This window comes from Anomaloglossus baeobatrachus, chromosome 2 (assembly GCF_048569485.1).
Source record: "Anomaloglossus baeobatrachus isolate aAnoBae1 chromosome 2, aAnoBae1.hap1, whole genome shotgun sequence".
Taxonomy (NCBI): Eukaryota; Metazoa; Chordata; class Amphibia; order Anura; family Aromobatidae; genus Anomaloglossus; species Anomaloglossus baeobatrachus.
In genome coordinates this window covers 450,945,949-451,090,127 of record NC_134354.1, presented here as the reverse complement: position 1 = coordinate 451,090,127, position 144,179 = coordinate 450,945,949, and positions in this window count along the sequence as shown.

Sequence of the window (144,179 nt, the reverse complement as noted above, 5' to 3'; positions counted from 1 at the left end):
GGTCCTGGGTTCAATTCCCACCAAGGACACCATCTGCAAGGAGTTTGTATGTTCTCCCTGTGTTTGCGTGGGTTTCCTCTGGGTACTCTGGTTTCCTCCCACGCTCCAAAGACATACAGATAGGGAATTTAGATTGTGAGCCCTAATGGGGACAGTTTTCCAATGTATGCAAAGCGCTATGGAATTAATAGCGCTATATAAATGAATAAATTATTATTATTACTGTAATGCCCTGCTCATGAGGTAAGGAACATAGTTGATCAGGAGAGCTATATACTACATTTCCAAATGGAGGTATTTGATTTTATAGTTGCCCTGCTGAACGACTACCAAACATGAGAGTTCGTTATATGCCACAAGAAAACACATCTAAATAGCGAGCTCTGTTGTTTAGTATTCATTCAGCTGGATAACTGGACTTAATGGGGTATTCCAGCTCCAAGATCCTATCCCCAATATATAGTAGGTGGAATAGCAATAATATCAGCAAATACCAATATTTGGAAATGTAGAATAGTTCTCCTGATTAGGCATGCCCTTACCTCATGAGCAGGGCATTGCAGCTTTGGTAGCAACCGTTACGACATGGACTCTGCTGCTGTGAACCCAGGGAGAGTGAGTGCAGATTAATTGCACCCACACTCCTCACATGGAGGGTCTGCACTCCTAGAAAATGGGGAATACATTCCCTGAGTGTCTCCCCTCATATTCTAGACGGTCCAGTCGTCGTGGGACCCCCATATTTTTTTTTCTTACAATAAATTGGTGAAAGAGGGAATGTTTTGGGGAGTTTTTTTTCAAATAAATTTTTTTTGTCGATTTTTTTTGTTAGTACTGACAGTTTATGATGTCGGGTATCTGATAGACTCCATGACATCACAAACTGCTGTGCTTGATGTCAGGTGACTTTACAGCTAGTATCAACCCGATTTATTACCCCGTTTGCCACTGCACCAGGGCACGGGATGAGCTGGGGTGAAGCGCCAGGATTGGCGCATCTAGTGGATGCGCCACGTCTGGGGTGCCGGCGGCCTGCTATTTTTAGGCTGTGAAGGCCCAATAACTATGGACCTTCCCACCCTGAGAATACCAGACCACAGCTGTTCGCTTTACCTTGGCTGGTGATCCAATTTGAGGGGGACCCTACTTTTTTTTTGTAATTTTTAATATTTATAAAATAATTATAAAAAAAAGCCTAGGGTGACCTCCACATTGGATCCCCAACCACGGTAAAGCTGCCAGCTGTGGTTTTCAGGCTACAGCCGTGTGCTTTACCCTAGCTGGCTATCAAAAATGGGGGGACCCAATGTCATTTTTTTTAACTATTTTTTAAATAGAAAAAATTAATGGGCTTCCCTGTATTTTGATTGCCAGCCAAGGTAACGCCAGGCAGATGGGGGTGGCAACCCATAGCTGTCTGCTTTATCTGCGCTGAGAATGAAAAATACCGCGGAGCGCTACGTCATTTTTTTATAAAGATTTATTTTTACAGCACTGTCATGTCAGGCAATCAAAATACAGGGAAGCCCTTTTTGTTTTTAGTTATTTAAATAAATAATTAAAAAAATATATATGGGCTCCCGCTGCATTTTTTGTATTGCTAGCTAAGGGTAATCCAAGCAGCTACTGGCTGCTAACCCCCACTGCTTGGTGTTACCTTCACTGGCAATGGAAAATCCACGGAAGCATTTTTTATTTTTTTTGCCAAATAACTCCAAAAAAAATGACGTGCGCTTCGCCATATTTTTGTATGCTAGCCAGGTACTGCAGGCAGGTACGGCTGTTCCCAACCCCCAGCTGCCTATTTGTACCCGGCTGGGAACTAAAAATATAGAGAAGCCCTTTTTTTACTTAATTCATGAATTTTATGACTTAAAAAAAAAAAAGACGTAGGCTTCGCCCCATTTTTGTGTCCAGCCGGATACAACTAGGCAGCGGGGATTTGAATCCACAGCACAGGTTAGCCCGAGGTTTCTGGGCCCCTCTGCTGCGAATTGCAGTCCTCAGCCGCCCCAGAAAATGGCGCTCTCATAGAAGCGCCATCATCTGGCGCTGTATCCAACTCTTTCAACAGCCCTGAAGCCGGGTGACTTGTTGGGTAATCACAAACTTGCACCGTGTAACAGAGAGATGCAATGACAGGTCCTAGCATGAGGCGTCATAGTCATGTGACAAGTCTGTAGCCAATGAGATAACAGACACGTGACTGATCACATGCTTTTTTGATGATGTCACGTAGGTCCTGCATGACTGTTGGTTAACAGGAGGATGCAGCGATTATCGGGAGGAATAGTGGCAGGAGACAGAGTGTAGGACGCATCCCGGGGATAGGTAAGTGTTATGGCAATGTTTATTAACTGTATGTGTACATTTATAATGCGTTTTTATGTGTTTGTGATTGCCTCCCATTATTTCTTATGGGTTCGAGTGGTTCACCGAACCGAACTAGAACCAGACCTCGGTTCGGTGAACCGAGCTCGAGTCGAACCGCGACCGATTCGCTCATCGCTAGTGTTGAGCTCTCTCAGACATCGAGAGCACCACTTTTGGATGAAGGCATCATTATGTCTCTGCCTGCACTTTCCTCACAGACCAGCAGTTTTCCAGGAACACCCTACTCAACGCTGTCTCAGCACAGCAACCAGCCCACGGTGGACAAGTAAAAGACCATTTCCTTCTAGCCATGACAAAGCTAAGAGGTTGACTTTCACCCTCTGCAAGCTGTTGGCTACAGAAATGCTGCCTTGGTGGATTTTTGAGACCTTATGTCCGTCGCAGTGCCCCAGTACCAGATGCCCAGTCGCCACTACTTCTCCAAGAAAGGTGTGCCTGCACTACACCAGCATGTCGCACACAACATCACCGCTTCCTTGAGAAACTCTGTGTGTAACAGGGTGCGTTTCACCACAGATACTTGGACCAGTAAGCATGGACAGGGGTGTTACATGTCACTGACTGGGCACTGGGTAACTATGGTGAGAGATGGAGAAGGGTCTGCTGTACAAGTCTGGAGACCGAGTTTTGTAAATGGTTGTCTCCACTCAACCTGCAGCCAGGGAAGGCTGTGTGCGACAATGCTGCAAACCTGGGTGCGGGCCTTCGCCTGGGCAAGTTGACACACGTGCCTTGTATAGCTCACGTGTTGAACCTGGTTGTCCAGCAATTTTTAATCCACTATCCCGGCCTAGATGGGCTTCTGCACAGGGCACAGTCACTATCTGCTCACTTCCGCCGTTCACGAGATGCAGAGGTGGGGAAGATCACGCTGATGGAATGGTCTCAAATCAAGGACCTATGCACCCTTCTGCACAGTTTCGACATGGCGACGAAGATGTTTAGCGCTGACAATGCCTTTATCAGCATGACAATTCCAGTTATTTACATGCTGGAGCGCACTCTAAACAGTATTCGGAGTCAGGTGGTGGGATAAGAGGAAGGGGAGGAAGTACAGGAGAATTTATATGCGGAAGGGATACCAAGATCTACAAGGTCCAGACGTTCAGAATCACCAAGGCGGTAGGCATGGGACGGTGGGGGAGAGGGATTAACAAGGGCGCATGGTAACAGCCACGGGGGAACACTATTCTCCTTAAGGAGACTTTGCAAGCCAGTCTGGCTGCCAGGTAAGGGGACTTATAGCTGCAATGCCCCTCTGGGAAATATTCAAATTGTCTCTCCAGTAAAGGAGACAAACTCTAGCGCAGCGCCACCTATTGGAAGTAGCGATCCTAAAAGTCACAAGTGGATTTTCAACAATCCTTTGCAATATGACTCAGGATATATAAGCCAGATCAGAATCCCAATTTGCAGACACGGTGTTTCGGGGTGCTTGCCCCTCGTCAGTGCAAAGTATGGGGGTGTCTGATCTGGCTCATGAGAAAGCTATGTGGGGACCACGGGGGAACACTATTCTCCTTAAGGAGACTTTGCAAGCCAGTCTGGCTGCCAGGTAAGGGGACTTATAGCTGCAATGCCCCTCTGGGAAATATTCAAATTGTCTCTCCAGTAAAGGAGACAAACTCTAGCGCAGCGCCACCTATTGGAAGTAGCGATCCTAAAAGTCACAAGTGGATTTTCAACAATCCTTTGCAATATGACTCAGGATATATAAGCCAGATCAGAATCCCAATTTGCAGACACGGTGTTTCGGGGTGCTTGCCCCTCGTCAGTGCAAAGTATGGGGGTGTCTGATCTGGCTCATGAGAAAGCTATGTGGGGACCACGGGGGAACACTATTCTCCTTAAGGAGACTTTGGTAACAGCCAAACAGTTGAGGAAGGTGCAGGAGCCCAGGAAGAAATGGAGGATGAACTGGCGATGGGCATGGAAGACTCAGCAGATGAGGGAGACCGTGATCACATTTCTATTGTTCGAGGTTGGGGGGAGAGGTCAAAGGAAGGAAGCATGGTTATCACCTTGCCGCCACAAACACAGCAAGGACTTGGTCCTCCTGGATGTGCAAGACACATGAGCGCCTTCTTGCTGCCCTACCTACAACATGACCCTCGGATTGTCCGAATTAGAAGTAATGCTGACTACTGGGTTGCCAAACTCTTAGATCCCTGGTACAAGTCAAAATTTGCCGAAATAATTCCAGCCATAGAAAGGGACGCATGTGTGCAGGAGTATCAGCAGAAGCTGTTATGCAATCTTAGCTCGGCTTTTCCAGTAAACATCACTGGTGCACAGATTGAATCTCACAGTTGTAACTTGTCAATCATGGGACTGTTGAGGCATCAGTCAAACCGTAGCAGCAACACCGTATCTGGTGGTAACAGCAATTTTATGGAATCGTTTCATGAATTTTTTAGACCATCCTTTGCAAGGCCACAAGAGACAAGAAGTCTGACACATAGTCAATGCGTGGAGAGGATGATACAGGAGTATCTCCAGGTGAATATCGATGCCATGACTCTGCAACTGGAGCCTTGCTCATTTTGGGCTTCCAATCTGGAAAAATGGCCTGTGCTCGCCACTTACGCCTTGGAGATCTTGTCGTGTCCCGCAGCCAGCATTCTCTCGGAACGTGTCTTCAGTGGTGCTGGGTGTGTGCTGACAGATAAGTTGTAATGACAGCTGACAGATATTGTTGTAATGAGTGATTCACTACTAACATTTAAGCAGAGCCTGGATGCCTTTCTTGAAAAATTTAATATTACCAGTTATGTATATTAGATTTTATGACAGGGTGTTGATCCAGGGAACTAGTCTGATTGCCGGATGTGGAGTCAGGAAGGAATTTTTTTCCCCATTGGAACTTGTTTGTCACATTGGGGTTTTTTTTTTTTTTTGCCTTCCTCTGGATCAACATGTTAGGCTACGGGTTGAACTAGATGGACTTAGAGTCTCCCTTCAACCTTAAAAACTATGATACTATGATACTATGATAAGCGCACGCGTCTGTCCAGTGACAATGTGGACAGACTAACGTTCATCAGGATGAACAAGTCATGGATCCGCAAGGACTTTTCTACCCCTTTGTCATCCTGGGGAGAATAAAGGCTTGTGGATTTTAATTGTGCTTCATGCAAATCAACCTGTCAAGTTTGCAACTGGGGGACAACTGATGCCACTTAAGTAGTGTTGAGCGAGTATGCTTGTCACTACTCGGTACTCGCACGAGTATCACTGTACTCGGGCTACTCGGCGGGGACCGAGTAATCTCGCGATACTCGTGCTGTACTCGTGGTCTTCATCCCTGCATGTTGGCGCTCTTTTGAGAGCCAGCCCTCATGCAGGGATTGGCTGGCAGACCACTGCAATGCCACAGCCCTGTTAGTTGTGGAATTGCAGTGATTGGCCGGCCCGCACAGCGTGACCGAGCCTTTATACCGGCGGGCGCGCTGTGCTCTGCTCACAGCCATCCAGACAGTCAGTGCAGGGAGAGTGTTGCTGCTTCAGGGAAAGGTTTGTGGCCCTTTATAGCTATTTTCGTAGCAGGGCTGCAAACAGTGTGACCAGAAGTCCTTCTCAGGACTATTCTAGTTGTATACAGGCAGGCAGGGTATAGCCAGGTCGGAGTACAGTAGCAAAGTCCTTCTCAGGACTATTGTTGCTATATACAGGCAGGGTATAGCCAGGTCGGAATACAGGCTAGTGAGCAGAAGAGTCCTTGTCAGGACTATTGTAGCAGTATACAGGCAGGCAGGGTATATAGCCATTCCTAGTGGTGACCGTATACCAGCCTTCATCATATCTGGGGCTGGTGTACACAGTCTAAAACAGTCCAGATAGTGTCAGACTTCTCAGTAATTTTTTCTCCTAAAAACCTGTTAGGTTCTTAGTGCGTCCGTGCTTGCATTTAAAAACCGCACGTGTGTGCCTGTCGGTGGCAGCGTACAGGTGCACTTGTGTGCGTTTTTCACAAACTATTATATAACGCACAAGTGTAGTGTATAATACACGTCAGTCAGCAGTGGCTGATAGTGTCAGACTTCTCAGTAATTTTTTCTCCTAAAAACCTGTTAGGTTCTTAGTGCGTCCGTGCTTGCATTTAAAAACCGCACGTGTGTGCCTGTCGGTGGCAGCGTACAGGTGCACTTGTGTGCGTTTTTCACAAACTATTATATAACGCACAATTCTAGTGAATACACGTCAGCACAGCAGTGGCTGATAGTGTCAGACTTCTCAGTAATTGTGGCTCCTAAAAACCTGTTAGGTTCTTATTGCGTCCATGCTTGCATTTAAAAACCGCACGTGTGTGGCTGTCGGTGGCAGCGTACAGGTGCATTTGTGTGCGTTTTTCACAAACTAGTATATAACGCACAAGTCTAGTGAATAATACACGTCAGCAGTGTCTGATAGTGTCAAACTTCTCAGTAATTGTCGCTCCTAAAAACCTGTTAGGTTCTTATTTCGTCCATACTTGCATTTAAAAACCGCACATGTGTGGCAGTCGGTGGCAGCGTACAGGTGCACTTGTGTGCGTTTTTCACAAACTAGTATATAACGCACAAGTCTAGTGAATAATACACGTCAGCAGTGTCTGATAGTGTCAAACTTCTCAGTAATTGTCGCTCCTAAAAAGCGTCAGGCTCCACATTGCCCTTTGGCAGGGCAGCCAAAAATTGGGAGGCTCCACATTGTCCCTGGATAGAGACGTGCATGATGGTCTGTAAACCCGAAGTGCCCATTGTAAGGAAGTGGGTCTATTGTAGTATAGCCCTTTGGCAGGGCAGCCAAAAATTGGGAGGCTCCACATTGTCCCTGGATAGAGATGTGCATGAGGGCCTCAAAACATTGTTCCCATTGCAAAGGAGCGGGTCTCCTGTCGTTGTAATGCCCATTCTGAAAGAATGGGTGAAAAAATTTACCACTGGGGGTATACCTGAAACAACGGCCTAACTATTGTAACGGTCATCATGGTGGTGCATGAGGAGAAGGAGGAGCAGTCCAGAGATTAGCCAAAGTCCAGAAGTGTGTACCCATGGGTGAGTGGAGGTACATGGCAAATTCCCCGTTACAAACTTTAAATTCCGCTGTCATTTGCTGGTGGTGTGGTGAAGTCTGGCCCAATCCAACCCTTGTTCATCTTGATCAGAGTCAGCCTGTCAGCATTTTCAGTTGACAGGCAGGTGCGTTTATCTGTAATGATTCCACCTGCGGCACTAAAAACACGCTCTGACAAAACGCTAGCGGCAGGGCAGGCCAGGACTTCCAAGGCGTAGAGAGCCAATTCATGCCACGTGTCCAGCTTGGATACCCAATAATTGTAAGGCACAGAGGAATGTAGGAGTACAGTTGTTCAATCTGCAAGGTACTCCTTGAGCATCTGGGCAAACTTAGGATTTCTTGTGGCACTACCCCACACCTCACGGGCTGTGGTATGTGAGGGGCTGAGAAAACTGTCCCACATCTTAAAGACTGTTCCCCTACCTCTGGCGGATTGGACTTGTGCCCCTCTCGGCTGTACGCCGTGGTTGTCCACTGATTCCTGACCTATGCCGCTAGCGTTTTGTGAGGGGAATGCTTTGCCTACTTCCGTGACTATTGCCTTCTGGAACTGCTGCATTTTGCCTGACCTCTCCGCCTCGGGAATAAGAGACATAAAGTTCTCCTTTTAGCGTGGGTCTAACAGTGTTACCAACCAGTAATGATTGTTGGCCAAGATGTTCTTAATGCGAGGGTCACGAGACAGGCAGCTTATCATAAAGTCAGCCATGTGCGCCAGACTCTTAACAGCCATCACTTCAGTATCCTGACCAACACGATGACTGAACATGCTGTCCTCCTCCTCCTCCTCATCATCTACCCTGTCCTCTGGCCAGCCACGCTGAACCGAGGATATGACTGCATGTCATATCCTCAATTTGGCCGGAGAGTTGCTCCATGTCTTCATCCTCCTCCTCGTCATAGTCCTCCACTGCACGTTGTGATTAGACGAGGCTGGGCTGTGTGTTATCACCCACACCCACTACTGTTTCTTGCTCCAACTCATCACGCTCCGCCTGCAATGCATCATGTTTGTTTTTGAGCAGAGACCATTTTAGAAGGCAGAGAAGCGGTATGGTGACGCTAATAATGTCGTCATCGCTGCTCACCATCTTGGTGGAGTCCTCAAAGTTTTGGCGGATGGTACATAGGTCGGACATCCATCTCCACTCCTCAGGTGTTATGTGTGGAGTTTGACCCATTTCCCAACGGCTTAGGTGATGCAGGTACTCAACAACTGCCCTCTTCTGCTCACATATCCTGACCAACATGTGCAGAGTTGAATTCCAACGCGTGGGGACATCACACACCAGTCTGTGAGCCGGAAGATGCAAATGGCGCTGAAAGCCGGCAAGGCCGGCTGAAGCAGTAGATGACTTTCGAAAATGTGCAGACAGGTGGCGAACTTTTACCAGCAGATCAGACAGCTCTGGGTATGACTTTATAAACCGCTGAACCACGAGGTTGAGCACATGGGCCACGCATGGAATATGTGTCAGCTGGCCTCGCCTCAAAGCCGCCACCAGGTTCCGGCCATTGTCACACACGACCTTTCCTGGCTTTAGGTTCAGAGGTGTGAGCCAGTGATCTGCCTGCTGTTTCAGAGCTGTCCACACCTCTTCTGCATTGTGGGGTTTGTCACCTATGCAGATAGCTTCAGCACAGCCTGTTGCCGCTTCGCCGAGGCAGTGCTGCAGTGCTTCCAGCTTGGGACTGGTGTGGAGGGTAAAGTGGATGAGGATGCGCAGAAGGAGGAGGAGGATGAGGAGCATGACATTCCGGAGCTGTAGAGTGTGGGTGAAACCCTGACTGAGGTAGGGCCTGAAAACTTTGGTGTGGGAAGGACGTGTTCCGTCCCTCGCTCAGACTGGGTCCCAGCTTCCACAATATTAACCCAGTGTGCCGTCAACGAGATGTAGCGGCCTTGCCCACAAGCACTTGTCTGTGGTTAGGTGAACTTTGGCTGAAACAGCATTGTTCAGGGCACGTGTGATGTTTTGTGACACGTGGTTATGCAATGCGGGGACGGCACACCGGGAGAAATAGTGGCGGCTGGGGACCGAGTAACGTGGGACAGCTGCCGCCATCAGGTCGCGGAATACTTCTGTTTCCACCAGCTTAAAAGGCAACGTTTCCAGTGCAAGCAGTCGCGAAATGTTAGCATTTAGAAGTGTGGCATGTGGGGCGTTGGCAGTGTATTTGCACCTGCGTTCAAAGGTTTGCTGAATGGATAAATGAACGCTGCTCTGGGACAAGGACGTGCTTGATGATGGTGTTCTTTCTGCGTAGGCAACTGCAGGTGCAGGGCTGGAGGAGGCTTGTTCGTGGGCAGCATGGACAGGGGATTGGCTCGCATGCACAACAAGCGAAGACGTAGCAGTGACATCAGCAAGCACTGCTCCTCGACTCTGTTGTACATCCCACAAAGTCGGGTGCTTGGCTGACATGTGCCTGATCATGCTGGTGGTGGTCAGGCTACTAGTATTGGTACCCCTGCTGATGCTGGCATGGCAGGTGTTGCAAATGGCCTTTTTAGAATCATCTGGAGCCAACTTAAAAAACTGCCAGGCTCAGGAAGACCTAACATTTGTACAGGCACCTTGTGTCGTGTTGTTGTTCCGGGGAACGGTTGCCTGACTTCTGCCTGGGGCCACCACCCTGCTTCTTACTGCCTGTTGGGATGCTACGCCTCCCTCCCCCTGTGCACTGCTGTCCTCGCTCTGCATATCCTCATGCCAGGTTGGGTCAGTTACTGGATCATCCACCACGTCGTCTTCCTCTTCCGCACCCTGCTCCTCCTCCTGACTTCTTGACAATTGTGTCTCATCATCGTCCACCCCTTGTTGAGACACGTTGCCAAGTTCGTGAGAACGTGGCTGCTCAAATATTTGGGCATCTGTACATACAATCTCGTCATGACCCACTTCAACAGGAGCTGGCGAGAGGCCAGAATGTGTGAATGGAAACGTGAACAGCTCTTCCGAGTGTCCAAGTGTGGGATCAGTAATGTCCGTGGACGTGTACTCGGCCTGGTGGTAGGAAGGAGGATCAGGTTCTGAAATGTGCGGTGCAGTATCACGGCTACTGACACTTGACCGTGTGGATGACAGAGTGTTTGTGGTGGTGCCAATCTGACTGGAAGCATTATCCGCTATCCAACTAACAACCTGTTGACACTGGTCTTGGTTCATGAGCGGTGTACTGCTGCGGTCCCCAAGAATTTGGGACAGGATGTGCGAGCGAGTAGATGTGGCCCTTTGTTGTGGCGAAATTAGAGCTTGCACACGACCTCAGTCTCTGCCTGCACCACCATCACGTCCACTTCCTTGTTCGTTGCCAATGCCCTTGCGCATTTTGCAATGCTGTGCTGATGTGTATTCACTAGACTTGTGCGTTATATCCAAGTTTGTGCAAAACGCACACAAGTGCACCTGAACGCTGCCACCAACAGGCACACACGTGCGGTTTTTAAATGCAAGCACGGACGCACTAAGAACCTAACAGGTCTCTATCCAGGGACAATGTGGAGCCTCCCAATTTTTGGCTGCCCTGCCTAAGGGCTATACTACAATAGACCCACTTCTTTACAATGGGCACTTCAGGTTTACAGGCCATCATGCACGTCTGTATGCAGGGGCATTGGTGAACCTCACAATTTTGGACTGCCCTGGCAAAGGAAAATACTACAAAGACTCACTTCCTCAAAATGGGCACATTAGACTCAAGAGGCCTTCATGTATGTCTCTTCTCAGGGACATCGGAGTGCCACACAATGTTTTCATGTAAAATCTTTCATGTAATCTCCAAAAGTAACATAAACCAGCTCTATCTCACTATAGGGTATGTGACCTTAACATTTCCGCCATGAACATTCATTTTGGTGTCATTTTTGTAGGTTTTCTGGTGAGTCCGTAAAAATGGCGTAAAACGCAGACAAAATTGTTCACAGCTGTGACTTTTGAGTTATAAATGCTTCAAGGGGTCTTCCCCATGCTGTTGCCATGTCATTTGAGCACTCTTCTGAGACTTTTGTGACATTTTTAGGGTTTCTACATGCTGCCGGGGGGTCATTTCATAAAAATACTCGGGTCTCCCATAGGATAACATTGGGCTCGGTGCTCGGGCCGAGTACACGAGTATCTTGGGATGCTCGGCCCGAGCCTCGAGCACCCGAGCTTTTTAGTACTCGCTCATCACTACACTTAAGTAGTGTCTGTGGCCCAATTTTTGAAAGAAAAGGAGACTCTGCTTGGAGTCCCCTTTTTGTTTTTTTTTTAAAATGTTCCAAGATGAACAAGTCATTGATCAGCAAGGACTTTTCTAGCTCTGTGTCATCCTGGGGAGAGTAAAGGCTTGTGGATTTTAATTGTGCTTCATGCAAATTAACAGGTCAAGTTTGCAACTGGGGGACAACTGATGTCACTTAAGTGGTGCCTGTGGCCCAATTTTTGGAAAAAAGGGAGACTCTGGTTGGAGTCTACTTGCTGTGTTTTAGATGATTTTAGAAGGGCGTGACATGCCTATATCTGTGTCTCCTCCTCCTTTTACTCGTTCAGCTCTTTTGTTTTCGCATGAGTATATGTACTTGTCACTTTCCATGCGTTTATGGTGTCTTGTGAGTTGTTTGTCACCTTTTGGACACCTTAGAAGGTGTTTTCTATTTGTTTGTATGTGTTTTTGTTTGCCTCCCATTGTTTTCAATGGGGTTCGAAGGTGTTCGTCGAACGTTTGTCGAACGTTCGCTGAACTGACCCGCTGTTCGACGAACCGAACACTAGGGGGGTGGCTCAACACTAGTCTTTAGGCGTATACGTCCTACCTGCTACTGGACCAAGACCTGGCTTGGTGATACCATCTACCTTATCTTTGGTTTGGACTCTGCTGATGCTCAGGTCGTACCTGCTGTGTTCAACTACTTGACTATACCTTCGGGTTACTGGATCTCTCTGGTGCTAGACTCTATTATAGGATCTCTGTTATTTGACGCCAGTCGCGTTCTGACCAATAAAACTCTCCCTTTCCTCAAGCTTTGTCTGTGCTCTGTCCTGGGGTCAGCTGCCACAGTTGTCTGTGGTTCTGTGGGTTCACTACAGCGCTCCCTGTGGGAATCGCAACACAGGACGCACCCAGTACATCCAAGGTTGGGAAAGGGATAATGCATTGTTGTTCATAAATGTCAATTTATGCACTTGATTAATGAGCTTAGCTATAGCAAAGCAAATTGTATACTACTGAAACAATTGAACATTTGTGTCAATCAGTCAAGATCTGGCAATAACTACAAAGTCATGTACTCCACCTTACAATTTAATATGACATGATATGGCAAATGGTAATTTGTGCCCATACATTATGGTCTTTTTTATCACCTGCACAGTGTTTTAAAAGGATTACAATAGTTCATCATCTGGATCACGAACCCTACGTCTACAATTACCATCGCTATTCATTTCACAAACTGTACAATTAATATACTAGGCATATATGCCCTTGACATCTCAGAAAACATTTGTGGAAACATTCCTTTGTGCTGTGTTTCACACTATTTCATTTTCCTAATAGACAAAGTCCACTCAACATCTCGATTAATGGTCAACTACTTCAAATCAATCAGACAGTAGAGAATTGCTGTCCAGAGACAAGCTGCTTTAGAAGAATGACAGTGTCAATACGGAGATTGTAGGGGATATGATGTCTGCAGAAAAATCTATTTTCAGAAAGTCTAAATTTAGTATGATGACATATGTTAAAATGAAAAAAGCCTGTTACACACTAAATACAGACACTAATATCCAGCAAACTAATCATTGTTTTATTTTGCCAATTTCATTAAAGAGAATCTTTCCCCAGTTGGAGCATGTAAAACTGGCCACATGAAGGAATAGTGTCTGCACAGCTGACCAAAATGTAACTTTTATTTTTTAATTTATCCTACTCATTGGAAAGCTTGTATAGTTTAGGTCAGATTTATTATAAGCCCAACTAGGCATTACCACAGATTCTTCTCTGGGTGTGTATACTTCTTCCCTTGCATGAAGATGACCAATATTAAGCAGGAAGCAACAAACTCTGAAAATGCCCTCACAATAGCTTAGTATATCTTAGTTTCGTAGTGTGAGACATGTAGTGACCGACAGCCCTGTTCGCAATGGTTTCAAATGCAGAGCTGTATGTGATTACAAAGTGTTGGGATTACAAAAACCTTTAGCTTTCCTCTCATAGCAGACAGTGTGGGAGGAGAAGAATCACATCAGAGTTGACAGCACTGTGAGAGGAGAGCTGCAGCAGACATATTTGTAATAAGAGAAAGCTCAGCTTTGTTGTACTGCCCTTCCACACACACTAAATGCCATTATATGAAAGGAGTCAGTGACCAATCTCATATCTGCTCTATTATCAACACTTAAGGCCCTGTCACACACAGAGATAAATCTGTGGCAGATCTGTGGTAGATCTGTGGTAGATCTGTGGTAGATCTGTGGTTGCAGTGAAATCATGGACATATTGTTCCATTTGTACACAGCCTCAAACCTGGCACTGGTTGCCCACAATTTCACTGCAATCACAGATCTGCCACAGATTTATCTCTGTGTGTGACAGGGCCTTTAGTAATTATACACTGCTATGCAGTCTGTCTTTATATGTCTCACACTGGAGAAAGTGTTTTCTAATCTATTGTGGGGGCATATTCTACTTTCCTGCATGTTGCTGCCTACTTATGATTGGTTAACGTCATGTAGGATAAGAAGTATATACCCTTAAGAAAGATTTTGTGGTTACATCCATTTGGGTTTTTCATGAATTATAACCTAAGCTTTACAATCAAATATCTCCACAGCACAGAGGAAATGTTAAATAATAAAAAGTTTGTTTTACTTAGCTCTGCAGCCACTTTTCCATGATGTGGCAGCCAGTTTAACATACTCAGACAGGTAAAAAGGTCCTCTAAGTAACTATTCTTAAGTAGAAATGCTCTTGATCCTGTTTTCAAGGTAATTACAAAGAGAAAGAGGGGTAGATAAATATATCTAGAGGGCATGCGAACTGTAAGCAATATAAATTGATCATAGGAGAAAGTGATTCATTTTGTTGCTTCCACTGACAATATTATTTTTTAGATAAATGTTGTGTGTTAATATTGCTTATGTTACTTTCTACTGTCTGGATGAAGAATTTTTCTAATAGATCCTTTGCTTGTACTATATATTGTATGCACTTCCTACTGACTCGTGTCACGGTGTATATTTCCTATAATGATGTAAATAAATTGAGCATGGTATCTCATTCATTTAATACTGAAAATGGAATTATTTTACATAGGTGTCATTTGAGGAGAACAAGATTTTGGCATCAATTGATGGAGATGCTTGGAAGATCCATACATACGTACAAACACATTTTTAAAATTAATTCTCTGAATATTTATGATTGAATTGTAATGATGCAAGTTCTGTACATGTTCTTATATGTTCATTCACTGAAATAGAAATCATTGGATCTTCATCCACGCTGCCCCCTCAAAAAAAAAGGACTTCTCTCCGTGATTTCTGCATGGCCACATTGTCCACAAAAAAACCCTCAGACATGTGAATAGCAGTAGAGATCCTGATCGGCAAAGATTGGAAAATGTTAAAATCGTATGATTTGGGCCGGATCAGATTGGAATCGGACATCAGGGCATTTACAGCAAAAGTCAGCTATCTTGCCAAGGATCAGTAAATGATTGGATGGCAAAACCATCCTCTCTTGGCAAAGCTGTGATTGGTCACAGTAAAAAAAAAAAGGAAGCAAAATTGTTAAAGCAGTACAAACTTTCCGCCTCCCCGCTGCTACAGCACCACTTCTGGGTCTGACAATTATCACTAATACATATTAATTGCTTTCCCTTTCCTCCGACGCCTCTGATTGGCTACTGTTGGACCACGCCTCCACCCTCTGAGACAGCATCTGTGATATTGGATGGAATCACAGATGCTGTCAGTGTCCTTAGACTGGTGATAAATAAAACAATCGGTGTAGGGTCCCCCCTGTATTGATACCAGCACAGATAAAGCCCATGGCTACAGGCTGCAGGTCCCAGCCATGCGCTTATCTTGGCTGTGTATCAAAACAAGAGGAACCGCATGTGGCTTTTTTAAAAATTATTTAAATAAATAAATTTAAAAAAAACGGCATGCAGTCCCCCTCAAATTTATTTATTTATTACCAGTCTAAGGACACAGACAGTAAATATAATTCTAATCAATCAGACACTGTCTCAGAGGGTGGAGGCATGATCCAGCGGTAACCAATCAGAGACGCTGGTGGAAGGGAAAAGCAGTGAATATGCATTAGTGATAATTGTCGGACCCGGAAGTAGCACTGCAGTCATGGGAAGTCTGTAAGTATGTACTGCTTTAACTCATTTTTTATTTTCTTTCTTTTATATGCCCCCTATACCATTTTACAACATGTCACTTCTGCCTCCCATTGAATTTAATGGGATCAGCTAGGATTGTCAATCCGATTGCAAGCTCAGGCAGGATCGGTGATCGGTGATCCTTAACCGATCCGATCCTTGGCAGGATCGCTCTTGTCTAAATAGCAGCACAGATTATAATGGGTATTTGTTCTATCCATGAAAAATATTGATATAACACATTATAAAACAGACTTTTCAGGTCCAAGGTCTATTTTCTTCCTCAAAGTCATATTTTCTTATTGCTATATAACCTTAGAGCTGGTAAGTAAAATGTATTAGGTTGTATTCACATATATCAGTTGTCTAGCTAGTTGTTTTATGCCTGATGATAAAGTTGAGAACTTTTTACATGTGTCTGGTGTCAACAGCTGAAAAGAATATGTTGCATACAATGTTTTTTGATTTGCCTCAGTTTGCAGGCCAATGCATAACTACAAGTAATGTGCCCGATATCAGGAACGAGCCTATGGAAAAACCCACGCAGCTGTAACACTGCTTTCCGGCAGCTCACACTACTTCCGGGGCCACTCATTTACCTTCATACATATTGACTGTTTCCCCCCGCTCACTTGCAGTCCTGGTGTTTTTGATTGGTTGCTATCAGACAGCGTCCCGACCCTGTGTGACAGCTTGTCTGACTGCTTTCAGTCACAGGCGCTGAGTATTTGTCTCTATTGGTGTAAAAATAAATAAATTAATTAAAAATTTGGCATAGGGTTCCCCCATATTATAATATCCAGAACAGATAAAGCATATGGCTACAGGCTGCAGCCCCCAACCGTGTGCTTATATTGGCTATGCACCAGGAGGTGCAAATTTGGTGCAGACATTTCAGCACCAAATTTGCACCTACTGGCGGAAAACGGCATCGGAATGGCATCAAAATAATTTTTGTGCATTTTTTTTCCAACTGATGCAGATTTGGTGTTGATTTGTTTACATCATATTCCTGCACCCAATCTACACCTCTTGGCAAAAAATCATATCAAAACTACATGCACTATGATGCGGTTTTGATGTTATTTTTTGCCAGGAGGTGTAGATTGGGTGCAAGAATATGGTGTAAAAATTTCAGCACCAAATCTGCATCTCTTGGCAAAAAAATAATTTCTGCTAAGAGACGCAGGTCTGTGCACCCAGTGAACTCACTGAGATTACTAACTTTAATTAGGTTACCTGAAGTCAGGTTACCTGCGGTCACAGAGGGCGGACTGTGGAAACTTTCAATTGTGACCGCAAATAAACTGAGTGATGTTACCGCTCATCGTTGCAGCTCAGTCTCTGCCTGAAACCCCCACCGGGCGGTCATGTTCTATGCGTGCACGCTGTGACTTCAGTAATGTAGCAAAGCTGGAATCATTTTGAGACCTCATGTGGATTACGTCGGACCTGGGTGTTTTGGGGGTTAAAAAAGGGGTGAAAGAGGATTTTTTTTGTATTTTATTTCAAATAGAAGATTTTTTCAGTGCTTGTGTTTCTTTATTTTACCTTACAGATTGGTAACGGGAGGTCTCACAGACACCTTTCATTACTGATCTAGGCTTAGTGGCACCTCTGAGCTGTCATTAACCCCTTATTACCACAATTGCCACCATACCAGGGCAATCGGGATTAGCAGGGTTTAATTCCGGGATTGTCACATCTAATGGATGTGACAATCCTGGGTAGCTGCAGGCTTCTAGTTTTAGGCTGGGGGGTCTAATAACCATGGGTCTCCCCAGCCTGAGAATAGCAGCCTCCAACTGTCAGCTTGATCATGGCTGGGTATCAAAATTGGGGGGACCGAAAGCCAGTTTTTTTAAAATTAGTTATTTAAATACTTTTTTAAAAACGCCTCATGCGGTCCCTCCTATTTTGATACACATCTAATAGAAGCACACAGCTGGAGGCTACAGTCTGTACCCATATGCTTTGTTCTGTGCTTGGTATCATAATATGAGGAAACCCTGCTCCATTTTTTTAGTTATTTTTACACCAATAGAGAGGCACACAATGCGCCTGGGATTGCAAGGAGTCAGGCACTCTGTCACTCAGGTTAGGGGTGCGTCTGACTGCAACCAATCAGAGATGCAGGGACTGCCAGTGGGCGGAGGAAGCAGTGCATATGTTTGAAGAACAATGAGCGGCCCTGAATGTAATGTTACAGCCGCACTGGAGACTGGTGAGTATAATGCACTTGCTCTAAACCCCCTATCCCTTCTACCACCATTTTGAAGTACAGGATTCTGGTCCCCATAGACTTATATGGCGGCTGGTGTCTGGACAGATATCATTAATCAATTCTTGGCAGGAACCGGGTTTTATTTTTAAATCCAGTTGGATCCACCCATCCTGGGTATCTGTAAGTCCGTCCATCACTAGTGGGGACATGCTTTTCTTCTCCAATGCTTTGCTACCAGCTTATGATTGGCCAGCATCAGAAAGAGAAAAAAGTTCAGGGCCCTAGTGATTTCTCTCTGGTTATGCCTTTTTGGACAAAAAAGAAAAATTACTGTTTAGGTGCCAAATGCTTTGATCACTAATATCTTTGCAATTGAGAGGCAGTATCTAAAAAAAAATGTTTTATTTTGCTCTGCAGTGCCTATTTTATTGTGTATTCAGTTCAACATGAAAATGTGGTGAAAATCCAATTTATCTGCAATTATAAATTAATGTACCAGATTTAAATTAATTAAAAGTTTTAATTTTCAATAATTTCTAATTTATTTGAAAGGTGTTCAAAGTTGAGATCAGGGCATTCTATAAGCTGTATCAACAAAGTTGAGAGTTACAATTGTCGAACATATCTTTGTATACTTTAGCATTACCATTAAGTAACATTGGATGTGATGAGTCAGTGAGTGAATGAGTGACTGACTGAGTGAGTCTGTGTGTGTGTGATCTGCTGTGTGTGAGTGTGTCGGCCAGAAGCAGGGGAGGATGGTGTGCAGCACAGCTGCTGGGAGCACCCACCGGAGATCACAGGGAGGACATGATAGCCATGCAGATGTTTGGGTCTGGTAAGTATGAGTCTCCTGGGAAGTGGGGGGGCTGCTTTTTTGGGGGGGGCAGACGTAACCACAACCATAAACAGACCACCTCCAAAAATAAGCCCTTATTTTGGAAAAACACGGTATATGCTCAATTTCTGGCCCCTTTCTTCAATGGATGTGCCTAAAACACCTGACATTATGGAAAAGGTAGCCACATAGTTTTCACGAAATAGTGCAAAAAAAAAAATAAACATGTATGTGTCATGTATGTGGGGAAACATTTTAATCACTGCCTTTCTCATTGCTGTGGCGCAGTTACTTTTTACACCAAAATGGCGGCGGTTTTTTAAGCAATAAAACACAGTCCATTAAACCCAGTTCTTTAAGGCACACGTCACCCAGTTTTACTGGGTCCAGTTCAATCCTCTTCGTGACGCCAGTAAAAAGCTGTGTCGCCCAGGGTTATTGGGTACTCGGTCACAGGCGGCGTATAACTGGGGAATGTCACTTTGGTGGCCGTTGCCCGATCCGATACCCTGGGTACTTTTTAAAAGGGGAATATTTACAGGGGATTTGAATAATGTTCACACGTGACTCCACTTGCGGTTTTGCGGCTGTGTGGATGGAGCCACCGCTGCACAGTTTTCACTACTGAGGCTGGTGTTAGTGGCAGCCTGGATGTTAGGCTCTACGCAAGCACAGCCAGGCCCCAGAGGATAGGGGATGTAGATGGGTGTTGAAAGAAGGTAGGCCACAAAGGGGTTTCAGTGTAACTGGTTCTTTTACTCACTGCAAGCTGGTACTGGTCACCTGGTCTCAACTGCAGGTTTTCCCTTAGTCCCAGTGCCGGTTCAGTGACCTGGTGGCTTCTTTCCTCTGCACCTGTCTTTGGTTGGTGGGGCCTCGTGGCTAGGAGCAGCTGGGGGTCCCCTCCTGGTTGTCTCCTATAGCAGTCTGTATGACGGTAGCGTGAACCCTGTGGGGTTGGAGTCTCTGGTCCTGTCCCCAGTTCTCCCATTGCTACTGTGTTCCGAACTTCAAGGTCAGTAAGGTCCTTGATGGTCCCCTCACAGTGCAGATGTTATCAGGTCTGCCTGGAGCATTTTCCTGAACTAGGATTCTGTACCCCATTGGTACGTAGTTACGGGAGTACTCCACCGTACTCCACCGGCAACTAACCGCCTGGGCCCTCAGGTCACCGTCACACTCTTGACAGTCTTTCCTCTCTCTCTCTCTCTCACTGTCACCGACTAACTAACTAAGTGTCTTTCTGTCCACTGTCTGCCCCTCCCACCTGGTCATCTAGTGGACTGGATTGGCTCCACCTCTAGGCGGCCATCCATTAGTCCAACCCTAGCCTTGTACCACTCTATGGGGGATTTTGGGGAAGACATGGATTATCTGGAGTGTTTTGTTGTTACTGGCACTGGTCTTCTGGGTCCCTGGGGGTAGACCATGCATCCTGGTAGGGATGCAGTACCTTGTAGCTCCCTGATGGCTTCAGGGGTACTACAGTGTTATCAACTAGAATTAGGTTAGGTTCACACTACCGTTATTTCCAGTCCAAGCGCAATCCGTGAAAAAAAACAGACAGCACGCGACCCAGTGTTATTCAATGGGGCAGTGCATATAATCAATTTTTTGCACTGACAAAATCTGTGTGAAAAAAAAACCCAATATGCGCGATTTTCTAATGAAAATCGGATAAGACTCACCTATTCAAGTGGATGGATGCAATAAAAAAAGCAGATTTCACAGTATAGCATCTGATTTTTAAAAATACATTGCAATTATATAACATAGGAAACTGTACATGGTCCTGTGAATTATTAAAAGCTGATACTATAAAAAAAGACGGAACATGTATGATACGTGGGGGAAAAAAGTCCCACTTTTCTAGATGAAAGTTGGACTGACTCTTTATACTGTAGTGTTAACCTAGCCTTGTACAAAACCTATTTAGCACCATTAACTAAAGCTGTTGACAAATACCTAGCATTAGGGCGCTTTTCCACTTGCGTACCGCTTACAATGCGAGAGCATCGGAAGAGATATGCTAATGACACGATTTTTTTATCGGATTGCACTCGCCCATGAAAATTGCAGATGGAAAAGAGCCCTTATGGCAATGGTCAATTGGGGTGACTCAAGTTGATTCTTTTGGCAGTTAAATGGTTCTGGATTTACGAACACAGCATACGTAGGTAATGCAATATGTTCTTGTGAATAGAACATTCAGTCTTCATACAATATAAAAAGGTACACAAAGCAAATGCACAAATTGATTCTTGTTAAGAAACACTAAAGGTTTTCTAAACTAGCTACGTGCAACTCAAGGACAAGAAATGACAATCATCAAAAACTATGGAAACTGCAGAGTATTTGACAGATAAGCTATAAATATTGTTTAGGTTTGCTTACTTTGTTATATCCACAAAGTCTATAGAGACTTAATGTACAAAGTAAAATACAAATACTTTAGATGTATAAAATAATAAAAGAAGCAAAACTAGACAAATTGCATACTGACCACAGAGACATAAGTGAATACATTATACTAAATATATATTTAAACTTTTATATTCATATATGGTATCCAAGGTCTAATTTTCTCCTTTTCATAAATTGTAATGTCTAGCATTATATTGTAAGTTTAAAGTTTGACTTTGCTCCTGATTAGTGATGGCTGAATAGTGAAATATTCAGGTTCAGATTATTAGTCTCAAATATTTCGTACCATTTGTATATTCAGCACTAATAATAAATCTAATGCAAGTCAATGGGAAACTCAAATTATTTTCTGCCAGACCCTCCCAGGATGTCTGGCGGGGATGGATAAAAACTGCTGAAATTGAATGGGAACAGCATGGGAAAGATGCCTGGATGTATTTCCGAAACACAGGTCGCTTCTGGGAACAATGTTGTCAAAGTATGCTTTGACGTGCGGTCCCCCGCCTATTTGTGATAAACAGCGCAGGTAAAGTAAACAGCTGTGGACTTCAGCCCCCAGCTGTGTGCTTTATCTTGGTTAGTTATCAAAAATAGATGGTAGCCCATTATTGGTATTCTCAGGCTGGTAAGGTCCATAGTTAATGGATCCTTCCCGTCCTTAAAATAGCATCCTGCAGCCACCCTACAATTGACACATTCATTAGATGTGCCAATTGTTGCGCTTTACCAGGCTCATCCCGATTGCCCAAGTGTGGTGGCAATCGTGGTAACATATGATGTTGATGTCAGCTGTGATTTGTTAAAAATCACAGCTGCCATCAAGCCTTGGGTTGGTAATGGAGAGTTTATGAGACCCCCCCTATTACCAACCCTGTAAGTAAAAAGAAAAAAACACAAACACACACAAATCCATTATTTTACATAATAATAAAAAAAACACTCATAAAACAATTTATTAACCCCCAAAACACCCCCACAGGTCCGACGTAATCCACACAACGTCCCACAATGATCCCGGCTCTTCTGTATCCGGAAACCATTGTGAGCGTTGACATTAGAACACGTGACCGCTCACTGCGTCCTTAAGGACACACTGAGAGCAGCGTGGGAGCTGTCAGAAGTGACATCAGGTGAACTCAGTGCCAGACTGTCGGACTGCATGTCACAGTGGCAGCACAGTCCAACACTCTGGTAACTGTGATGCACAGAAACCTTAAAGGAGCATTTAAAGTAGACTTTATTGTTCCTGGAATTCCCAGTTGTTGGGACACCTTGGAGGCCATGAATGTTTACCAAAGCTCACAACCTCCAGATGTCAAATCAGCTAGGAACTCCAGGAACCTTAAGGCCAAAAAAACATTCTCAAAGGTCCAAAAATGAGTGCATTGCTTGATTGGTGGGTGCAGCGGGGTGGGACTTTGTGAGTCGGGTCCTCCTATATATATAGTCCTCCTCCAGGCTTGTCCCCCTTTCCTTTATTTAAATTTCGCTCTGCCATTGCTGTTGTTGGCAGCGTGTGATGTTGTCTTCATTAAAATGGCGCTGGAGTCAGCGTATGCATGTGCCGCGATCTCCGGTGACTTTTTATTGAAGATACTGTGGAAATGACTATGAGCGGCAGGGGTGCATGTGCAGATGAAAAAAAAAATTAAATCTGTGCATGAGCCACTTATATTATGCCACTTATATTTGTCCCCACAGCGTCTTGAATAAAATGGTGCCAGAGATCTCTGTACATGCATATGCTGACTCCAGCAGCATTTTACAACATTACAATAGCAATGTGCACGTACCACCAACATCAGTAATGGTGGAATGGCACAAAATTTAAATTAAAAAAAAGGGAGCAAAGTAGGAGAACATTGGAAGAGGAATATATACAGAGGATCTGACCCACAAAGTCTCACCCTGCTGCACACACAAATCAAGCAATGCACTAATTTCTGGACCTTTGAGAACTTTTTTCGGCAATCAAACATACAATATGGAAACTGAAGGTAGGATTTGATTCACTATGCACTGCCTTTCCTTTATATAGGAAAATCTTACTGGCTGGTTCCCTTTAAAGGCTTTCTTAAAGGAGCCTTTTATAGAGACCTTAAGGATCCTGGAGTTCCCAGATGCTTGAACATCTGGAGACTGTGATCTCTAGTAAGGGGCCCTTTGCACACTACGACATCCCAGGTGCGATGTCAGTGGGGTCAAATCGAAAGTGACGCACTTCCGGCGTCGCTCTCGACATCATAGTGTGTAAATCGTTTTAACTACGATTACCGAGCACAAAAGCGTCGGTATCGTATGATCGGTGTAGTGTAGGTCATTTTCATTATTTTGGCTGCTGCGACGGTACGATGTTGTTCCTCGTTCCTGCGGCAGCACACATCGCTTTGTATGAAGTCGCAGGAGCGAGGAACATCTCCTACCTGCATCCCGTCTGCAATGCAGAAGGAAAGAGGTGGACGGGATGTTTACGTCCCGCTCAGCTCCGCCCCTCCGCTTCTATTGGCCGCCTGCCGTGTGACATCGCTGTGACGCCACACGACACGCCCACTTAGGAAGTAGGCGGGTCGGCGGCCAGAGCGACATCGCAGGGCAGGTGAGTGCATGTGAAGCTGCCGTAGCGATAATGTTCGCTACGGCAGCTATCACCATGATATCACAGCTGTGACGGGGGCGGGGACTATCGCGCTCGGCATCGCAGCATCGGCTTGCAATGTCGTACTGTGCAAAGGGCCTCTAAGAGTTCACAGCCTCCAGATGTCCCAACAGCTGGGAACTCCATGAACATTAAAGTCTATCTTAAAGGCTTCCCTAAAGGCTCTTACAGCTACCAGAAGACTTGGTGGCTGTCAGCTCCATTAATCTCTTAGGTTACCAGAGATCACAGCTACCGGGTCTTGTGGCAGCTGTCAATTTGATAATTTTAACGGAGCCTTCAAGGGAGCCTTTAAGGCTTCTGGAGTTCCCAGCTGATGGAACACCTGGAGGCTGTGTAGTATTACAAGAGTTCACAGCCTCCAGATGTCCCAGCAGCTGGGAACTCCAGGACCCTTAAAGTCTCCCTTAAAGGCTCCTTAAAGAAACCTTTAAGATTCCTGCAGTTCCCAGCTGCTGGAATATCTGGAGGCTGTGAACTCTTACCAGAGTTCCCAGCCTCTAGATGTCCCAGCAGGTAGAAACTCCAGGAGCCTTAAAGGTTCCTTAAAGACTCCTTTAAAGTTTCTGGGCCTCATAGCTACTATACTGTCGAACTGCTGTGCCGCCGTGTCCTGCATTCCAATAGTAGGCAATCCGGTAGTCAGGTCACTGGAGGTCACACTCAGGGCTCCCCTGCTGCTCTCAGTAAACTCAGTCAAATCGGCTGCCAAAATGTCAGATTGATAGACACATCCACACAGCAGTCTGGCAATCCAGCAGCGGGTTCGACTGAGTTCATTGAGGGCAGTAGGGAAGCCTTTGAGTATGAATTCCAGTGACCTACTTGCCTAACTGCTGTGCCACCATGTTCCGCAATCCAGCAGTGGGTTCACCGGTGATCACCTTTGGTACCGTGGGAACCTGGCTGTGAACTCCGTTAACACGAGTGGCATCACCACTTCTCACAGCCGGATCCCACATTACTCTCAGTGTGTCCTAGAAGCTGCAGTGATAAGTCCCTTTTTCCCTCACTGCAGCTTCTAGATGTAGCAGAGACTAAATCATCATTGGTTGTCGTGTAAATTATATGGGACCTGCAGAGTGTTTTGGAGGTTAAAAAAATGGATGAAAAAAAATTGTGTTTTTTATTATCTACAATAAAATATGTTTGTGTATTTGTGTATTTTTTTTCATTTTACTTACAGGGTTGGTAATATTTATTATTATATATTATTATAGCGCCATTTATTCCATGGCGCTTTACAAGTGAAAAAGGGTATACGTACAACAATAATTAACAGTACAAAACAGACTGGTATAGGAGGAAAGAGAACCCTGCCCGCGAGGGCTCACAGTCTACAGGGAATGGGTGATGGTACAATAGGTGAGGACAGAGCTGGTTGTGCAGTGGTGTACTGGACTGAAGGGTATTGTAGGTTGTAGGCTTGTTGGAAGAGATGGGTTTTGAGGTTCCTCTTGAAGCTTTCCACAGTAGGGGAGAGTCTGATATTCTGAGGTAGAGCATTCCAGAGTATGGGGGAGGCACGGGAGAAATCTTGTACACGATTGTGGGAAGAGGAGATAAGAGAGGAGTTGAGAAGGAGATCTTGTGATGATCTGAGGTTGCGTTCAGGTAGGTACCGGGAGACTAGGTCACAGATGTAAGGAGGAGACAGGTTGTGGATGGCTTTGTATGTCATGGTTAATGTTTTGAACTGGAGTTGTTGGGTGATGGGAAGCCAGTGAAGGGATTGGCAGAGTGGCGAGGCTGGGGAATAGCGAGGGGAGAGGTGGATTAAGCGGGCCGCAGAGTTTAGGATAGATTGAAGGGGTGCAAGAGTGTTGGAAAGGAGGCCAGAGAGCAGGAAGTTGCCGTAGTCAAGGCGGGAGATGATGAGGGCATGCACTAATGTTTTTGCTAATTCTTGGTTAAGGAAAGCACGGATCCGGGAGATATTTTTGAGTTGTAGTCTGCATGAAGTGAAGAGGGCTTGGATGTGTGGCTTGAAGGATAGAGCAGAGTTGAGGGTTACTCCAAGGCAACGAGCTTGTGAGACTGGGGAGAGTGAGCAACCATCAAGTTTGATGGAAAGGCTTGTTGGAGGAGATGAGTGAGGAGGAGGAAAGACAATGAACTCTGTTTTGTCCAGTTTAAGCTTTAGGGATCTCGCAGAGAAGACGGATGAAATAGCAGACAGACATTGTGGAATTTTGGTTAGTAGAGAGGTAATGTCAGATCCAGAGAGGTAGATCTGTGTGTGTCATCGGCATAGAGATGATACTGAAAGCCGTGGGACTCTATGAGCTGTCCCAGGCCGAAGGTGTAGATGGAGAACAGCAAGGGTCTAAGAATTGAGCCTTGGGGGACACCGACAGATAGAGGGCAAGATGAGAAAGTGGTGTGAGAATGGGAGACGCTGAAAGTTCGGTCGGTTAGGTATGAGGAGATCCAAGATATGTAAACGGGAAAAACCTCAAATTCCAATTAAAATGACTTGTTTTATTAATACATTATTAAAAGTAATCACAACACCCTAGTGATATTACACACATGGGGTCACATGAGGGAAGGAGCTGAAATATATGGGGTCCCTAACGTTTCCCTATGGGGACCTTGCTCCTACCTGCCAACGGAGGGTTTGACGCCGTAACTGTTTTGGGCGCCCCCGTTCCACGTCGGCTGACCCTCACTAAACCCTAACTCGCAAGTGAATTAAAATTAATTACACTCCTGATGGCCACACAACAGTACTCATACATACAAAAATGGGTAACCTTCAATCCCAGTATGTGGAATTAAATGCTGCTTACAGAGATGAAAGACAGCTACACAAGGCAGGATAGGGGACTCACACCCCAAATTAATATATATACTTATGGTTTTTAACCTCCTTGTTCTGGCATATTGTGGCCATCAAACATGGAAAACAACAACTCAATTATAATCTATCTCAAGAGACACTGCATTGCCCTAGTCTGGGCAGGTGCATGCAAACCAGTGCAGTGTCCGGAGATAATCAGATAAACACTCCTGAAGCATATAAAAGTGAACAAAATGCATCCAGAGGAAAGGAAATGTTTACTTCCCTTTAGATTATGCTTCACATCGCCTCGACGCGTTTCCCCTTCAGGATACAAGGATCATCAGGAGGCTGAAGTATCATAAGATGTGGATAGAGATGTAATCCATGGCTGTGCGCCCAGATCACCGGATGTTCAAGGTTTAAAAACCGGCGCCAATCATGGTCACATGGACCAGGCAGCCAATCATGTTCCCTGGCTACTCTGTCTCCAAAGATCTTACTACGCATGTCATTTCCAATCTGGTCACAAGAGGTCTTGATTACGTCACTGCGCATGCGTGCGCTCGTTCCGGCTCACATACTGATACAGCCTACACATGGAGAGGCCGTGGCCAGCCCAATCGGCCAAACCTACCAGAATCGCTGTCCAATAGGCAGCGTGTCCGGGCTGCCCGGGAGGCGGTGATTATGCTAGTCAGCCACACCTTCCATACAAACCACCCCGGGCGCGCCGTCCAATGAGTCACGCACCTGAGTCCCCCTACTGCGCATGCGTCCGCCCACTCCAATATAGATCATGACAGCCTGCACATCAAAGAAAGAAGCCAGGCCAATCAGTCACTCCCCCACAGAGACGCCGTCCAATCAGACGTCCCCAGGAGCAGGAATACAGTCTGGTCACAGATGGTCTTGATTTTGCCACTGCGCATGTGCGCGCTCGTTCCGGCCCACACACTGATACAGCCGTGGCCAGCCCAATCGGCCAGAACTACCAGAATCGCAGTCCAATAGGCAGCGTGTCCGGGCTGCCCGGGGGGCGGTGACTATGCTAATTAGCCCCACCTTCCATACGAACCACCCGGGCGCGCCGTCCAATGAATCACGCACCTGGGTCCCCCTACTGCGCATGCGTCCGCCCACTCCAAGCTAGATCGTGACAACCTGCACATCAAAGAAAGAAGCCAGGCCCATCAGTCACTCCACCGCAGAGACGCTGTCCACTCAAACGTCCCCAGGAGCAGGAATACAAACGCCCGAATTCAAGAGATGCACTAAGCATGCGTATGGGGATATCACAGACAAGTGTGTCAGATCACCAACACCCATGTCACACCACCATTATCATGGCGAAACCACCGCCTACAATGATGTTATACCCATCATCAGACAAACCCCCATTGATCAGACCCCACATTCTATATTGAGGGAGGAGGGGCACACACAGGTACTCCAACAAAGTTGTTTAACCCTCTATTGACCAGATCAGAAAACCCTCCTAATGGGAGTTTCAGACCTATGAGTAGATCTAGAAGACAGACTATAATAACCAAGGAAAGGAAAACCTAATGATAAAGGTCTTAATAACCGTAAATCCCCTTTCATAGGGCAATGACGGAAGGGTTCCCTAAGGATCATATCAATGATAAACTCTCTTAAAGGACTACGCGACATCAAAACTGACCAAAACCAATTAGAGTTGTAAAAAACAAGAGGAACCTGTTCAGAGAAATGAGGAATATGTTAATCTATCATTTAGCCCTAGCGGAGCTTGCGTTTTGAGATAATAAATCCAACGACATTCCCTTTGTAAAATCTTTTTGTCCAGATCACCCCCCCTGGGGCCAGGCTTGATCACTTCCACTATAACAAATGAGATTGATTTACTATCTCCCTGATGAACCTCCCAGACGTGTCGGGCCAGGGGTGTATCCCTCTTATGTTTTATGTCCCCCAAATGTTCCCCGACACGTCTGCGTAGTTCTCTTGTGGTCTTACCCACATAGTTTAATGGGCATTTACATGTGGCCATATAAACCACCCCACTGGTCTTACAATTGGAGAAGTCTTTTATAGGGTATTTTCTGCCTGTATTTGCACTAAGAAAACTTTTTGAAGGTACAATCCAGTTGCAATATTTGCAATCTCCACATCTAAAACAGCCCAGTGGTCTTCTATCCAACCAGGTCCCAGGAGGGATGGGTCTCTGGTAGTGGCTGTGTACCAGTTGGTCCCTAAGTGAAACACCCCGTCTGTATGTTATAGATGGATGGGGGGTAATATCTTCACAAATATCAGGGTCTGCCTGGAGAATGCCCCAGTGTTTCCGGAGTATCCCATGGATCTTTTCTGATTGACAGTCAAAAGTGCCGATAACCCTAATGATATCCTCATTCTTCTCTTTTTTTCCCCTTGGCTGGAGGAGAGATTCTCTATCACTACAACGGGCATAATTAAATGCCCCCCGCAAGACCTCATCAGGGTAACCTCTTTTCCGAAACCGATTTTGTAAGTCTCTTGATTGGTCAAAAAAATCATTTTTATTCGAGCAATTTCTCCTCATGCGGAGATACTGCCCTTTTGGAATACCCCGTTTCAGGGGAGTCGGATGGAAGCTATCCCACCTCAAAAGACTATTCGTCGAGGTGGGTTTCCTATGTGTCCTAGAGGAAAGAAGTCCGCCGCCACCCACGGAAAAAGAGATGTCTAGAAAGGCAAGTGAAAATTCATCAATTTCACTTGTGAATGCTAGGCCAAATTCATTACTGTTGATCTCATTAATGAACCGGTGGAAGTCCTTTTTACTTCCCGACCAAATAATAAAAATATCATCAATGAATCTCCCCCAAAAGTGGATCAATGGGATCCACCAGGGGGAGTCATCGGAAAAAATGACGCTTTCCTCCCACCAGCCCAGGAGCAAATTTGCATACGATGGGGCACAAGAACTCCCCATCGCGGTGCCCCTGGACTGGTGGAAGTACTTGCCGTCAAAAACAAAATAATTATGTGTCAAAATATAGGTCAGGAGTTCCAGCACAAAGGTATTATGGGCCTGCAAATACACTGCCCTCGACCGCAGGTAATGTTGTACTGCTGCTATTCCCTTTGTGTGTGGTATTGAACTATAAAGGGCCTCCACATCAATGGATGCCAAAAACATCCCAGGCTCCATAATAACACCGTCGATTTTTGAGAGGAGGTCCGAGGTGTCACGAATATACGATGGCAAAGTGAGGACGAAGGGTTTGAGGACTTTGTCAATATAAATCCCCACATTTTGGGTAATTGACCCCACCCCAGAGACTATGGGGCGCCCCCTCAATGGGGGATATCCCTTGTGGATTTTGGGGAGTGCGTAAAACGTTGCCACAGTGGGCTTACTCGGTAGCATGAATTCATGTTCATTTTTCGAAATCAGATGCGTCTCCAAAGCCTGATCCAAGATAGCCGTAAGTTCAATCAAAAAAACGCTAGTTGGATCAGTTTTGAGTATCCCATATGTGGTTTGATCATCCAAAAGGGATCGACACATACTGCGATAAGGCTCATGATCCATGACTATAAGATTCCCGCCTTTGTCCGAAGGCTTTACAATGATGGTCTGATTGTTTTTAAGTAGTCGCAAGGCCTCCCTCTCCCCCTCATTAAGGTTGTACATTTCAGCATTACCACTAATTCTAGAGATATCATCCTCTACCACCTTCAAGAAAATGTCAATGCTTGTTAACTCACTGGACGGCGGTAACCTCTGGCTCCTGTTTTTTAAATCAGTAAAAGGTCCCCATCCCCTATGTCGTTCACCCTCTTCCAAAAGGTCCATCAGAATATTCACCCCTTCCAGGTCTGAAACCTCAATCCCCAATTGCCTACACTTCTCTTGGTCATTGTTTTTAAAAAACTTTTTCCATTTTAATTTCCTACAGAAGAGGTTTATATCTTTCGTCCAAGTGAATCTATCAAAGGTTTGTGTGGGCACGAAAGATAACCCTCTTCTGAGTACTGAGACCATTTCACCCGTAAGTGTGCATGAGGAAAGGTTTATCACCTGGGTATCATTCAGGTTCTTTGATTGGACGGTTCCCGACTCCTGAGGTTGTAGGAATTGGGAACCCCTTTCTCTAAAAAAGAGGAGGAGGGAGCAACTGACGATGAGGGCACATGAGATGAGGTAGAGCCTGTAAAGGACTGTGGTGGACCCTGGAAAGTTCTTGAATCCATATTTGAGCCATAGGAGAGATAATTTCCTCTCTGATTCCGCCATCTCTGTCTCCGTGGCGGTCTATTCGAGAACCCCCTCCCTCTACCACGTTCTCCAATAAAAGAGGATCCTGTTCTCTCCGTATCAGAGTATTCTTGATCTGAGGAAGAGATGTCCGTATATGGTTTTGGCTCAGTGGTTACTGTAAAATTGTAAGCTCTTTTATCTTTAAAGTCGTTGAAGTCACGCAGAAATTGCTTATGCTTGCGTTTCTTCAAAGTGGCTTGATATTTTTCAATGCTAGTCTGTAAGACCGCCTCTTTCTTCCCAAAATCAGGATCCCCTTTTAATTCAAGGGCCTTTTTCCTCAAGATATCCAATTTGGTCAATGATTCGCTATAGTTAAGTTTTTCTTTATCAAGGAGCAGCTGCATAAATCTAAGCGAGGACGCTATTGATTCCTTCTCCCAATTGGACAGGAACTCGGGGTCATGTAATCTAGGGGCGGGATTGATGTTTATTCTTAACCCCCTCGGAACGATATTTTGTTTAATATAATTTTCTAGGGCTTTTACCTCCCACCAGGCCCTTAAGTTCTCTAAATAGAGATCCTGTAAGTCTCTAAATATGTTCCTTAAAGATGGTGAGTTTAGTCCTGAACTGATGTCCTCAGTAGAGAAAGCCTGCACTGCGTCCTCCAGCCAATTATCTGCCCCAACAGATCCAGAAAGGAAACCCGCCATAGAACAATTTGAGAAAAATACAATTCCTGTATGGTTGATTTGAGTTCAAAAATGTGTAAACGGGAAAAACCTCAAATTCCAATTAAAATGACTTGTTTTATTAATACATTATTAAAAGTAATCACAACACCCTAGTGATATTACACACATGGGGTCACATGAGGGAAGGAGCTGAAATATATGGGGTCCCTAACGTTTCCCTATGGGGACCTTGCTCCTACCTGCCAACGGAGGGTTTGACGCCGTAACTGTTTTGGGCGCCCCCGTTCCACGTCGGCTGACCCTCACTAAACCCTAACTCGCAAGTGAATTAAAATTAATTACACTCCTGATGGCCACACAACAGTACTCATACATACAAAAATGGGTAACCTTCAATCCCAGTATGTGGAATTAAATGCTGCTTACAGAGATGAAAGACAGCTACACAAGGCAGGATAGGGGACTCACACCCCAAATTAATATATATACTTATGGTTTTTAACCTCCTTGTTCTGGCATATTGTGGCCATCAAACATGGAAAACAACAACTCAATTATAATCTATCTCAAGAGACACTGCATTGCCCTAGTCTGGGCAGGTGCATGCAAACCAGTGCAGTGTCCGGAGATAATCAGATAAACACTCCTGAAGCATATAAAAGTGAACAAAATGCATCCAGAGGAAAGGAAAAGTTTACTTCCCTTTAGATTATGCTTCACATCGCCTCGACGCGTTTCCCCTTCAGGATACAAGGATCATCAGGAGGCTGAAGTATCATAAGATGTGGATAGAGATGTAATCCATGGCTGTGCGCCCAGATCACCGGATGTTCAAGGTTTAAAAACCGGCGCCAATCATGGTCACATGGACCAGGCAGCCAATCATGTTCCCTGGCTACTCTGTCTCCAAAGATCTTACTACGCATGTCATTTCCAATCTGGTCACAAGAGGTCTTGATTACGTCACTGCGCATGCGTGCGCTCGTTCCGGCTCACATACTGATACAGCCTACACATGGAGAGGCCGTGGCCAGCCCAATCGGCCAAACCTACCAGAATCGCTGTCCAATAGGCAGCGTGTCCGGGCTGCCCGGGAGGCGGTGATTATGCTAGTCAGCCACACCTTCCATACAAACCACCCCGGGCGCGCCGTCCAATGAGTCACGCACCTGAGTCCCCCTACTGCGCATGCGTCCGCCCACTCCAATATAGATCGTGACAGCCTGCACATCAAAGAAAGAAGCCAGGCCCATCAGTCACTCCCCCACAGAGACGCCGTCCAATCAGACGTCCCCAGGAGCAGGAATACAGTCTGGTCACAGATGGTCTTGATTTTGCCACTGCGCATGTGCGCGCTCGTTCCGGCCCACACACTGATACAGCCGTGGCCAGCCCAATCGGCCAGAACTACCAGAATCGCAGTCCAATAGGCAGCGTGTCCGGGCTGCCCGGGGGGCGGTGACTATGCTAATTAGCCCCACCTTCCATACGAACCACCCGGGCGCGCCGTCCAATGAATCACGCACCTGGGTCCCCCTACTGCGCATGCGTCCGCCCACTCCAAGCTAGATCGTGACAACCTGCACATCAAAGAAAGAAGCCAGGCCCATCAGTCACTCCACCGCAGAGACGCTGTCCACTCAAACGTCCCCAGGAGCAGGAATACAAACGCCCGAATTCAAGAGATGCACTAAGCATGCGTATGGGGATATCACAGACAAGTGTGTCAGATCACCAACACCCATGTCACACCACCATTATCATGGCGAAACCACCGCCTACAATGATGTTATACCCATCATCAGACAAACCCCCATTGATCAGACCCCACATTCTATATTGAGGGAGGAGGGGCACACACAGGTACTCCAACAAAGTTGTTTAACCCTCTATTGACCAGATCAGAAAACCCTCCTATGGGAGTTTCAGACCTATGAGTAGATCTAGAAGACAGACTATAATAACCAAGGAAAGGAAAACCTAATGATAAAGGTCTTAATAACCGTAAATCCCCTTTCATAGGGCAATGACGGAAGGGTTCCCTAAGGATCATATCAATGATAAACTCTCTTAAAGGACTACGCGACATCAAAACTGACCAAAACCAATTAGAGTTGTAAAAAACAAGAGGAACCTGTTCAGAGAAATGAGGAATATGTTAATCTATCATTTAGCCCTAGCGGAGCTTGCGTTTTGAGATAATAAATCCAACGACATTCCCTTTGTAAAATCTTTTTGTCCAGATCACCCCCCCTGGGGCCAGGCTTGATCACTTCCACTATAACAAATGAGATTGATTTACTATCTCCCTGATGAACCTCCCAGACGTGTCGGGCCAGGGGTGTATCCCTCTTATGTTTTATGTCCCCCAAATGTTCCCCGACACGTCTGCGTAGTTCTCTTGTGGTCTTACCCACATAGTTTAATGGGCATTTACATGTGGCCATATAAACCACCCCACTGGTCTTACAATTGGAGAAGTCTTTTATAGGGTATTTTCTGCCTGTATTTGCACTAAGAAAACTTTTTGAAGGTACAATCCAGTTGCAATATTTGCAATCTCCACATCTAAAACAGCCCAGTGGTCTTCTATCCAACCAGGTCCCAGGAGGGATGGGTCTCTGGTAGTGGCTGTGTACCAGTTGGTCCCTAAGTGAAACACCCCATCTGTATGTTATAGATGGATGGGGGGTAATATCTTCACAAATATCAGGGTCTGCCTGGAGAATCCCCCAGTGTTTCCGGAGTATCCCATGGATCTTTTCTGATTGACAGTCAAAAGTGCCGATAACCCTAATGATATCCTCATTCTTCTCTTTTTTTCCCCTTGGCTGGAGGAGAGATTCTCTATCACTACAACGGGCATAATTAAATGCCCCCCGCAAGACCTCATCAGGGTAACCTCTTTTCCGAAACCGATTTTGTAAGTCTCTTGATTGGTTAAAAAAATCATTTTTATTCGAGCAATTTCTCCTCATGCGGAGATACTGCCCTTTTGGAATACCCCGTTTCAGGGGAGTCGGATGGAAGCTATCCCACCTCAAAAGACTATTCGTCGAGGTGGGTTTCCTATGTGTCCTAGAGGAAAGAAGTCCGCCGCCACCCACGGAAAAAGAGATGTCTAGAAAGGCAAGTGAAAATTCATCAATTTCACTTGTGAATGCTAGGCCAAATTCATTACTGTTGATCTCATTAATGAACCGGTGGAAGTCCTTTTTACTTCCCGACCAAATAATAAAAATATCATCAAGGAATCTCCCCCAAAAGTGGATCAATGGGATCCACCAGGGGGAGTCATCGGAAAAAATGACGCTTTCCTCCCACCAGCCCAGGAGCAAATTTGCATACGATGGGGCACAAGAACTCCCCATCGCGGTGCCCCTGGACTGGTGGAAGTACTTGCCGTCAAAAACAAAATAATTATGTGTCAAAATATAGGTCAGGAGTTCCAGCACAAAGGTATTATGGGCCTGCAAATACACTGCCCTCGACCGCAGGTAATGTTGTACTGCTGCTATTCCCTTTGTGTGTGGTATTGAACTATAAAGGGCCTCCACATCAATGGATGCCAAAAACATCCCAGGCTCCATAATAACACCGTCGATTTTTGAGAGGAGGTCCGAGGTGTCACGAATATACGATGGCAAAGTGAGGACGAAGGGTTTGAGGACTTTGTCAATATAAATCCCCACATTTTGGGTAATTGACCCCACCCCAGAGACTATGGGGCGCCCCCTCAATGGGGGATATCCCTTGTGGATTTTGGGGAGTGCGTAAAACGTTGCCACAGTGGGCTTACTCGGTAGCATGAATTCATGTTCATTTTTCGAAATCAGATGCGTCTCCAAAGCCTGATCCAAGATAGCCGTAAGTTCAATCAAAAAAACGCTAGTTGGATCAGTTTTGAGTATCCCATATGTGGTTTGATCATCCAAAAGGGATCGACACATACTGCGATAAGGCTCATGATCCATGACTATAAGATTCCCGCCTTTGTCCGAAGGCTTTACAATGATGGTCTGATTGTTTTTAAGTAGTCGCAAGGCCTCCCTCTCCCCCTCATTAAGGTTGTACATTTCAGCATTACCACGAATTCTAGAGATATCATCCTCCACCACCTTCAAGAAAATGTCAATGCTTGTTAACTCACTGGACGGCGGTAACCGGGTGGTTCGTATGGAAGGTGGGGCTAATTAGCATAGTCACCGCCCCCCGGGCAGCCCGGACACGCTGCCTATTGGACTGCGATTCTGGTAGTTCTGGCCGATTGGGCTGGCCACGGCTGTATCAGTGTGTGGGCCGGAACGAGCGCGCACATGCGCAGTGGCAAAATCAAGACCATCTGTGACCAGACTGTATTCCTGCTCCTGGGGACGTCTGATTGGACGGCGTCTCTGTGGGGGAGTGACTGATGGGCCTGGCTTCTTTCTTTGATGTGCAGGCTGTCACGATCTATATTGGAGTGGGCGGACGCATGCGCAGTAGGGGGACTCAGGTGCGTGACTCATTGGACGGCGCGCCCGGGGTGGTTTGTATGGAAGGTGTGGCTGACTAGCATAATCACCGCCTCCCGGGCAGCCCGGACACGCTGCCTATTGGACAGCGATTCTGGTAGGTTTGGCCGATTGGGCTGGCCACGGCCTCTCCATGTGTAGGCTGTATCAGTATGTGAGCCGGAACGAGCGCACGCATGCGCAGTGACGTAATCAAGACCTCTTGTGACCAGATTGGAAATGACATGCGTAGTAAGATCTTTGGAGACAGAGTAGCCAGGGAACATGATTGGCTGCCTGGTCCATGTGACCATGATTGGCGCCGGTTTTTAAACCTTGAACATCCGGTGATCTGGGCGCACAGCCATGGATTACATCTCTATCCACATCTTATGATACTTCAGCCTCCTGATGATCCTTGTATCCTGAAGGGGAAACGCGTCGAGGCGATGTGAAGCATAATCTAAAGGGAAGTAAACATTTCCTTTCCTCTGGATGCATTTTGTTCACTTTTATATGCTTCAGGAGTGTTTATCTGATTATCTCCGGACACTGCACTGGTTTGCATGCACCTGCCCAGACTAGGGCAATGCAGTGTCTCTTGAGATAGATTATAATTGAGTTGTTGTTTTCCATGTTTGATGGCCACAATATGCCAGAACAAGGAGGTTAAAAACCATAAGTATATATATTAATTTGGGGTGTGAGTCCCCTATCCTGCCTTGTGTAGCTGTCTTTCATCTCTGTAAGCAGCATTTAATTCCACATACTGGGATTGAAGGTTACCCATTTTTGTATGTATGAGTACTGTTGTGTGGCCATCAGGAGTGTAATTAATTTTAATTCACTTGCGAGTTAGGGTTTAGTGAGGGTCAGCCGACGTGGAACGGGGGCGCCCAAAACAGTTACGGCGTCAAACCCTCCGTTGGCAGGTAGGAGCAAGGTCCCCATAGGGAAACGTTAGGGACCCCATATATTTCAGCTCCTTCCCTCATGTGACCCCATGTGTGTAATATCACTAGGGTGTTGTGATTACTTTTAATAATGTATTAATAAAACAAGTCATTTTAATTGGAATTTGAGGTTTTTCCCGTTTACACATTTTTGAACTCAAATCAACCATATAGGAATTGTATTTTTCTCAAATTGTTCTATGGCGGGTTTCCTTTCTGGATCTGTTGGGGCAGATAATTGGCTGGAGGACGCAGTGCAGGCTTTCTCTACTGAGGACATCAGTTCAGGACTAAACTCACCATCTTTAAGGAACATATTTAGAGACTTACAGGATCTCTATTTAGAGAACTTAAGGGCCTGGTGGGAGGTAAAAGCCCTAGAAAATTATATTAAACAAAATATCGTTCCGAGGGGGTTAAGAATAAACATCAATCCCGCCCCTAGATTACATGACCCCGAGTTCCTGTCCAATTGGGAGAAGGAATCAATAGCGTCCTCGCTTAGATTTATGCAGCTGCTCCTTGATAAAGAAAAACTTAACTATAGCGAATCATTGACCAAATTGGATATCTTGAGGAAAAAGGCCCTTGAATTAAAAGGGGATCCTGATTTTGGGAAGAAAGAGGCGGTCTTACAGACTAGCATTGAAAAATATCAAGCCACTTTGAAGAAACGCAAGCATAAGCAATTTCTGCGTGACTTCAACGACTTTAAAGATAAAAGAGCTTACAATTTTACAGTAACCACTGAGCCAAAACCATATACGGACATCTCTTCCTCAGATCAAGAATACTCTGATACGGAGAGAACAGGATCCTCTTTTATTGGAGAACGTGGTAGAGGGAGGGGGTTCTCGAATAGACCGCCACGGAGACAGAGATGGCGGAATCAGAGAGGAAATTATCCCTCCTATGGCTCAAATATGGATTCAAGAACTTTCCAGGGTCCACCACAGTCCTTTACAGGCTCTACCTCATCTCATGTGCCCTCATCGTCAGTTGCTCCCTCCTCCTCTTTTTTAGAGAAAGGGGTTCCCAATTCCTACAACCTCAGGAGTCGGGAACCGTCCAATCAAAGAACCTGAATGATACCCAGGTGATAAACCTTTCCTCATGCACACTTACGGGTGAAATGGTCTCAGTACTCAGAAGAGGGTTATCTTTCGTGCCCACACAAACCTTTGATAGATTCACTTGGACGAAAGATATAAACCTCTTCTGTAGGAAATTAAAATGGAAAAAGTTTTTTAAAAACAATGACCAAGAGAAGTGTAGGCAATTGGGGATTGAGGTTTCAGACCTGGAAGGGGTGAATATTCTGACGGACCTTTTGGAAGAGGGTGAACGACATAGGGGATGGGGACCTTTTACTGATTTAAAAAACAGGAGCCAGAGGTTACCGCCGTCCAGTGAGTTAACAAGCATTGACATTTTCTTGAAGGTGGTAGAGGATGATATCTCTAGAATTCGTGGTAATGCTGAAATGTACAACCTTAATGAGGGGGAGAGGGAGGCCTTGCGACTACTTAAAAACAATCAGACCATCATTGTAAAGCCTTCGGACAAAGGCGGGAATCTTATAGTCATGGATCATGAGCCTTATCGCAGTATGTGTCGATCCCTTTTGGATGATCAAACCACATATGGGATACTCAAAACTGATCCAACTAGCGTTTTTTTGATTGAACTTACGGCTATCTTGGATCAGGCTTTGGAGACGCATCTGATTTCGAAAAATGAACATGAATTCATGCTACCGAGTAAGCCCACTGTGGCAACGTTTTACGCACTCCCCAAAATCCACAAGGGATATCCCCCATTGAGGGGGCGCCCCATAGTCTCTGGGGTGGGGTCAATTACCCAAAATGTGGGGATTTATATTGACAAAGTCCTCAAACCCTTCGTCCTCACTTTGCCATCGTATATTCGTGACACCTCGGACCTCCTCTCAAAAATCGACGGTGTTATTATGGAGCCTGGGATGTTTTTGGCATCCATTGATGTGGAGGCCCTTTATAGTTCAATACCACACACAAAGGGAATAGCAGCAGTACAACATTACCTGCGGTCGAGGGCAGTGTATTTGCAGGCCCATAATACCTTTGTGCTGGAACTCCTGACCTATATTTTGACACATAATTATTTTGTTTTTGACGGCAAGTACTTCCACCAGTCCAGGGGCACCGCGATGGGGAGTTCTTGTGCCCCATCGTATGCAAATTTGCTCCTGGGCTGGTGGGAGGAAAGCGTCATTTTTTCCGATGACTCCCCCTGGTGGATCCCATTGATCCACTTTTGGGGGAGATTCATTGATGATATTTTTATTATTTGGTCGGGAAGTAAAAAGGACTTCCACCGGTTCATTAATGAGATCAACAGTAATGAATTTGGCCTAGCATTCACAAGTGAAATTGATGAATTTTCACTTGCCTTTCTAGACATCTCTTTTTCCGTGGGTGGCGGCGGACTTCTTTCCTCTAGGACACATAGGAAACCCACCTCGACGAATAGTCTTTTGAGGTGGGATAGCTTCCATCCGACTCCCCTGAAACGGGGTATTCCAAAAGGGCAGTATCTCCGCATGAGGAGAAATTGCTCGAATAAAAATGATTTTTTTGACCAATCAAGAGACTTACAAAATCGGTTTCGGAAAAGAGGTTACCCTGATGAGGTCTTGCGGGGGGCATTTAATTATGCCCGTTGTAGTGATAGAGAATCTCTCCTCCAGCCAAGGGGAAAAAAAGAGAAGAATGAGGATATCATTAGGGTTATCGGCACTTTTGACTGTCAATCAGAAAAGATCCATGGGATACTCCGGAAACACTGGGGGATTCTCCAGGCAGACCCTGATATTTGTGAAGATATTACCCCCCATCCATCTATAACATACAGATGGGGTGTTTCACTTAGGGACCAACTGGTACACAGCCACTACCAGAGACCCATCCCTCCTGGGACCTGGTTGGATAGAAGACCACTGGGCTGTTTTAGATGTGGAGATTGCAAATATTGCAACTGGATTGTACCTTCAAAAAGTTTTCTTAGTGCAAATACAGGCAGAAAATACCCTATAAAAGACTTCTCCAATTGTAAGACCAGTGGGGTGGTTTATATGGCCACATGTAAATGCCCATTAAACTATGTGGGTAAGACCACAAGAGAACTACGCAGACGTGTCGGGGAACATTTGGGGGACATAAAACATAAGAGGGATACACCCCTGGCCCGACACGTCTGGGAGGTTCATCAGGGAGATAGTAAATCAATCTCATTTGTTATAGTGGAAGTGATCAAGCCTGGCCCCAGGGGGGGTGATCTGGACAAAAAGATTTTACAAAGGGAATGTCGTTGGATTTATTATCTCAAAACGCAAGCTCCGCTAGGGCTAAATGATAGATTAACATATTCCTCATTTCTCTGAACAGGTTCCTCTTGTTTTTTACAACTCTAATTGGTTTTGGTCAGTTTTGATGTCGCGTAGTCCTTTAAGAGAGTTTATCATTGATATGATCCTTAGGGAACCCTTCCGTCATTGCCCTATGAAAGGGGATTTACGGTTATTAAGACCTTTATCATTAGGTTTTCCTTTCCTTGGTTATTATAGTCTGTCTTCTAGATCTACTCATAGGTCTGAAACTCCCATTAGGAGGGTTTTCTGATCTGGTCAATAGAGGGTTAAACAACTTTGTTGGAGTACCTGTGTGTGCCCCTCCTCCCTCAATATAGAATGTGGGGTCTGATCAATGGGGGTTTGTCTGATGATGGGTATACCATCATTGTAGGCGGTGGTTTCGCCATGATAATGGTGGTGTGACATGGGTGTTGGTGATCTGACACACTTGTCTGTGATATCCCCATACGCATGCTTAGTGCATCTCTTGAATTCGGGCGTTTGTATTCCTGCTCCTGGGGACGTTTGAGTGGACAGCGTCTCTGCGGTGGAGTGACTGATGGGCCTGGCTTCTTTCTTTGATGTGCAGGTTGTCACGATCTAGCTTGGAGTGGGCGGACGCATGCGCAGTAGGGGGACCCAGGTGCGTGATTCATTGGACGGCGCGCCCGGGTGGTTCGTATGGAAGGTGGGGCTAATTAGCATAGTCACCGCCCCCCGGGCAGCCCGGACACGCTGCCTATTGGACTGCGATTCTGGTAGTTCTGGCCGATTGGGCTGGCCACGGCTGTATCAGTGTGTGGGCCGGAACGAGCGCGCACATGCGCAGTGGCAAAATCAAGACCATCTGTGACCAGACTGTATTCCTGCTCCTGGGGATGTCTGATTGGACGGCGTCTCTGTGGGGGAGTGACTGATGGGCCTGGCTTCTTTCTTTGATGTGCAGGCTGTCACGATCTATATTGGAGTGGGCGGACGCATGCGCAGTAGGGGGACTCAGGTGCGTGACTCATTGGACGGCGCGCCCGGGGTGGTTTGTATGGAAGGTGTGGCTGACTAGCATAATCACCGCCTCCCGGGTAGCCCGGACACGCTGCCTATTGGACAGCGATTCTGGTAGGTTTGGCCGATTGGGCTGGCCACGGCCTCTCCATGTGTAGGCTGTATCAGTATGTGAGCCGGAACGAGCGCACGCATGCGCAGTGACGTAATCAAGACCTCTTGTGACCAGATTGGAAATGACATGCGTAGTAAGATCTTTGGAGACAGAGTAGCCAGGGAACATGATTGGCTGCCTGGTCCATGTGACCATGATTGGCGCCGGTTTTTAAACCTTGAACATCCGGTGATCTGGGCGCACAGCCATGGATTACATCTCTATCCACATCTTATGATACTTCAGCCTCCTGATGATCCTTGTATCCTGAAGGGGAAACGCGTCGAGGCGATGTGAAGCATAATCTAAAGGGAAGTAAACATTTCCTTTCCTCTGGATGCATTTTGTTCACTTTTATATGCTTCAGGAGTGTTTATCTGATTATCTCCGGACACTGCACTGGTTTGCATGCACCTGCCCAGACTAGGGCAATGCAGTGTCTCTTGAGATAGATTATAATTGAGTTGTTGTTTTCCATGTTTGATGGCCACAATATGCCAGAACAAGGAGGTTAAAAACCATAAGTATATATATTAATTTGGGGTGTGAGTCCCCTATCCTGCCTTGTGTAGCTGTCTTTCATCTCTGTAAGCAGCATTTAATTCCACATACTGGGATTGAAGGTTACCCATTTTTGTATGTATGAGTACTGTTGTGTGGCCATCAGGAGTGTAATTAATTTTAATTCACTTGCGAGTTAGGGTTTAGTGAGGGTCAGCCGACGTGGAACGGGGGCGCCCAAAACAGTTACGGCGTCAAACCCTCCGTTGGCAGGTAGGAGCAAGGTCCCCATAGGGAAACGTTAGGGACCCCATATATTTCAGCTCCTTCCCTCATGTGACCCCATGTGTGTAATATCACTAGGGTGTTGTGATTACTTTTAATAATGTATTAATAAAACAAGTCATTTTAATTGGAATTTGAGGTTTTTCCCGTTTACACATTTTTGAACTCAAATCAACCATATAGGAATTGTATTTTTCTCAAAGAGATCCAAGATAGGGCAAAGTCTGTGATGCCCAGAGATGAGATAATCTATAGTAGGAGGGAGTGGTCTACTGTGTCAAAGGCAGAGGACAGGTTCAGGAGGAGGAGGACAGAGTAGTGTAATGGGGGGAGTCTCATAGATACCTCTCCATTAGAGATGAGTGAACCTGAGGTTTGTTGTTCAGTGTTTGTACCAAACACAGACTTTACAAAAGAAACAGAGTTTGCATTCGGATATCGAATGCTTTACGTATGCAAACCACTCACGCGAGCATCGCTGTGCTCAGGTACGCTTGATGCTCAGCCCATTGAGAGCCTCTTGCAGTGTTTGATCGGCTCACACTGTGGGTAAAAACAGTATGATTGGATGTAGTTTGCACCCCAAAGAAAAAAAAAGGAAAAACCTCACCCACGGAAGTGATTTGTTCATGGCTGGCTGCATGTGGGTGGAGATCCAAACTGCACAATTAGTGACTTCCATTTGGGCTCAGGAGACCTCTTTAAACTCAGGTGAGGTCACTGAAATCATCTGAGGTCAAGTTACCAGCGGTCACAGGTGGAGAACCGAGAGAACCTCCAGTTGTGGTGCCGTGGCTAACCTGAGTGACGTCAATGCTGATTGCTGCTCAGTCTCTGCCTGAGTTTGCAGTATGCAGTCATGTACCATGATCGCGAGCTGTGATTCAAATGTAGCAGAGCTTGATTCATCGCGGGACCTCATGTGGACTACGTCGGACCTGCAGGGGTGTTTTAGGGGTTAATAAAGTGAGGAAAGAAGTTTTTTTTGTATGTTATTTCAAATAAAGGATTTTTTTGGTGTTTGTGTTTATTTAGGTACACAGCCAAGATAAGCACACGGCTGTGGGCTGCAGCTTATAGTCATTGCTTTATCTGTGCTGGGTGTCATAATATGGTGGGATCCTATGCCAATTTATTTTTTAATTTATTTTACTGTATGCTGTAGACACGCCCATTGGTGTCTGTGATTGGAAGCATCAAACATGCTGTCACTCAGTATGGGGGCATGTCTGATTGCAACCAATCACAGATGCAGGTAGGGGGGAAGCAGTGCATATACAATGGTAATAAGGTAATAAGCGGCTCCATAAGTGAATGAGTGGCCATGGGAGCGTAATGCCACGACAGTGACTCAGTAAGTATGAAGCACTTGATCTTTCCCCTTTGCGCTGGATTCTGGTCCCTGAGTTGGTGGTGGGATTGATCTGCGAGTGCTCCGATTACCAGTGAGAAACACAGGGACAAAAGGACAAAAGAATTGACATGCTGCATCATTGTGGTCACCACAAAGATGCAGGGAAAAAAGTTGCAGCGTGCGCACAGCAAAAATGAAATCTCATAGGCTTTACTGGGGAAGGAAATGCATGCAGTTTGGTGAACCAAACTGCACCCAAAAATGCTTGCCAATTTTATTAAAAGAGACAAGAATTCTGATTTATTTTTACAAGCTTAGCTCCATATTCCTGACAAAATAACTCTGCTGAATAATTATTTTAGATAACATACATAACACATCAGCAGAAGAAGTCTTCTTAAAACAAAGTAGCAGGCAAACTGATACAGTAACTAGGCATAAAATTCAGTCAGTTCTTCCTGGTTTGATGAAACTGGGTGTTAAAATAACAGCTGATTTGCTGAACCAGCAAGAAGCAGGACACCAATTCGAGTGGAGATGGTGGCTGTGTTGGGTGAGAAGCTTGCATATGGTGAGTATAAGGTTTAATTTTTTGTGGGATGTGATGACCATCATACTGTATGGGGGTGGGGGGGGGGTCATAATTTTTTTATGGTGGGCCCTGGGAGGACCATCATACTGTATGTGATGTTCCATCATACTGTATGGGGACATGGAGGGACCATCGTTTTGTGGGAGAATTTGTGGGAGGATTTGTCGGGGATTTGTCATACTGTATGGGTGACCATCTTACTGTGTGGTGATTGTGGAGACCATCCCACTGTATGGAGGGCTATCGAACAACCATCATACTGTGTGGGAGTATGTGGAAACCTTTGTTTTGTGGGGTGACAATTATACTGTTTGGGGGGCTGTGGAGACCCATATGTGGGCTTTAAGGGGACATAATTAATGAGGATTGTGACAGCACAATCTATTTGGCTACCTTGACAGTATCTTGAGTTTGTATACTTGTATCTCTTATCCCTGTGAACTTGAGGAACCAGTGTTTATTTATATATTACATATAGATAGTCACATGTATTTCTTTGTCTGAAACAAAACTTAGAGAAAACACAGGAATGCAAAACTTAAGAGGTATATGTCATACTGAGACTCCAAAGGTTTCCTGCCAAGAGATGCAAATTTGATGCTGAAATATCTGCACCAGATTTCTGCACCAAATTTGCATCTCCTTACAGAAAACCACACTGAAACGGCGTCAAAACTGCTTTTGTGCATTTTTTTGTATTTATATTTCACCATATTCCTAGATTCCTGCAGCAAATTTGCATCTCCTAGCAAAAAAACATATCAATATCAATACCACATAAAATCATGTTTTGATGCATATTTTTGCCAGAAAATCTGTAAACTCATTTCACCTTAGGTGAGGTAACTGAGTTTAATGAGGTCACCTGAGGTCAGTTTACCTGCTGTCACAAATGGGGTACAGTGGGAACCTACAGCTGTGACCGAAGATAAACTGAGTGACATCCCACTCACAGCTGAGGCTCAGTCAGTCTCTGCTTGAAGCCACAGCGTGTGAACATGCTCTGTGGTCTCGTGCTGTGACTTTAGTATGTATGTAGCAGAGCTAGGATCATCGTGGGACCTTGTGTGGATTACGTCAGAACTGGGTGTTTGGGGTTTAATAAAGTGGTGAAAGAGGTTTTGGTTTTTTTATTCTATTTCAAATAAAGGATTTTTTCGGTGTTTGTGTTTATTTCTTTTCAGATTAGTAATGGGGGTGGATCCCATAGATGCCTGCCATTACTAATCTACGGCTTAGTGGCAGCTGTGAGCTGTCATTAACCCAAATGGGATGAGCCAGGTAAAGTGCCGGGATTGTCGCATCTAATGTATACAACAATTCTGGGTGGCTGCAAGCTGCTATTTTTAGGCTGGGGGCCCAAATAACCATGGGTCTCTCCAACCTGAGAATACCAGACCCCAGGCTGTCGGCTTTATCATGGCTGGGTATCATAATTGGAGGGGACTGCATGCCGTTTTTTATAATTATTTAAATATTTAAAAAAAAAAAAAAAAGCCGCATGGGGTCCCTCTTATTTTGATACACAACCAAGATAAGCAAACAGCTCAGTGCTGCAGCATGTAGCTTTGTGCTTTATCTGTGCTGGGTATCACAATGTGGGAAACCCTATGCCAATTTTTTTATTTATTTTTATACAACTATAGACACGCAGACAGTGTGTGTGATTCCAAAAAATCAGACACGCTGTCACACAGGGTGGGGCATGGTTTGATTGCAATCAGAGACGCCGGGACTGTCGGTGGGCGGGGAAAGCAGTGAAAATGTATGAAGGAAAAGAGCCGCCCTGGAAGTAGTGTCATAGCTATGCGGGAGACTTGGTAAGTATAATCTGCCTGCTTTATTCCTATTTTCTTTCTTTTTCCTGTATTTTTTTTTTTAATTATCTGGGTGGCCAGATGAAGATAGTTACCTTGAGTTCCCTGAGAACCGTTGGCCTGGAGATGATGCACGGATACTAGGTATCCTGGGTGGATCTGGACTTTTACACTCCGTGTTCGCCCATCACTACTGTTCATGTTGACTACTGAACAATCACTTTCAATGTCATAAATGTGTCTAGTGGAAAAAAGCATACCTTCCTATGGGCTCCACGAAGAGTGTTGTGATATTGTTATATTATGTGAGATATGCAGCCTAATAGGAGCTGCTGATACACACTTTGCTATATATAGTGGGGCTATAGCCACCATCATACTGTGTATTGTGCCATAATACTGCGTATGGTGAGCTGTTGAAGTTATATTTCTGTGTATGGGAGGCTGTGTGTGCTGCCATATTGTGTATATGGGCAATGCTAGCCAAAAAATACATAATCTATATGAAGTGAAAGCTGCACACTAAATTCAGAGTAATATGAACAAGCATAACTGCTTGATGATACATAAAGAATGAAAAATACAACTAGCCATATGAAAAATGGAAAACATTTTTTTGGTGATATTGCATAACTGCTGAGGATTATTTTGAAAAAAAAAAGATATTTAGCTAATGTATTGATCAATTCCTTACTGCCCCATTACCACTTCACGGTAATCTTTTATTTATGGGGTCCCTAACAAAATGTTACCTCTATATGCGGTTAAAACCTGCTTGTGTGCAAGGGTACCTAACCAAATGTCACCTCTATGTGCGGCTGAAACCTGCTGTGTATGGGAAGCCAGGGACCTGGCTATATAGGAAGTTGAATAATCATCATGGCTAAAGGGCGGGACTGGGTTCTCAGACAGAAAAAAAACTGCATAACAATCAAAATGACTGCTGGAACCCCATTGTAAATGTGAACAGGGTGCTAGCCAAAAAATACATAATCTATATGAAGTGAAAGCTGCACACCAAATTCAAAGTAATATGAACAAGCATAACTGCTTGATGATACATAAAGAATGAAAAATGCAACTAGCCATATGAAAAATGGAAAAACATTTTTTTGGTGATATTGCATAACTGCTGAGGATTATTTTGAAAAAAAAGAGATATTTAGCTAATGTATTGATCAATTCATTACTGCCCCATAACCACTTCACAGTAATCTCTTATTTATGGGGTCCCTAACAAAATGTTACCTCTATATGTGGTTAAAACCTGCTTGTGTGCATGGGTACCTAACCAAATGTTACCTCTATGTGCAGCTGAAACCTGCTGTGTATGGGAAGCAATGGACCTGGCTATATAGGAAGTTGAATAATCATCATGGCTAATGGGCGGGACTGGGTTCTCAGACAGAAAAAAAACTGCATAACAATCAAAATGACTGCTGGAACTCCATTGTAAATATGAACAGGGTGCTAGCCAAAAATACATAATCTATATGAAGTGAAAGCTGCACACCAAATTCAGAGTAATATGAACAAGCATAACTGCTTGATGATACATAAAGAATGAAAAATACAACTAGCCATATGAAAAATGGAAAACATTTTTTTGGTGATATTGCATAACTGCTGAGGATTATTTTGAAAAAAAAGAGATATTTAGCTAATGTATTGATCAATTCCTTACTGCCCCATTACCACTTCACGGTAATCTCTTATTTATGGGGTCCCTAACAAAATATTACCTCTATATGCGGTTAAAACCTGCTTGTGTGCATGGGTACCTAACCAAATGTTACCTCTATGTGCGGCTGAAACCTGCTGTGTATGGGAAGCAAGGGACCTGGCTCTATAGGAAGTTGAATAATCATCATGGCTAAAGGGCGGGACTGGGTTCTCAGACAGAAAAAAAACTGCATAACAATCAAAATGACTGCTGGAACTCCATTGTAAATGTGAACAGGGTGCTAGCCAAAAAATACATAATCTATATGAAGTGAAAGCTGCACACCAAATTCAGAGTAATATGAACAAGCATATCTGCTTGATGATACATAAAGAATGAAAAATACAACTAGCCATATGAAAAATGGAAAACCCATGCACACAAGCAGGTTTTAATCGCATATAGAGGTAACATTTTGTTAGGGACCCCATAAATAAGAGATTACCGTGAAATGGTTATGGGGCAGTACTAATGAATTGATCAATACATTAGCTAAATATCTCTTTTTTTTCAAAATAATCCTCAGCAGTTATGCAATATTACCCAAAAAAATTGTTTCCATTTTTCATATTTCTAGTTGCATTTTTTATTCTTTATGTATCATCAAGCAGTTATGCTTGTTCATATTACTCTGAATTTGGTGTGCAGCTTTCATTTCTTACAGATTATGTATTTTTTGGCTAGCACCCTGTTCACATTTACAATGGAGTTCCAGCAGTCATTTTGATTGTTATGCAGTGTTTTTTCTGTCTGAGAACCCAGTCCCACCCTTTAGCCATGATGATTATTCAACTTCCTATATAGCCAGGTCCATTGCTTCCCATACACAGCAAGTTTCAGCCGCACATAGAGGTAACATTTGTTTAGGTACCCATGCACACAAGCAGGTTTTAACCGCATATAGAGGTAACATTTTGTTAGGGACCCCATAAATAAGAGATTACCGTGAAGTGGTTATGGGGCAGTAATGAATTGATCAATACATTAGCTAAATATCTCTTTTTTTTTCAAAATAATCCTCAGCAGTATACGTCCCCTGAGGAAGAAGGTGAAACGCGCGTTGGGACAGGCAGGTGTTGCGGTATCTACCTTACTGGTCAGTACATGTTCAGGTTTTTGATGTCCATACTTTTTATAGGGATCACACTATCCTATATGGAGACTGATTAACTGTTTAAGCCCTAATAGATGTTTGGTTTGTACTCTTTCCTCTAAACTATTTGTATGGAATACTATTGCTAATTGTTGCTGACATGTTTCTGTGAACGTCTAATATACTTCTTTATGTATGATACCAGCTCACCTTCTATTGAGGATTTACTGCTGTGAATTTTGTATTTTGATAATGTTATGTATTGATTTTATAAATGTGAAATAAAAATTTTGTTTTTATATTGGAGTTATACCACTCTTTTTTCTTTGGCTTATATTTATGTAGTGGTTATCCAACTCATGCTGTCTGGTTTGACCCATGCACACAAGCAGGTTTTAACCGCATATAGAGGTAACATTTTGTTAGGGACCCCATAAATAAGAGATTACCGTGAAGTGGTAATGGAGCAGTAATGAATTGATCAATACATTAGCTAAATATCTCTTTTTTTTTCAAAATAATCCTCAGCAGGTATGCAATATCACCAAAAAAATGTTTTTCCATTTTTCATATGGCTAGTTGGATTTTTCATTCTTTATGTATCATCAAGCAGTTATGCTTGTTCATATTACTCTGCATTTGGTGTGCAGCTTTCACTTCATATATCCTACTTTGAGAGTCTGTGGGGGAATCATACTGTGTTTGCGAAAATAAGGAGCCATCATGCTGTGTATGGGCACTGTAGATGGGTGGTTGGGTTGTAGGGGGTATTTCACTATGAAGACAGCTGTGAGGGCATCATACTGTATAAGGGGGCTGTGTTGGCTATCATACAGTGTGTATTGGGACAGTAGTGGTCACCATACTGTGTATGCGTTATACAACTTATATTCCATTAAAAGACAACAATATGGAGACCAAAGTGGGAGGAACCCACAATAGGTCAACAGCAGCTCATATTAGCATGTTAAACCAAAAGAACACCATGAGCAGAAATTGCTGGAAAATAGAAAATATTTTTATTTCTAAATATTAATCAAAAATGCTCAGTGCATAGGGTAGATAGTGAAGAATACACAAGACCTGATTAAAAGAGGTCGGGAGATAAAAATGGAAATATCCAGGCGGAAGAACAGAACCCACTAGTGTAGTGCAGGTCAACCTCAGGAGTAAAACAGTAAGGTAGAATAGTGCGAAGTCTCAAGCAGTAAATCGCCCAATCAGTAGAGGAAAAATTAACCTCCCATATAAAGGGTTAAATGTTAGCTTGCAAAACAGATGGTGTATCAAAAAGCTGTATGGAAGGGAAATCCACCAAAAAAGTGTTTCAGAAACAAAAAGGCACAATCAACAAATTGTAAAAAGTACAGAGGTTGAAAAGCACAGATAGTAGTAAATTAGATGAACAGTACCGTTGTAGAGAGAGTGGGAAACACCCCTGACATACGTTTCATGGCTTACGGCTGTGAAGCCAGCCGCTTCATCAAAGGGGTAAAGTAACATTTTTGTGTGAAAAAGTAAAAGTTAAATTTTTTCCTTCCACAGTCCTTTAGTTCCTCTGAAGCACCTGAAGGGTTAATAAACTTCTTGTATTTAGATTTGAGTACCCTAAGATGTGTAGTTTTTAGAATGGTGTCACGTCTGTCACATAGGCTTTTCAAAGTCACTTGAAATGGTATGCGGTCTGTACAAAAAAGGGTTTTGTAAATTTTGTTGGAAAAATTGTTAGAGAAATTGGTGATAAAAATTAACCCTTCTAACTTCATAACCAAAAAAAAAATGTGTTTCAAAAATTGTGCTGATATAAAGTAGGAATGTGGTAAATGTTATTAACTATTTTGTGTGACATAAGACTGGTTTATGGGCATAAAAATTGAAAGTTAGAATAGTGAGAAATGTTAAAATATTTTGCCAAATTTCTGATATTTTGAGAAATAAATGCTAAAAATAACATCTTAAATTTACCACTAACATCAAGTACAATGTGTCATGAAAAAACACTCTCAGAATTTCTGGGATCCGTTAAAGCTTTCCAGAGTTATAACTTGTACATTGACACTGATTAGAATTGAAAAAAATGGCCCGGTCATGAAGAAGAAAACTAGGCTCGACTGTGAAGAGGTTAAGGACATATTATTAATTGTCAGTTCACATAATAACCATGTATATTGTGTGGGCTGACCTGACATTGCAATTGATCGCTGTTTATTCCTGTATTGAGGTGATACTGGTGCTGAATTCATTTAATTCAGGTCACTCCTCAACCCCATTGAAAGTGCCAGAACACCACTATGCAATTTTATACACAAAGAAAATTGTGGTATGAATCCTTTTTGATAAAATTAATCTTTATTATAATTACATTAAAATTAATACAGCAATTGAGTCCTCAAGGGGTTAACAGAACTGCTAGCAAAAGGTCAATAACAGTAATTGTGGACAGTTGACATCATGTAGTACACACAGTAGGATCACAATATTTTAATAAAAAAAACCAAGGATGTGATACAGTGGAATATAAGTAAACACACACTGTAATTTCCCATTTACATTGTTTGATGGTAGTGTACCCAAACTCAATACTACCTGTTGTGATCACTTAATTATGTGTCATATCCATATAATTGTTGTGATATAACCAAAGCCTTACTCACATAGCTATAGGCAATCAATTAGTTATAAACGGCATAACCACAACCTACAATTTATCCACAGTTATAATAATAATGCATTACTGACCACTTTGCAGCAAGTCCAGGTAACCACCAGTCCCATTGCAATTGATCGCTGTTTATTCCTGTATTGAGGGGATACTGGTGCTGAATTCATGTAGTGTTGGTAGTTCTTGTTCTGTATTCCTGTGCTGATGCAGGTTTGAATTGTACAGCAGGAACGCTTGCCATTTCAATTTTCGCTTCAGGCAGCAGGAGAGCTAGGTATGGCCCTGATATTTACCATCAGTATTTTATAAGTCATTCTCTTGCATGCAAAATAAAAATTAATTGCAAACTTTCTCCTACCCATCTCAATGTTAATCACAGAGAGCATATGCATGGCAAGGTGTCCCATCAGTGATTTTTCACTGACATATAGAATTGTATTGGTAATTCTGAGCTATGATTCTGGTCAGAAACATATGTGTGTTCATGATTTTTTTTCAGACATGTAAAAAGCCCCTTCCATTTTAAATCTATGAAGAGATGGGATAAAATCTATTAGTAAAAAAAACAAATGTCTAATTAAGGCCTTAATGTAGCAATTGTTATGAGGTACAGGGTTTTATTATGCAATGGGTGACAGAAAATTGGAGACATGTCCAATACTTAAGTAAATGTATTTCTAAAGGTGCTATTGACATGAATTTCTAGCCAGATGTCGGTAAAAACCTATCAAATCCACATAGGCAAAGAAATAAAACCATAGATGTCCATAAATTTAAGGATACGTAATAATGAGAAATGACATAGGAAAAAAGTATTGCACATGCTTATTGAAATTTAATTAATACTTCATGCAAAAGCTTTTGTTGGTGATGACAGCTTTAAGACGCCTCCTGTTTGGAAAACATTAGTATGTATGAATTGCCCAGGTGTGATTTTGGTCCATTCTAGCACACACACCTTTCAAATCCTGAAGGTTCTGTGGGCTCCTTCTATGAACTGTGAGCTTTAGTTCCTTCCATAATTTTTCTATTGGATTCAGGTCAGGTGACTGGCTGGGTAATTCTAGCAGCTTTATTTTCTTTCTCAGAAACAAATTGAGAGTTTCCTTGGCTGTGTGTTTGGGATCATTGACTTGCTGAAATGTCCACCTTGGCTTCATCTTCCTCATCCCGGTAGATAGCAGTAAATTTTTATCAAAAATGTTTCTGTACATTTGTCCATTCATCCTTCCTTCAAGTAATGTATGTGAAGTTTGCCACTGGCGTATGCTGAAAAACAGCCTCATACTTTACTTAGAATATTGGTGAAGTGTTTAATACTTTTTTCACCCGTTATATGTATTGTTGCACGAAATTGAGTTATAAGGCAGCTAAAACACAAAATCTACAGACTAAAAAAGGCAGACTTTTTCCCCAGAGCAGACATGAAGTGTCTCCCTATGTGATAGTCATGACACTTACCTCAGAGCTGTCAGCTGAGATGCAGCCTCAGTGAACTTTCTTCCATTAGGGGTGTGAATTTTGTATTGATATTTTAGATTGATTTTCCTGACTCTGTAAATGTGAGAAAATTCTAATTTTGTGTACAGATTCCTATCATAAAATAAGCTCATATGATTTAGAAGATTCTTCCATGAGACATCCACTATAATAAATATAAAGTATACAGAATTAGATGTGTTATCTAAGCAGGGGACTGGATGTATCACATGACTTGTGGTTAAAAAACACTAAAAGTATGATTAAAATTTACTAAACATTACAGTAGTCATTATGCCACATATAAATAATTGAGGGAATCCGTCACAAAAAACATTAGGAAGGATTGGAAGGAGTAACAATGAGTGCAATTACTATCATTACGGTAATGGAGATCCTTACTTTGAAAACAATCATTTTTTTTGTTCAAGTCAAACACTGAGCTGGAAGGAAAATGGTATATAAAGTGGCAAATCACACTATCTTTTCTGTTTTTTAATGAGAATGAGTTAGAGTGATTTTAAAACTGCTTTAGGCCTAAAACACACTTCCGCATAAAAACCATCCGTGTGACACGGTCCGTTTTTCGGGTCCGTGTTCCCTTTTTTTTGGGCGTTTCTCCAGTACGTATGGCATACGTGTGATGGCGTATGCGAGCCGTGTGTACGTGTAAAATGTCCGTGTTTGTGTGTAAAATGCCCGTGTATGTCTACGTGGAATGTCCGTGTGGAATGTCCGTTTGTGTGTTGCACAATGTCGTTGATACATGTCGGCTGACAGCAGACAGAGTTGCGCGATGAGAATGAACTCGGGTGAACTTCACCCGACTTCATTGTCATGCCGCGGCTCTGTCTGTGTGCCGCGTACTAATTAGCGGTCACCTGTGAAGGATTCACCAGTGACCGCTAATCCCCTGAGTGACTGAAGTGAGCAGCCATCTCTCATACTTACTGCTCCCCGATCACCAGCGCGGCGAGGAACAGCTGTGCAGAGAATACGCGGCAACAATTACTTTGAATATGCTGGCCACTCATTAATCAATCTCGTATTCCCTGCTTTCCCCACCCACAGACGCCTGTGATTGGTTGCAGTCAGACACGCCCCACACGCTGAGTGACAGGTGTCTCACTGCACCCAATTACAGCAGCCGGTGGGCGTGTCTATACTGTGCAGTGAAATAAATAATTAAATAATTAAAAAAAACGGCGTGCGGTCCCCCCCAATTCTCAAACCAGCCAGATAAAGCCATACGGCTGAAGGCTGGTATTCTCAGGATGGGGAGCTCCACATTATGGGGAGACCCCAGCCTAACAATATCAGTCAGCAGCCGCCCAGAATTGCCGCATACATTAGATGCGACAGTTCTGGGACTGTACCCGGCTCTTCCTGATTTACCCTGGTGCTTTGGCAAATCGGGGTAATAAGGAGTTATTGGCAGCCCATAGCTGCCACTAAATCCTGGATTAATCATGTCAGGCGTCTCCCCGAGATACCTTTCATGATTAATCTGTAAGTGACAGTAAATAAACACATACACCCGAAAAAATCCTTTATTAGAAATAAAAAACACAAACATATACCCTCGTTCACCACTTTAATAAGCCCGAAAAAGCCCTCCATGTCCGGCGTAATCCAGGATGGTCCAGCGTCGCTTCCAGCTCTGCTGCATGGAGGTGACCGGAGCTGCAGAATACACAGCCGCTCCTGTCAGCTCCACGCAGCTAATGAAGGGAATAGCGTGATCAGCTGTATTCAGCGTTGGCCGCGAGTAACCTCAGTGACAGCTCAGCTGATCGCGCTATTCCCTTTATTAGCTGCGTGGAGCTGACAGGAGCATCAGTGTCTTCTGCAGCTCCGGTCACTTCATGCAGCAGAGCTGGAAGCGACGCTGGACCATCCTGGATTACGCCGGACATGGAGGGCTTTTTCGGGCTTATTAAATTGGTGAACAAGGCAATTTGTTAGAGTTTTTTTTTCTAATAAAGGATTGTTCGGGTGTGTGTGTTTATTTACTGTAATTTACAGATTAATAATGGAAGGTATCTCGGGAAGACGCCTGACATGATTAATCTAGGACTTATTGGCAGCTATGGGCTGCCAAAAACTCCTTATTACCCCGAATGCCAATGCACCAGGGCAAATCGGGAAGAGCCGGGTACAGTCCCAGAACTGTCACATATAATGTATGCGGCAATTCTGGGCGGCTGCTGACTGATATTGCTAGGCTGGAGGGCTCCCCATTACGTGGGGCTCCCCATCCTGAGAATACCAGCCTTCAGCCGTATGGCTTTATCTGGCTGGTATTAAAATTGGGGGGGACCGCACGCCGTTTTTTTTAATTATTTATTTCGTTATTTTACTGCACAGTATAGACACGCCCACCGGCTGCTGTGATTGGGTGCAGTGAGACACCTTTCACTCAGCGTGGGGGGTGTGTCTGACTGCAACCAATCACAGGCGTCTGTGGGTGGGGAAAGCAGGGAATACAAGATTGATTAATGAGCGGCCGGCATATTCAAAGTAATTGTTGCCGCGTATTCTCTGCACAGCTGTTCCTCGCTGGTGATCGGGGAGCGGTATGAGCCGGGGGAAGAAAAAAACCGAGGGCCAATGTAAGTATGACTGAGAACAGCAGAAAAAATGTAAGTATACTGAATTTAATTTAAAAAAAAAAAAAAATAAGATCGCTAGTGTAAAAACGCACACGCACGAAACGTGCTGAACACGGACATACTCCGTGTGCGGTCCGTGCAGGCACGGACCCATAGACTTTAGCAGGTCCGTGCCTGCATGCTGCCGGCCAAAAACGGACATGTCGTGTGTGCAGAAAAGCGCACACACGTACTTATCACACAGACACACGTTCCGTGTGATTTTACGTGTGTGTGCCATCTACCATTGAATAACATAGGTCTCCGTGTGTACGTGTCTCCGGTACATGCAAATACGTATCGCACACGTACAAAAAAAACGGATGTGTGTTGCGGGTCTTATATACATTTACTGTGATTACCTTAATTTTTGATTTCAAGGTCCCAAAAAGGTTGGGGTTTTTTTCCCTAGAAATAAAACTGAATTCTAATTCTCCACTCCTAGCTTCTTGCATTGAATTCATGATGTCATGTTATATAGGGGACTCCCTCTATTAAAGCGAACCTGTCAGGTACAATCTGCACACAGAACCACGAGCAGTTCTGGGTGCATATTGCTAATCCCTGCCTAACTGTCCCTGTATCTAGTAGCATATAGCTAAAGGATTCTTCAACCCCTTCAGCCCCGGGGCACTTTCCGTTTTTGCGTTTTTGTTTTTTGCTCCCCTTCTTCCGAGAGCCGTAACTTTTTTAATTTTCCGTCAATCTTGCCATATGAGGGCTTGTTTTTTGCAGGACAAGTTGTAATTTTAAATGAAACCATAAGTTTTACCATATGGTGTACTGGAAAGCAGCAAAAAAATTCCAAGTGTGGAAAAATTGCAAAAAAAGTGTGATGGCACAATAGTTTTTGGGATGTTTTATTCACGGTGTTTACTATATGGTAAAACTGATGTGTAGGTATGATGCCTGAGGTCGGTGCGAGTTTGTAGACACCAAACATGTATAGATTTACTTGTATCTAAGGGGTTAAAAAAAATTCACAAGTTTGTCCAATAAAAGTGGCGCACGTTTTGTGCCATTTTCCGAAACACGTAGAGTTCTTATTTTTTGGGATATATGGCTCAGTGATGGCTTATTTTTTGCGTCTCGAGCTGATGTTTCTAATGGTAGCATTTTTGCGCAGATGCTACGTTTTGATCGCCTGTTATTGCATTTTGCGTAAAACTTGCGGCGACCAAAAAATGTAATTTTGGCGTTTGGAATTTTTTTGCCACTACGCCGTTTACCAATCAGATTAATTGATTTTAAATTTTGATAGATCGGGCATTTTTGAACGCGGCGATACCAAATATGTGTATATTTATTTATTTTTTAACCCTTTAATTTTCAATGGGGGGAAAGAGGAGTGATTTGAACTTTTAGGTTTTTTGTTCTTTTTTTAATTTTTTAAAACTTTTTTTTACTTTTTTTATTTTATTTTAATAGTCCCCCTAGGGGGCTATAGCGATCAGCAATCCGATTGCTGATCACTAACTGCTGATCACAGCTATACCGCTGTAAACAGCAGAAATAGTCACTTTCTTTTTTCCTCTGCTCCGTGCCGAGGAAGAATGAAAGTGAAACTTCATAGCAGCAGGCGTCATCACATGACCCTGTGCTACGATGGCAACCACCGAACGTCACGTGATCACTCACGTGACGTCCGGAAGGGGGCGTCGGTAAGTAAAAAACATGGCCGCGCGCATATAGATCTCGCTGCCAGACTTTGGTAGCGAGATCTAAGGGGTTAATGTTCCGGGTGGAATGCGATTCCACTCGGAACATGTAGGCACACATGTCAGCTGTTGAAAACAGCTGATATGTGTGCCGATCCACGCCGCCTGCCCGCGGCAGGGGGCGGGGCTTACCGGGACACGATCCATGACGGAAAGATCCGTCCATGGTCGTGAAGGGGTTAAAAAAAAGTATTTCTAAAGATCCAATATGATATACTAATAAGTGCAGGGACTAGTCGCAAAGGTGTTATTTCCCCCGACTAGCCGCCCTCTTAGCATATTCGCATGCCCACAAGGGCGTCCTAACATGATATTTAATGCAGCATCAGCAGTGGGGCCACACGTATCTATGTTCGCTATGACAGCTGATCTGAATTCCCAGCACTTCTGGGTATGCGCACTAGACTTCTCTGAAGCCAGGACACGTATACCCAGCGTCATACTGCGCATGACCAGAAGTCCAGGGATTCAGATCAGCAGTCACAGCAAATGTCGCAGCCAGGGAAGGGGGTACTCAGTCCCGGGAAGTAACAAATGGGAATGTCACTCTGGTGGCCATTGCCCGGTTCCGTGCCCTGGGGCTTCTTTTGTAAAAGGGGGTATTTTCAGGGGTGAATAGAGTTAATGTCATGTGACGCCACCTGCGGGTTGTGGTTAAAGAGAGAGAACCGCCGCTGCTAAATGTGGGTATTTCCAGAGATGGTAGTGATTACAGCAATGGTGTTAGTCCCTCTGCAGGTAGGGCCGTGCCTGGGAGATGATGAGGGATAATAACGGAGATCACACCAAGTTGTCTTTAACAGTTTCTACTCACTTGGACCCAGGAGTTGCTGGTTCAGGTCCCTTGGAGTATCAGTGCCAATGTAGTGACCCAGGTTGCTCTGTCCCCGGCACTTTCTGTTGGTTGAGTCCCCATAGCATGGCGCGTTTGGGGCCCGACTTTCCCTTTTGTGGTACAGTCTTCTCCGTACGGCGGGCAGTGCAGACCCTGTGGGGAGATATGTGTCCGAACCCCGATCCTAGTTTACTGCTGATGCCCCCGGATTATTTGGTTCGGTGAAGTCCGTGAAGGTGTCCTCACCGGGCAGGTATTCATCAAGCCATGGAGAACTGGCGCCTGATCTAGGGCCCTGTGCCCCGTGTGTTCTGCAGTCCCAGTGGTATCTCCGGTACCCGTCCAGGAGACGTCTCTCCTGTGCCCCAAGGTCACTGCTGCACGGACCTAGCTCAGGCACGTCCACACACCTCTCCTGTATGCCACACTTCTCTAGACTCTCTACTGACTGCTGACTCCTCCCACTAGGCTGGCTAATCTCAGGGACACGTTCCATTCCATGGCGACCATCCCCTCATATGGTTAACTCTCTATGCCTGGTGTGAATGGAGAACTAGGATTTTAGTTGCACTTTAGTGGTATCGGCACTGGTATTCCAGGTCCCAGGGGGTAGGTCCTGCATCCCCAAGAGGATGCAGTTCCTTGTAGTACCCTGAATTTATTAGAGGCGCTACACAAACACAGGTACGCAGTTCACCGCTGGTGATTCTGCAATGGAATAGCATGCTAGGACACCCCTGTAGGTATACTAACATGCAAAGAGGGCGTACTAGTCGGGGGAAATAACACTCTTGGGACTAGTCCCCACGCTCATTAGGATATGAAAAATGATCTATAGAAATAGTTTTTTTTAAAGATCTCTATCTATGCTACTGGGTACAGGGACAGTTAGGCAGGAATAGGAATATGCACCCAGAACTGCTCGTGGTTCTGGGTGCATATTGGACCTGACAGGTTCACTTTAATGCAAAACTCCAAACTGGATATTCAGTACTAAAAAAAACCAACCTAAAACTCCAATTTATTCAGTATAGAACTGAATAGAATAAACTGGACGGATACATGTTTTTAGTAAGAAACAAAAAATGCTATAAATATAAATAAATAAAATTAACCCCAAGATAATTATAGGAACGTGCTCTTATTTCAAGCAAAAAGTGTAATTGACAACAGTAACTTAGATACAGAGTAACTTTCTTTTAGTATTTATATGATTCATATCTTGCCAAGAGTGGCTATACATACAGTACAGCTCTAATATCATAACAAGCAGTTTATGCTTTAATTATTTATGAAACATGTTTCGATTGTGATAAGACATTTCAATTGGTATATTGTTATATGCATTAAAGACTTTGAACTTGTTGTTTGAACTTCTTTCCATGTCCTTAATATTTTTAGAAATAAAAAAGCTGAATATTTTTGGTCACTGAATTCTTTCCCCTTCCCATAGCTGAGCATGAGTTCATTTTAAAAAGTTTTGCTCTTCTATAAAATGGTTGTAAAAATCACCCCTAAATGGCTTTTATATTGACAAATTAACAACAGGACCACTGGCCAAGTACATCGGTACTGTAGAGGAAGCAAGTGCAGCTACTCTGTGCCCCTAAAGTGAGGAAATTAATTCCAAGTTAGTCATCACTAGTGATGAGCGAGTATGCTTGTTACTACTCGGTACTCGCACGAGTATCACTGTACTCGGGCTACTCGGCGGGTACCGAGTAATTTTGCAATACTCGTGCTTTACTCGTGGTCTTCATTTCTGCATGTTGGCGCTCTTTTGAGAGCCAGCCCTCATGCAGGGATTGGCTGGCAGACCACTGCAATGCCACAGCCCTGTTAGTTGTGGAATTGCAGTGATTGGCCGGCCTGCACAGTGTGACCGAGCCTTTATACCGGCCGGCGCGCTGTGCTCTGTACACAGCCATCTCATATTCCCTGCTTTCCACGCCCACAGGCGCCTATGATTGGTTGCAGTGAGACACGCCCCCACACTGAGTGACAGGTGTCACACTGCACCCAATCACAGCAGCCGGTGGGCGGGTCTATACTGTGCAGTAAAATAAATAAATAAATAATTAAAAAAAACGGCGTGCGGTCCCCCCAATTTTAATACCAGCCAGATAAAGCCATACAGCTGAAGGCTGGTATTCTCAGGATGGGGAGCTCCACGTTATGGGGAGCCCCCCACCCTAACAATATCAGTCAGCAGCTGCCCAGAATTGCCGCATACATTATATGCGACAGTTCTGGGGCTGTACCCGGCTCTTCCCGATTTACCCTAGTGCGTTGGCAAATCGGGGTAATAAGGAGTTAATGGCAGCCCATAGCTGCCACTAAATCCTAGATTAATCATGTCAGGCGTCTCCCCGAGATTCCTTCCATGATTAATCTGTAAATTACAGTTAAAAAACACACACACACGAAAAATCCTTTATTAGAAATAAAAAACACTAACAAAGTCCCTCATTACCAATTTATTAACCCCGACAAACCCTCCATGTCCGGCGTACTCCACGGACTCCGGCGTCGCGTCCAGCTCTGCTGCATGGAAGTGACAGGAGCTGCAGAAGACACCGCCGCTCCGGTCACCTCCACGCAGCTAATGAAGGGAATAGCGCGATCAGCTGCTGTCAGTCAGGTAACTCCCGGCCACCGCTGGATCCAGCGGTGGCCGCGATTAACCTCAGTGACAGCAGCTGATCGCTATACTCACCTCAGTTGGTGCATGGAGCTGACTGGAGCGGCGGTGAGTAGCGCGATCAGCTGAGCTGTCACTGAGGTTACCCGCGGCCACCGCTGCATCCACCGCTTGGATCCAGGTAACCTCAGTGACAGCTCAGCTGATCGCTATACTCATCTCATTAGCTGCGTGGAGGTGACCGGAGTGGCGGTGTATTCTGCAGCTCCTGTCACTTCCATGCAGCAGAGCTGGACGCGACGCTGGAGGACTGTGGAGTACGCCGGACATGGAGGGTTTGTCGGGGTTAATAAATTGGTAATGAGGGACTTTGTTAGTGTTTTTTATTTCTAATAAAGGATTTTTCGGGTGTGTGTGTTTTTTAACTGTAATTTACAGATTAATCATGGAAGGAATCTCGGGGAGACACCTGACATGATTAATCTAGGATTTAGTGGCAGCTATGGGCTGCCATTAACTCCTTATTACCCCGATTTGCCAACGCACTAGGGTAAATCGGGAAGAGCCGGGTACAGCCCCAGAACTGTCGCATCTAATGTATGCGGCAATTCTGGGCGGCTGCTGACTGATATTGTTAGGGTGGGGGGCTCCCCATAACGTGGAGCTCCCCATCCTGAGAATACCAGCCTTCAGCCGTATGGCTTTATCTGGCTGGTATTAAAATTGGGGGGACCGCACGCCGTTTTTTTTAATTATTTAATTATTTATTTCACTGCACAGTATACACACACCGGCTGCTGTGATTGGGTGCAGTGAGACAGCTGTCACTCAGTGTGGGAGCGTGTCTCACTGCAACCAATCATAGGCGCCGAAAAGCAGGAAAGCAGGGAATAGGAGATTGATTAATGAGCGGCCGGCTTTTTCAAAAGAGGAAAAGCCACCGGAGTTTGAACAGCTGTGCAGCGCCGCGGCAGTGATCGGGGAACGGTAAGTAAGAGAGAGGGGAGGGGAACTGACCGACAGACTGTGAGAGGGGGACAGACAAGACAGAGAGAGACAGACCAACGGACTGAGGGAGATAGAATAAAAAAAAAAAAATGACCGACATCGCTAGTAAAAAGCACAAAACGTGCGTTTTGGACATCGGAGTGCCACACAAGGTTTTCATGTAAAATCTTTCATGTATTAATCTCAAAAAGTAACATACACCAGCTCTATCTCACTATTGGGTATGTGCCCTTAACATTTCCGCCATGAAAATTCATTTTGGTGTCATTTTGGAAGGTTTTCTGGTGGGTCCGTAAAAATGGCGTAAAACTTGGACAAAATTGTTCACAGCTGTGACTTTTGAGTGATAAATGCTTCAAGGGGTCTTCCCCATGCTGATGCCATGTCATTTGAGCACTCTTCTGAGACTTTTGTGACATTTTTAGGGTTTCTACATGCTGCCGGGGGGTCATTTCACAAAAATACTCGGGTCTCCCATAGGATAACATTGGGCTCGGTGCTCGGGCCGAGTACACGAGTATCTTGGGAGGCTCGGCCCGAGCTTCGAGCACCCGAGCTTTTTAGTACTCGCTCATCACTAGTCATCACCCCAGTTTAATGAGAGGTGAGTAGTGATGACTGATCACTACTAGTGATGAGCGAGTATGCTTGTTACTACTCGGTACTCGCACGAGTATCACTGTACTCGGGCTACTCGGGGGGTACCGAGTAGAGATGAGCGAACCGGTCGCGGTTCAGCTCGAGGTCGGTTCGTCGAACGCAGGTCCCGTTCGAGTTTGGTTCGTCGAACGTTCGACGAACCGAACTCGAACTGCATAGGAAACAATGGCAGGCAATCACAAACACATAAAAACACCTAGAAAACACCCTCAAAGGTGTCCAAAAGGTGACAAACAACTCACATCACAATACAAACACATGGGAAAGGGAAAAGGACATATACTCATGCGAAAACAAAAGAGCTGGACAAGGAAAAAGAGGAGGACACACAGATATATGAGTATATGCAAGGAAACATCGATGCCATTACTGTGCAACTTGAGCCCTGCTCATTTTAGGCTTCCAATCTGGATAAATTGCCTGAGATTGCCACGTACGCCTTGGGGATCTTGTCGTGTCCTGCAGCCAGCGTTCTCTCGGAACTTGTCTTCAGTGCTGCTGGGGGTCTGCTGGCAGATAAGCACACGCGTCTGTCCACTGACAATGTGGACATGGCTCTCAGAGGACTTTTCTTCCCCTGGGTCAGCCAGGGGAGGCGAAAGGCATGCGTATTTTTGAGAGTGCTTCATGCAAAGCATCTTTTTCTTTTTCAAAAGGGGGGTCAACTGATGCCAGTCAAGTGGGGTGTGTGTGGCCCAATTAGTGGCAACGAGGGAGACTGTGGTTGGAGTCCCCTCGCTGTGTTTCTAAAAGAACCAAGATGAACAAATCATGGCTCTCAGAGGACTTTTCTTCCCCTGGGTCAGCCAGGGGACGGGAAAGGCACGCGTATTTTTGAGAGTGCTTCATGCAGAGCATCTTTTTCTTTTTCAAAAGGGGGGTCAACTGATGCCAGTCAAGTGGGGTGTGTGTGGCCTAATTAGTGGCAACGAGGGAGACTGTGGTTGGAGTCCCCTCGCTGTGTTTCTAAAAGAACCAAAATGAACAAATCATGGCTCTCAGAGGACTTTTCTTCCCCTGGGTCAGCCAGGGGACGGAAAAGGCACGCATATTTTTGAGAGTGCTTCCTGCAAAGCATCTTTTTCATTTTGAAAAGGGGGGTCAACTGATGCTAGTCAAGTGGGGTGTGTGTGGCCCAATTAGTGGCAACGAGGGAGACTGTGGTTGGAGTCCCCTCGCTGTGTTTCTAAAAGAACCAAAATGAACAAATAATGGCTCTCAGAGGACTTTTCTTCCCCTGGGTCAGCCAGGGGAGGCGAAAGGCATGCGTATTTTTGAGAGTGCTTCATGCAAAGCATCTTTTTCATCTTGAAAATTGGGTCAACTGATGCCAGTCAAGTGGGGTGTGTGTGGCCCAATTAGTGGCAACGAGGGAGACTGTGGTTGGAGTCCCCTCGCTGTGTTTCTAAAAGAACCAAGATGAACAAATCATGGCTCTCAGAGGACTTTTCTTCCCCTGGGTCAGCCAGGGGACGGGAAAGGCACGCGTATTTTTGAGAGTGCTTCATGCAGAGCATCTTTTCCTTTTTGAAAAGGGGGGTCAACTGATGCCAGTCAAGTGGGGTGTGTGTGGCCCAATTAGTGGCAACGAGGGAGACTGTGGTTGGAGTCCCCTCGCTGTGTTTCTAAAAGAACCAAAATGAACAAATCATGGCTCTCAGAGGACTTTTCTTCCCCTGGGTCAGCCAGGGGACGGAAAAGGCACGCATATTTTTGAGAGTGCTTCATGCAAAGCATCTTTTTCATTTTGAAAAGGGGGGTCAACTGATGCTAGTCAAGTGGGGTGTGTGTGGCCCAATTAGTGGCAACGAGGGAGACTGTGGTTGGAGTCCCCTCGCTGTGTTTCTAAAAGAACCAAAATGAACAAATCATGGCTCTCAGAGGACTTTTCTTCCCCTGGGTCAGCCAGGGGACGGGAAAGGCATGCGTATTTTTGAGAGTGCTTCATGCAAAGCATCTTTTTCATCTTGAAAATTGGGTCAACTGATGCCAGTCAAGTGGGGTGTGTGTGGCCCAATTAGTGGCAACGAGGGAGACTGTGGTTGGAGTCCCCTCGCTGTGTTTCTAAAAGAACCAAGATGAACAAATCATGGCTCTCAGAGGACGTTTCTTCCCCTGGGTCAGCCAGGGGACGGGAAAGGCACGCGTATTTTTGAGAGTGCTTCATGCAGAGCATCTTTTCCTTTTTGAAAAGGGGGGTCAACTGATGCCAGTCAAGTGGGGTGTGTGTGGCCCAATTAGTGGCAACGAGGGAGACTGTGGTTGGAGTCCCCTCGCTGTGTTTCTAAAAGAACCAAAATGAACAAATCATGGCTCTCAGAGGACTTTTCTTCCCCTGGGTCAGCCAGGGGACGGGAAAGGCATGCATATTTTTGAGAGTGCTTCATGCAAAGCATCTTTTTCATCTTGAAAATTGGGTCAACTGATGCCAGTCAAGTGGGGTGTGTGTGGCCCAATTAGTGGCAACGAGGGAGACTGTGGTTGGAGTCCCCTCGCTGTGTTTTACATGATTTTCGAAGGGCATGACATGCCTAAGAGGTTGAGTTTCATCATCTGCAACTTGTTGGCAACAGAAAGGCTGCCTTTACACCCTTTTGAGACCGAGGATTTTTGAGACCTTATGCCCATTGCAGTGCCCCAAGACCCGATGGCCAGTCGTCACTCCTTCTCCAAGAAAGGCGTGCCCACGCTACCACAGTAGGTCGCACACAACCTCACCACTTCCTTGAGAAACTCTGTGTGTGACAGGGTGCATTTCAACACAGATACTTGGACCAGTAAGCATGGACAGGGGAGTTACATGTTGCTGACTGGGCACTGGGTAACTATGGTGAGAGATGGAGAAGGGTTTGCTGTACAAGTCTTGCCGTCCCCACGACTTGTGTGTCAATCCTTCCTCTGTATGTACAAGTTCCTCCACTGCTTCTGCCTCCTCAACCTCGTGTGGGTCCTCCACCTCGGCCCAAACCCTGTGTGGTCAGGCCACCCTTCCTTGTAACTGCGCCCAAGGAATCCCACACACCTCCTTACTATGCTGGCAGCAGAGCTCAAGGCCATCAGGCGGTCAAATATTTACTTTGAAATGTAGGGGAAATGTGAGACACCGCTGAGGAATTGTGGACGGTTAGCTCTGGAGAGTGAGACCGAGTTTCATCAATGGTTGTCTCCACTCAACCAGCAGTCAGGGAAGGTCGGGTGCGACAATGATGCAAACCAGTCTGCGACCCTTCTTCAGGGCAATGTGACACACGTGCCTTGTATGGCTCACGTGTTGAACCTGGTTGTCCAGCAATTTTTAAACCACTATCCCGGCCTACATGGCCTTCTGCAGAGGGCACGGTGTAACGCCTGCCTGGATCGACACACTCAGATGGGCTGTAAAGGATAGGCTAGAGGCAAGCCACTCACCAAGCTGGACACCCAGAACCCTGAAACCCTTTAACCCCTATACAGTGATTTGGAATTACACAGGGCCCAAGTTGATCAATACCTGTGGAAGGCTGCAGTTCCAGAGAATAGTAGTCATGCAGGGTCAAAAACATTAATTGAGGAAGAGGAACAGAATGGGATGGCCAGGACTTAATCAGAAAACAAACAGAGGTGAAATGCGGATCGGCCAACGAGGTACATAAACAGCAAGCAGGAAACGTAGTCAGGTAACAAGCACACAAACTCATAAAACTGAACTGGGGGTAACAGTAACAAGAGGTTCATAGCTTTGTCTGGCAGTGGTCTGCAGACAGGAGGGGCCTAAAAAAGGGTGTGGTGTCTTCCCATTGGGACCAGAGTACAAATTGATTGAGTGGACTACGTTGGTGACTTAACAGCCGTGTGCGGCAATGATGCAAACCTGTCTGCGGCCCTACATCAGGGCAATGTGACACACGGGCCTTGTATGGCTCACGTGTTGAATCTGATTCTCCAGCAATTTTTAAAATACCATCCTGGCCTACATGGCCTTGTGCAGCGGGCACGCTGCTATGTGCTCACTTTCATCCTTCGCACCCAGCAGCTCAACAACTTTCATCGCTCCGGAAGTCTTAGGCGGGCTTTGCACACTACGACATCGCAGGCCGATGCTGCGATGCCGAGTGCGATAGTGCCCGCCCCCGTCGCAGCAGCGATATGTGGTGATAGCTGGCGTAGCGAAAGTTATCGCTACGCCAGCTTCACACACACACTCACCTGCCGTGCGACGTCCCTGTGGCCGGCGACCCGCCTCCTTGTTAAGGGGGCGGGTCGTGCGGCGTCACTGCGACGTCACACAGCAGGCGGCCAATCAGAGCGGAGGGGCGGAGATGAGCAGGATGTAAACATCCTGCCCACCTCCTTCCTTCCGCATATCCTACGGAAGCCGCAGTGAGGCCGGTAGGAGACGTTCCTCGCTCCTGCGACTTCACACACAGCGATGTGTGCTGCCGCAGGAGCGAGGAACAACATCGGACCGTCGCGTCAACGTAATCATGGATTACGCCGACGCTGCACCGATGATACGATTACGACGCTTTTGCGCTCGTTAATCGTATCATCCAGCCTTTACACACTGCGATGTCGCATGCGATGCCGGAAGTGCGTCATTTTCAATTTGACCCCACCGACATCGCACCTGCGATGTCGCAGTGTGCAAAGTGCCCCTTAGGGTCTGGCGGTTAAACGCCGGAAATGCGATGTTTCGACATGCAGGAATTGGAATCTGCACATGTTGCAGCGTGTGTGGCAGCACCGCAGAGCCCTGCTGAAATACGGTATGACATATACCCTGGGCTAACTTGATCCTGAGGTGGTGCAGATCACGCTGCTGGAGTGGTGTCAGATCAAGGACCTATGCACCCTTCTACACAGTTTACAAATGTCGACGAAGATGTTTAGCACTAGCAATGCCATTCTCAGCGTGACAATTCTGGTCATCTACATGATGGAGCACACTGTAAGCATTATTCGGAGTCAGGTATTGGTCCAAGCGGAAGGTGAGGAAGTACAGGAGGAGTCATATGCAGAAGGGATAATAAGATCAACAAGGTCCATACGGTAAGCGGCACCTAGGCAGCAGTTATGGTGGGGGATAGGGATTAACAAGGGCGCATAGTATCAGCAAAAATTGTTGAGGAAGGTGCAGGAGCCATGAAGAAATGGAGGACGAACTTGCGATGGGCATGGAAGACTCAGCAGATGAGTGAGAGCTTGCTCACATTTCGGTTGTGCGAGGTTGGGGGGAGAGGGCAGAGGAAGGAGGCACGATTCTCACCTCTCTGCCACCAACACACCAAGGACTTGGTCCTCCTGGATGCACAAGACACATGAGCGTCTTCTTGCTGCACTACCTACAACATGACCCTCGGATTGTACGAATTCGAAGTAATGCTAACTACTGGGTTGCCACACTGTTAGATCCCCGGTACAAGACAAAATTTGGCGAAATAATTCCTGCCATAGAAAGGGACGCACGTGTACAGGAGTATCTTCAGAAGGTGGTACGCAATCTTCGATCTGCTTTTCCACTAAACACCAGTGCTGCACAGAGTGAATCTCAACGCTTTGTCATGGATAGGAGGAAATGGTCTTTTACTTGTCCACATCTGAGGGACCGAGGGCTGGCTGCTGTGCTGAGATGGCATTGAGTACGGTGTCCCTGCAGAGTTGCACTTTTGGTCATATACAAAATGAGTTGAAAAAGGACAGATGCTGGTGGAAAGGGGAACAGGTGTGTTGGAAAGGGGAAAAAAGTTTTGGTCCGTGGGTTTGGTGGTTAAGCAAAAGTAACATTTGATGAAGAAACACCATCTGTTACGGTGGGACTGGCAGATTTGGATAAGGTGGTATATACTATGTTACCGCTATATAACGAAAATTAATAAGAAAAGAAAGAGAAAGGTATATATCCCCATCAGCAGTCAGTGTCCACCGTGCTCCCAGATGGAAAAGGAGAGGTTGGCAACTGGAAGGTTCGGTGGAGGATACAGAGCTGTGTGGCTATGAAACTAATAGTAGCCTGAACCAAGTTAGACGCCACTCGGATCTTGAGACTGGGAGCCCTGTTAGCGTCACAGGGTCCACACGCCCACCCAGCCCAGGAACTCCCTGTTAACATCACAGGGGCCATTCAGTACGCTGACCGTGTGCATTGGGGCCACACCTGTGGACAGCAGGCGCATCAGCAGCAGCAGGCCTGTTAATGCCACTGGGCTGCACAAGCAGGACTGGTAGGACAGGAGCTGGTCTTAACCGTTCTGCGTTACCAACTGTGGTGGCGGCCTGCATCGACGCCCTATCCCTGCCTACCTCTGGCCTAAAGCCGCAATGGGTTCAACACATGGAGGTGTGCTCTTTCGGAGCATAATAGAAGACTGCGCACCTCCTTGTTGTCTCCAGCCCCTTTTATAACCTGGGTCCGCCCCAAACCAGGGTGGACCACAATGCACCTCCTGGAGACAAAAGCAGAGTGATACGTCATGAGTGGCATAACTAGCGTCCTATTTGGAACCGCAACTTCAATGATGACCTCATGACTGTCATGACCCAAACACCTCACCAGTCATCGTCTGACCATTAATAATGAGGTGACAAGTCATAAGGGCGGGCCTCTGCAAGCCATTTGGGAGTGGCCTGGCCACATCGTCAGGACACCTGATGCACTGTGGTCTAAATGGGCCCCCCACATCAGGGGCAGGGCCAAAGAGTTCATTACCGGACCTAGTTTCTGATGCAGTAAGTGCCTGACCATGGTCAGTTGCATGAAATACAGTCTCTGAAAAAAGACTATCAGCTTTAGCATGGTGTCTAGGCACAACACAGGACTTAGACCCGGCACGGAGTGCAAGTACCTGTGCAAAGAGGCTTTTCGCACTAAGTGTGGGAACATGCGCTGTAGCCCGAAATGAAGACTTAGCCTCAGGAATGGCACAGTCAGGCTGAGCATACTCACTAGGCGAAACACTGGAGTTAGGCTGCGGCTGGGGTAAATCGGCACACGCATGCGCACTAGCTGCCTCTCCACACTTAGACGTGGAAGAGAAAGCAGCCAGCTGGACAACCCGAGGCACAGGCCTAAATGGCAGCTGATGCCTGGGCGCAACTGAAACCGCAGCAGGCTGCTTGCGTTTAAGGCGTCACCGTTTTGTAACAACAAATACCATCCAAAAGAACAGGTGTACTTCTTCCCATGGATAATCTGATATGATCCCTTTTTTCATGGACACGACCATCGCTAACAAATGTAGATGAGGCCAAAACAGCAGCTGCTTCAATGGATCTGAAGTGCTCCATAAAGTGGCCTCTCCTCCACCCCAATTTCAAGATCCCAAATACTCCATTCCTCTGTGGTGTCAATCCAATCGCACTTGCTTCCTAACAGCTCTCAAGTTTCCACCAGCCCTGCTGAGTATGGGGTTACAGAGATGGTTGAGTTTGCATAGCTGTTCAGTCACACTATAGCCTGGGAATCAGAGGTCTGCTCCAAAGCTGCAATGAGTACAGACAAGGAAGTTATTATTATTTTTATTATTATTGATTTATAGAGCACCATTGATTGCATGGTGCTGTACATGAGAAGGGGGTTACATACAGAATACATATACAAGTTACTATAGACAGACTGGTACAGAGGGAAGAGGGCCCTGCCCTTGCGGGATTACATTCTAAAGGATTTTTGGGAGGAGACAGTAGGAGTTGTTTAGGTTGAGCGTCAAGTACGTATGGTGGTGGTGTCATTGAAGGTTATAGTCATTTCTGAACAGATGAGTTTTCAGATTCAGTTTGAAGCTTGCGGGTGTAGCAGATAATCTGACGTGTTGAGGTAGCGAGTTCCATGAGACAGGGGAAATGATCTGCGCAGGTGGCCAGAAGCTTTGTGAGTGGGATCCAGGCCCCGATGAAGAAGGTGCTGAGCCTAATCTACACCCTCATTTCCAAAAAGTCAATCCTCCTGGTGGAGACAATGGGGAACATGATGAGGAGCACAGATACCTGATTGGAATGACAACTTTACTATTCGGTCAGGGCAGGAAGAAGTTTTCTAGGAGGACTCAGGACGAGGGGAATGAAAACACACAGGGTTATTGATGAGGTTGGAGACCACACTTACTGTCAAACCAAAGTCAGCCAGTCGATGAGGTCAGCAGAGGAGGTGGAGGAGGATGCTACTGACGACGAGGTTACGTTGCGTCTTCCTGGCCAGAGACAAAGTACTGGAAGCACGTCAACAACTGAATCCTGGACCACAACTTTGACTTTGAGCAGAAGTCGTGTTGGCTATGCAGGTCGCATGGGCTGTAAGCCTTGCCTAGCCTGTGAATTTTTGGACATCGCAAAGGATAACCCAAGTCATGAAATCTGTAAGATTTGTCAACAATCTGTAAGTAGAAGGCAAAAACTCACACTTTTGAGTACTTCCTCCATGAAGTATCACATGGATATGAATTGACAGGGTGAAGGTGTATTGCTCAGCTTTAGCAACTGTCAACGCAATATGCTTATTTGCCGTTCATTGCATGCATTGTTGCAGACTACACACAAGGGGCTGCTGTTTTTTTGGATCTGCCTTTGGTCACGATAGCAATATAAAATTGCTCTTCGGGTGTGGACTTGGAGATGCTGTCTATGAACAGAAGGAAAAGCTAAAGGTGTGTGTTACAGCAAGGAGCCACCGCGGAAACAGTTCGTTCAATTGTGAGGGGAGTTGTGTTGTACTTTGATGATGAGCACTGTAACGTCAGTGAGCAGCATCCTGTGCCACAGACCAACATTCTTACGGTACTGTCTATACTGTTTACCGTGAGAGGAGCGTAAAGTCTGTATTTCTGGCAACTGGACATCACAGTACCTGGGTACGGTAGGCTGTGCCCAGACAATAATGCGGGCACGCAACACTTTGTTTTATTAGCAAAACACATATCTGTTCTGGGTAGGCCGACTATATAGACAATAAGACTTGCTGCCTCTGCACTGTCAAATTGTCACGTACAGTTTAAATCATAGAGGGACAGCAACACATGTTTGCATTGACTGTTGCTTTTCAAGATTTCCATGACTGTGTTGCAGAGCTGTGTGGTTTGCATTCACACTGTTATCATCTGCATTATCTGTGAGGCTTCAGCTAACAAGGGTATTCAGAGGGGTAATGTGTTTTGACTATCTATGTTTAGGTAGATAACTTGGAAGCTCTTGTGATGCGCCACTGGTAAGTCGTGTTCACACACACACACACGCACAAACACACAATTACTGCTACACAGAGGGATTAGCAGGTAGTAGGCAACAGAATAGATTGTTCAATTATTTAAATTGTATGCATGGTTCTTATTGTTTTTTTTGGTAAAGTTAAACAATCATTTATCAACCCAACTTTCTAGAGTCCTTTTCCTGTTGCCTGGTTTTGCTACATACTGGGTAGCCCACCCTGTACACAAGTTAAAATGAAGCATAAGTCGCAATGTGAATTTCACTGTGCTACAATGCGGCCTAGCGTGCCTGTGCAACCACCGCCTGCCCCATCAAGTGCATCTGCGTGCTCTTCATCCTCTGTGACTGTGGGGACAGCAGTCACACATGGTTTTTCACACTGAACTTCCACTCCTTTACCCGCAACAGGGAGTGTGATTGGCAGGTCATCACTTGTTTTGGAAGTGGAAACAGAAGGTATTGTTGAGCTGTCAGACATCGAGAGAACCATCATTGGATGCAGGCTACATTATATCCACGCAAGAACCTTCGTCACAGATTGGCTGGACTACCTGCAGTTAATAATTGCATTCCAGAAATGGAAAGGAGAGTAGAATGCACATGTGTTGTACCTTGCTTGGCAGCAAAGGAACACTAACTTAGTATTCCAGACAATTTTAGGATGGCTGAAAAAGAGTCAGCTCTTTGGGCAAATTAAATAGCGTGACAAAAGTGGACAGATGGGTACAGTGGCCGTGTTCTGTGGGTACCAGGACAGTAAAAGAAGCCTCACTTTCTATCCCTCCTAATGATCAAATGCAGCAAGGAATTCCCTGAGTTTGCTATAAAATTAGCATAGCTAAATGTGCATGAGGGTAGAATGCAGAGGTGCTTGAGATTGCTTGGCACAAGTGGCACAATGAAGGAGTCCAACAGCCAGCTCTATGATGCCACTAAATGGCAGTATTTTTTGCTATCATTATAGCTTATTAAAAACAGAGCAGGAGGGTGTCCTGCACAGGTGCTAGAAATAGCTTGGCACCAGTGGGGCACTAATGGAATACAACAGACAGTTCTATGATGCCACTAAATGGCAGTATTTTTTGCTATCATTATAGCTTATTAAAAACAGAGCAGGAGGGTGTCCTGCAGAGGTGCTGCACATAGCTTGGCACCAGTGGGGCACTAATGGAGTACAACAGCCACTTCTTGTATGCCACTAAGTTTACTCAATTTTTGGTATTATAATGTATTAGTAACAATGAGTTTGAGTGTGCAATGCAGGCAGACGTGCTGCTAATATCTTTGCACTAGTGGGACAATACAGAAGTCCAAAAGCCACTTTTTGTATGCCACTAAATGACAGCATTTTTTGCTTTCATTATGGCTTATTAAAAACAGAGCAGGAGGGTGTCATGCAGAGGTGCTGCACATAGCTTGGCACCATTGGGGCACTAATGGAATACAACAGACAGTTCTATGATGCCACTAAATGGCAGTATTTTTTGCTATCATTATAGCTTATTAAAAACAGAGCAGGAGGGTGTCATGCAGAGGTGCTGCACATAGCTTGGCACCATTGGGGCACTAATGGAATACAACAGACAGTTCTATGATGCCACTAAATGGCATGATTTTTTGCTATCATTATAGCTTATTGAAAACAGAGCAGGAAGGTGTCATGCAGAGGTGCTGCACATAGCTTGGCACCAGTGGGGCACTAATGGAGTACAACAGCCACTTCTTGTATGCCACTAAGTTTACTCAATTTTTGGTATTATAATGTATTAGTAACAATGAGTTTGAGTGTGCAATGCAGGCAGACGTGCTGCAAATATCTTTGCACTAGTGGGACGATACAGAAGTCCAACAGCCATGTTTAGGATGCCACTAGGTTCACTGAGTGTTTGCTAGTATAATGGCTTAGTAACAATGAGTTTGAGTGTGCAATGCAGGCAGACGTGCTGCAAATATCTTTGCACTAGTGGGACGATACAGAAGTCCAACAGCCACGTTTAGGATGCCACTAGGTTCACTGAGTGTTTGCTAGTATAATGGCTTAACAATGAGTTTGAGTGTGCAATGCAGGCAGACGTGCTGCAAATATCTGTGCACTAGTGGGACGATACAGAAGTCCAACAGCCACTTTTAGGATGCCACTAAGTTTTCTCAGTGTTTGCTAGTATAATGTCTTATTAACAAATGAGTTTGAGTGTGCAATGCAGGCAGACGTGCTGCAAATATCTTTGCACTAGTGGGATTATACAGAAGTCCAACAGCCACGTTTAGGATGACACTAGGGACACTCAGTGTTTGCTAGTATAATGGCTTAGTTATAATGAGTTGGATTGTGCAATGCAGGCAGACGTGCTGTAAATATCTGTGCACTACTGGGACTATACAGAAGTCCAATAGCCACGTTTAGGATGACACTAGGTACACTCAGTGTTTGCTAGTATAATGGCTTAGTTATAATGAGTTGGAGTGTGCAGAGGACAGGAGGGTACAGTGCCAGGATTGTGGGGCTCTGGGTAGAGGAATGGAAGCCTGCCTTTCTATTCCCTCCTAATGGGGAAATGCAGCGAGGAAATCCCTGACCTTAGCTACACAGACGCTGTCTCTGTTTTCAGGACCTGTCACCTATGGCTCTGACCCTGCCGGTACGAGCCCTTAAAAGGACTGATAGAAAGTGCTCTCCCTAAGCTGTCCAGCGCTGTGTATGGAGCGCATACAGCTGTATCGGCGATAGGACTCAGGACGGAGCTGCGCCAGTGATGTCTGACACCAAGGACGCAGAAGGCAGATAATGGCGTGCTGGAGGAAAATGTCCGTTTTTATAATGCAGGGAAATGTGACATGGACATCCTATCACACATGCCGTTGCTTCTCTGGCTAAAAGTCCACTTAGCTTTGTGTGTGTCTGGGATTGGCTGACATGCTGGCCCTCCCCACTACACGCGCGCGCCTAGGGAAGGAAGACAAGGAAAAAAAAAATAATTATACAATTATATTATATAGTATAGTATAATGCCATTATACAAACAGCAGTGATCTGAAGGCGCTGTTCCCGCACACTATACACTGAAATTTCATAATAGTGTGAGTCACAGAGTGACTTACACTATTACAGCGGAAAGCCAGCTAGGAATTAGCTGTTTTTTTGCTGCTAAAACCGTTCTCGAACGTTTCTAGAACTATCGAGCTTTTGCAAAAAGCTCGAGTTCTAGTTCGATCTAGAACAGGCCCCAAAATCACTCGAGCCTAGAACTGGAGAACCTCGAACCGCGAACCGCGCTCAACTCTAGTACCGAGTAATTTCGCGATACTGGTGCTGTACTCGTGGTCTTCATCCCTGCATGTTGGCGCTCTTTTGAGAGCCAGCTCTCATGCAGGGATTGGCTGGCAGACCACTGCAATGCCACAGCCCTGTTAGTTGTGGAATTGCAGTGATTGGCCGGCCTGCACAGCGTGACCGAGCCTTTATACCGGCGGGCGCGCTGTGCTCTGCACACAGTCATCTCATATTCCCTGCTTTCCACGCCCACAGGCGCCTATGATTGGTTGCATATAACTGAATAGAATAACTGAAGTGAGCACTAATATATATATATGAGTGCAAGCCAAAAATACATACTATATATAAGAATAAGGCTGCACATCAAACTTAGATAATGGTATAATGCCTCAAGCATATGGAAAAATATTGGAATATACAATGAAAAATGCTACTTGCTAATTTGAACATGTGAATAATGAATTGCATACCTGCTATGAATATTAGGAAAAAGGAGATATTTAGCAATCGCATTGATCAATGTAACTGAGCCCCAAAACCTCGTCAAGGTATATCTCTATATTGGGGTCCCTAGCTCTGTGACCCTAACTGTGTGTCATCTCATTGCAATTAAAAACTGCTATGGGTGGAGAGGGGTAACTAAGGACTTTCTTATATAGGAGATGGAAAAAACATGGCCGAAAGGGGCGGAGCTGTGTTCACATTCAGAAAAAAAACTACATATAACTGAATAGAATAACTGAAGTGAGCACTAATATATATATATGAGTGCAAGCCAAAAATACATACTATATATAAGAAAAAGGCTGCACATCAAACTTAGATAATGGTATAATGCCTCAAGCATATGGAAAAATATTGGAATATACAATGAAAAATGCTACTTGCTAATTTGAACATGTGAATAATGAATTGCATACCTGCTATGAATATTAGGAAAAAGGAGATATTTAGCAATCGCATTGATCAATGTAACTGAGCCCCAAAACCTCGTCAAGGTATATCTCTATATTGGGGTCCCTAGCTCTGTGACCCTAACTGTGTGTCATCTCATTGCAATTAAAAACTGCTATGGGTGGAGAGGGGTAACTAAGGACTTTCTTATATAGGAGATGGAAAAAACATGGCCGAAAGGGGCGGAGCTGTGTTCACATTCAGAAAAAAAACTACATATAACTGAATAGAATAACTGAAGTGAGCACTAATATATATATATGAGTGCAAGCCAAAAATACATACTATATATAAGAATAAGGCTGCACATCAAACTTAGATAATGGTATAATGCCTCAAGCATATGGAAAAATATTGGAATATACAATGAAAAATGCTACTTGCTAATTTGAACATGTGAATAATGAATTGCATACCTGCTATGAATATTAGGAAAAAGGAGATATTTAGCAATCGCATTGATCAATGTAACTGAGCCCCAAAACCTCGTCAAGGTATATCTCTATATTGGGGTCCCTAGCTCTGTGACCCTAACTGTGTGTCATCTCATTGCAATTAAAAACTGCTATGGGTGGAGAGGGGTAACTAAGGACTTTCTTATATAGGAGATGGAAAAAACATGGCCGAAAGGGGCGGAGCTGTGTTCACATTCAGAAAAAAAACTACATATAACTGAATAGAATAACTGAAGTGAGCACTAATATATATATATGAGTGCAAGCCAAAAATACATACTATATATAAGAATAAGGCTGCACATCAAACTTAGATAATGGTATAATGCCTCAAGCATATGGAAAAATATTGGAATATACAATGAAAAATGCTACTTGCTAATTTGAACATGTGAATAATGAATTGCATACCTGCTATGAATATTAGGAAAAAGGAGATATTTAGCAATCGCATTGATCAATGTAACTGAGCCCCAAAACCTCGTCAAGGTATATCTCTATATTGGGGTCCCTAGCTCTGTGACCCTAACTGTGTGTCATCTCATTGCAATTAAAAACTGCTATGGGTGGAGAGGGGTAACTAAGGACTTTCTTATATAGGAGATGGAAAAAACATGGCCGAAAGGGGCGGAGCTGTGTTCACATTCAGAAAAACCTACATATAACTAAATAGAATAACTGAAGTGAGCACTAATATATATATATGAGTGCAAGCCAAAAATACATACTATATATAAGAATAAGGCTGCACATCAAACTTAGATAATGGTATAATGCCTCAAGCATATGGAAAAATATTGGAATATACAATGAAAAATGCTACTTGCTAATTTGAACATGTGAATAATGAATTGCATACCTGCTATGAATATTAGGAAAAAGGAGATATTTAGCAATCGCATTGATCAATGTAACTGAGCCCCAAAACCTCGTCAAGGTTATTCTATTCAGTTATATGTAGTTTTTTTTCTGAATGTGAACACAGCTCCGCCCCTTTCGGCCATGTTTTTTCCATCTCCTATATAAGAAAGTCCTTAGTTACCCCTCTCCACCCATAGCAGTTTTTAATTGCAATGAGATGACACACAGTTAGGGTCACAGAGCTAGGGACCCCAATATAGAGATATACCTTGACGAGGTTTTGGGGCTCAGTTACATTGATCAATGCGATTGCTAAATATCTCCTTTTTCCTAATATTCATAGCAGGTATGCAATTCATTATTCACATGTTCAAATTAGCAAGTAGCATTTTTCATTGTATATTCCAATATTTTTCCATATGCTTGAGGCATTATACCATTATCTAAGTTTGATGTGCAGCCTTATTCTTATATATAGTATGTATTTTTGGCTTGCACTCATATATATATATTAGTGCTCACTTCAGTTATTCTATTCAGTTATATGTAGTTTTTTTTCTGAATGTGAACACAGCTCCGCCCCTTTCGGCCATGTTTTTTCCATCTCCTATATAAGAAAGTCCTTAGTTACCCCTCTCCACCCATAGCAGTTTTTAATTGCAATGAGATGACACACAGTTAGGGTCACAGAGCTAGGGACCCCAATATAGAGATATACCTTGACGAGGTTTTGGGGCTCAGTTACATTGATCAATGCGATTGCTAAATATCTCCTTTTTCCTAATATTCATAGCAGGTATGCAATTCATTATTCACATGTTCAAATTAGCAAGTAGCATTTTTCATTGTATATTCCAATATTTTTCCATATGCTTGAGGCATTATACCATTATCTAAGTTTGATGTGCAGCCTTATTCTTATATATAGTATGTATTTTTGGCTTGCACTCATATATATATATTAGTGCTCACTTCAGTTATTCTATTCAGTTATATGTAGTTTTTTTTCTGAATGTGAACACAGCTCCGCCCCTTTCGGCCATGTTTTTTCCATCTCCTATATAAGAAAGTCCTTAGTTACCCCTCTCCACCCATAGCAGTTTTTAATTGCAATGAGATGACACACAGTTAGGGTCACAGAGCTAGGGACCCCAATATAGAGATATACCTTGACGAGGTTTTGGGGCTCAGTTACATTGATCAATGCGATTGCTAAATATCTCCTTTTTCCTAATAGTCATAGCAGGTATGCAATTCATTATTCACATGTTCAAATTAGCAAGTAGCATTTTTCATTGTATATTCCAATATTTTTCCATATGCTTGAGGCATTATACCATTATCTAAGTTTGATGTGCAGCCTTATTCTTATATATAGTATGTATTTTTGGCTTGCACTCATATATATATATTAGTGCTCACTTCAGTTATTCTATTCAGTTATATGTAGTTTTTTTTCTGAATGTGAACACAGCTCCGCCCCTTTCGGCCATGTTTTTTCCATCTCCTATATAAGAAAGTCCTTAGTTACCCCTCTCCACCCATAGCAGTTTTTAATTGCAATGAGATGACACACAGTTAGGGTCACAGAGCTAGGGACCCCAATATAGAGATATACCTTGACGAGGTTTTGGGGCTCAGTTACATTGATCAATGCGATTGCTAAATATCTCCTTTTTCCTAATATTCATAGCAGGTATGCAATTCATTATTCACATGTTCAAATTAGCAAGTAGCATTTTTCATTGTATATTCCAATATTTTTCCATATGCTTGAGGCATTATACCATTATCTAAGTTTGATGTGCAGCCTTATTCTTATATATAGTATGTATTTTTGGCTTGCACTCATATATATATATTAGTGCTCACTTCAGTTATTCTATTCAGTTATATGTAGTTTTTTTTCTGAATGTGAACACAGCTCCGCCCCTTTCGGCCATGTTTTTTCCATCTCCTATATAAGAAAGTCCTTAGTTACCCCTCTCCACCCATAGCAGTTTTTAATTGCAATGAGATGACACACAGTTAGGGTCACAGAGCTAGGGACCCCAATATAGAGATATACCTTGACGAGGTTTTGGGGCTCAGTTACATTGATCAATGCGATTGCTAAATATCTCCTTTTTCCTAATATTCATAGCAGGTATGCAATTCATTATTCACATGTTCAAATTAGCAAGTAGCATTTTTCATTGTATATTCCAATATTTTTCCATATGCTTGAGGCATTATACCATTATCTAAGTTTGATGTGCAGCCTTATTCTTATATATAGTATGTATTTTTGGCTTGCACTCATATATATATATTAGTGCTCACTTCAGTTATTCTATTCAGTTATATGTAGTTTTTTTTCTGAATGTGAACACAGCTCCGCCCCTTTCGGCCATGTTTTTTCCATCTCCTATATAAGAAAGTCCTTAGTTACCCCTCTCCACCCATAGCAGTTTTTAATTGCAATGAGATGACACACAGTTAGGGTCACAGAGCTAGGGACCCCAATATAGAGATATACCTTGACGAGGTTTTGGGGCTCAGTTACATTGATCAATGCGATTGCTAAATATCTCCTTTTTCCTAATATTCATAGCAGGTATGCAATTCATTATTCACATGTTCAAATTAGCAAGTAGCATTTTTCATTGTATATTCCAATATTTTTCCATATGCTTGAGGCATTATACCATTATCTAAGTTTGATGTGCAGCCTTATTCTTATATATGATTGGTTGCAGTGAGACACGCCCCCACGCTGAGTGACAGGTGTCTCACTGCACCCAATCACAGCAGCCGGTGGGCGTTTCTATACTGTGCAGTAAAATAAATAAATAAATAATTAAAAAAAACGGCGTGCAGTCCCCCCAATTTTAATACCAGCCAGATAAAGCCATAGAGCTGAAGGCTGGTGTTCTCAGGATGGGGAGCCCCACGTTATGGGGAGCCCCCCACCCTAACAATATCAGTCAGCAGCCGCCCAGAATTGCCGCATACATTAGATGCAACAGTTCTGGGACTGTACCCGGCTCTTCCCGATTTACCCTAGTGCGTTGGCAAATCGGGGTAATAAGGAGTTAATGGCAGCCCATAACTGCCACTAAATCCTAGATTAATCATGTCAACCGTCTCCCCGAGATACCTTCCATGATTAATCTGTAAATTACAGTTAAAAAACACACACACCCGAAAAATCCTTTATTAGAAATAAAAAACACTAACAAAGTCCCTCATCACCAATTTATTAACCCCGCAAACCCTCCATGTCCGGCGTAATCCACGGACCTCCAGCGTCGCGTCCAGCTGTGCTGCCTGAAGGTGACAGGAGCTGTAAAGGAGGAAACGTAGTTATCTTGGACCACGATATGTATGTTGGTATGTGCGAGACACTTATTAAAGATCGAACAAGTTATGAACAGTTAAGGGAAAACCCCACTCCAGCATATCAAATGGAACTGAGAGGACTTCTATTGAAGGCCAAAGATGAGAGGCTGATTTCGTCAGTTGAACTCGATTTTCTATGCCCGAAGTTTCCTAAATTAGCGACCTTCTATGCCCTACCTAAGGTCCACAAGGGCACAAGTCCCATAAAAGGTAGGCCGATCGTCTCAGGAGTCGACTCACTTACTCAAAACTGTAGTACGTATGTAGACCGCATTTTGAGACCATTTGTGACATCACTTCCCTCATACATACGGGACACGCTAGACCTTCTGACTAAACTTGATGGGATAGTTCTGGAGAAGGACATGATTCTTACATCTATTGATGTAGAATCTTTATATACCAGCATCCCCCATCAAGCAGGAATAAGAGCTATTGAATACTTCCTGCAAATGAGAGGTAATCAGTATAAATCACATAATGAATTTATTGTGGAACTTATGAAATTCATCCTCACGCGTAACGTATTTCTCTTTAACTCGAAATTTTACCACCAACTCAGGGGCACAGCGATGGGGAGCCCTTGTGCTCCCACATACGCTAACTTGCTCCTGGGTTGGTGGGAGAATACTGTGGTGTTTGGGGATGAGGAAGTCAATTGGCACCCCCAGATTTACTTCTGGGGGAGGTACATTGACGATGTGCTGGTCATTTGGTCAGGTAGTGTTCAATCTTTTGAGGTATTTGTGGGTGAGTTAAATAAGAACAACATGGGACTTCGTTTCACTTACGAAATTGGAGTGGATAAAATATCTTTTCTTGATATTTTTATTAAGAAAGGTGACGATGGACTTCTGGAGACGACGTTATATAGAAAACCGAGTTCAACGAATAGCTTTCTCAGATGGGAAAGCTATCATCCCTTTAATTTAAAGAAGGGAATCCCGAAGGGACAATTTATGCGTGTCCGCAGAAATTGTTCAAATGACCAAGAATTCGAGCGACAAGCGTCCCAACTATCCAAAAGATTCTGTGATCGGGGTTACCCGAAAAAAATTATAAGTAATGCCTTCAGTCAAGCAGCTCGAACGGATAGATTGAGCCTTCTGCATAACACCAAGAAGAAGGAAGGAACGACTAGAACTAGATTGATAGCAACGTTCGATGATCAGAACCCCCAAGTCATGAGAATTCTGCGGAATCATTGGAGCATACTACAACAGGACAGGGACCTAGAGGAAACCATCTTCCCATATCCTGCAGTGACGTTTAGAAGAGGATGTAACGTCAAGGATTTGGTTGTAAAGAGTCATTTTTATCCTCCCGTGAACTCAGGTTCAACTTGGTTACAACAAAGGGAGCATGGGACTTTTAAATGTAGGTCGTGTAAATTTTGTAGTTTTATTGGTCCTTCCAAGGAATTCCGGAGTGCGCGGATTGGTAGGGTTTATAGAAACAGATCGTTTGCAAATTGTAGGACCCAAGGGGTAATTTATCTCTTTACGAGTACCTGTCCGAAAAACTACATTGGTAAAACCAAGAGACAACTACGTGTTCGGATAGGGGAGCACCTTGGGGACATACGTAATAAGAGAGATACCCCGATTGCAAGACACGTTAACTCAGAACATGGGGGTTTTTTTTATGACGTTAGGTTTAAATGTATTGAGACTGTCCCTGAACCCGTTCGTAAGGGTGATTGGGACAGAATCTTATTACAAAGGGAGGCCAGATGGATTTTCTGGATGGAGTCCGCGTTCCCAGACGGCCTGAATGAGCAAATTAGCTACACTAGCTTTTTGTAATAGGATAAATTGAGATTTGGCCATTTTTCTATATTATCATGGTCTGTAGTGGACCGAGACATTATATTGTATCCCAGCATTATAAGGTTGGGTTATTAATTTTTCATTACATATATGTAATAAAACAGTGTAGGAACATCAGTATTTCTTCTATTGACTATCTTGATTAAGCTTTATTGTCTATAATTGACCAATGTAAAGAGTTGTTTTCCCTGTGGATATACGAATTTGTGATTATATGCTCTTGGCCCCTTTTTTTTATATACTTCGATACTTGTGAGAATCTAATGTATATTTGCATCTTTTTCATTTATATCTACCTATATAACTATGTGCCTACACACTCCCTGCTTAATATATATTGAGATAGGCCACCTGCCAGTATATATGTTTTCTTCTTAAATGAATTTAATTGAATATATATACCCCCTCTATGTGTACTTACCCAGATGGATTTTGTGTACATTTCTCTGGCCTTAGTGTATATTGTATATTGTGTATGCTCATGGTTGTTACTGTCTGGTACACATTCACATCGGGACTATATATGTATTGCATTGATATTACAGCACTTCTCGCACATCCTAACGCACGTGCGCACGTTACTGCGGCGTGAGCATGTTGTCTCACTGTGCGCACGCGCGTGCGCAGTGCATGGGAAAGTTCTTGTGTCGGAACTATTGGCAAGGACACAAGAACCGCGGGGACTATCTGGCGGTTGCACTGCCTGATAGTAAATGTCTCGCGCTTCTTCTCTGGCGTGGCTCTTAACTATATAAACTGGTAGTGAAGTATGGGCCAGTGTGTAATTTCTGCACGGATACATATACTTTTCTGCAGACGCGGTTATTATGACTGTGGTTGTTCACAGTGCGCATGCGCGAGATGGGTGGCGCGCATGCGCAGTTCATAGGAACGTTTCTACATCGGAACTACCGGCGGGGGATTAAGATGGTAATATTTGGTGGTTGCACGGCCTGACAGGAAACGTCCTGTTTCCTGTTTTTTGGCGCGATTTTCAACTATATAAACTGGGTATGGAGTATCAACCAGTGAATGAACACCCAGATGGAGTACATACCATTACCTGGGGACTGTCTCCTTGATGCGATTCAGGTATTTGAATTCTCTATGGAATGTGGTTCTGTTGTTTGTGCTTATTTATATATATATATATGGTCATGTGAAGACAGCAGGACTTTGCCAATATTGTTTTCTATATGATTGGTATTGCAGAGGGCTTGAACGCTATCTTAGGACTCTGCTTATTTTGTTGCCTTTTTGAAAACCTGGGTATGTATGTTCTCTGGTGTGATGTACACATTATGGGTGGTGAGATGTCATGTGTACTGAGTATTATCCTCTACTAGCAGGCTTGTGGGGTGCACAATTTCTGGTGCTTATTTGAGGATGGTTATTATTGGTTAATATAATGTGATGATTTTTTATTAAGGTTGCTTACCCCATATGACTGAAACATTTTCTGGATGTATGGATATTGTCTGTAGTGGCAATTTAGCCTGAACCTCATTCAGACTCTACGGTTAGCAACGATTCTACCAGGTATTGGACTGTTACTATCATTACCATTATTATTTTTTCCTCAAATAAATATATACTCTATATAGCCTAGGCTTAATTTAATTTAATATCTATAAGTGTTAAATGCCCCCCCATTTCTGATCGCTAGGTGCATGGAGTGGTGATTTATTACTGTTCTCTGGAGGACGTACCATATTATCTACTGGTCCTGGTATGAGTTCATAATGGTCAGTGTTCACTATTTTTATGCCATATTGTGGTAATCACAACTGTGTTCTTTTTGGTCTGAGACGAAACAAACCCTTTGTTCTATTCTAGGTTTGAAGCTGTGTGTTTCAAGGATCCATGCTGTTATACCCCTGATGAGCCCCTTTTTGCTAACTAAGGGGCGAAACGCGTAGGGTGAATCCTGGGCAAAAAACAGCTTAAGTCAATAATGTATTTGTAATTTTATGGTATGTTGACTTGATGACATAGTTTGGCCCATCCCTATTAGTCTATGACAGATGATTAGTGACGGACGTGTTCGCCTTCTTTGCACATTTTATGTGTGCTTATAATCTTGTGGGCTCTTTCTTTGGTGTTACACCTTACCCACTGCTATCTAGACACACTCTATGTCCTCTTGAAAGTGAGTGGAGGGTCAGTATAGGACATCAGTCGACGAGGAACGGGGACGTTATGACTAATTAGAACGCCGACCTCCGTAGGTTAGGAAGGGTGAAAGAGGGAAAAATCTTCTAGCCTTTCTTTCCATTGATAATTTAATATAATTTTATTATTTTATGTTTGTATGTACTCTGTTTGTGGCATATATGTCCAATAAATATTGTGATTTTAAGGTTTATGGATTTTTCGGTTTTTGATAGTATACTCTACCTTGGTATCGATATTCGGTTTTTTGGTTTACGTATTAATTGATATGGCTGGTTTCTTATCGGGACCAATAAATGATCAGTCTTGGCTTGATGATGCGCGGGAGGCATTTTCGGAACTATCTGCAGATGAGCATAGTAATCAACAGCCATCCCTAAAAAATAGATTTGAACAACTTTATGTGGCCTATAAAAATAATATAAAATCTTGGTGGGAAGTCCAATCTTTGGATAACTATATTAAACAAAAGGTAGTACCTAGAGGGCTGCGGATTCAGATCACCCCGGCAAGTAGGTGTAGATCCCCGGAGCTCCTAAAAAGATGGGAAGAGGAGTCTATAGCTTCTTCAATTAGATTTATGACGATACTACGTGATGAGGAGAAACTGACACTGGAAAAATCTTCGGTGAGATTACAAGAGCTAATTACGGAGACCCTGAAAGTGAAAAACGAGACTGACTTTAAGACCAGGGAATTGTCACTTAAGGCCTCTGTGGACAAATTTAGGGCGACAATCAAGGATAGGAAGCATAAGAGGTTTTTGCGAGATCTTACTGATTTCCGCGATAAAGAAGCGTACTCCTTTTTGAATAGGGTACCGTCGGATTTGTCTTCCACTGACGGTGAGACCTCTGACACGGAAGGCAGGGATAATAGATTCCTCAGGTCAAGAGAACCATACACTAGGAAAAAATGGAGAGGGTCAAACAATTGGAGAAGGGGGAGATACCAAGGCTACCAGGGCTACCAGAACCAAGGGTACAGAACTCCCACAGAACTACCAAAACCACCTGCGTCATCATCTTCGGCCTCATCCTCCTCTTTTTTAGAGCAGGCGAGCGCAAATACATACAACCTGAGGAGTGCAGGAGAACATCGCGCCAAATAGATACGTGCACAAGGAGGGATTACGATTTGCAAATTGTCAATCTGTCTAAGTATAAACTATCGCTAATTGAAGAAAATATTTTAAGAACAGGGTTATCTTTTGTTCCAACGACAAAATTCGATGCGTTTAATTGGATCAAAGACATTAATCTTTTCATTAGAAAACTTAAATGGAGGAAATATTTTACATCAGTGGAGAAAAAGAGGTGTCTTGAACTTGGTGTCTCACATGATATATTGGAAGACATGGACATATTGATTGAACTAGAAAATGAAGGATTGAGAGCCCAGGGTGAAGGCCCCTTCACGGACCTTAGGAATGTAAGCAAGAAGGCCCCCCCATTAGGTGACTATGCTGCTATTGACATTTTCTGCAAGGTAGTTACAGAAGAGATTAAGAGAATAGACCCTAAAAAAACACATCGATACCCAATCTGACGTCTGATGAAAGGGAGGCATTACGTAATCTCGAGTGCAACAAGTCGGTGGTAATAAAACCCTCCGATAAAGGAGGAAACGTAGTTATCTTGGACCACGATATGTATGTTGGTATGTGCGAGACACTTATTAAAGATCGAACAAGTTATGAACAGTTAAGGGAAAACCCCACTCCAGCATATCAAATGGAACTGAGAAGACTTCTATTTAAGGCCAAAGATGAGAGGCTGATTTCGTCAGTTGAACTCGATTTTCTATGCCGGAAGTTTCCTAAATTAGCGACCTTCTATGCCCTACCTAAGGTCCACAAGGGCACAAGTCCCATAAAAGGTAGGCCGATCGTCTCAGGAGTCGACTCACTTACTCAAAACTGTAGTACGTATGTAGACCGCATTTTGAGACCATTTGTGACATCACTTCCCTCATACATACGGGACACGCTAGACCTTCTGACTAAACTTGATGGGATAGTTCTGGAGAAGGACATGATTCTTACATCTATTGATGTAGAATCTTTATATACCAGCATCCCCCATCAAGCAGGAATAAGAGCTATTGAATACTTCCTGCAAATGAGAGGTAATCAGTATAGAGCACATAATGAATTTATTGTGGAACTTATGAAATTCATCCTCACGCGTAACGTATTTCTCTTTAACTCGAAATTTTACCACCAACTCAGGGGCACAGCGATGGGGAGCCCTTGTGCTCCCACATACGCTAACTTGCTCCTGGGTTGGTGGGAGAATACTGTGGTGTTTGGGGATGAGGAAGTCAATTGGCACCCCCAGATTTACTTCTGGGGGAGGTACATTGACGATGTGCTGGTCATTTGGTCAGGTAGTGTTCAATCTTTTGAGGTATTTGTGGGTGAGTTAAATAAGAACAACATAGGACTTCGTTTCACTTACGAAATTGGAGTGGATAAAATATCTTTTCTTGATATTTTTATTAAGAAAGGTGACGATGGACTTCTGGAGACGACGTTATATAGAAAACCGAGTTCAACGAATAGCTTTCTCAGATGGGAAAGCTATCATCCCTTTAATTTAAAGAAGGGAATCCCGAAGGGACAATTTATGCGTGTCCGCAGAAATTGTTCAAATGACCAAGAATTCGAGCGACAAGCGTCCCAACTATCCAAAAGATTCTTTGATCGGGGTTACCCGAAAAAAATTATAAGTAATGCCTTCAGTCAAGCAGCTCGAACGGATAGATTGAGCCTTCTGCATAACACCAAGAAGAAGGAAGGGACGACTAGAACTAGATTGATAGCAACGTTCGATGATCAGAACCCCCAAGTCATGAGAATTCTGCGGAATCATTGGAGCATACTACAACAGGACAGGGACCTAGAGGAAACCATCTTCCCATATCCTGCAGTGACGTTTAGAAGAGGATGTAACGTCAAGGATTTGGTTGTAAACAGTCATTTTTCTCCTCCCGTGAACTCAGGTTCAACTTGGTTACAACAAAGGGAGCATGGGACTTTTAAATGTAGGTCGTGTAAATTTTGTAGTTTTATTGATCCTTCCAAGGAATTCCGGAGTGCGCGGATTGGTAGGGTTTATAGAAACAGATCGTTTGCAAATTGTAGGACCCAAGGGGTAATTTATCTCTTTACGTGTACCTGTCCGAAAAACTACGTTGGTAAAACCAAGAGACAACTACGTGTTCGGATAGGGGAGCACCTTGGGGACATACGTAATAAGAGAGATACCCCGATTGCAAGACACGTTAACTCAGAACATGGGGTTTTTTTTGATGACGTTAGGTTTAAATGTATTGAGACTGTCCCTGAACCCGTACGTAAGGGTGATTGGGACAGAATCTTATTACAAAGGGAGGCCAGATGGATTTTCTGGATGGAGTCCGCGTTCCCAGACGGCCTGAATGAGCAAATTAGCTACACTAGCTTTTTGTAATAGGATAAATTGAGATTTGGCCATTTTTCTATATTATCATGGTCTGTAGTGGACCGAGACATTATATTGTATCCCAGCATTATAAGGTTGGGTCATTAATTTTTCATTACATATATGTAATAAAACAGTGTAGGAACATCAGTAATTTCTTCTATTGACTATTTTGATTAAGCTTTATTGTCTATAATTGACCAATGTAACGAGTTGTTTTCCCTGTGGATATACGAATTTGTGATTACTGTATTATTCGGACTATAAGACGCACCGGACTATAAGACGCACCCTGGTTTTAGAGGAGGAAAATAGGAAAATAAAATTTTAAGCAAAAAATGTGGTCATGACACACTGTCATGGGGCGAGGATCTGCTGCTGACACTGTTATGGGGGTAATGTCCCCAAATTCTCTACTAAGGTGCCGCATCCTGGTAATGATCCTCCCTGCCTGGTATATACAGTATATGTCCCTCATCCGCTATACACCGTAATCCTGCCATATGGCCGCATCCTGCTATATACTGGCATGTGGCCGCATCCTGCTATATAGCCCATCATGGCATATGGCCCCATCCGGCTCATCATATGCCCCCATCTGGCTCATCATATGCCCCCATCTGGCTCATCATATGCCCCTATCCGGCTCATCATATGCCCCCATCCTGCTCATAATATGCCCCCATCCGGCTCATAATATGCCCCCATCCGGCTCATAATATGCCCCCATCCGGCTCATAATATGCCCCCATCTGGCTCATCATATGCCCCCATCCTGCTCATAATATGCCCCCATCCTGCTCATAATATGCCCCCATCCTGCTCATAATATGCCCCCATCCGGCTCATAATATGCCCCCATCCGGCTCATAATATGCCCCCATCCTGATCATAATATGCCCCCATCCTGCTCATAATATGCCCCCATCCGGCTCATAATATGCCCCCATCCTGCTCATAATATGCCCCCATCTGGCTCATAATATGCCCCCATCTGGCTCATCATATGCCCCCATCCTGCTCATAATATACCCCCATCCTGCTCATAATATGCCCCCATCTGGCTCATAATATGCCCCCATCCTGGTGTATGGCCGCATCCTGTGGCACATAAAAAAAATAAACGTTCATACTCACCTCACTTTACCTCACTCCCTGCAGCATCGCTCGTCCTTCCGTCTGTGTCAGCGGCAGCGCCGCTGATTGGAGCCGTCCCCATTACCCTGCTGGATCGCGATCATCTCCTGTGTTTGTGCCAGTGTCCCGGCCGCTGCGTGTGGACACGTGCGCACAGCGATGACGTCATCGCTGTGCGGCCGCTAGTCTCCACTCAGCTGCCGGCACAAACACAGGAGATGATCGCGATCCAGCAGGGTAATGGGGACGGCTCCAATCAGCGGCGCTGCCGCTGACACAGACGGAAGGACGAGCGATGCTGCAGGGAACAGTGAGTACTGTACACTCACTGATTCACTGCTCCCCGCGCTGATGATGACGCGCGGGGAGCAGTGTATACAGCCGCACATGATCACTCCAGGCCGTAGTTTCCAGGGGTGATCATGCGAGCAGGCTGTTTATCCCCCGCCCATCATCCCGCCCACCTGTCAGCGCCGGCTTCAGCGCTGAGGGATGATGGGCGGGGGATGGGCGTGCATATTAAATGAGCGGGTCCACGTGGTCACGGCAGGCTGCTACAGCTTGCTCGTGCCCCCGATGACCCGCTCCACCGCAGCACCCACATTCCCCGCAGCCACATTCAGACCATAAGACGCACCCCCCACTTTCCCCCAACATTTGGGGGAAAAAAAGTGCGTCTTATGGTCAGAAAAATACGGTATATGCTCTTGGCCCCTTTTTTTTTTTATATACTTCGATACTTGTGAGAATCTAATGTATATTTGCATCTTTTTCATTTATATCTACCTATATAACTATGTGCCTACACACTCCCTGCTTAATATATATTGAGATAGGCCACCTGCCAGTATATATGTTTTCTTCTTAAATGAATTTAATTGAATATATATACCCCCTCTATGTGTACTTACCCAGATGGATTTTGTGTACATTTCTCTGGCCTTAGTGTATATTGTATATTGTGTATGCTCATGGTTGTTACTGTCTGGTACACATTCACATCGGGACTATATATGTATTGCATTGATATTACAGCACTTCTCGCACATCCTAACGCACGTGCGCACGTTACTGCGGCGTGAGCATGTTGTCTCACTGTGCGCACGCGCGTGCGCAGTGCATGTGAAAGTTCTTGTGTCGGAACTATTGGCAAGGACACAAGAACCGCGGGGACTATCTGGCGGTTGCACTGCCTGATAGTAAATGTCTCGCGCTTCTTCTCTGGCGTGGCTCTTAACTATATAAACTGGTAGTGAAGTATGGGCCAGTGTGTAATGTCTGCACGGATACATATACTTTTCTGCAGACGCGGTTATTATGACTGTGGTTGTTCACAGTGCGCATGCGCGAGATGGGTGGCGCGCATGCGCAGTTCATAGGAACGTTTCTACATCGGAACTACCGGCGGGGGATTAAGATGGTAATATTTGGTGGTTGCACGGCCCGACAGGAAACGTCCTGTTTCCTGTTTTTTGGCGCGATTTTCAACTATATAAACTGGGTATGGAGTATCAACCAGTGAATGAACACCCAGATGGAGTACATACCATTACCTGGGGACTGTCTCCTTGATGCGATTCAGGTATTTGAATTCTCTATGGAATGTGGTTCTGTTGTTTGTGCTTATTTATATATATATATATATGGTCATGTGAAGACAGCAGGACTTTGCCAATATTGTTTTCTATATGATTGGTATTGCAGAGGGCTTGAACGCTATCTTAGGACTCTGCTTATTTTGTTGCCTTTTTGAAAACCTGGGTATGTATGTTCTCTGGTGTGATGTACACATTATGGGTGGTGAGATGTCATGTGTACTGAGTATTATCCTCTACTAGCAGGCTTGTGGGGTGCACAATTTCTGGTGCTTATTTGAGGATGGTTATTATTGGTTAATATAATGTGATGATTTTTTATTAAGGTTGCATACCCCATATGACTGAAAAATTTTCTTGATGTATGGATATTGTCTGTAGTGGCAATTTAGCCTGAACCTCATTCAGACTCTACGGTTAGCAACGATTCTACCAGGTATTGGACTGTTACTATCATTACCATTATTATTTTTTCCTCAAATAAATATATACTCTATATAGCCTAGGCTTAATTTAATTTAATATCTATAAGTGTTAAATGCCCCCCCATTTCTGATCGCTAGGTGCATGGAGTGGTGATTTATTGCTGTTCTCTGGAGGACGTACCATATTATCTACTGGTCCTGGTATGAGTTCATAATGGTCAGTGTTCACTATTTTTATGCCATATTGTGGTAATCACAACTGTGTTCTTTTTGGTCTGAGACGAAACAAACCCTTTGTTCTATTCTAGGTTTGAAGCTGTGTGTTTCAAGGATCCATGCTGTTATACCCCTGATGAGCCCCTTTTTGCTAACTAAGGGGCGAAACGCGTAGGGTGAATCCTGGACAAAAAACAGCTTAAGTCAATAATGTATTTGTAATTTTATGGTATGTTGACTTGATGACATAGTTTGGCCCATCCCTACTAGTCTATGACAGATGATTAGTGACGGACGTGTTCTCCTTCTTTGCACATTTTATGTGTGCTTATAATCTTGTGGGCTCTTTCTTTGGTGTTACACCTTACCCACTGCTATCTAGACACACTCTATGTCCTCTTGAAAGTGAGTGGAGGGTCAGTATAGGACATCAGTCGACGAGGAACGGGGGCGTTATGACTAATTAGAACGCCGACCTCCGTAGGTTAGGAAGGGTGAAAGAGGGAAAAATCTTCTCGCCTTTCTTTCCATTGATAATTTAATATAATTTTATTATTTTATGTTTGTATGTACTCTGTTTGTGGCATATATGTCCAATAAATATTGTGATTTTAAGGGATAAGGATTTTTCGGTTTTTGATGGTATACTCTACCTTGGTATCGATATTCGTTTTTTTGGTTTACGTATTAATTGATATGGCTGGTTTCTTATCGGGACCAATAAACGATCAGTCTTGGCTTGATGATGCGCGGGAGGCATTTTCGGAACTATCTGCAGATGAGCATAGTAATCAACAGCCATCCCTAAAAAATAGATTTGAACAACTTTATGTGGCCTATAAAAATAATATAAAATCTTGGTGGGAAGTCCAATCTTTGGATAACTATATTAAACAAAAGGTAGTACCTAGAGGGCTGCGGATTCAGATCACCCCGGCAAGTAGGTGTAGATCCCCGGAGCTCCTAAAAAGATGGGAAGAGGAGTCTATAGCTTCTTCAATTAGATTTATGACGATACTACGTGATGAGGAGAAACTGACACTGGAAAAATCTTCGGTGAGATTACAAGAGCTAATTACGGAGACCCTGAAAGTGAAAAACGAGACTGACTTTAAGACCAGGGAATTGTCACTTAAGGCCTCTGTGGAGAAATTTAGGGCAACAATCAAGGATAGGAAGCATAAGAGGTTTTTGCGAGATCTTACTGATTTCCGCGATAAAGAAGCATACTCCTTTTTGAATAGGGTACCGGCGGATTTGTCTTCCACTGACGGTGAGACCTCTGACACGGAAGGCAGGGATAATAGATTCCTCAGGTCAAGAGAACCATACACTAGGAAAAAATGGAGAGGGTCAAACAATTGGAGAAGGGGGAGATACCAAGGCTACCAGGGCTACCAGAACCAAGGGTACAGAACTCCCACAGAACTACCAAAACCACCTGCGTCATCATCTTCGGCCTCATCCTCCTCTTTTTTAGAGCAGGCGAGCGCAAATACATACAACCTGAGGAGTGGAGGAGAACATCACGCCAAATAGATACGTGCACAAGGAGGGATTACGATTTGCAAATTGTCAATCTGTCTAAGTATAAACTATCGCTAATTGAAGAAAATATTTTAAGAACAGGGTTATCTTTTGTTCCAACGACAAAATTCGATGCGTTTAATTGGATCAAAGACATTAATCTTTTCATTAGAAAACTTAAATGGAGGAAATATTTTACATCAGTGGAGAAAAAGAGGTGTCTTGAACTTGGTGTCTCACATGATATATTGGAAGACATGGACATATTGATTGAACTAGAAAATGAAGGATTGAAAGCCCAGGGTGAAGGCCCCTTCACGGACCTTAGGAATGTAAGCAAGAAGGCCCCCCCATTAGGTGACTATGCTGCTATTGACATTTTCTGCATTTTCTGCAAGGTAGTTACAGAAGAGATTAAGAGAATAGACCCTAAAAAAAACGCATCGATACCCAATCTGACGTCTGATGAAAGGGAGGCATTACGTAATCTCGAGTCCAACAAGTCGGTGGTAATAAAATCCTCCGATAAAGGAGGAAACGTAGTTATCTTGGACCACGATATGTATGTTGGTATGTGCGAGACACTTATTAAAGATCGAACAAGTTATGAACAGTTAAGGGAAAACCCCACTCCAGCATATCAAATGGAACTGAGAGGACTTCTATTGAAGGCCAAAGATAAGAGGCTGATTTCGTCAGTTGAACTCGATTTTCTATGCCCGAAGTTTCCTAAATTAACGACCTTCTATGCCCTACATAAGGTCCACAAGGGCACAAGTCCCATAAAAGGTAGGCCGATCGTCTCAGGAGTCGACTCACTCAAAACTGTAGTACGTATGTAGACCGCATTTTGAGACCATTTGTGACATCACTTCCCTCATACATACGGGACACGCTAGACCTTCTGACTAAACTTGATGGGATAGTTCTGGAGAAGGACATGATTCTTACATCTATTGATGTAGAATCTTTATATACCAGCATCCCCCATCAAGCAGGAATAAGAGCTATTGAATACTTCCTGCAAATGAGAGGTAATCAGTATAAAGCACATAATGAATTTATTGTGGAACTTATGAAATTCATCCTCACGCGTAACGTATTTCTCTTTAACTCGAAATTTTACCACCAACTCAGGGGCACAGCGATGGGGAGCCCTTGTGCTCCCACATACGCTAACTTGCTCCTGGGTTGGTGGGAGAATACTGTGGTGTTTGGGGATGAGGAAGTCAATTGGCACCCCCAGATTTACTTCTGGGGGAGGTACATTGACGATGTGCTGGTCATTTGGTCAGGTAGTGTTCAATCTTTTGAACACTAGCCGTATGGCTTTATCTGGCTGGTATTAAAATTGGGGGGACCGCACGCTGTTTTTTTTAATTATTTAATTATTTATTTCACTGCACAGTATACACACACACACCGGCTGCTGTGTTTGGGTGCAGTGAGACACCTGTCACTCAGCGTGGGGGCGTGTCTCACTGCAACCAATCATAGGCGCCGAAAAGCAGGAAAGCAGGGAATATGAGATTGTTTAATGAGCGGCCGGCTTTTTCAAAAGAGGAAAAGCCGCCGGAGTTTAGTGAACAGCTGTGCAGCGCCGCGGCAGTGATCGGGGAACGGTAAGTAAGAGAAAGGGGGGAGAATGACCGACAGACTGTGAGAGGGGGACAGACAAGACAGAGAGAGACCGACAGAGCGAGACCGACCGACGGGAGATAGAATGAAAAAAAAAAATGACCGACATCGCTAGTAAAAAGCACAAAACGTGCGTTTTGGACATCGGAGTGCCACACAATGTTTTACGTAAAATCTTTCATGTATTAATCTCAAAAAGTAACATACACCAGCTCTATCTCACTATTGGGTATGTGCCCTTAACATTTCCGCCATGAAAATTCATTTTGGTGTCATTTTGGAAGGTTTTCTGGTGAGTCCGTAAAAATGGCGTAAAACTCGGACAAAATTGTTCACAGCTGTGACTTTTGAGTGATAAATGCTTCAAGGGGTCTTCCCCATGCTGTTGCCATGTCATTTGAGCACTCTTCTGAGACTTTTGTGACATTTTTAGGGTTTCTACATGCTGCCGGGGGTCATTTCATAAAAATACTCGGGTCTCCCATAGGATAACATTGGGCTCGGTGCTCGGGCCGAGTACACGAGTATCTTGGGATGCTCGGCCCGAGCCTCGAGCACCCGAGCATTTTAGTACTCGCTCATCACTAATCACTACCATGCTTTGGTGCTCAATACTTTTAATGAGCAGTCGGACTTTTGAATGGGCACGAATCATGCGCCGGGTATTATATAAATCAATGGGGAACTCAAGCATTTTTCTGAAAGATCTTCCTGAAAAATGACTGAGTTCTCCATTGACTTCTATTATACTTGACACATGAGTCGAGCCCGTCAGAGAGTCCAAATACTCGTTATGAGAACCAAACACCCAAGCATGGTGTTGCACTCGCATCACTAGTTCTCACCTCTAGTAATGAGCGAGCACTACCATGCTCAGGTGATTTATATTCGAAACAATCAAGTGGGATGCTTGAAAGAGCTTGACTCTAATGCTGTGAATAGGTTTGTTTTCCTTCCCAGCATCTAATCCTTTCACCTTATATGAACATGTTTTAGTTCTCTCATGCTAGGTTTTTGTATCTTCTTGCACATTATCCTCTCCCTTTGAAGGCAGTGTGTTAAAGCCTTTACTCTTTTCCATTAGTAGGTACAAGAAACCCCTTGACTGCCTTTTAGAAAGTTAGGTCCAAGGTCATGCTTTTTAGTTGTGTAGCTATGGTTTCTCTAGTCTGTACAGGGACCAGTTAGGTGCAGGTACATCGCCTCCATGTAGTATGTCTTTGCCTTTTCCATTATGCTTTGGTTTTAGTGTTTATGTTCATAAGCAATATGCATTTGAAGACACACATTCAGCTGAAATGTGTTGCAGAGAACCCTGCACCACAGCACAGAAGATCTTGGCACTGCAATACACACTCCCAGCCAGTCAGAGGCAAGCAGCTGACATCAGGCATAGGCAGAACATAGCAGAGATGTCATGTGTCACCCAAAGTAGGCATGCCAAAGACATCAGATGCCAGCCTCTATACCAGCTATGGAAGAGGACAACTGCCCGTCATGGGAGCACTGGTATGTAAGAGTAATCTTTTTTCTCATGCTACATTATTACTGCAAGGGGACAATATGGGTACATTGCACCAGGATTGGAGTCATTATACCTAGAAAGAGCCCAGGATGGGGGACATTATATCAGGAAGGTGCCCAGTATAAGGGACTTTATACCAGGAAAGAGTCCAGGATAGGGAAGATTATACCAGAATGGGGGACAATATTACTGATAGGATGCAGCATGGGGGACATTATTATTGGAAAAAGCCCCAGATGAGGATATTATTCCAGGATGTGGTACATTATACCAGGAAGGGGCCCCGGATGGAGGACATATATTATTGGACGAGGCCAGGATAGGGACAATACACCAAGTTGGGGACATTATTACTGGAAGGGGCCCAGGATAAGAGACATACAGTTAGGTTCAGAAATATTTGGATAGTGACTAAATCTTCATAATTTGGCCTCTGCATACCAATTTTTTTTTTATTTAAAATGAAACAACTGAGATCGAATTGAAGTGCAGACTTCCAGGTTTAATTAAAGGGTTGATCAAAAATATCCTGGTTAATAATTAGGAATTGCAAGGCTCCTCATTTCAGGAGCTCATAAGCAATTGGGCAAATTTACTTTAGCATAAATAAAATGTTCATTTTTAATATTCTGTAGAGAATCCTTTACAGACAATGACTGACTGAAATCTAGAAGCCATGGGCATCACAAATATTTGGTTTTCCTCCTTTGTGATGCTTTGCCGGCCTTTACTGCAGCTGATTTTAATTGTTCCTTGTTTATGTGTTTTTCTACATTAAGTTTTGTCTTAGGCATGTGAAGTGCATGCACGATGGGGTTAAGATCTGGGGATTGATTCAGTCTATACAGAACATTCCATTTATTTACCTTAAGAGACTCCTGGGTTGCTTTCCCTGTATGTTTTACATCATTGTTCATCTGCACTGTGAAGCACCATCCAATCAATCTTGCTGCATTTGGTTGAAATTGAGAAAAAAGTATAGACCTTTTAGAGATCTCGACTCGCTCGGTTGTGTTTGAGGTAGGCACTGGTGGCAATTTAAACAAAATATCTAGGCTACAGAATTGACTAGTGGTCCTACTAAATCCATCACTATATGATCAAAAGGGACCTCAATGATGGGTTAAGGCACTAAGGGGCTACAGAAATGAGTGACTGGGGGGGTTAGCTGCCAGGTGAGACAGGACCTGCAATAATTCACAATCTATCGGTGACGGTAAGGCCAGTAGAACCTCTGGAGGATCCATTCCTGTGTTTTATCTACCTGCAGATGACCACCTAAGACATGAGTATGGATCATTTCCAAAAAGAAGACAGCATCCCATAAGGTGAAGCAAATCTGTAGCCTGTTTATTCCACCATACCAGAACACATAGCGACGTTTCGATGTATAATATGTTTTTATCAAGCATGAGTATGGGCCATGTCTAGTACCCTGTATCTGTAGCGCACCAGTACCAACAACTGCTCTACAACGTCACCTCAATGCTTGCTGATATTATAGAATAACCTCTGAATTGTAAAGCGCTGCGGAATATGTTGGCGTAATAGAAATAAAGATTATTATTATTATTAATAATAATAATAATAAGAAGAAGAAGAAGAAGAAGAATAATAACTCCCCATTTATGGAAAAACATGGCTTCATTATGAAACACACCTTTAAAAGTTAGGTCCCTGAGTTGGGTGGTTCCATAGTTACACCTGGACACCCCCAGCTCTGCTATGTTGGCTCTAGAGATGTTGGCTTCATCAGCAACACCCCAATAATCACCTGGTGACATCTTTTGCAAGGTTCTCCTTACCATTTTTTGCACATGTGAATCATCACCTTGACTCGGGAACTGTGTGGTTTTCCTTATGCGGATAACCTGTTAGGATATCCACCTGTTGCAGATGTCGCTGAAAGTGTTGAGTGTTGAACCAGGAGCTCTTTAGTCTCTTGCTGGGCTTGCCGTTGGCATGCATCAGCTGCTTGATTAGCTCCTCCATATTGTATGTTTTGAGTCCTGCAGCAGTCATACGTGCACCTTGGGAATCGTGCCCACGCTTCTGCACCAAATGTAGAGATCTCATCCAGGCTGCTTTATTAAAATTCCAGAAAGTGAGCCCCAAATAGGGAAAATAAATGGCCTTTCTTTGCAGGAAAACAGAATACAAAGTCCTAGCAATGGCACTACAGGTTTAGTCCAACATATAAGTCCAAGCATGGAGAATTCCCACATGAGTTCTAACCTTGACACACAGACAGTTAATCATTTCATCTGGACTTTCCTTTGTCCACCACAGCACACCTTGGGGTGGGGAAATGTTAGCAGCCAGTCCTTCCTATCTGTCTGACCGCTTGTAAACTGGTCCTTGCCACGCCCTATTAACACTTTCAGTAGTATAAGATCAGGAGCTTGCTTCTGGGCTTACATCAGTTATGATAACCACCTCTGTGATACATATGTACATTCCATGACGTGTCCGGTGGCCATCTTACACCCTGTACACTTCAGAATTCATCCAGCTGCTCCTGTCTTCAGTCACATCATCCATAAACACTAGTGACCCAGTGCTTTTGGAAGCAATGCATTGCCGGCCATCACACTGCCGCCATCATGTTTTACAGACAATGTGGTGTGCTTTGGATCATGAACCTTTTCCATGGGTTCTTCATCCAATTAGTCTACAAGTATTAGTTTCATCTATCCAAAGAATGCTTTTCCAAAATTGGGCTAGCTTTTTTAGATGTTTTCTTGGCAAAGTCTAGTGAAGCATTTCTATTTTTAAGGCTGATTAATGGTTTGCACCTTGTGGTGAACCCTATGTATTTTTTCAGGGAGTCTTCTCTTTATGGTAGACTTAGATACTGAAACACCTACTTTCTGCAGAGTGGTCTTCACTTGGGTGGATGTTGTGAAGGGGGTTTTCTTTACCATGGAAAGGATTGTTGCAGGGAATTTCCAGTATGTGCCAACCGTGGCTGGACAGTTGGTGCCGATGAATTATTCCAGTGGAAATGGTAACTTTCTTTTTTAAAAGTTTTTATTAAAAAAAATATGGAATATTGTAATAATAAAATAATAAGTAAACATTTTTAAAAATTGTTTATAAAAACGTTTAATAAAAAAAAACCAAAACTGCAGAAATGGCAACTTGCAAAACAATGACACTAGAAAGACATTAAGTAAAGAAAAAAATGCAAAATGGAAGTGAGATATCTGTGTTCCCAAAATGTTCACATGATGGCAGTAGTTTCAAAAGGAAAAGACCATAATAAAGTTAGCATTAAAGCAAAGTTTGATCTTTGCCAAGGAGAAACATAAAAAAAAGAGTTAAAGTATGCAAAAGGCAACTGCAATATGATAGGGGAACACCAGAGAAGGATGCAAGGGCTTGCTGTAAAGAGTATAGGCATGAGCCAGGAAAGCAAACAATGGCGACAGACAACTTGAAGGTCAAGAAGTACCCATACGCACGTTTCGGGTAATACTTCTTCACAGGAATCAATCCAGTCTTTGATTAAAAGGATTCTGTGATCACTATTTTAGCCTTCTGTGGTTGTCCAGACCTTTTCTAGTTTCTAAGCTCTAACAGTATGCTCATATTTCTAGCAAAATGAAGCAAACAGTTGATTTAGCGACTCCTAACCTTTCTGATATTTGTCTGATGGATATTGTCTTTTTTCAGCCAAATGTTGCTGTTTCTCCTCCATTGAGCGCACCTTTGACATCATGTTGTGGGTTCATAGCAACAGCCTCCAAATACAAATGTCACACCTGGAATCAGCACCGGACATTTTGCCTGCTGAATTGACAATGGATCAATGAGGGAATAGCCCATGCAGTCCATAAAATAGCTTTTTAATTAACTGTCCAATTACATTTAGTCCTTTGAAAAAGAAGCAGCTACATATTAAAGAGCTGTAGCTCCTAAACCCTTACTTCAATTAGAATGTGAATATTCTCAAATCAAAGCTGTGAGTCTGCACTTTAAGGCCATATTGATTATACAACTGTATCTTGGACATGTTTTGGTAAATATGTAAAATGCCAAAACTAGTTTCACTGTCCAAATATTTCAGGACCTAACTATATATAATTGGAATGAGCTCAGGATGGGAACATTATACCTCAACAGGAAAATGGAAGTTTCACATCACTGGAAGGGGCTCAGGATGGGAAACATTCTTACTGGAAGAGGCACAGGATGTTGAACATTATTACTGCAGGGGGCCAAGGATGGGGGGTATAATTACTGGAAGGGGCACAGAATGGGGAACATTATACCAAGAAGGGCCCAGGATGGGTGACATTAGTACAGGATGAGGGACATTATTACATTAGAGGGGTGGCAACACATATGTCTTTATAGGATTTAGAATGCTATTAGGGCCCATACATGCAGGTGTGGGCCCAAGAAAAACTTTGCACAAGGGCCCATCGGATCCTAGTTAAAAGATCCTTTTTAATGTCTGACTTCTTGGGATACTACAGTGTCAACATGACTAACCACTCTTCACAGACACACAGAACACATGGAATACACAGATGAATATGAACAATCAGAACGTAAACAAATGTAGTGAGTAAGAGTCCAGATGGGGGAGCTGAAAGCTCACAAATTGAAGAGCCTGTGTCTCTTTGTGATTTAAAATAACAGTTCTTTTCAATCCTCTTAAAGGCTTGTTCAGACGGACGTACAGTATGTGCATGTGCTTTCTGTATACTAAACTGATAGCATTAAGACAACGCAGTAACTAATGCAAGTTATTAAGGTATTTCACATAAATGTTTTACTCATGGACTAATGGTCTGCATGTAAAATTTTGCAATATGAACTACTTTGATCCATATTTTGGATAAGACTCTCCCATTATAAGTTGATAGGTACCTAAGAAACAGATCATATACAGGTTACCATCTGTATACCATGCATTTTTTCATGCTTTATAATTATAAAGATAGGAAACTGTATTTGATCTTTTGTATGAGGAAAAGAAAGGGTTAACCATCCGCGCTGCTGTGAAGAATCCAGGAGACTTATGAAGTTGAACAGTGATTTATTATATGCGTTACCAGCTGTGATTTTTCTGATGGAGACTACGATCTCCGAAACGCGTAGAATAAATCACTGTTCAACTTCATTAGTCTTCTGGATTCTTCATGGCAGTGCCCATAGTTAACCCTTCCCTTTTCCCAAATGATTGATTTTCCACGAGGGTCGCAGCAGTCATGTCTCTCTGATAGTGGTTGTGACTCCTCATAACCTCTCAAGGTGAGCAGTTTCATATCAATATATTCACTTCTACTATAGGATAAGACCCTATGTTTGCATCATTGTTTGTTTTTCAACGTATCTTCTCCCTCTCCTTGTATATATGTTCTCATCCTGGACCCATCCTGGTATATATGTACCGATCATGGTATTTATGTCTCCATCCTGGTGTATACAGTATATTCCAATCCTGAGTCCATCCTCGTATATATGTCCACATCCAGGCCCATCCTAGTATATATGTCCCCATCCTCATATATATGTCCGCATCATGGCCCCATCTTGGTATATATGCCCCCATCATGGGCCCCATCCTGGTATATATGTCTTTATCCTGAGCCCCTTCTTGGTGTACACAGTTCACATTCTGTCAGTAATGCATAGCCCCCACAAAAGCGCACCTTTGTCCTCTCCCAGTGCACAGGGCCTGCAGCTGACTTTGGAGTGTGCGCTTTGGTGCGTGACATCACTGTCATGTGATCCCAGTCACAGTACCGCAACATCAGCTGACGGGCAGCAACTTGTATTGCAGTGCAGGGACCAGTCAGATCTCTGTGCTGCAATGCATTTTAGCTGGATGTGTGCCCTCAGACTCACATCCGGCTGATGCATGCACTGGGCTCGGCATGCCCCTGTACCCCCCTGGCCCGGTCGCAGTCATGACCTCTGCAACCACAATCGTTACACCCATACTAGGGTCTTATCTGAAATACAAGAAACAAATGATGTTAGTGGTATGCTCACCTGCAAAGATTGTGACCCACATAACAATTTAAGTGTTTGATGTGCGGGGCGGCTGCAGACACCTGAGTGTACACTGAGGTACAGAGATGAGCAGAGGAAAGAAAAATCGTGCTTGGTCTGCACTGCCATGGAGAACGTCTGTAAGGAGGATCCAGAACATACCAGTTCTGGAACACACATGCAGTTTATTGAAAAACCTCTGCTCATATGGATGTGGAAAAAAGATATATGGATTGCATACGGACTTAAAAACGAACACTCAGCTTGCATATGGATGACAAAATAGAGGCTGTTACGGGGGGCTGTCTGATAATAACCGAAAGGAGTATCAGACAGTCAGGGTCCACCGTGCAAAGACTTTGCTGCAGACTATGGCAGAGTGCAATACCTCTGTTAACTCACAGAAGGATATAATAAGTAAGTAAAGCAATTCCTCCCTTACTTGGAGGGTGTGTGGAATGATCTCTGTTAACAATCACAGAGACAAAGGCAATGTGTGCGAAATGGCACCTACCTAGGTCCGCTCTTCTAGTGGTGCAAAAGAGACGAACAGCAGCGTAAGCCGCACAAAGCTCCTACCTGCGTTCGCTCCACTAGTGTGCGAGGACACGAACCACTAGATATGGCACCTGCCTAGGTCCGCTCTTCTAGTGGTGCAAAAGAGACGAACAGCAGCGTAAGCCGCACAAAGCTCCTACCTCTGTTCGCTCCCCTAGTGTGCGAGGATACGAACAACTGCCAGACGCAGTATAAGGAACGTTACCCTAGCGGCAACGTCCACCTACGAGTAGAATCACAAGGCCCAGCCAGACCATGTGCCTCAGGCACCTGCCTATGTCCGCTCCCCTAAGAGGTAAGGATACGGACAGCAGCCGAAGCTGTAAGGTATAAGAACGCTACCCTGCCGGTAGCGCTCACCTAGCATAGACAGAGGAATGCCTAGAGGAACGCGCACAGAGCGTCTACTCATATGCATGAACCAAGAGGACTGAGCACCATGCGGCGTGTGTCAGGGTCTTATATAGACTCTGTGCCTCATCCAAGATGGAGGACACCAGAGCCAATCCGCTGCCAGAACGACAGGAGTGACGTCATGCTGGCCTATCACCGAGCAAGACGTCACAAGCACATGACCAGCGACCAATCGGCATAGAAGGTGTCAGAGACATGTGACCTCGTGTCAGCGATGATGTCACCCACACATGTGCAATGGCTCCAAGATTGGACTTAGTCTCCGGCGCTCGCACATGTGCAGTAGCAAGAAATCTGGACTTAGTCTCCAGCGCTCGCACATGTGCAGTAGCAAGAAATCTGGACATAGTCTCCAGTGCTCGCAGCAACCGTAACAGTACCTCCCCCTCAAGGGCCCCCCTCCCGGCGACGCAGGTAATCGGCAACTAAGTCGGGAGCATGGACAGCCTCCTCAGGCTCCCAAGAGCGATGTTCCGGGCCATAACCCTCCCAATCTATCAAGAAGAACCTGCGCCCTCTAACCATCTTAGAACCAACTATGGCTCGTACCTCATAGCTAGATCGAGAGGAATCAGAGGCAGGAGAGTGCACTTCACGAGCGTGAGGTAAAATAGCCGGCTTTAGCAGTGAGACATGGAATTTGTCATGAATCCTAAGATGGACAGGTAACTTCAATTGATAGACTACAGGATTTACCTGTCGAAGAACCTCATAAGGACCCAGGAAGCGAGGAGCAAATTTGACAGAGCTCACTCTAAGTCTCACGTGTTTTGCAGAGAGCCACACAAAGTCCCCTGGAGAAAAGACAGGAGCCGGGCGACGAAACCTATCGGACACCGTCTTCATACGGTCCTTAGCTGCTTGGATCGACTCTTGAGTCCGATCCCAAACCTCTCTGGCATTAGTTGCCCAGTCGGCCACAAGAGGAGGAGGTGCAGCAGCGGGAAACGGTACCGGTACCCTAGGGTGTTGCCCATTATTGAGTACGAACGGTGTCTGCCCAGTGGCCTCAGCCAGCGAATTGTTAAGGGCAAATTCTGCCCAGGGTAGGAGGGAGGACCAGTTATCGTGGTTCTCAGCAACAAAGTGTCGAAGGTATATAATCATAGATTGATTGGTACGTTCAACCAAACCATTAGTCTCCGGATGGTATGCCGAAGAGAGATTCAACTCAATTTGCAGAAGGCTACAAAGATCTCGCCAGAAACGGGAAGTAAATTGCGGGCCTCTATCACAAATGATACGATCTGGCATCCCGTGAAGCCTAAAGACATGCTTGAGGAATAGTTTGGCTAGTACCCTGGAAGATGGGATTCTCGATAACGGTACGAGATGAACCATCCGGGAGAAATGGTCCGTAATGACCCACACAAATCTATGTCCCTGTGAACATGGAAGATCACCCACAAAGTCCATGCCTACCACCTCCCATGGTCTATCTGGCACTGGTAAAGGATGCAAGAGCCCAGCCGGTCTCTGCCGTAATGGACGGTTGCGAGCACACGAGTAGCAGGAACCGACATATCTCTTGACGTGGCTGGCTAAGTGTGGCCACCAATACCACCTCTCCAGTAACTCTCGTGTCCGCCTAATACCAAAATGCCCACCCACCTTTGAGGTGTGGGCCCATGACAGTATATCATTCTGTCGATCAGGCGGAACAAAGGTCTTGCCCGGTGGGATTTGGTCTAACGTCACAGGGGAGAGCGTATGAAAAACCCTGGAGGGAAGGATAAGACGAGGTTCGTCAATCTCTTCCTGGGTAGAAAGCATAGAGCGAGACAGGGCGTCTGCCTTGTTATTCTTACTCCCAGACAGATAGTTGATGGAGAAGTGAAAGCGGGAGAAAAACAAGGACCAGCGGGCTTGGCGAGGATTCAGACGCTGAGCGGTTTGTAAGTACGTCAGATTCTTATGGTCTGTATAGACCTGGAAAGGATGTTTCGCTCCTTCCAGCAAGTGACGCCACTCCTCCAAGGCTAATCTCAAGGCGAGCAGTTCCCTATCCCCAATGGTATAGTTTCTCTCTGCCGGTGAAAAGGTTTTAGCAAAGAAGAAACACGGCCTTTTTCTACCTGCACCGTTCTTTTGATACAAGACCGCACCAGCACCCACTGAAGAGGCATCAACCTCTAAGAGGAAGGGCTTATTCTCATCGGGTCTTTGAAGAACGGGAGCAGTTGAAAAGTGTCTTTTTACTGCCTCAAAAGCCTGAGATGTCTCAGTAGACCAGGCTTTGGGATTAGCACCTTTCTTAGTCAAGGCCACCAAAGGGGCCACCAAAGTAGAAAAATGGGGTATGAACTGCCTGTAATAATTTATGAATCCTAAGAAGCGTTGCACCGCCTTCAAGGAATGAGGTTCGGACCATTGCAGGACAGCAGAGAGCTTCGCAGGATCCATAGCCAGACCCTCTTGTGAGATAATGTAACCCAAAAAAGGCAATGAGGACTGCTCGAATACACATTTCTCGAGTTTAGCAAACAATGAGTGCTCCCTTAAACGGGAAAGGACACGAACGACATCCTGACGATGAGTCTCCAGATCAGGAGAAAAAATCAGGATGTCGTCCAGATACACCACTACTGAGGATAACAGTAAATCCCTGAACACATCGTTTACGAAGTCCTGAAATACTGCGGGTGCATTACATAACCCAAAAGGCATGACGAGGTATTCATAGTGACCGTCTCGGGTGTTAAAAGCGGTCTTCCATTCGTCACCCTTTCGAATTCGTACCAAGTTATACGCACCCCGCAGATCCAACTTCGTAAAAACTTGAGCTCCTCTCAGTCTGTCAAAGAGCTCCGAAATTAAAGGTAATGGGTATTTGTTCTTTATTGTGATTGCGTTGAGACCCCTGTAATCTATGCAGGGACGCAAATCACCCTCTTTCTTCCGAACAAAGAAAAACCCAGCTCCCGCGGGAGAGACAGACTTACGAATGAACCCCTTCTCTAAACTCTCTCTTATATAGGTCGACATGGCCTCCGACTCAGGTATCGACAGGGGGTAAACCCTGCCTTTAGGTGGAACCGAACCTGGGATAAGGTCTATGGCACAGTCATACGGCCTATGGGGTGGAAGAACCTCAGCACCCTGTTTGGAGAACACGTCAGCGAAATCCAAATAGGGTGTAGGTATGGGAGAGAGATCAGTTGATGCAACCGCAACGACCTTAGGTGGTAAGGGAAGACATCGGGACTGACATTTCGAACCCCAACTAATAATGCTGTCAGACTCCCAGTCAATGTGAGGAGCATGAGTCCGAAGCCATGGAAGACCCAGAAGGACGTCGTCTATACCCTCAGGCAAAACAAGAAAAGAAATCTCCTCTATGTGACCCTGAGACAGGGAAAGGCGCAAGGGAACTGTCCTCAATGTAATGGAGTCAGACAACATAGTTCCATTAACAACACGGACAGGAATAGGCGCCTCTAACATGATAGAGGGAATATTGTGTCCCTTTACAAATCCTGAGGACACAAAAATCCCGTCAGCTCCGGAATCCACAAAAGCCATAATAGGCCATGTATTCTCAGATAACGAGAGCTGACCTGGGATACAACACTTAGAGGGTGCAGAAGACGTCTCTAGTAACCCCCCTCTAATGGTTACTAGGCCAGGGAGTTTCCCTGACGACTAGGACACTTGTTGGCATAGTGCCCAGCCTGACGACATACGTAACATATAGGAGGACCAGACTTGCGTAGTCTGGAGAACGTATGACCTAACTCCATAGGAGTGGGAGATGTTTCAGATGCTGAGGAAGATGGTAGTGGACCCTCAACAACTGGAATAGCCCGATGCTTAGGGCGTGAGGAAGAGACCTCGAGTCTACGTTCCTTATGGCGTACATCGATCCTCGTTGCAACTGTGATCAAGTCCTCCAGAGAAGCAGGGACCTCACGAGTAGCAAGGGCATCCTTGACATAGCCTGCCAACCCTCTCCAGAAGATAGGAATCAACACCTTCTCTGGCCAATCTAGTTCTGCCACCAGAGTTCTAAAAGCAATGGCATAAGAACTAGTGGATAACGAACCCTGAGATAGATCTAACAGTCTCAGGGCCGCATCATGGGTAACCTGCGGACCCATGAATACCGCCTTAAGAGCATCAAGAAAGTCTTGATGTCTCAGAGTAACCACATCAGAGCGCTCCCATAGGGGAGTCGCCCATTCTAAGGCTTTGTCCTGAAGTAATGAGATGATAAAGCCTACTCTGGACCTCTCCGTAGAGAAGCGAGAAGAGTTGACCTCTAGGTGTATCTGACACTGACTAATGAAACCACGACATGATCTGGCATCGCCAGAATATCTGTTTGGCAGAGCAAGTCGAGGATCATGTGCAGATGTCACCATGGTCTGAGGTTTATCCTCTATACTCTTGAGCCGTGACTCAAGTACTTGTATGTAACGGTGTAACTGCTGATATTCTGCCATAACTGCCAGACCCTTGGCTCAGTCCTAATGTTACGGGGGGCTGTCTGATAATAACCGAAAGGAGTATCAGACAGTCAGGGTCCACCGTGCAAAGACTTTGCTGCAGACTATGGCAGAGTGCAATACCTCTGTTAACTCACAGAAGGATATAATAAGTAAGTAAAGCAATTCCTCCCTTACTTGGAGGGTGTGTGGAATGATCTCTGTTAACAATCACAGAGACAAAGGCAATGTGTGCGAAATGGCACCTACCTAGGTCCGCTCTTCTAGTGGTGCAAAAGAGACGAACAGCAGCGTAAGCCGCACAAAGCTCCTACCTGCGTTCGCTCCACTAGTGTGCGAGGACACGAACCACTAGATATGGCACCTGCCTAGGTCCGCTCTTCTAGTGGTGCAAAAGAGACGAACAGCAGCGTAAGCCGCACAAAGCTCCTACCTCTGTTCGCTCCCCTAGTGTGCGAGGATACGAACAACTGCCAGACGCAGTATAAGGAACGTTACCCTAGCGGCAACGTCCACCTACGAGTAGAATCACAAGGCCCAGCCAGACCATGTGCCTCAGGCACCTGCCTATGTCCGCTCCCCTAAGAGGTAAGGATACGGACAGCAGCCGAAGCTGTAAGGTATAAGAACGCTACCCTGCCGGTAGCGCTCACCTAGCATAGACAGAGGAATGCCTAGAGGAACGCGCACAGAGCGTCTACTCATATGCATGAACCAAGAGGACTGAGCACCATGCGGCGTGTGTCAGGGTCTTATATAGACTCTGTGCCTCATCCAAGATGGAGGACACCAGAGCCAATCCGCTGCCAGAACGACAGGAGTGACGTCATGCTGGCCTATCACCGAGCAAGACGTCACAAGCACATGACCAGCGACCAATCGGCATAGAAGGTGTCAGAGACATGTGACCTCGTGTCAGCGATGATGTCACCCACACATGTGCAATGGCTCCAAGATTGGACTTAGTCTCCGGCGCTCGCACATGTGCAGTAGCAAGAAATCTGGACTTAGTCTCCAGCGCTCGCACATGTGCAGTAGCACGAAATCTGGACTTAGTCTCCAGCGCTCGCACATGTGCAGTAGCACGAAATCTGGACTTAGTCTCCAGCGCTCGCACATGTGCAGTAGCAAGAAATCTGGACTTAGTCTCCAGCGCTCGCACATGTGCAGTAGCAAGAAATCTGGACATAGTCTCCAGTGCTCGCAGCAACCGTAACAGTGGCAGAGTTTTTTGGGTGAAAAATGGAGCACTTTTAACAACATATGATTCAACATATACAACTCCTGGCAAAAATTATGGAATCACCTGGCTCTGAGGATGTTCATTAAGTTGTGTACTTTTATTTAAAAAAAGCAGATCACAGACATGGCACAAAAAAGTCACTTCAAATGTCAACTTTCTGGCTTTAAGAAACACTAAAATAAATCATGAAAACATAATGTTCTAGGCAGTATCGGTTACTTTTCAAGACCAAATGGGGTAAAAATTATGGAATCACTCAATTTTGAGGAACAAATTATGGAATCATGAAAAATAAACAAACGAACACTCCAATACATCACTAGTATTTTCTTGCAACACCTTAATGTGTGACAAATCATCAATCTGGCCCCAACTTTCTCTGATTGCTGTTGCCAGATCAGCTTTGCAGATTGGAGCCTTGTCATGGACCATTTTTTTCAACTTCCAACAAAGATTTTTCAATTGGATTGAGATACAGACTATTTGCAGGCCATGTCATTGACCTTATGTGTCTTCTTTCAAGGAATGTTTTCACAGTTTTTGCTCTATGGCAGGAGGTATTATTATCTTGATATATGATTTCGTCATCCCCAACATCCTGTCAATTGATGGGATAAGAAAAGTGTCCAAAATTTCAATGTAAACTTGGGCATTTATTGAAGATATAATGACAGACCTCTCCCCAATGTCTTTACCTGACATGCAGCCCCATATCATCAATGACTGTGCAAATTTACATGCTCTCTTCAGGCAGTTTTTATTGTTTAGCTTTTTTTGTATGTAAATTCTATTTCCTTTAGACGGTTTCTTACAGTTCGGCAGACACAGACATTGACTCCAGTTTCCTCCCATTCGTTCTTCATTTGTTTTGTTGTGCATTTCCTGTTTTGGAGACATATTGCTTTAAATTTCCTGTCTTGACGCTTTGATATCTTGCTTGGTCTATCAGTATGTTTGCCTTTAACAACCTTCCCATGTTGTTTGCATTTGGTCCAGATTTTAGACACAGCTGACTGTGAACAACCAACATCTTTTGCAACATTGGGTGATGATTTACCCTCTTTTAAGAGTTTGATAATCCTCTCCTTTGATTCAATTGACATCTTTCCTGTTGGAGCCATGATTCATGTCAGTCCAGTTGGTGCAACAGATCTCCAAGGTGTGATCACTCCTTTTTAGATGTGGACTAACGAGCAGATCTTATTTGATGCAGGTGTTAGTTTTGGGAATGAAACAGGGTGATTCCATAATATTTTCCTCATAATTGAGTGATTCCATAATTTTTTTCCCCTGTTTGGTCTTGAAAAGTAACCGTTACTGGCAAGCACATTATATTTTCATTATTTTTTTTAGTGTTTCTTAAAGCCAGAAAGTTCACATTTGAAATGACTTTAGTTTTGTGCCATGTCTGTGATCTGCTTTTTTTTTTTAAACAAAAGTAAACAACTGAATGAACATCCTCAGAGCCAGGTGAGTCCATACTTTTTGCCAGGGATTATAGAAGCTATTTGATCCCCTATCACTTCTATGCTGCAATTACTCATTGGCATCAGGTATATTGTGTAAGTCAATATACATGAAGCTGATGAGCAATTGTAAATTAGAACAATTTTTTAGATAGTCTTCATTTTTTTTCCATTTTAGTTGATGTGGAATATGCTATATTAATCTGAGTTTACTTTGTATATCCTACCTAAATGAATTTCTACATTTTAAAACTTATTTCCAATGCATTTATATATCTCTCTATCTTTCTATCTCTCATGTAACTATATGTTTATCTATCTACAGCTAGAGCATCTGTTGAATAATAATTCATGAAGTCTGCTCATTTTATAATGTAATGTTTATGTATTACTCTCTAATTATGCCAGTTAAACATTCAGCAATTTCTCTCCCATATCTCTAAACAAATTTGGTAAAATCTGGGGATTATGGTCTCTGCACTTACTGTCATTTATCATGCAGACTGGATGTGTACTGTAATTCACAAGGGTTTTGCACAGGTACAGCTAGATGGTCTGCCCATGGCACTTCTAAGCAAGCAAGGTCTCCATTCTCCTGAGATGCTTCTGTGAACTCTGTCTATCAGTGAAAGGGGAGGGCATGTGTGAAATTATAAAGGTCGAACCAAATCCAACTTCCATCTTTCAATATATTAGTTTTCTTTTTGCGCCTTATAGTAGAAATGTTTTCATTTTAACATTAAATCGCTTTTATTAGTCCCCGCCAACCATTACATACTGTATACACACCATACAAGAAAACTAAGCAGCACATTGCTCCAAGATATATACAAACATTGCACATGTAAATATTGAAATTCTTTACTGCTATATAGATTATATTTATGCAATTAAGGTACTTGGCACATTCATGTGTATCCATCAACCATGACAAGACATACTTTTATACCCTGGAAACCTATTTTACCAGGCTTGACTCTTCTGAACTAAAGACTATGCAAACCGTCTCTTCAGTGAGGGAGTAGATGAACTCTAGTGCCGCCTATTAGAGATAGCATTCCTATATGTCAAAAGTGACCCTTTAATGAACCTTGTCATATGACTTAGGAATTATGCCAGATCCCCTCAATTTGCAGACATTCAGAATGTCTGTCCCTAGTTAGTGCAAAGTATGAGATCTGATCTGGCTCTATGAGAGGCCAAGATGTGGTTTAAAGGGGAAGCTATACAAGGCCTACCCCCAGGGTACCCAGAAGTCCAGTGCCGGTCACAACCAAACATTCCCGTTAACCCCTGTTTTTCCCCAAATTCCCCATAGACTGGTACCAGGCTAGGGTTGGACCTATGGATGGCCACTCAGAGGTGGAGCCAATCTAGTCCACTAGACGACCAGGTGGGAGGGGCAGACAGTGGACAGTCAGTAAGACAGTAGTCAGTCTGTATTTGCAGTAAAAAGAGTGGAAGCACTGACAGGAGTGTGACAGTGACCTGAGGGCCCAGGCGGTTGGTTGCCGGTGGAGTACGGTGGAGTAATCCCAGAACCACAGTACCGACGGGGTGCAGAATCCTTGGTCAGGCAAACGCTGCAGGCAGACCTGATAAAATCTGCATAGTGAGGGGATCATCAAGGACCTCACTGATCTTGAAGTTCGGGACACAGTAGCAATGGGAGAAACGGGGAACAGGACTAGAGACTCCGACCCCACAGGGTTCACGCTACTGTCATGCGGACTGCCGTTATGAGACTACCAAGAGGGGACCCCCAGCCGCTCCAGGCCACGGGGACCCACCATCCAAAGAGAGGTGCAAGGGAAAGAAGCCTCCAGGTTACTAATCTGGCACTGGGACTAAGGAGACATGCGGTGGAAACCAGCCTTCCCTGGGTGACCAGTTACAACTGAAAGTGAGTAAAAGAACCAGTTATACTGCAACCCAGTGTGTGGCCCGCCTTCTTTTGACACCCGTTTACATCACCTATCATCTGGGGCCTGGCCCTGCTTGCGGAGGGCCAAACATCCAGGCTGCCATTAACACCAGCCCCAGTAGCAAGAACTGTGCAGTGGCGGCTCCATCTCCATAGCCGCAAAAATGCAAGTGGCGTCACGTGTGAACTGTATTCAAAATCCCCTGTAAATATTTCCCTTTTAAAAAGCACTCAGGGTACGGGACCGGGCAATGGCCACCAAGTGACATTCCCCAGTTATACACCGCCCGAGACCGAGTACCCCATAACCCTGGGCAACACAGCTTTTTCCTGGCGTCACGAACAGGATTGAACTGGAGCCAGTTATACCGGGTGACGTGTGCCTTTTAGAATGTGTTTTATGGACTGTGCTTTACTACTTGAAAAACTGCCGCCATTTTGGTGTAAAAAGTAACTGCTCCACAGCAGTGAGAAAGGCGAGAAAAGAAACCCTGCCCATGACTCTTGTAAATGCAGGCGGAAGGGGGCAGTAACCTTACCCGGAAGTTCCCGAGGTGCTCCAGTCCCGCGAGAGAGTGGTGAGAAAAACTGAGGGGGACTGGAAGATGCCAGGCTCTGACAGTGGGCTTGCAGTGGGGCCTGCTTTGGTGGTGCAACCGGCAGCGCCTAAAGCTGGTGCCAGAGCGGTGGCGCCGATTATGCCGATCACGCTGCCGTATGTCCCTGGAGCGGCGTGGCTGCCCCAGTATGATGGCAAACCAGATGCCTTACCCAGGTTTAAAAAGAAAATATTCACCGTGTTGGGCATGTACGCAATGACTGGCAAGCAACGAGCGTCTGTTGTGCTGGGACAGCTGACAGGTGCAGCAGAGCTGGAAGTAGAAACCTGGTCAGATGTGGATCGGGAATCAGTGACTACCATCTTTGACAAGTTAAAGATTGCTTTTGAAACCCGTAGAGAGGCAGAACTGAGAATGGGATTTTATAACTGCAGGCAGAGACTCCAGGATAGCATCAGAGACTATGCGTTAAGATTGCAAGCAGCACTGCGGGCCTTGAAACACGTAGACCCAATCAGTGATCCAGCAGGGAACAAAATGATGGTTAAACAATTCCTGCAGGGGTTACAATTTGTGGAGGACCGTAAAAAACTGTGCCTGTGGGTCCTACAACACCCAGACTTGGATTTTGATGTTTTAAAAGACCGAGCCATAAAAGCCCTGCAATCCCCTGCAACCACAGACTCTGTTTCCCAGTCCTGGCAAGCCAGTACATCGCCTGTGAGAATGGAATCCCCTTCCTCAACTGTGGCAGCAGCTATTGAGAAGGCTGCACCCCCTGGTGATCCAATTGACTTATGTTCCCAGGTGCAACAGCTGAGCAAGGATGTTGCTATGATCCTGAAAGTGATGCCAATCAAGCCAGAATCCAAGCCATTGGAGAACATTCAGCTACCTGATTGCCCTGAGGATGTCCCTTGGATGCGAAGGAAGAGAATCCCATCATCCAGAGGGAGGAGCAGCGACCGCTATTACTTATCTGGACAACCCATCTGCTATCGTTGCAACAAGGCCGGCCATTTTGCACGCAGGTGTCCTTTAAACCGGCAAATCCTGGGGCCAAGGGCCAACCCCCAGGATTAAGACGACAAGGCCCATCTGACTGGCGAGACCGGTATGTAGGAGGCTGACCGATTCTGTCCATCACCCTGGCCGGAATTCCAACTTCTGCATTGCTTGACACTGGTTCCCAGGTAACCACCATACCCTATGTACTCTACAAAAGGTTTTGGTCAGATACTGAACTTACCCGTCCGGACTCGGGCCTCACTATTTATGCTATAAATGGACTACCAGTAACTCAGATTGGGTTTAAGGAAGTAAAATAAAAGTGGGTAGGGTAGAGTTAAAAAGCCAAGGCTTAATTTTAGTTGAAACTGATATCAATGATAGAAATCCACAGGTGATTTTGGGTATCAATGTGATTGAAAATTGTTTGGGGGAAGTGTTATTTTTACTCCAACAGATTGCTGAAACTGCAGGTGCTGGGCAGCAGAGGGTCCTGCAGAGTGAAATCCAAGCCCTCATGCAAAAACAACAGGTAAACCTGTCTGGTGGGGAAATAGGTAATGTACAGGTAATAGACTCCGGTCCCATTGTGATACCTCCCCTAAGTGAAATGATGTTATGGTGTCGGGCGGCAATAGGCCTTAAAGGGCAGGACTACCAGGCAATAGTGGAGCCCATCTATTCAGAAAATTGGTTTACAGTCCTGACAGCTAGGGGAGTGGTTGATGTTCGCCGGGGAAGAGTACCTGTACGAGTGTTAAATTGTGAGGAGAAGGAAACTGAATTGCCCAGGTACGCCACCATTGCCAACCTTTTTACAGGAACAGTTGACTCCATCCAGGCAGTGCAATCTCTGACCCCATCAGAACAGGCAGATGTTGACAGCCCCCCCCCCATACACACCAGAAACACAGGGTTTACAGGGTAGTGCAGGAGTATAAGCAAGTCTTCAGTAATCACCCACTAGATTTTGGGGAATCAAAGGGGTACAACATCACATACCCACAGGGAATCACCCTCCCATTAAAGAAAGGTACAGACCTATACCACCTAAGCATTACCAGTGTGCCAAAGGGATGTTGAAGAACATGAAGGAGGCTGGGGTTATCAGAGACAGTTGTAACCTATGGGCAGCTTCATTGGTTCTAGTGAAGAAGGATGGCACCCAGAGGATGTGTGTGGACTATAGGCAGATCAACCAGATAACACACAAAGATGCTTATCCACTATCCCGTATAGAAGAATCCCTTGCTGCATTGAAGGCTGCTAACCACTTTTCCACTCTAGATCTCACCAGTGGCTATTGGCAAGTCTCTGTTGCAGAAGAAGATTGAGAGAAAACTGCATTTGCCACCCCGATGGGACTGTGTGAGTTTAACAGCATGCCCTTTGGACTCTGCAACGCACCTGGAACGTTTCAAAGGTCGATGGAATGTTGTCTAGGACACTGCAATTTCGAGACAGTACTAGTCTACCTGGATGATGTGATTGTATACTCAAGAACCTACTTGGAACATCTGGAACATCTAGTTGAGGTATTTAAAGCATTGTCCAAGTATGGAATGAAGTTGAAACCATCAAAGTGCCACCTGTTGAAACCCAGAGTCCAATACCTTAGACATGTTGTCAGTGCAGAAGGAGTGGCGCCAGACCCAGAAAAGGTTACAGTCATCAAGAACTGGCCAAGACCAACCACCGTCAAAGAAGACCGTTACTTCCTGGGCCTGGTAGGATACTACAGGATATTCATCAAGGGCTACACGAAGGTAGCAGCGCTTTTACAAGAACTCCTGGTAGGCCAGGCCAAGAAAGGTAACACTTCTGGTCCTCCATTCGAATGGGGTGAAGGGGAAGAAAACTCCTTCAGACAGATGAAGTTGGCCCTGACTGGTGACGAGATCCTGGCGTATCCTGACTACAACCTAACCTTTGTGCTATACACTGATAGCCACGTGGAATTAGGAGCTGTTCTATCCTAAGTACAAGATGTTAAAGAAAGAGTGATTGCCTATGCAAGCAGGAAGCTCCGTCCTACAGAGAGAAACCCTGAGAATTACAGCTCCTTCAAGTTGGAGTTCCTAGCATTGGTCTGGGCTGCCAAAGAGAGGTTCAAACACTATCTGGCAGCCGCGAAATTCACTGTATTCACGGTTAACAATCCTCTGACCCACCTGAATACAGCCAAATTGGGTGCAGTGGAGCAACGTTGGGTGGCTTGACTAGCAAACTATGATTTCACCATCAAGTATAGGGCTGGTTGCAAGAATGCAAATGCAGATGCATTATCCAGGATGCCTCACCTGCCAGAGGAGGGAGAAGATGTGGATGAGCTAGAAGAGATTGAATTGCCAGCTTTCCACCGCCCTAGCGCCTCCCAGTACCATTAATCCTGTAACAAGCATCACAAGGCTGCATTAAACCTGTTACCTCATTACGGTTGGAAGGATACCCAGGATGGTGACCCTGCGGTGAAGTTGGTTAAAGACTTGATCATACAACCAGGTTCTTGCCTAGGACCTGATGCTCCACTTGAAGCACAACAATTGTGGAAAGAAAGAAGCAGGCTGTGCATCCACAGAGGTAAACTATGCAGAAATGTTACCAACCATGAAACTCATGAAAGAGTATGTCAAGTGGTAATACACAAAAGCCACATTTAGATGGTGTTGGAAGCCTACCATGATCGAGCAGGACACTTTGGCTGGAAGAAGTTAGAAGCATTGCTGCGAGACAGGTTCTATTGGATTGGAATGAGACCCTCCATAGAAAAATGGTGCATAAACTGTGGTCCCTGTGCATTGAGAAGGAAGGATCGTGACAGTCAAAGAGCACCACTGCAGTCTATTGTTACCAAACAGCCCTTAGAACTTGTGGCCCTGGACCATGTAAAATTAACACCCAGTAGAACAGGTTACACCTATGCACTCACAATGGTGGACCATTACTCCAGATTCTTAGTGGTTGTCCCAGTAAAGGACTTAACAGCGAATACTGCAGCAAAAGCCTTTCAAACTCATTTTTGCAGACCACATGGATATCCAGAACAGGTATTGACAGATCAATGACCTACATTTGAAGCTGAGATATTTCAGGAATTCTGAAACTTATATGGGTGCAAGAAGATTCACACCACCCCTTACCATGCACAAACTAATGGTATGTGTGAAAGAATGAACCAAGTTTTCATCAATTTTTTGAAGATCCTACCACTAGAGGAGAGGAATATGTGGCCAGAAAAACTACCTGACTTAGTGGACATGTACAACCACATCCCAATAAGCTCAACAAATTGTGTGCCAGCATACCTCATGAGAGGGAGACCTGGAAGATTACCAGTGTATCTTGAAATGGAAGTTGTCATGCCAGAACTAGATGCATCAGAAATTGACTAGAATTCTACTCAAGCGCAGGACAAGAGAATATAAGAATGCGTTGAAAAAAGCTTGAATCAAAGTCAATAAAAACAAGAAAAGGACTATAACAAAAAAGCAAAAGCTGATCCTTTAACATCTGGAGAAATAGAAGTAGAGATAGTTCTGAAAAGGAAGAGAAAAGTTCACAAACTTGATGATCAATGGGAAGCAGAACCCTACACTGTGTTACCTTCTAATACCAACAATAAGAAAGCTTGTGTAATTATCAAAGATAAAGGAAAAACTACATCTACAGTATCAAGGGATCATATTGTGAATACATTTTCCAGTTCGGGCTCCCTCTTGTGGTCAGTGCTGGCAGTGCTGTTGATTTATGGAATGAAAGCCACACACCTGTCAATGACTGGCAATCAGGTCTCTCAGATTGGGGTATATAGCTGAGTAGTTTTCTCCTGTTACTTGCCGGTGCTCAGTGGATATCCTGTGTGTTAAGGACATTCTGAATCCAGCCCTGCTCTCTACCAGAACTCCTCTCAGATAAGTTGGTCTTGTACCTCTGCTTTTTGTTTCCACTTTCTTGTTGTTTTTTCTGCTTTGATACTAATGCTAGATTCCTATTTTGCCTGTGGGGAGTTCCTGGTGGAATTGGATCATTCCCTGCTAGGATTGTCTGTATACTTAGCTCCATGATTCTGCAATGTATTGTGTTTTGTCATGCTTTGTATTAATTCAGTCCCTCATCTATATTAGTGTTTTGGATCCCAGTAACATCAGAGTGCTGATTAGTGAGGGAGAGGCCGTTTAGTATCAGGGTTTTTTTATATCAGACGTGCTGGTATTTTTTAGGGTTTTTACAGCTACAGACAGTAGCCCAGAGCTACTACAAGATCTCGCCCATTATCGCCTACCACCAGGCTGGGCTTGAGGTTCTGCGGCACCAACCACTGATCAAACTGTTGTTTGATCCCCATCCACAGCTCATGCACAATGTGGTATTTATCCCACAAACAAATGAGTTTCTGAACAGCATGCTGTCATTTCCCCTTGGCTGTACTGAAGTTAATGGTGCAGGTGTTAAGTTGACCAGATCAGTAGGAAGTGGAGGAAGGATGAGGAGGCAGCTCAGACAGAGAAATGTCCATCATTCCTTGGTCGTGGTATGAAATGCACCAGAATGCCTTCCGCCTTAGGCACAGCCCCCCCTATATTCACGGGTTCAGTTATGTTGATATAATGTCTCTGCCTGTGCTTACTGGTCCATGTATCATTGGTATATGGACCTTTCCACTGATGGCGTTGCCCAGCTTATATCTGATTTAGTCCGCAACATATCTGTGCATGGCAAGGATAAGTAGTGGTGGCTGGGAACCATATACTGTGAGATAGCCACCACCATATTTTTATCAAAAGTGTCTGCATTTCAAAGGCCAGGAACATTGAATTACTGTCAATCAGGATCAGATCTCATGGGTGAGAAGGGGAGGGTACTTCTCTTTCTCTCTAGTGTTTGGGGGATGGACTGCTAAATGATTCCATGGGATGATGTGGAGATGCTTGGTGACACTGCTGGTGGTGGTTATGCTGTCGCATACTTTCCTTGCGGGGAGCCAGGTGACCCTGTTGCTCGGGAGCAGGAGGAAGATGATCAGACCGCAGCAGAAGAGGGCGCATTAGGAGCCTAAAGGCTGCTTTACACAAGTCGATATATTGTGCGATGCATCGTTGGGGTCACGGATTTTGTGACGCACTTCCGTCATTCGTAACGACATCTCCTCATGTGACAGCTCCTTGCGAGTCCAACCGATGCCTAATCGTTTGAAATTCGGCCATCGTGTACTTATCGTTTAATTCCATAAAATCGGTCAGTTTAGTCTTAATGAACGACACATTGCAAAGTGTGACACCGTGTAATCGGCCATCCTTGTAGTTATTTGTGACGTCATTAAACGTTCAGGGCGTATTTGTGGTTTTAAATAATCACGCCTAATCTAATCGGATTGGTTGTAGCAGATGCGTTTTGATTGGTTATTACTGTTATAAAATATGGAGCTGTAGTCATGATGTGTGAACATTCAGCCTTGGCATCATGCACAGTGTTTTATAGTGCATTACTATTAATTTTTCTTACGTTTGTTTGTTCGCTGGATTTTCCGCCCTCACTCCTTGTTATCCCTTTTTTGTGGTAAGTTGTTATATGCCAATCTTTCCTTTTTGGATCAAAATCGACATTAACCAGACCACAAACAACAAACAAGATTGATGCTAAGGACACACGAGGCAACAAAGACAGACGCAGAAGAGAAACTATATATATGGGATGTAACCAATCAACCACATTAGCAGAACTGGATTGAGCAGGTCAGAATAATTCAGGGCGTGCAACAATCCAGACAACGTCACGGAGGGCTGTATAGTTTGCCTAATTACGCCCATACAAAAGACAGATTGACCAAAGGAAAACATGTGTGAAGCCTTTTGGACGTCCGCCATGGCCAATCAATATATCGATGAGCGCTTTGTGGTCGTTTGACAACACTCAACGTGTGACACATGGACAACTACCTATCAGCGATACAAAAAAAAAAAAAAAAGACTTTGCAAAATAAATCGCACGATGGATCGCCTCGTGTAAAGCAGCCTTAAGATCTTTCCTGGTTTTTAAGATGTCTACGCAACTGCAGCTCATGCTTTGTACTCAGATGCCTTGTCATGGCAGGTGGTACTCAGGTTTAGAACATTTATGTATAAAAGTAAATGGGCTTCAGCTTACCTTAAGCAACTGTGCTCCAGGACTTAGGAGGTGCTCGTAGTCCACCAGACAGGCTAGGCTGGTACAAATCTGAAAAGGATTGAGGAAAATGGACCGAGCACTGAAATCCATAATTTAAAAATCCAAAACTTTATTGGACAACTAAAATATTCAATGGGATCCATAAGGTGAAATGACATGTGTCCTCTCGCCTTATGGATCCCGTTGAAGATTTTAGTTGTACAATAAAGTTTTTTGATTTTTAACTTATAGATTTCAGTGCTGGGTCCATTTTCCTCAATCCTTTTAAGAACATTTATTCCTCGCTTCAGGCTCTCATGGCCCAGTGTTCTACCCGTGTCTTGTCATAGTTTTCATAGTTTCATAGTTTTTAAGGTTGAAGGGAGACTCTAAGTCCATCTAGTTCAACCCGTAGCCTAACATGTTGATCCAGAGGAAGGCAAAAAACCCCCCAATGTGTCAAATAAGCTCCAATGGGGAAAAAAATCCTTCCTGACTCCACATACGGCAATCAGACTAGTTCCCTGGATCAATACCCTGTCATAAAATTTAATATACATAACTGGTAATATTACATTTTTCAAGAAAGGCATCCAGGCTCTGCTTAAATGTTAGTAGTGAATCACTCATTACAACATCATGCGGCAGAGTGCTCCATAGTCTCACTGCTCGTACAGTAAAGAATCCTCGTCTGTGATTATGATTAAACCTTCTTTCCTCAAGACGTAGTGGATGCTCCCGTGTTCCAGTCGCAGGCCTAGGTGTAAAGAGATCTTTGGAAAGGTCTCTGTACTGTCCCCTCATATGTTTATACATTGTGATTAGATTCCCCCTAAGCCTTTGTTTTTCCAAACTAAATAACCCCAAGTTTAATAACCTGTCTTGGTGTTGCAGCCCACCCATTCCTCTAATAATCTTGGTCACTCTTCTATCTACCTGTAAGATTATGCTATTTATAACCTTCTATACTTTTGCTATCAAGAAAAGCATCCATTCCTCTCTTAAATTCATTCAGTGAGGTGGCCATCACCACTTCCTCAGGAAGAGAGTTCCAGAGCCTCACTGCTCTTACCGTGAAGAACCCTCTTCTATGCTGATGTAGGAATTTTCTTTCCTCCAATCGAAGAGAATGCCCCCTTGTTCTTGTCATAGTCCTTGGTACAAACAGATCATGGGAGAGATCTCTATATGACCCTCTGATATATTTGTACATGTTTATTAGGTCTCCCCTAAGTCTTCTCTTTTCTAGAGTAAATAGACCTAATTTTGATAACCTTTCCGTGTATTGTAATGCACATACTACATTTATTATTTTAGTAGCTCGCCTCTTTACCCTTTCAAGTTCAGTAATGTCTTTCTTGAGCACCGGCGCCCAAAATTGCACACAATACTCCAAGTGTGGTCTGACGAGTGATTTGTACAGAGGGAGAATGATGTTTTCATCTCATGCCCCCAGACCTCTTCTAATGCATCCCATCACCCTATTTGCTTTTGGTGGCTGCTGCCTGACACTGGGCACTCCAATTTAGCTTCTTATTGACTAAGATGCCTAAGTCTTTTTCCATGTCTGATTTCCCCAGCAGTTTCCCATTTAGTAAGTAATCATAGCATCTGTTTCTCCTTCCCATATGCATAACCTTACACTTATCTGTGTCAAACCTCATTTGCCATTTTTCAGCCCAATTCTCCAATTTACTCAAATCCATCTGTAGTTGCAAACTGTCCTCCTTTGTGTTAACTATCTTACATAGTTTTGTATCATCTGCAAATACTGATATTTTACTCTGTAAACCATCCACCAGATCATTAATAAATATATTAAATAGTAGGGGGCCCAATACAGACCCCTGTGGCACCCCACTAGTAACCCTGGCCCAATCTGAGTATGCGCCATTAATAACCACTCTTTGTTTTCTACCACTAAGCCAGCTACCTACCCATCTACACACATTTTCCCCGAGCCCAAGCTTTCTCATTTTACTTAGCAGTCTTTTATGTGGGACAGTGTCAAATGCTTTACCGAAGTCGAGATAAAGGACATCCAATGATTCTCCTCGGTCCATGTGAGAGCTTACAGCCTTATAGAAGCTGATAAGGTTAGTTTGACAGGAGCGATCCTTCATAAATCCATGTTGATATGGAGTTAAACAATTATGAACATTGAGACATTCCATAATAGTATCCCTTAAAAACCCTTCAAACATTTTACCCACAACAGATGTTAAGCTTACCGGCCTATAGTTTCCAGGTTCCCTTTTACACCCTTTTTTGAATATTGGTACCACATTTGCTAGCCGCCAATCCAGTGGAACAGACCCAGTTTCTATAGAGTCTTTAAATATAAGGAATAGAGGTCTGTCTATCACATTACTTAACTCCCTTAATACCCGAGGGTGAATGCCATCAGGGCCTGGTGATTTGTCAATTTTAATGTTACTAAGTCGGTTCTGCACTTCTTCCTGGGTTAGGCAGGTCATACTTAATGAAGCGTTTACATGATCACTCTGCATTTCCCGTGGCATATGCTTTTCCTGTGTGAACACAGTTGAGAAAAAAGTATTTAAAACATTTGCTTTTCCCACATCGCTTTCTATGATTTTACCCTCATTGTTCTTTAAAGGGCCAACACCATCAATTTTAATCTTTTTTCTGTTTATATAATTAAAGAATAGTTTGGGATTTGTTTTGCTTTCCTTAGCAATGAGTCTCTCAGTTTCTACTTTTGCTAAATGTATTTCTTTTTTACACATTTTATTTTTTTCTCTATATCTTTTTAATGCTTCTTCGCTGCCTTCTTGTTTTAGCTTTTTAAATGCCTTTTTCTTATTATTCATTGCCCCTTTTACATCCTTATTTAGCCACATTGGTTTTCTCCTGTTCCTAGCCCTTTTATTTCCGTACGGTATGGCTCGCTCGCAGTGGGTGTTTAATACCGATTTAAAAATTTCCCACTTATTTTCTGTGCTCCCATTTTTGAGGACATTGTCCCAATCAATTTGGCGAAGGTCTTCTCTAAGCTGATCAAACTTTGCTTTCCTGAAATTCAGCGTTTTTGTAACCCCCCTCCAAGGCACCTTACTGAAGGACAAGTGGAAATGTATTATATTGTGGTCACTATTCCCGAGGTGCCCATCCACTCGTCTGTTATTCTATCTGGCCTGTTGCTTAAAATTAAGTCCAGAAGGGCTGCCCCTCTAGTTGAGCCCTGCACAAGTTGGGACAGATAATTATCCTTAGTTACTGACAGAAGCCGGTTTCCTTTCTGAGATACGCAGGTTTCAGTTTCCCAGTCTATATCGGGGTAGTTGAAGTCCCCATGATAATCACCTCATTGTGATTTGCTGCTTTGTCTATTTGTTTCAATAATACATTTTCAGTAGTTTCTGTTATATTTGGTGGCTTATAACAAACCCCTATGAGGATTTTATTATTTTTCCCTCCTTGTATCTCCACCCATAGAGACTCCACCTCTTCATTTCCCTCTTGAATATCTTCTCTTAGTCTGGGCTTTAAACTGGACTTTATATATAGACAGACTCCACCCCACCCTTCATCAGCACATTGGCTGAAGAAATGCCATGCCAGGGAACTCCTTAGAACTGGCTTTGGTGTGCTCATTTCCTCAGCGCAGTGGGCATTATCAGCCGACATACTGGCTAGGGGTCGGCTGCTGTTCTTTTGCACCCTGCTCTCTCTTTTGCTGTGCAGATGGGGCAAGGTTAGCACTTCCTCTTCCTCCGAACTGCGCATCCTACTAGAATGGTCTTCGCTCCATGTGGGGTCTGGAAACTCATCATCCCACGCATCCTCTTCCACCCACTTGCCGGTCTGCACACTGCAAAAAGTCGCAGCAGTTGGCACTGGTTTTTCATCATAATCAGAGAAGTGCTGAGGTGGTCAGCTAACCTTGTGCACTAGCATTAGTCTGGGCTTTAAACTGGACTTTATATATAGACAGACTCCACCCCACCCTTCATCAGCACATTGGCTGAAGAAATGCACACACTCTTCTTGAAACACAATAAGTGGTTGGGCATCAGAGCACTCAATCTGTTCCACTTCTGGGGCAGTGGCATGTGGATGGCCCCTAGAACCCCAGCCAGCGGAGTCATCAAAAAGCTGAAATGACTGTGGCATGACTTGGCTCAGACTACTTGGATGATTTGCAAGGGGGTGAAGTGGAAGACAGATGCCCATGGGCCAGAAGTGCAAACTCTGTGCATTCAGCAGTGGACTGGGTAGAAGACAAAGCAAAGAAACTGGAGGCGTGCTCAGCCATTCAATATAAAACCGCCTCTACTTCTTCTGACCTGAAAACTTGTCCAGCGGTACTAGGGTCTATGAAATTACACTGAACATTCTGTCACCTGCGTGCACCAGAAAAAAGTTTCATTTGGGTGAGTAGCAGTCATAAATCTACCACGTCCTCTCCCTGCAGCAGTTACACGACCACCACCAATAGCACTATGGCCATGTTCACATCCCCTAGTTGATGCTCTCCTCCTTCTTTGCCCCAGTGCACAGTAGAAAAGAGAGTTACGAGCAGAGTATTACACTGTTAGGGTACTCTACAGCAGGCTCTTTTAGGGTACTGTGCACCAGGCCCTGTTACGGTACTCTGCAGCAGGCTCTATTTGTACACACTGCACTAGGCTCTGTTAGGGCACTCTGCACCAGGCTCTATGAGGGCACTTTGCATCAGACTCTGTTAGGGCACTCTGCACCAGGCTCTATGAGGGCACTCTATACTAGGCTCTGTTAGAGTACTCTCTGCCAGGCTCTGTTAGGGAACTCTACAACAGGCTCTATTAGAGTATTCTTCACCATGCTCTATTAGGGCACTCTGCACCAGGCTCTATTAGGGCACTCTGTACCATGCTCTGTTAGGGCGCTTTGCATCAGGCTCTGTTAATGTACTCTGAAGCAGGCTCTATTATGGTGCTCTGTACAAGGCTTGCACCAGCATCAGAAGAGAATGATGGCGCCAACCGTAACCCAATGTTTATATATGCTGGGTCATATGGTGTCAAGGCCAATCCCAGCCATGCCAATACCTTTTCTGCACCTCAGTTCCTATCTTTTCATGCAGTTAAGAGGAAACTGTCACCAGATTTGTCCCTTATACATTCCAACCACCACCAGTAAACCATTATATACAACATTCTAGACTACTGTATATAAGTGGCCAAGCTGATCTACAACCCCTGGCAAAAATTATGGAATCTGGCACTGAGGATGTTCATTCAGTTGTTTACTTTTATTTAAAAAAAGCAGATCACAGACATGGCACAAAACTAAAGTCATTTCAAATGTCAACTTTCTGGCTTTAAGAAACACTAAAAAAAATCATGAAAACATAATGTGCTAGCCAGTAACGTAGCGGTTACTTTTCAAAACCAAACAGAGGGAAGAAATTATGGAATCACTCAATTCTGAGGTAAAAATTATGGAATCGTGAAAAACAAACAAACAAAAGAACACTCCAATACATCACTAGTATTTTGTTGCACCACCTCTGGCTTTTATAATAGCTTGCAGTCTCTTAGGCATGGACTTAATGAGTGACAAACAGTACTCATCATCAATCTGGCTCCAAGTTTCTCTGATTGCTGTTGCCAGATCAGCTTTGCAGGTTGGAGCCTTGTCATGGACCATTTTCTTCAACTGCCACCAAAGATTTTCAATTTGATTGAGATCCGGACTATTTGAAGGCCAGGTCATTGACCTTACGTGTCTTCTTTCAAGGAATGTTTTCACAGTTTTTGCTGTATGGCAGGATGCATTATCATCTCGATAAATTATTTAATCATCCCAAAACATCCTTTCAATTGATGAAATAAGAAAAGTGTCCAAAATTTCAATGTAAACTTGGGTATTTATTGAAGATGTAATGACCGCAATTTCCCCAGTGCCTTTACTTGACATGCAGCCCCATATCATCAATGACTGTGGAAATGTACATGTTCTCTTCAGGCAGTAATTTTTTTATTGTTTAGCTTTTCTATATATAAATCCCATTTCCTTTAGGCGGTCTCTTACAGTTCGGTCACTGACATTGACTACAGTCTCCTCCCATTCGTTCCTCATTTGTTTTGTTGTGCATTTCCTGTTTTGGAGACATATTGCTTTAAGTTTCCTGTCTTGATGCTTTGATGTCTTCCTTGGTCTACCAGTATGTTTGCCTTTAACAACCTTCCCATGTTGTTTGTATTTGGTCCAGATTTTAGACACAGCTGACTGTGAACAACCAACATTTTTTGCAACATTGCGTGATGATTTACCTTTTTTTAAGAGTTTGAAAATCCTCTCCTTTGTTTCAATTAACATCTCTCGTGTTGGAGCCATGATTCATGTCAGTCCACTGGGTGCAACAGATCTCCAAGGTGTGATCACTCCTTTTTAGATGCAGACTAATGAGCAGATCTTATTTGATGCAGGTGTTAGTTTTGGGAATGAAAATTTACAGGGTGATTCCATAATTTTTTCCTCATAATTGAGTGATTCCATAATTTTTTCCCCTGTTTGGTCTTGAAAAGTAACAGTTACTGGCGAGCACATTATGTTTTCATAAATTGTTTAGTGTTTCTTAAAGCCAGAAAGTTGCCATTTGAAATGACTTTAGTTTGGTGCCATGTCTGTGATCTGCTTTTTAAAACAAAAGTAAATAACTGGATGAACATCCTCAGAGCCAGGTGATTCCATAATTTTTACCAGGGGTTGCATGTAACATTAAAAAAAGATTTTATTATATTCACCTGCAGGGTGGTCAAGTCCAATGGGCATTGCTGGTCTCAGTCCAGCGCCTCCTATCTTCTTGCGGTTGTTGTACTCCTTCCCTGCGCCATCTGGATGGCGTGTCCTACGGCATCCACACATAATCCTCCATAGTCTCCTGTGTGCTCGCACTTCTCTCTGTCCTTTTGAGGGCAGATTAAAGTATTGTAGTGCATCTGCATGGTTGGTCTTTCACGTTTTCCCACACTTGCACATTACAGTACTTTGCTCTACCATCAGCAGGGCAGAGGGAAGTTAGCATGTGCAGGAGCGCAAAAAAGGACTCTGTGTGAATGATGTAGGACACATTGTCCACATGAAGCAGGGAAGGAGGATGGCAAGTGCAAGAAGAGAACAGGTGTCAGACCGAGACCAGTGATGCCCATCGGAATGGACCGCCCCTCAGGTGAGTATAATAAAAACTGGCTTTTATTTATACAGATCGCTTTTGGTACTTATATACAGCATTATAGAATTTTGTATGTCAGAGCTATTGGTGGTGGCCGCAACTTATAAGGGACAAATCTGGTGATAGGTTACCTTTAAGTCCCTTGGTATTGTTGCCATGTCAAAGCTATTGTTTTTTGCTTGGCACTTCTTCCAAGAAAAGACATTTCTGACCAGAATTATCCAAACAGTAAATGGCTGTAACTGGGACTCACTGGTTGCTGCCAGTTTGGAGTTGATGGACCTGCTGGTCATCTTTAAATTTTGAAGAGAAGTAAGAATTATGTGTCTTTCATCTGCTACACTGTGTCTGTGGCTGACCACTGTGTCTACAGTCCTCAACATTACCTAATTCTTGGCGCTTCTTCAAAAGAGGTTGAACAGCACATCTTGAAACCCCAGTCTGCTTTGAAATGTTTTCCTCAGAACTGCAGAGAAGAAAAGCGCAATAGGGGCTTAACTAACAAAAACACTTGTGTATAAAAGTAAAGTCCACTCACCTATAGCGGTTGTGCCAGTCACAACCCCTATAATGGCCGAAAAAAGGTGCTTAGCTGCAGCTCTGCGAGGTAGGCAATTCAGGTATACAGGAGAAAAAGGGATTTTTGCCGAGCTCACACCACACTGCCCGTGTAAACTTAATTTATGTCTTATTTATGTTATACAGGTACAAGTCACCTCGTTTCAAGGGACTCAGCCCTCTTCATCAGGACAGCAGAGCAAAAAACATGTCATCAATGATGTCATAGAACAACCCACCTTTAAAAAAGTTGAAGGGATCATCAACAGTTAAACAATGGTATATAAATTATGAATGTATTGCATCAAAAAACATCCACAGATAAATCAAAAAGAAGAAAATTCTAATTATTGTTGATCTCTGCAAAATAAATTTATTTTTGATGTTTTTTGCTTTCATTGGTTTTTTTGCTTTCATTGGTTTTAAGAAAAAAAGGGAAAAAAAGAAAAAAAATTTATGTATATATATTTCTTTCAGCCTCAAACTCATATGCTATCAAGTGTGTACTTTCATTGCACAATTGCAAGAGACTAAAGGCTACTTTACACACTGCGATATCGGTCCTGATATCGCTAGTGTGGGTACCCGCCCCCATCTGTTGCGCGACACGGGCAAATCGCTGCCCGTGCCGCACAACATCGCCCAGAGCCGTTACACATACTTACCTGTCCGGCGACGTCGCTGTGACCGGCGAACCACCTCCTTTCTAAGGGGGTGGCCCGTGCGGCGTCACAGCGACGTCACTGAAGCGTCACTGTACCGCCGCCCAATAGCAGCGGAGGGGCGGAAATGAGCGGGACGTAACATCCCGCCCACCTCCTTCCTTCTGCATAGCAATCGGGAGGCAAGTAAGGGGAACTTCCTCGTTCCTGCGGCGTCACACGCAGCGATGTGTGCTGCCGCAGGAACGAGGAACAACTTCGTTACTGCTGCAGTAACGATTTTTAAGAATGGACCCCCATGTCGCCGATTAGCGATTTTGCATGTTTTTGCAACGATGCAAAATCGCTTATCGGTGTCACACGCAACGGCATCGCTAATGCGGCCGGATGTGCGTCACAAATTCCGTGACCCCAACGAGTCCGCATTAGCGATGTTGCAGCGTGTAAAGCCCCCTTAAGGCTGTGTGCTCAAGTTGCCGAATTTCATGCATTTACGCTGCGTATAGCACCACAGCGTAAATGCATGCGTCCCGCGTCCCCAGCACAATCTATGAAGATTGTGCATAATCCATGCGTACGTTGCATTTGAGAGCGCAGCGATTTGGATGCCAAAATTTTGTTCCAAATCGCTGTGTTCCAAAAAGCAATATGTCAATTATTCCGTGCGGTTTGGATGCAGCTCCTGCTCTGTCTATGGGAGAGGCAGCATCCATAGCTCATGAAATCGGCTTTTTTTCTACAGAAACACTGCATCCATTACGCAGTGTTTCTGCAGCGATTTGAAGTGCACATGTGCTGTCAAATTCCTGCAGAAATTTCTGTGGGGATACGACGCAGCGTGCGCACATAGCCTTAAAGCTACTTTACACACTGCGATATCGGTCCCGATATCGCTAGTGTGGGTACCCGCCCCCATCTGTTGCGCGACATGGGCAAATTGCTGCCCGTGCCGCACAACATTGCCCAGAGCCGTTACACATACTTACTTGTCCGGCGACGTCGCTGTGACCGGCGAACCGCCTCCTTTCTAAGGGGCGGTCCGTGCGGCGTCACAGCGACGTCACTGAAGCGTCACTGAACCGCCGCCCAATAGCAGCGGAGGGGCGGAGATGAGCGGGACGTAACATCACGCCCACCTCCTTCCTTCTGCATAGCAGCTGGGAGGCAGGTAAGGGGAGCTTCCTCGTTCCTGCGGCGTCACACGCAGCGATGTGTGCTGCCGCAGGAACGAGGAACAACTTCGTTACTGCTGCAGTAACGATTTTTAAGAATGGACCCCCATGTCGCCGATTAGCGATTTTGCGCGTTTTTGCAACGATGCAAAATCGCTTATCGGTGTCACACACAACGGCATCGCTAATGCGGCCGGATGTGCGTCACAAATTCCGTGACCCCAACGACTCCGCATTAGCGATGTCGCAGTGTGTAAAGCCCCCTTTACTCTTAAGGTGATTAGACCGCTAGTGCAAAGTGATCTCTGAAGAAAAAGAGGAATATGCAAGAAAAGTGTGGAAAAAGAACATTTTACAATTATTTATTTATTCATATCAACCCACCTCCACGGTGGTGGAGGTAATATCGGACCGCCCCGCAGGTGAGTATAATAAAAGCTGGCTTTTATTGATACAGATCGGTTTTGGCACTTATATACCGCATTCTCTAAATCTGTATGTCAGAGCTTACTGGTGGTGGCTGCAACGTATAGGGGACAAATCTGGTGATAGGTTAACTTTAAGTCCCTTGGTATTGTTGCCATGTCAAAGCTATTGTTTTTTGCTTGGCAATTCTACCAAGAAAACCACTTCTGACCAGAATTAACAGTAGATGGCTGTAACTGGGACTCACTGGTTCCTGCCAGTTTGGAGTTGATGAAACTGCTGGTCATCTTTCAATTTTGAAGCGAAGTAAGAATTATGTGTCTTTCATCTGCTACACTGTTTCTGTGGCTGACCACTGTGTCTACAGTCCTCAACATTGCCAACTTCTTGGCGCTTCTTCAAAAGAGGTTGAACAGCACATCTTGAAACCCCAGTCTGCTTTGAAATGTTTTCCTGGTAGAGACCTTGATCATGCAGTATAACCATATAACCTATAAAATGAAAAAAGAAGAAGGAGTCCTAGAAGTGATGATATGGCCCATAGATCTCTGGTCTCAATATCATTGAATCTGAGACATGAAGAGACAGAAGTATTTGTGCAAGCCTACATCCACAGAAGGTCTGTGGCTTGGTCTCCAAGATGTTTGTAACAACCTCCCTTTCGAGTTCCTTCGGGAATGTAGAAGCTGTGGAACAATAGCGCAATAGGGTCTTACCAGATAAAAATCGAATTAATAAAATTAGGTAAACTCACCTATAGGGGTTGCGCAAGACACAACTCCTATATTCACGTGGTATCAAGGTGAAAAACAGCTGCAGCCCCGAAGTATTCTGAGGAGATAATATGAAGGAAACCAGGTGTCACGCCGCGCTTATCACCATTCAGACCGAATAAATTATTCCATGTCTTTTATTGAGATTGCTAAGTACAAGTTTCTTCAAAATCTGAGTGCAAGTGTACCCAGAGGAATTTGTGTTGCTTTGAAACCAAATAGTGGTCACAACAAATATTGATTTACTTTAGATTTCTCTTTTGTTTACTCTGTTTGAATATTGTTAATTAATAAAAATAAGTTATTAACCCTTCTATTTTTTAAAACCTTATTCATATGCAGCATTTTTTCTACTCCAGTCTAAAATTTGTCCACATTATTGTATATATTCATGTTTTGTTTTTTAACAGCCTTCAGCTCGATCTTGAGACATGGCGACTTAATAGATTAACGCTCTGTAGGAATATCGATTAAAAACTACTCTTAGCCTAAATAATTCAGAAATATAGCTTCATTATTAACATATAAAAGCATTTTAAACATGTACATAGAGAAGGTCTTGTGATTATCAACTCAGAAATAAATGGTTATATTTACATTAATCCAAAGATTCAAAATATATCTAAAATATGACTTCAAAATACTGCAATTGATATCATGTTAAGGCACAAATTAAGAAAATGTTTCATGTCAGAAGGGGAGAATAACTCCCTTAAGTATGGTAAATGTTCCTAACATATTAGATCCATTCTGCAATAGTACAAGGTCACCACGAACAGTAGTAGATATGTAGGGAAAAAGTGCTTAGTGCATAAAATAGTAATTCATAGAAAATTCATTGAATAGATAATGAAAAAAATATATAACACTATATACAAACATCCAATAAATAAGAAACAAATACCCAAATTAGCTGTAGTAATAATTTACACTAGTACTTCCATATTGTTGAAAAGGAACCAGTAGTGAGGCAAGAAAACTTCTAAATAATATCGAAAAAAACAGGAGAAACAGGAGTGTACTGTGCCAAATGTAAAAATATATTTTATTACGACAAAGACAGTGATAGAAACATACTCAAGTTAAAAAATGTGACAAAAGTTCCACCAAATAAATTGAGAAATAGATGTGAAAACCCCTGCAGGGCAAATGGTTGGTATAAGAAATCTGTTGTCTACAGCAAAGTGCTTAATTATATTCCAGAAGTCAAATCACCATATGTCTGCCCAAACACAGGAACTAGTAATCAAAGGTAGGTACCCATAACATAGATTTCAGGATAAATCAGATGCTGCCACCATGGGATCACAGGCCTCCACGTACGTTTAGCATTAACTATGTAAGATAGCCACCATGGCCATCACTTCATCGGGGGGAGTAGTTAGTGCACACTGTGCAACGGATTTTATAACCCCCCAAAGCTTATGGAACTCGGGAAGTGATTCCACCTGTCCCTGGAAGTGGCACATGCGCACACGTCAGAAACCCTCAGAGTGGGCGGTCAGACCGTCAGCAGATGCCGCACATGCGCGGGAGCGGGGAAACGTCACCCTGGCTCTCGAACATACACAGACCATAAATAAACAGGCCAAGCGCCGACACAGAGCAGAGCGACGCTCGTGTACGCACACAGTGACAGCTATATTTAGTCCAAGGAGATGAACAAAAGAAAGGTACAATTCACTGCATATGCCTGTGTAAATAAATCCCCATGCCTAGCCACAGTTTAACAGAATACTGTAAAGTAGTGTCGCGTAGATCACAATATGTAAACATACCAATCTAATCCCAATATGTAAACATATCACTCTAATCACAGTATGTAAACATATTGCTCTAGTCATAACATGTAAACATATCACTCTAATCACAGTATGTAAACATATTACTCTAGTCATAACATGTAAACATATCACTCTAACCACAGTATGTAAACACATTAGGGTACTTTCACACTTGCGTTATTTTCCTTCCGTTACAATCCGCCCTTTTGGGAAACAGCGGAATCCGTTAACGGATTCCGCTGTTTCCCATAGACTTGTATGGTTGACGGATTGTACCAAAAGGAGCTGCGTTGCTTCCGCTGGGCGACGCTCCGTTGCTTCCGCCCAGCGGGAGGAACGCAGCATGTAACGTTATTTTGAGCAGCGGAATCCTCTGGATTTCACTGCGCATGCTCTTTTTTTTTTTTTTTTTTTTAAATCAAACTTTATTTTGGCTCGCGGTGGCCGAACGTTCAGCTGAGCGCCCGGCCGTCGGCAAGCGACAGCGCTCAGCTGAATGACCGGCCACCAGCATGCCCGGCCGCCGGCAAGTCACAGCGCTCAGCTGAGCGCCCGCCCGCCGGCATGCCCGGGCGCCGGCAAGTGACAGCGATCAGCTGATCACCCGGCGGCCGGTTGCAGGGAGCGATCAGCTGATCACCCGGCGGCCGGGAGCGATCAGCTGATCACCCGGCAGCCGGCTGCAGGGAGCGATCAGCTGATCACCCGGCGGCCGGCTGCAGGGAGCGATCAGCTGATCACCCGGCGGCCGGGAGCGATCAGCTGATCACCCGGCAGCCGGCTGCAGGGAGCGATCAGCTGATCACCCGGCGGCCGGCTGCAGGGAGCGATCAGCTGATCACCCGGCGGCCGGCTGCAGGGAGCAATCAGCTGATCACCCGGCGGCCGGCTGCAGGGAGCGATCAGCTGATCACCCGGCGGCCGGCTGCAGGGAGCGATCAGCTGATCACCCGGCGGCCGGCTGCAGGGAGCGATCAGCTGATCACCCGGCGGCCGGGAGCGATCAGCTGATCACCCGGCAGCCGGCTGCAGGGAGCGATCAGCTGATCACCCGGCGGCCGGCTGCAGGGAGCGATCAGCTGATCACCCGGCGGCCGGGAGCGATCAGCTGATCACCCGGCGGCCGGGAGCGATCAGCTGATCACCCGGCAGCCGGCTGCAGGGAGCGATCAGCTGATCACCCGGCAGCCGGGAGCGATCAGCTGATCACCCGGCGGGTGGGAGCGATCAGCTGATCACCCGGCGGCCGGCTACTGGGAGCAATCAGCTGATCACCCAGCGGCCGGCTGCAGGGAACGATCAGCTGATCGTTCACTATAGTCTGCCGCTGGTAAAACCGGGAAAAAAAAAAAAAAAAATCAAAACGAATTGCGTTGTTTTGCAGCATCCGTTGCATCCGTTGTGTCACTATATGCAACACATCCGTTGCATCCGTTACACAACGCAATGCAACGGATACCGTTCAACGCAAGTGTGAAAGTAGCCTTACTCTAATTACAGCATGTAAACATATCACTCTATTCATAATAAATAGGGATGATCGAATACCTCAAATATTAAATATCAAATACATACAGCTCAGTTGATGTAATGTAAAATATAAATGTCACCATTAGCTAATATGTGGCCTTATTTTATCCTGACCAAAGTGCATAAATAATTATTACTAAAAAAAAGTTAAATAGAAAGTGCACTAAATTTCTAATGCAGTGCAGAAAGACAAATATCACATCAATATTAAGCACCACTAGTAATTCATATAATTAATAAGCAGAAAATATATCCATATGAGCAAGTAAGCGATCACTATGTGGCTAATAAACAGTGAATACACCACTAATCATATTTATGGGAGATCCTGTAGGGAAACCCATATAATGAATGCAATCCACTAGATGAAATATTGAAAACAGGAGAACAGAAAATGGATAATATGCAAAAATAGTGAAAATCTTATTCCATCAAGAATCAAACGCGCGTTGCCTTTTCTCCCCCTGTGGGAGGGGGAGAACCCAGGTCTCTTTGTCTAGGCTCTGTTGGCACTTTACTAGTGGGTGATATTTTACACCCCCATCTATCTTGGTATGTGGCACTGCTTGTGAGCTGGTGATAACCTTTTGTCCTACATAGGCACTCTCACCACTGTATTTGTAATGTTTATATGGCTGCTACCAGTGTATTTGTGTGTGCCAATATCTCCTTTGTCTCTTTGTATGCTAATTTATTGCATTTATTGTATTTTTTGATTCTTGATGGAATCAAATTTTTACTATTTTTGCATATTATCCAATTTCTGTTCTCCTGTTTTCAATAATTCATATAATGGTATTACCTTGTATGGAATAAACCATGAAGTGGGAACTCCAGGTAGCGTGTCCCTCCACACCGTCAATTAATCATATAGGTGGCAAGTGTAAGCTTTGGAGATAGATGATAGAACTTATAATAAGCCAATTTGGACTCCCTTCCAGAGGTTAGAAAAATTCCCCCTTTTTACTTTTATACTGAGGGTCTAAAAGTGTGGCTATGTATCAGTTATCACTTGCTTCATGTTAAAAATATGCCTGTCCTCCCACTAGCATTGCAGCATACAGCTTGCCATGACTACCAGCACGACCAATGGCCACTTTGTTTTATTATCATAATCCCACTGCAATGGTTGGTTGACATGGCTAGCATTGTAGTTATCTTAATTTGTGCTCTGACTAACTTGTCTCCTATCTGCAACAACTCTAAATCCTCCTCCACTTATAGCTGCTCCTCCTCCTCTTCATTGTCCAAATCCTGCAGCATGTGACATGGACCTTCAGGGTCCCCAGCAGGTCCAAGGCGATGCTGAACATGTTCAAATTGGTGTTTTTCCTTTATCCCCTCTGGCACACCAGCGAGTGTTTTCTCCAGGATAAATATTAGTGGTTTTACATAGCTGATTCAATGTATGTCTCATCAAAGGCCTTTGGTAGGCACCACACATCCCTAATATGCTGCCAATGTCGGATTTCAAAGTAACTCACGTTTAAGTTTGACTGCTGCATGATGTAGTCTGTCAACTCTTTGCGCTGTTCTTACAATCAGCATTAAATTCCAGTGGGCTGCAATGGCTCAAACCAAATGAAACTCTGGAAACGTGATTTTTTTTGCAAAGCCAGGTGGTCGTGATTTGCCACATAATACCTATTGAAATGGGCTGACACTTTTCTGGCCATACCCAAACCAAGTATATTTGTGAACAAAATCTCGCACTGTTAAATTCAGGACACGAGCCATGCACCGACCTGGAAACCGTGTGCACAGAGGGGGTACTTGGACCCTGAAGCCAGGACCGCACTGACGGCCTAGGTAATTAACCAAATGTAGCGCCCTGGAAAACCAGGTAGATATACATGTAGGCCCCTGCATAACACCAATCCCACATAGGGTTAAAACAGCTGACCTGAAACCCTAGTCACCTCCCCCCCAGGGAAGGACAGACACACCAGTGGAAATGCCCACCTAGGGGTCTGGAGAGCCTGGGGCGGGAAAACAGTCAGTTAAATTTTGAGGTTCAAGTGGAGTGGAGGTGAAGCTGACAGGTGACAGGGTCGGAGCCCTGACACCTTGGCTACGTGGCAGACGGTAGCCTGAATCTGCAGGAGACGGGAAGACGGCTAGGTGGATCTGAGGTAGACCGGGACAGGGTTGGAGCCCGTCGGTACCGACACCGGAGAACCGACCCGGAAACTGTGTGCACAGAGAGGGTACTTGGACCCAGAAGCCAGGACCGGCACTGACGGCCTAGGTAATTAACCAATTGAGGGCAGGATTTTAAGTCCTGTTCCAACCTAAGTCCCGAAAAGTAGACAACCGCCCACCGAGAGGGACAGGGCTACCGCCAGCAGGGCCCGTAGATCCCAAGGGTCAGCGTCAGACGGGCACGGCTCCCAACCAAAGGACCAGGAGCAGACTCCCGTGTTTTAAGCCGGGAAGTCCTACCTACAAAATACTGAGTGCAGAGGAGAGAGACTCTGACTACCAGCCCGGGTGTGGGATCAGATACACCCGTCTGTGGCAGCCGGCCACCATCACCTTGGTTTACCACAAGACTTGTGTGTTTTATTTGACCGTGAGTAACATCCTCGGCCTGGCCGGGTGTGCCGGCCCCTGCAATCACCCTCCACAGCATAGAGACACTGGGCCCAGGGACATCCATCCCTACCAACGGAGGGGTTAACATCCAGCTGCCAGACCATTACCCTGGGAGTCCCACAACTGCAGCGGTGGTGCTACATATCACCACACACCGTGGGTGGCGTGACAGACATTTTGAAAACAACCCTGTGTAAATATGTCCCCCTTTATTCGGAGTGTCCGCGCGACCCCCGGGACCGAAGAACTCCTCGAGCCGTATCGTAGATCCGGATTCGAGCAGCACTGGCTGCTGGCACGGGGGCGGCACACATGGAGCGTGGATTATTTCCTCTAATCATAAGGCAACCAGAATGTTATGGGCATTGTTGCTCAAAAAAATTATAAGTTGTAGTTCATGGTAAGTCAGCCATCGGGTTTATTGCCTGTCGATGCACAGCAGCAACTCTTACACCATATGGCTATTCTCTCCCTCTCCGTCATGCTGTAAAACATATTGGCAGCGCATTGCTTAGCATGAGCAAAAATAATGAGGGTGCTGTGTGGAATCAACTATGTGTTCTGAGCTTGTTAGGGATAAGGTCATGTAGTTGTGCAGGATTTGGAGGTAGTGTAGGAGGAGTCAGATAACGCTGCCTGGTGGTGGAAAGAGACGTATTTGCCAGTCACAAAGGCCTCATCACCTGTTTCAGATATGTTGGTGCATTCAATCCACTAAAAACATTCACCTAGTTCATGGTCATAATTGCTGCTCTAGCTATCTGTAGTGTAGTACTTCCCATTTTTTAGGAAAGCTGAGCAGATGCCATCATTTTTCGAAAGGCAGCAGAATCCACAAGCTGGTAAAGAAGTGACTTCACAACAACGTGACAAGGTCCAGCGGGCACTCAAAAGGTGGAAGAAAGGTGATTCCGGCAGCTAAATAGAAAAGGGTACTTTACAGTTAGAGCAGGTAGACTGTGGAATCCCCTACCACAACAGCTAGTAATGGCTGGGAAATAGAGAGAAGACACTGGTGCTCCTAATTATAGTTGTCTAAAAAAGGTGTGGGGGGTTAAACTGTGCTGATGGTAGAAAGATAAGCACACGGCTAGGGGCTGCAGCTTGTAGCCGTATTCTTTATCTGTGCTGGGTATCATAATATTGGGGGACCCTGCACCAAGTTTTTTATTTACTTATTTATTTTTACAGCAACAGAGATACACACACACAGCGCCTCTGATTGAAAGCAGTTAGACACACTGTCACACAGGGTGGGCGCACGTCTGATTGCAACCAATCAAAGACACGAGGAGTGTCGGTGGGCAGGGGAAGCAGTGCATATGCCTGAGGGATAATGAGCGCCCCTTGATAGTAGCGTTAGAGCCATACGGGAGACTTGGTAAGTATAAAGCACTTGCTCCAATGGCCCTATGCCTTCCACCACCATTTTAAAACGCTGGATTCTGGTCCCTAAAGACTTATATGCGGGTTGACGTCTGGCCAGATATCTGTGATCAATTCTGGGCTCAAATTGTTTTGTTTTTTTTTTAAACTTAGTTGAACCTGCCAATCCCAGGTATCTGTAAGTCTGCCCAACACTACTAATGAATGAGTATAAAAAGAACCACAACTGCAATACTAGCAGTAGACATACTAATGAATATAAAAAGAACCGCAACTGCAATGCCAACAGTAGAAATGCTAATGAATATAAAAAGAGAATTATTTTTTTCAGAAGAAGCCAGTGTGTATTTAAAAATATGTAAAAAAATACATAAATAATATAAGAAACAAATTGTATTAATTTGTTTGTAAATTATTTAAAATGGGGGGAGTAGAGAGGTCCATGTACAAATGTGTAGATCATAAAGGTATATTTATTTTTTTATTTATGTACATATATTTACAATTATAGGTATGGATATGTATAATTAATATTTAATGAATATAGGGTTCCAATGGTTTTACAGTATATTAGTATTGAAGTCACATGTTGATTGACAGATGAAGTATAAAATAAAAATAAATAAATATTTGTCATTTAAGTTGTGTCTAAATAGACTAATATATTTATTTAAAAAAACAACCTGCTTGGTGGTACACCAACCTGACCTGTGCGCAGAGGCAAAACTAGAGTTTGATCTGGCCTTCCCCCCGCATGTTGGTCAAATCTATGGGCCCTTGTAGCGCTCTAAATTCTTTAAAAACATATGAGTTGGCCTCCCCCATTATATAGTAATGTCCCCCATCCTGTTTTAATATACCCAATTCTAGTCTCCTTCCTGGTAAATGTGTCCCCCATCCTGTTATATATGACCCCCAACCTGGTAAATATGCCCACATCATGGTATATATCTTCCCATACTGGTATATATGTGCTTATCTTGGGCCCTTTTCTGGTATATATGTCCCCCATCCTAGGCCAAACCTGCTATACATGTCCACATCCTAGGCCCCATCCTTTTATATATGTCCCCATTCTGGTATATATGTCACCATCGTGGTATATATGTCCTTACCCTGTTTCCCTTCCTGGATATATGTCCGCATCATAGGCCCCTTCCTGGTATACATGACCCCATACTGGTATATATGTTCTTATTCTAGCCTCTTCCTGGTAGATATGCCCCCATCTTGGTATACATGTCTGTATTCTAGGCCCTTTCCTGGTATCTATGTCGCCATCCTGGTATACATGTCCTTATCCTGTGCCCCATCTGGGTATATACAGTGAGGAAAATAAGTATTTGATACACTACTGATTTTACAAGTTTCCACATCTACAAAGAATAGAGAGGTGTGTAATTTTTTATTGAACATACACTTCAACTATGACAGACAGAATTTAAAAAAAATCCAGAATCTCATTGTATGATTTTTAAATAAATAATTTTCCTTTTTTGCATGAAAGAAGGATTTCATCACCTACCAACCCGCAAGAATTCTGGCTCTAACAGACCTGTTATTTTTTCTTTCAGAAGCCCTCCTACTCTGTACTCATTACTTGTATTAATTGTACCTATTTTAACCCTTTGTAAAAGACATCTGTCCACATATTCAAGTTATCACATCCTCTCCACCATGGCTAAGCCTAAAAAGCTGTTTAAAAACACTAGGGACAAAATTGTAGCCTTGCACCAGCTGGAATGAGCTACAGGACAATAGGCAAACAGTTTGGTGAGTAGACAACAACTGTTTCTAAAATGGAAGAAACACAAGATGACTGTGAATCTTACTCGGTCTGGGGTTCTAAGCAAAATCTCACCTTGTTGGGGTAAGGATGATTCTCTGAAAGGTCAGAAATCAGCCCAGAACTAAACGGGAGAATCTGATCAATGACCTGAAGAGAGCTTGGACCACAGTCTCAAAGTATACAGTTAGTAACACTACGCCGTAATAGATTAAAACTCTGCAGGGCACGCAAGGTCCCCCTGCTCATGCCAGCACATTTCCAGGCCCGTTTTAAGTTTGACAATGACTATCTAGATAATCCACATGGAGGCATGTGGCCAGACAAGACCAAAATAGAACTTTTTGGTATCAACTCCACTCACCATGTTTGGAGGAAGAAGAAAGATAAGTACAACCTCAAGAACACTGTTCCCACTGTGAAGCATGGGGATGGAAACATACTTTAGGGGTGTTTTTCTGCAAAGGGCACAGGACAATTGCACTGTATTGAAGGGAGAATAGATGGGGTCGTGTATCCAAAGCTTTTGACCAACATCCTCCTTCTCTCAGTAAAAGCATTGAAGATGGGTCGTGGCTGGGTCTTCCAGCATGACATTGACCCGAAACACACAGCCAGGGCAACTAAGGAGTGACTCTGTAATAAGCATTTCAGGGTCCTGGAGTGGCCTAGTCAGTCTACAGACCTGAACTCAATAGGAAATCCTTGGAGGGAGCTAAAACTCAATGTTGTCCAGCAGCAGCACCAAAACATGAAAGATCTGGAGATGATCTGTATGGAGGAGTGGGCCAAAATCCCTGCTGCAGTGTGTGCAAACTTGGTCATGGACTTCAGAAAACGTCTGTCCTCTGTAATTGCAAACAAAGGTTTCTATACGAAATATTAAGTTCTGATTATTTGTTGTATCAAATACTTCTTTTATGCAATAACATGCTAATAATTATACAATGTGTTTTTTTGGATTTGTTATTTTATTTTGTTTGTTACAGTTAGTCTGCCTATGATAAAAATTACAGACCTCTCCATTATTTGTAGGTGGGAAAACTTGCAAAATCAGCAGTGTATCAAATATTTATTTTCCTCACTGTATGTCCACATCCTGGTATGTATGTCCCCATCCTGAAAAATGTTCCCTTTCTTGGTATATATGTACCCATCCTTGTTTATATAATGCCCATCCTGGTATATATGATCCCCATGCTGAGCACCTCCTGCTATATGTGCCCTATCATGGTAAATATGTCCCCATCCTAGTAAACCTGTCTCCTTTCTGGTACACATGTCCCTGTCCTTGACCCCTCCTTATATAAATATGTCCCCATACTGGTATATATGTCCCCTTCCTGGTATATATATATCCCCATCCTGGGCCTCATCCTTGTATATATGTCTCCATCCTGGAACATATGTCACCATCCGAGGCCCCTCCTAGTATATATGTCCCCTTCCTGGTAAATATGTCTCCTTCCTGGTCCCTCCTGATATACAGTATATATAACATCCTGGTAAATATATCCCCTTCCAGGTATATATGTCTCCATTTTGTTTGTAAGAAAAAAAAACTCATTCTACTCATCTTCCATGGCTCCCACATCGCGTGATCTACTCCTCTATAGCCAATGCACAGTGGTTGGCAGCTGACATCTGCAACTGTGCTATAGCGATGCATGACGTCACTCCCATGTGCCCCCAGTCACAGTACCACCGATGTCAGTTGCCAGCCACTCTTTGCTTGTATTGTAGCGCAGGGACTTGACAGGTCTCTGCACCACAATGAATTTCAGCTGGATGTGTGTCCTGCAACTGCGATCATTATGTCCCTGCCTGAACCATCAAGCAGGATTTTACATAAATGTGAGTTCATTTAAACACAACTCACCTGCTGAATAGAGATGAGCCACCCCCCTAGTGTTCGAGTTTGGTTCACCGAACGGCGGGTGTGTTCGGCGAATGTTCGACGAACATTCGACGAACACCTTCGAACCCCATTGAAAACAATGGCAGGCAAACACAAACACATACAAACACATTATACATGTACACATTCAGTTAATAAACATTGCCATTATAATTACAGGTCCCCGCAATGTGCCCTGCAGACTCTGTCTCCCGCCGCTTTTCCTTAAGATCATCGTTGCGCCCTCCCGGTAACAAGCACTGATGATAGGACCTTCCGTGACGTCGTCATAGCATGTGACCAGTCACGTGTCTATTATCTCATTGGCTACAGACTGGTCACATGGCTAGACGTCATGCTAGGTCCTGTCAGTGCATTTCTCCAGTACGCGGTGCTTGTTTGAGCATCTCCGTGTACCGGCAAGATGCTTGGGCACATGCTTGGCTCCCCATTTCTGCATGTCGGTGCTCTTTACAGAGTCAGCCCACATGCAGGGACTGGATGCCACAGATGGTGAATAGCGGCACCGGTAATCAGGTGATCGGAGATCACCGTTGCTTTAGTAACTCGCCTGTCGGATTACTATTGCAACGGTGGCAGCAGTGACGTCACTGCTTACAGCCTGCAGCCTCTGCTCACTCACCGAGTGATTAGATTGCACGGGAGCAGCAGCGTCTTCCTCCCATGCAGTGCTGTCTGATGTAGCAGAGCTGCATGGGTTGAAGGAGAAAGAAGACAGAAGACCAGGATCGTGGAGGGGTGAGAGGGAGTAATAAACATGGAGTCTCTAAGTGTGTCTGTGTATTTATTTCTATTAAAGTATTTTTTCTCTGTGTGGTGTCTTTTGTTTTAACCCTTTATTGGAGATTCTTAATGGCCGGGTCAAACTTGCCTGACATTAAGAATCTCTGGCTTAATATTAGCTGGTAAAACAAAGCTAGTATTAACTCTATATTACCCAGCAAGCCACCCGGCATCAGGGCTGCGGGAAGAGTTGGATACAGCGCCAGATGATTGCGCTTCTATGAAAGCGCCATTTTCTGGGGCGGCTGCTGACTGCAATTCGGAACAGAGGGGTCCAGAAAGCTTGGGCCAACCTGTTCTGTGGATTCCAATCCTGCTGCCTAGTTGTACCTGGCTGGACACAAATATGGGGCGAAGCCCATGTCGTTTGTTTTTGTTAATTATTTCATGAAATAATTAAAAAATGGGCTTCCCTATATATTTAGTTCCCAGCCGGGTACAAATAGGCAACTGGGGGTTGGGGGCAGCCGTATCTGCCTGCTGTACCTGGGTAGCATAAAAAAATATGGCGAAGCCCACGTCATTTTTTTGGTGGGCAAAAAACTCCTGCGTACAGTCCTGGATGGAGTATGCTGAGCCTTGTAGTTCTGCAACTGCTATCTGCTCTCCTGCATACACTAGTGAATGGAGCATGCTGAGCCTTGTAGTTCTGCTCCCCCTGTCTCTCCCTCCAGCATGCAGTCCTGGATGCAGCATGCTGAGCCTTATAGTTCTGCAGCTGCTATCTGCTCTCCTGCATACACTAGTGGATGAAAAGGGGGGGGGAGAGCCAGCACTGCCTATGAATGGCATGCAACAATAAAAAGTGTAATATTCACAAATTCATTCCTACTGTAACAACTCAATGAGATTTTTTGAAAATGATTGATCAATGATTTGAGCCCCCCTGCCACATCATGGCAAATCTCTATAGTGGGGTCTGTTATGAGGGGGACCCGGGGAAGCGTGCCAAGATGGGAAATGGACAGCTTCTGCCGGTCAAGGTCCACTGTGCGGTGTAAGGGACCGCTGCTATGGTCAGGAAAGAGTGAGCGGGTTGCTACTAGTGATCGTCTGGAATGTCACAGATGATCTATGTACACCGGTCCACCCTAACCCGTGAGGGTTGTATGGCTCGGGGCTCCTCGTTCGGTGTACTTATTGCACGGGGACACACAGAGGTGCCTATGCACGTGTGCCAGCGGGAGTCACAGGAATATGGCACGAGGGTAGCACAGAGGTGCCCACGCACATGTGCTTCAGTAATAGGTGAGTCCGACAGAGACTCTAGGAGCTCACCTGGGACAGGAACACAGCCTGCTAAACAGAATACTGCCAGAGCAGCAAGGCAGGGGTAAGACCTGCAAACCAGGTGCTGCCTAAGCAGCAAGGGCAAAGCCCACAAAAGACAATGACATCTGTACAGTGGCATGGTAGCACGCTGCCAGAAATCCAGACATAGAAGGACGGTCGCGCGCCGCCATGAAGGCCGGGGGAGCTTTTAAGGAGGCGTAGCTCCACCCAAGGGCAGGCGCGAGACGGACGTGACGCAATC